The following is a 128,542-nucleotide window of genomic DNA, read 5'->3' on the forward strand; positions in this document are numbered from 1 at the left end:
TAATTTTTGGGGTAGCTGCCATACTGTTTTCCACAGCAGGTATAAGGTTTTACCTTCCCACCAACAGTGTACTAAGACCACTGAGCTACATCCCAGCCCTATTTTGTATTTTATTTAGAGACAGGATCCCACTGAGTTGCTTAGCACCTTGCTGTTGCTGAGACTGGCTTTGAACTTGCGATCTTTCTGTCTCAGCCTCCCAAACCACTGGGATTACAAGCACCCGGCTCTGTTTTTTTTTTTTTTTTTAATTTCCATTTTTGCTTAAAACTCCCACACAATAGCCATTTATTATCATTCTGGATTCTCTGTATTGACAGGGATGACTGGGTATTTTTTTTCTCTATGTGGTATCTGGCATGTAAGGGTGCCTCTCCACATGTTGTAGTCACCTCTGTCATCTTCAGGCTCCACTCATTGGGACATCCAAGAGAGGTCACTTCCATGGATGATATGCGGTCCTATCATTTTTTGGGAGTTCAGCTGGGGCTGTTGACTAGAGCACCCTATACAGTTCCCCATGTGCAGGCCTAAGCATCTGTATTTTTAGTTTCTACATCTTATGGATGGAAGTATTGAAGGTCTCCTGAGCACTTCTGCCCTTCAGATCTGGAGCAGAAGCTTCAGCAGCCATCATATCGCACATCCTCAGAATCTGTCTTCTTCAGACACTTGGTATGAGCTCAATCACCAGAGGAAGAGCCCTTGGAATGGCCCTACTCTCAAACCATAGCCTGTTTGTTTTTGATAATAGCCATCCTACTGAGTGTGAAATGTATCTCCTTATATATTTTTTAATTTGCATTTGCCTAATGATAATGATGTTTTTTCATGTGTTTATTAGCCATTTGTATATTTTCTTTGGAAAATATTTAAGTTCTTCTTCTTCTTTTTTTAACCACTGAGTCACAACCCCAGCCCTTTTTTATATCTTATTTAGAGATAGGGTCTCACCAAGTTGCTTGGGGCCTCCCTAAATTGCTGAGGCTGGCTTTGAACTTGAATGGATCAAGGAGCTTGATATCAAATCAGAGACATGGCGTCTGATAGAAGAAAAAGTTGGCTACGATCTATATACTGTGGGGTCGGGCTCCAAATTCCTCAATAAGACACCCATAGCACAAGAGTTAATAACTAGAATCAACAATTGGGACTTACTCAAACTAAAAAGTTTTTTCTCAGCAAAAGAAACAATAAGAGAGGTAAACAGGGAGCCTACATCCTGGGAACAAATCTTTATTCCTCACACTTCAGATAGAGCCCTAATATCCAGAGGATACAAAGAACTCAAAAAATTAAACAATAAGAAAACAAATAACCCAATCAACAAGTGGGCCAAGGACCTGAACAGACACTTCTCAGAGGAGGACATACAATCAAACAACAAGTACATGAAAAAATGCTCACCATTTCTAGCAGTCAGAGAAATGCAAATCAAAACCACCCTAAGATACCATCTCACTCCAGTAAGATTGGCAAACAACAACAAGTGCTGGCGAGGATGTGGGGAAAAGGGTACATTTGTACATTGCTGGTGGGACTGCAAATTGGTGCAGCCAATTTGGAAAGCAGTATGGAGATTTCTTGGAAAGCTGGGAATGGAACCACCATTTGACCCAGCTATTCCCCTTCTCGGTCTATTCCCTAAAGACCTAAAAAGAGCATACTACAGGGACACTGCTACATCGATGTTCATAGCAGCACAATTCACAATAGCAAGACTGTGGAACCAACCTAGATGCCCTTCAATAGATGGATAAAAAAAAATGTGGCATTTATACACAATGGAGTATTACTCTGCATTATAAAATGACAAAATCATGGAATTTGCAGGGAAATGGATGGCATTAGAGCAGATTATGCTAAGTGAAGCTAGCCAATCCCTAAAAAACAAATGCCAAATGTCTTCTTTGATATAAGGAGAGTAACTAAGAACAGAGTAGGGAGGAAGAGCATGAGAAGAAGACTAACATTAAACAGGGATGAGAGGTGGGAGGGAAAGGGAGAGAGAAGGGAAATTGCATGGAAATGGAAGGAGACCCTCAGGGTTATACAAAATTACATACAAGAGGAAGTGAGGGGAAAGGGAAAAAAAACAAGGGGGAGAAATGAACTACAGTAGATGGGGTAGAGAGAGAAGAAGGGAGGGGAAGGGAGGTGATGGGGGATAGTAGAGGATAGAAAAGGCAGCAGAATACAACAGACACTAGTATGGCAATATGTAAATCAGTGGATGTGTAACCGATATGATTCTGCAATCTGTATACGGGGTAAAAATGGGAGTTCATAACCCACTTGAATCAAAGTGTGAAATATGATATGTCAAGAACTATGTAATGTTTTGAACAACCAACAATAAAAATTTTAAAAAAATTAAAAAAAATAAAATCTACTAAGCAAATGAGAAAAAAATTTCATAAACTATTTTTTTCTTTTGTTGCTTGTTCCTTTTGTGTCTTATCCAAATCATTGCCAAATCTAAGTCTATAAGGCTCTGCCTAACATTTTCTCCTAAGAGTTTTATAGTTTTAGTCTTACACGTAGATCTTTGAGGCATTTTTTGATCTTTGATCCATTTTTAGTTATTTTTTGCATATGGCGTTACAGAAGCATGTAAAAGTTTCTCTAAAGAGAAACCACAGAATATAGTATAGATATGTAGAGGAAATTCATTATGGGAATTGGCGCCTGTGATTATGAAGGCCAAGAAGTCCCATGGTCTGCATCTGTAAGCTGCCAGAAAGCCAGTGGTGTAATTTAGTCCAATTCTGAAGACCCAAGAAGCGGGTGCTAATCTATTCTGGAAACACCTTCAGAGACACACTCAGAAATAATGTTTTAGTAGCAATCTGGGCATCGCTTAGCCAAGTTGACACATAACATTAACCATCCCCGTGGGGATCCAACTTTTTTCTCTGCATGTGGATATCCAGTTTTTCCAGCACTATTTTTTTTTTTTTTTTTTTTTTTTTTTTTTTTTTTAGAGACTGTGAGCTGCTCTTCATGCTGGGCACATGGTCACACATTGCAGGCAGTGGCACATGCCTGTGATCTCAGCTACTTGGGAGGTTGAAGCAGGAGGATAGCAAGCTGGAAGCCAGCCTCAGAAAGACCCTGCCTCAAAGGGAGAGAAAAAGGCTATCCTCTTCTCATTGCATGGTCTTGCCACCCTTGTGGAAAATCATTTGGTCAAAGATATGAGGGTTTGTTTCTGGGCTCGATTCTGTTCCATGTCTTATAAGATTGTTCTGCCAATATCACATTAGTGTAGCATGTAGCTTTGTAGAAAGGTTTTGTTTGTACTGGGGACTAAAATCAGGGCCTCACACCATTCTAGACAAGTGCTCTACCACTGAGCTACATTCCAGGGTCTCACTGAGTTGCCCAGGCTGTCCTCAAATTTGCAATCCTTCTGCCTCCTCTCTGGAGTGGCTGGGATCACAAGCATGTGCTGCCACCATTGGCTTTGTAGTATTTTGAAATCAGTAAATCTGAGTCCTCCAGTTTTGTTCTTTTCTAAGATTGTTTTGGCTGTGTAGAGTTCCTTGAGATTCTATATGATTTTCAGAAAAGGTTTTTCTATTTCTGCAAAGAATGTCATTAGTTTTTTATAGGGATTGTATTGAATCTGTAGACTGTGCTGGGTAGTGTTGACATCTTAACAATACTAGGATCCCACTGGTATTAATACCTTCAAAATTTGAATTCCATTAATGTCATCAATGAAATCAATCCCCAACATCTAATTAATTATGCTAACTAAATAGCCATAAATTTATTATGCTCAGTAGCAAATATCAGTAGTTGATTTTAGGGGAATGGATAATTTGGTCTTTACCACTCTTAACAAGATTTGCTCATTCCTTTCCTTGTTCTCTTAAAGTTTAGCTCTTCTGGGACACATTATTTTCTTGCTGTTATGGTTTAGAAATCAGGTGTCTCCCACAAGCTCCTGTGTGAGCCAATGTAAGAAAGCTTAGATATTAAATGATTGGGTAATAAGAAGCTTAACCTAACCAGTACATCAATCCCTTAATAGGGATTAACTGAGTAAAAACTGCAGGCAGGTATGGTATGGTTGGAGGAGGTGGGTCATTGGAAGGTGTGTCTTTGGCATATATAATTTGTTCTTGGTGAATGGAGCTCTCTCTGCTTCCTGGTGGTCATGTCCTGAGGTGCTTTCCTCTACCACACTCTTCCACGATGATGTTCTGCCTCAGGCCCCAAAGAATGGAGTCGGTCATCTATGGACTGAGACTCTGAACTGTGAGTGCCAAATAAACTTTTCCTCCTCTAAAATTGTTCTTTTTAGGTCTTTGGGTCACAGCAGTAAAAAAGCTGACTAAAATGTGACTCCTGATAGAATCTTCATTTTATTTCTCTGGACATCACAAACTTGATTGCACAATAATAAAGTATTCTTACAATTACGTCCTTTTAGAGGAAATCTCAACCAATTTCTTTCTGACCTGGAAGTTCAGAAGCAGAGAGTGAGCCAAGCAGCCAAGACAGGGAATGAAATGCTCATGTCCATACTGGTTCACATCAACCTCAGTGGGCTCAAATATTGCCTCTTAGCTTGTGTTAGGGTTCTGAATTTCATGCCTAACACTTGGTTCTCCTGACAAGAAACTGTCATTTTGGAGTCTGAATGTTTTGCTCTATATTTGATAGATTTACCATTAGAACAAACAAAAATATAGTCATAAAAAATTATATATATATATATATATATACACACACACACACACACATATATATAGTAATGTATAGTCATGTACATGTCGGGATTGGGTGGGTAAGGTGTAGGCAATTCCAAATGGTAAGTAATGCCAAATTTATTTATTTATGGTCCAGGGACTGAACCCAAGGGATGTGGCCACTGAGCCATCTTCCTCTGGCTTCCGCTTCTGGCTGCCCTCTGGAACGACTCTTTACCATATCTGGGCATACCTTTCACCTCCTGTGTTGGAATGCCTACTCTCTGTATCTCAGCTCTTCCTGAGTTTTGGTTTACTTTCCTATTTTGGTGAAACACATCCTCTAGTAACTTCTTTTTTTTTTTTTTTTTTGAATTTTAATATTTATTTTTTCTTAGTTCTCGGAGGACACAACATCTTCGTTTGTATGTGGTGCTGAGGATCGAACCCGGGCCGCACGCATGCCAGGCGAGCGCGCTACCGCTTGAGCCACATCCCCAGCCCCTCTAGTAACTTCTTGAGAAAGAGTGCATTGGAAGAGAATTTTTTGAAACTGCATATCTAAAAATATCTTTGTTCTGCCTCATACCTAATTGATAGTTTGGCAGTCAGATTATTCTCTTATGGAAGCTAAGACATTTTGGTGTTAGAAAGCCTGCTGTGGGCGGGGATGTTGCTCAGAGGTACAGCGTTTACCCGGGATATGCAAAGACCTGGTTTAATCTCCAGCTCTGGGCTGATGCTATTCTGAAGGCAATTTTTTGTATTTTAACTTTTTCCTGGAACCTTTACTAGTGTGAAAATTCACAGTAATGTGCACATGATGAAAGAGCGGGAACCTGATCCATCTAATCACTCTGCACAGAGTTTCACCCAACCTCACACTTTGACCCCACACTTATTCCTTCTTGCCAGTATACCTGTTTCCTCCAATTTCTGAGTCTTTCTGGGATTTTCTTGGGAAAACCAGCTTCTCATTAGTATCCTCAGCTTCAGTTGAGTTTCACACTTTGACCCCATACTTATTCCTTCTTGCCAATATACCTGTTTCCTCCAATTTCTGAGTCTTTCTGGGATTTTCTTGGGAAAACCAGCTTCTCATTAGTATCCTCAGCTTCAGGCACGTAAATTTCAGCTCCTACAATTTTGCTGTCAACTAGCAACCATTCATATTTTTATTTTCCAAATTTTTGTGAACACTCCTTTTCCTTTCTTAAATGCTTGACAGAACTCACCAATGAAGCCATCTGGACCTGTAATTTTCTGTGTTGAAAGATTTTTAATAATAAATTTCCTTGTTATATGACTATGAAATTTTCTATTTCATCCTATATAAGTTATTATATTGTATTTCACTGCAGAATTGTCATAGATTTTATGCCAATTCTTTTTTTTTGGCAAAAAAGTGGGGTGCAACCATTATGTGGTTAACCATTTATTTCTCAACTGTCTTGTGTAAGATTAGGATGCATGAATATACATTAAGACTGGATACTCCAAATCAACTCTTTATCATTTCTGCATGACAGTTTAGCAAACATTTTTCTGGTCTGGAAAAAACAAAGTTAAAGATTAGTTGTCATTAATTTGTTCATTACAGTTGAAACACTGCATTTGAGAAAATAAAGTATGGACTTACAAAATTTAATCTTCTCTGTCTAAAGATTCTGTGGCACTATCGTTGGTTTTATTATTTGATGTGCTATACTCAGTGCCACTCACAAGATGTGTTTAATGTGTTTACCTCTAGTATTGCAGTGCTCTATAGAAACCACACAAATCAGCTTTTGGATATATATTGATGTGGCATGCACCGGGAATTCTAGGCTTATGGCTCATAGTGCACGAGAAGACCAACATGCATTCACACACCACTGCTGTGAATATATTGTTGCTGTTCACCTGTTAAGCATTGTGAAGAACAGAACTGCACTATGCAACAATTATATGATGAAAGGTTATAAACCAATTTTTGGACTGAAAAAACAGGGTATGACAATTATGTGGTGGTGATTATTATATGGTGAAATAAAGCAAAGTAAGCTCTGTTTTTTAAGGAACTTGCTGATTTCATCTAATTTATTGGCTTAAAGTTGTTTATAACATTTCCTCATTATCCTTTCAATGTCTTGTAAAAGCTATAATACCGTCTTCTATTTCATTCCTAATATAGGTGATTTGTGCTTTACTATTTCTTTTTTTTTTTTTTTTTTACAGTTTTGTTAGGGGTTTAACTTTACTAACCTCAAAGAACCAACTTTTGGCTTTGTAATACTTGTTAATCAGTTTTCAATATAATTGACTTTTACATTTATCTTGAATATTTCTTCTTACTTAGATTTAAAAATTTTTCTCTGGTTTCTTTTTTTTTCAAATACATAAATATTTTAAGCTACATAATTTAGGAAGCAAATACAATTACTGATTTAGTCTTTTACTTGTTTATTTCTCTGGTTTACTCAACCTTGAAAGAAATTTCTAATTCTTAGGGAAAACTTTCTAGTGTTTCAGTAAATATACCCGTAGAGGAGTATACATAAGAATCTAAAGAATATTATAAGGATCTAAAAAGCCTCATACTCCTGTTACATAACTCTTGATTTTTTTCACTCCATCTCAAACTGGGTTTCATGTGTTTACTCTAAAGATGCTTGTATGTTAAGAACCCTTAGTTCTGGTTTTGAATGCTATGTTGTAATTTACCACTGATTCATTCATCTGTACTCAAGTTTCTGGATGTAAATTTAGGTTAAATATGACTTCAGTTAATTTTTTTTTTAATTTTTAATATTTTATCTTTAGTTGTAGTTGAACACAATACCTTTGTTTCATTTATTTATTTTTATGTGGTGCCGAGGATTGAACCCAGGGCCTCCCATGTGGTACTGCTAAGCCACAACCCCAGCCCATTTTAAAGTTTTAACTATAACATACCAACAGCAACACTAGTACATTGTCTAGATTAAATTCTCCTTTGTTATAAACACACTAATTTTTTTTACTTTTAGTTTTGGTATCGGGGATTGAACTCAGGGTACTCGCCCACAAAGCTACATCCCAGGTCCTATTTTTTATTTTTATTTATTTAGTTTTTAATTAATTAATTTTACAGTAGAATGTATTTTGACATATAGTAAACAAATATTTTTTTTAAAGAGAGGGAGAGAGAGAGAGATACAGAGAGATAATTTTTTTTTTAATATTCATTTTTTAGTTTTCAGCGGACACAACATCTTTGTTTGTATGTGTGCTGAGGATTGAACCCGGGCCGCACGCATGCCAGGCGAGCGCGCTACGGCTTGAGCCACATCCCCAGCCCAACAAATATTTTTTTATTTTGTTATTAGAAACAGGGTCTCATTGAGTTGCTTAGAACTTCATCATTGCTGAGGCTGGCTTTGAACATCACTGGGATTACAGATGTGCATTACCGCGTCCAGTCCCACTTACACTAATTTAATGAGTCTTTTTTTTTTTTTTTTTTTTTTTTTAGTGATTGCTTGTATTTTTATATTTATCTTTGGGGACTAACTCCCTCACTCTTTTAATAATTCATTTCAATTCCTGATTTTTAAATACTATAAAGTATTATTGAAATAGATTATTTTCTTTATACTTATCCTGGATATAAAAAATGGTTTCTATCATAAAATTCCTTCAAGAGTTCTTTTTATTTTTTGGTACTGGAAATTGAACTTAGGGGAACTCGACCACTGAGCCACATCCCTAAACTTTTTTTGTATTTTATTTAGAAAAAGGGTCTCACTGAGTTGCTAAGTGCCCCACTGCTGCTGAGGCTGGCTTTGAACTCGCAATCCTCCTGTCACAGCCTCCCCAGTTGCTGGGATTAGCCAAGAATTCTTTTTAAAGGGGCTGGGATGGTGGCTCAGTGGTAAAGCACTTGCTTAGCATGTGTGAGGCACTGGGTTCCATTCTCAGCACCACATGTAAATAAATAAAAGTCCATCAACAACTGAAAAAAAATTTAAAAATTCTTTTAAAAAAATTCTTTTTAAAGGAACAATATGCTATAAAATTAAACAATGATCAAAACCAACCAAGCATATTCCCAGTTAAATAAATAATCGTGTGTGTGTGTGTGTGTGTGTGTGTGTGTGTATTAGAGAAGACAAAATATTCTGTTATTTTGTTTTTGAGATGGGGCCTTGCTATATTGCTCAGGCTGGTCTCCAACTCCTGGGCTCAAGCAATCCTCCTGCCTTAGCCTCTAGAGTAGCTAAGGCTATACAGGTGTATGCCTCTGTACTCAGCTCTAATTTATCTTTTAAAAATATAGGTCTGGGCTGGGGATGTGGCTCAAGCGGTAGCACGCTCGCCTGGCATGCGTGCAGCCCGGGTTCGATCCTCAGCACCACACACCAACCAAGATGTTGTGTCCGCCGAGAACTAAAAAATAAATATTAAAAATTCTCTCTCTCTAAAAAATATATATATATATATATATATATATATATATATATATATATATATATATGTGTGTGTCAAATCAGGTCTGCTAACAGAAAAAAATCTAATACACTTTATGTTTAGTCTTAAGTTAGTTAGAAATGCTTTTTGCAGGGTTAGGTATTAAACCCAGACTTGTTTATGCTAGGAAAATAATGTACTACTGAGTTACATCCCTAGGTCCAGGCTTTTGATTTTTAAATGCCAAGTGGGAAGGTATGTCATTTCACTAGTCAAGAGATGATACAATTCAGTGGATTCAAAAGTATATACCTGCAGATGACGTTTGCTTCTACCAATTTTATTTAAAAAAGAGAAGTAAGCTGGGCATGATAGTATAAATTTGTAATCCCAGAGTCTCAAGGAGGCTGAGGCAGGAGGATTTAAAGTTTGAAGCAACTTAGCTGAGACCCTGTCTCAAAACAAAAAATAAAAAAGGTTGAATTTTGGGATGCTTTACACACTAATTATGTAAAGCATCCCAAAATTCAATCTCCAGTACTGAGGAGGAAAAAAAAAATTTAAAAATCAGATCTCATCACAGGATTTTTTTTTTTTTAAACAGCATTTGGGTATAAAACACATTTATACAATTAAACACTTTAAAGTATAACATGGCATATTATTTCCACAGATCATCACATATTAATGTACATGGATCATCTTTTTAAAATAACAAACAAAAAAACCTCTGAAACTCAGCACAATACTTCATTTATTTATTATATAAGTTTGGCAAACAGCACAAAAATCCAGCAACATTTTAAACATGTAAAAAAGTCAAATGTTGAATGGTATGGGAATTTTTTAAAACATCATTAGAAATAATGAGTACACATTTAAGATTCTGCAAAGCTACGAAAATGAGGGTGCTTGGCCTCTGAACATATACCACAAAACATACATAAAAAAAGCAATATAATTTATCTTTACAAAAATTATAGCCAAGCAATAGAAATGAAGGCTGTTAATGATAAAGGTATGAGCTCATGTGTTGACCACATTTATCTTATACATGGAAATGCTACATCTTGTACCCTGAAATGCCATGTGCAGAGAGCCAAGCAAAGGAAATTGGGCTCATGACTGAGGTTAAGAATTGTTGAGAATACTACTACTCAATTAAAATTTTCTATATAGCAATTCCTGGACCAAAAGAATGTATTCCATTCTATATCTGAGAAGTTGAGACTTATTTGTTGGCAGTATAAAATTTCTGACCAGTATCAAAATTCTGGTAAAACACAAACTGAAGGCATTTTCTAGTGTATGATGTGTTACAGGGGCATCAACAAATGTGGAAGAAAAACCTAGATTTCACAATAAATTTCTGCTGAGCTTTGTCAAACCAAACAGCTCAACTATAAGGCAAGAGAAAATGCCCCCTTATGACAGGTTAGTGGGTTTCACCAAGTAAATATAGGAATCCAATCTTAGGAAAAGAACTTCCTGCATGAACAGATCTGAAAGAGTTGGCATTGAAAGGAACGTCTAGAAATTAACTAACGCCTTAACGTTCAATCATTGGTTCAGAAGCCTGATGAATAATCTGTTGGTATATATTATTAAATTAACTTTTTTTGGAATCAGCACCAGTCCCCAAAACCTCAAATTATAATATTTAATCTTGATTAAAATACATCATTTTTGTGCTATAGGAACACAACTATAATCAGTTAAAATAAAGCTGAACTGATTCAACTTATTGTATATTTTTAAGTATACAGGGTAGCAACTTAAATTTCTTTTATTTACTTGTGCTTTGTTTTGGGGCACTTTGATTGAAGAAAAAGTCATTTCATAGGATTACATCTTGCTAAAGCATTCCTTAGCATTGGTCCAAACTTGAATTCCCTTAAAAAAAAAAAAAAAAGTATCTTTAAAAATGTGATTCTGGAAAGATTCTAAAATCCCACATATTTGGTTTAGTGCATACTAAGTTTTGCTTTTTTAAGTTAACTAACAAGTCCAGTAAATAGCTAACATAAGGAAATATCTAATGATTCTGAAAATGTAAGAGAATCTCTTAAATGAGCTTATCTCCAAAATAGAAAAAGAACTTCTGTAACTTGTAAACTGAGTTTTCAAGGTTCAACCATAAACTCTTACTCATGTCATGTTCTTATTGTTTCTACTAGTAAACCTAACAAGTTTTCTGGCAGTTTTATTCAAAGTAATATTTAAACAAAATTTTTATTGACAAAACTAATTTTTATAATTAAATAATTTAATGATTAAGTTAATTATTGTCTAAAAACTGATTATGTTCTAAATTATGAAATCCCTCTCATGGTTCTGGTACACTACTTAACACAAAGTTATAGATAATCCAAATATGCCTTAACAAAAAAAACATGGTTATAAAGATATAATAGTAAAACCTAACCAAGAGATAAAAACAAAGGAAATTTTTTCAATAAGATATCCTACAATAATTGATTTATGAGAGAGGAATGTTTTCTTCAATACTTAAGCATTAAAGTATATCAATATTCATCAAGGCTTCAAACAATAGAAAAAAATTTTAGTTTCATTCCTCCTTAATGGGATACAAAAGGCAGATAAATAAAAACAAAACATCTTTAAAATGTCTCAGATTGGCTGGATAAGTAACTAGATATAATAGCATTCACTGTTAGAATAAGATAGATCTCATGTACTGTCAAAGTTAGATGTCCATCAGACATCAAATGAAAGAGAAAAACTATACACTAATGTATATAATACAATCCTGTTTTTGTGTATATTTTCTAAATAATTGTATATATATCCAAAAATATCTGGAAGAATACACATAAAGGGATTTGGGGGAGGTAGAGGAGAATTTTTACTTAACATGCTTCTGAATTATTTGACATTTTTGCAATGGGCATGTGTTATTTTTATAATAATTAATTTTAAAACTCTATAAACTGAAAAATTGTTTTTTAAAGGCTTTAGCCTACTTCATTCAATAAACTGGACAGATTGCTAATGAAAAGATAGACCAAAAAACACTTAGAAGTTCTATTTACTTTTAAAATACTTCATTCAGTTTTTATTTCAGTTTATTACTACGACTCAGTCACCTGATTATATTCAAGTAACACTTGGATTATATTCAATTAACACTTTGAATAGCTGAAATTATAATGATGATGATATATATATATATATATATATATATATATATATATATATATATACCCAAGTAAAATATATAAAATACAGACACTGATATTTATCCAAGAAAAATTGATGTTGATCTTGACTTGTGGCACTTAATTCTAAACAAAAGGACATTATCCATTTTCATATATAAAAATCTATTCTACTTAGGCAAGGAAATAAAACATGAGCCAGGCAAAGTGGCACACACCTGTCATCTCAGTGGCTTGGGAAGCTGAGGCAGGAGGATTGTGAGTTCAAAGCCAGCCTCAGCAAAAAATGAAACACTAAGCAACTCAGCAAGACCCTGTCTCTAAATAAAATACAAAATAGGGGTGGGGATGTGGCTCAGTGGTTGAGTGCCTCTGAGTTCAATCCCTGGTACCCAAACAAAGAATAAAACAGAAAACATCCCTTCTTTTTTTTCTTTTGATATTATTATTAGGAATGATATTTTACTGCACTGTCAAGAACATCATATAATCAAAGTTATACTGTCAGTACATATTTTCAGATACAAGTTATAAATGGGGGATATAGATTTGAGAGTTTATTTATAAAGTGGAAACACAATAACTGACCTTTTTAATTACAATCCTTCTTCAAAATTAAGTAGAGAAAATAGGAAAAGTTTTAGAAAGGAAGAATGAAAAAAATATTTTTGGGGGCCAAACAAGAGAATTTATAGAAATGTGTAAGCACTTGTGAACGTAGCCATTATTTTTGCAGAACTCAAACCTACCTTTTTACACATGCTGATCTGCATGACAGCATAACTTATGAGGGCCTCCTTTAGGTCACGGTTCTTTTGTTCTTTGAATCGTTCAATATCAGTCCACGCATTTTTCACAAATTCTCTGAAATAAAAGATAAAATTATTAGTATTCTTATTTAAATTAAATAGACATGGGATGGGATGTAGCTCAGTGATAGAGCACTTAACTGGTATACACAAAGCACTGTGTTCCATCTCCAGCACCACACGGAAAAAATAATAATAAAATAAATAGACTGTACACTATAAATTCAACTAACCATTCTCTTCAGAGATGGTTTTTAATTGGCTACATCAAAACCAAAGTTATTGCTTGTATAAGACAGTTCTATTTTTCCTTTTCCTATAAATTACAGTGAGGGAAAAAGTCAAAGATATAACTCATCTACATTCTAATAACTACATTTTGTTCACAAATTATTCCTTTAAAACAGATGTAGGGGCTGGGGTTGTGGCTCAGTGGTAGAGCGCTTGCCTAGCATGCTCGAGGCCCTGGGTTTGATCCTCAACACCACATAAAAATAAATAAACAAAATAAAGGTATTGTGTAAAAAAACAAAAAACAAAAAAACAGATGTAGATTGGCTCCCTGAATCAGCTCACAAGTCCTACAGATGCCACAATGAAGTGCCTTCCTGGGTTCACTGGAAAAAATACACCTTTTTTTTTCTTCCACTAGGGACTAAACCTAGGGCATATTCATGCATGCTAGCCAAGAGCTTTACCACTGAGCTCCATCTGTAGTCCCACCACACATACTTTATTTTTGAGGCAGGGTCTCAATAAGTTGCCCAGGCTAGCCTTGAATTTGAAATCTTTCTGGCTCAGCCTCCTAAGTACTGGTATTACAAGTGTGTGCCACAGTGCTTGGCAAACATAGGCTCTTGACAAGATGGATTATGAATCACATTCAGCATGTACATGGTTTAAATAACGTCTAGGGTTTTAAAAATTCTAACTGCACAGCCAGGTGCAGTGTCACACGCCTATAATCCCAGTGGCTTGGGAGGGCAGAAGTAGGAGGATTCCAAGTTCAAAGCCAGCCATCGCAACTTAGCTAAGCTTAGGTAACTGAGTGAGACCCTGTCTCAAAATAAAAAGGGCTATGGGGCTGGGGTTGTGGCTCAAAGGTAGAGTGCTCACCTAGCATGCATGAAGCATTGGGTTTGATCCTCAGCACCACATAAAAATAAAATAAAAGATATGTAAATAAAAAGGGCTAGGGGTGTGGCTCAGTAGTTAAGCACCCCAAGTTCAATCCCCAGTACCAAAAAATAAAAATAGTGCTGGGTACAGAGGTACACAGCTACTATCCAAGCTATGTGGCCTAGGGGTTCATGACCATTTGGGCAACACAGTGAGACCCTGTTTGAAAAAAATTTTTAAATGCTCATAGGCACTTTCCTTTTCAATTCATGAAAGTTCACTTTGACTTATTTGGTGTAAGCCAATAATACACTCTCGGTCTGCCTTCGTACATTTTACTGACTGACTGTCAGATGAAAACAATAAAGAAAATGAACTAAACAGTGATAGCAGACCTGAGAACGGAATTTCTAGAAATATTTACAGATTAATTACATGTCAAGCACTATGTAAGGAATTGAAGAACGAAAAAATGTAAGACACAGTCCTTAACTTTGAAGTTATCCAGGGAGAGCTACACAGAACAACCAACCACCCAACACAGAACTGCCATACTTCAGTGTCAGGAATCAAGTGCTAAGATCACCTGAGAAGATAAGGGAAGGCTTCACAGTGAAATAACCCTTAAGCTGGGTACTGAAGATGATCAGGCTTTTTGCTAAATGGGGCAAGAGGGCAGAGAGAATGTGCCAAGAATAGAAATTAGGAAGTCTACAAAAGTAATATTATGAACTTGAAACCCCATGTTTTCTTCCTTTTCCCCCCACACTAATATAAATGTTTCTATAACATGATTTTTTTGATAACTTAAATTTCTTAGAAATGTAATGACTACATTTTAGAGGAACAGGCTAAATCCAGAGGGGTCAATGAAGCTGGGAAATATTATTAAATAAATAAATAATCCAATGGTAGTCCAGGTTGAACTTCTCAGAATTTTTACCTGCCTTCCAAATTTTTAGACTTTAGCTGTTGTTCTCCTTCATTTATTTGTTCTTCTAACACCTTGATTCTGGCTTCTCTTTGCTCTGGAGTTTCTTGACCAAAGAGCTTGGTAGTCATTCCCTTCAAAGAGAATGTCCTCACAGTCTAAAAGAAAATAGAAACCGAAGAATAGACAGTATGATATATATACCTGGTGGAATATTATTTAGCCTTAAAAAGGAAGGAAACTATCACATGTGCTACAACACAAATGAGCCTATAGAACATTATGCTAAGTGAAATATGCCAGTCAAAGACAAATACTACGGGGCTGGGGTTGTGGCTCAGTGGCAGAGTGCTTGCCTAGTATGTGTGAGGCTCTGGGTTCAATCCTTAGCACTGCATATGAAAATAAATAAAATAAAGGCATGATGTCCATCCACAACTACAAAAAATAAAAGACAAATACTATATAATTCCACTTAATTGATGTATCTAGAGTAGTCAAAATTATAGTCAAAGAAAGCAAATGTGGTTTCCAGGAATTACAGAGAAGTAGAAGAGGAGTTGTTTAATGGGAACAGAGTTTTGCAAAATGAAAAGACCTCTAGAGATGGGTTTGCACAACAATACGAAAATATTTAGTACTACTAAACTATACACTTTAAAAATGGTTAAGAATGATAAACTTGGGGCTGTGGTTATAGCTCAGTGGTAGAGCGCTTGCCTAGCATGTATGAGGCACTGGGTTTGATCCTTAGCACCACATAAAAATAAATAAAATAAAGGAATTGTGTCTATCTACAACTAAAAATGCATATAAAAATGGTAAATTTTATGTTATGTATATTTCATAGCTCTCCACTCTCAGAAATAAAAAATATTGGCCATTTCTCCCTACTACATTCGATAGAAGCACCATAATCTTTATAACCACAGGACTCCTAATATGATTTCTAATACTGGAATAATAAAGAAATGTCAAAAAGGAGGAAATTAGTGGCACAGATCTGTAACTCCAGCTACTTAGGAGGCTGAGGCAAGAGGATTCCAAGTTCAAGGTCAGCCTGAGACTTGGCAAAACCCTCTCAAAAGAAAAAATAAAATTAAAAAGGGATACTCAGTGGTAAAGTGCCTAGCATGCACAGATCCTGGGTTCCATCCCCAGTACCACAGAAAATAAAAGATTACTCTGACAAAAATAAAACAAAACAAACAACAACAAAACAGATAAAATTCAACAAGCAACTATGGAAATAAACCAAACTAAAGAATGTATTTAAAATCTGCATATCTCACCCTGAAACTTAAGAATCTATTACTAGAACAAGATGCCTAAACCCAAGCATTACAGGGCAACCTTAAGCTTTGCTGTTTTATTATTTCCTTACTCACTGGAGTTTGTTAATGAAAGCACTTCCCGTTACATGAAGTAACAGAGAACCATGCTTACTGAAAATGTCTTGGGACTTCCTATGAGTTCAGGAATAAATCAAAGACCTAATCTAATGGCTTATGGTCAGAGATCTTTTCCTACACATATGTATTACTTTTCATAGATGTAGCAAGTGAATAATCTATGTGAAAACCACTTTTAAAACTAAAGTACTAGGGGCTGGGGATGTGGCTCAAGTGGTAGTGCGCTTGCCCAACATGCATGGGGCACTGGGTTTGATTCTCAGCACCACATAGAAACAAAATAAAGATATTGTGTTCTCCTAAAAAATAAATATTAAAAAAAAACCACTCAAGTACTAGTTAACCATGAAGTGAATGAGAAAACAGTGGCACTATCATTGCTTCACAAATACTTCCAAAATGTGTCTCTCTTCATAGCAGCTAATGTATTTCAGTGAAGTAGCTGAACAGTACAGAGCTGATTATAAAAATGACCTAAGTATATGCAATTCGATATTGGGCCAGGTGTGGTGGCACATATCTGTAATCCCAGCAACTCAGGAGGACTGAAAGTTGAAGGTCAGCTTTAACAACTTAAGGAGACCCTGTCTCAAAACAAAAAATAAAAAGGGCTGAGGATGTAGGTTAGTGAAAGAGTGCCCTGGGTTCAATTCCCAGTTTAAAAACAAAACACACACACACACACACACACACACACACACACACACACACACAGAGAGAAAAAGGAAAAAGATACAACATTTTCTTTATAAGTATGCACTGTAAGCATTAAAGAATAAAGTACACAAAAAGCTCCTTGTTAGGAGAGATAAATTGATTCTAATTGGGTAAAATTTTTCAAAGTAAAATAAAACTTCTATAAAATACCTTTCCAAATTAAATTAAACCTGACCAATCCCCCCACCCCTGCTCTTTTTTGGTACCAGGGATTGAATCCAGGGGTGCTTTACCTCTGAACCACATCCCCAGCCCTTTTTATACTTTATTTAGAGACAGGGTCTGGCTGAGATACTTAGGGCCTCAATAAGTTGATGAGGTTGGCTTTGAACTTGTGATCCACCTGCTTCAGTCTCAAAAGCTGCTGGGATTACAGGTGTGTGCCACCATACCAGGCCTGACAAATTCTTATAATATCATACAGAACATGTTTTTTTTATTGGGGGGGGGTGTACCAGGGATTGAACTCAGGCACTTGACTACAGAGCCACACCCTAACCCCTATTTTGTAATTTTATTTTTTTTTTTTTGATAGAGAATCGAACTCAGGGGCACTCGGCCACTGAGCCACATCCCCAGCCCTATTTTGAATCTTTATTTAGAGACAGGGCAACTTTATTTAGAGACAAGTAACTCACTGAGTTGCTTAGTGCCTCACCTTACAGAGATTGGCTTTGAACTTGTAATCCTCCTGTCTCAGACTCCCAAGACGCTGGGATCACAGGCGTGCACCACCGCACGGAGCCTGATATCTTCTTATATCAAGAAAACTAAATAATTAATACAGTTGCTTACAAATTATTCTGTAAAAGGTACAAGCATACTGTGTATTATAACTGTAGCTGATTCCTCATGAGCCTTGCTACAATAATATCAAAGACCTAAAGAAAAATACTCACCCCAGTTGCAAGTTCTTCACACTGCTGCTTCTTGGAAGCTAGATCCTGGGCAGCCATCTCCAGGTCATACTGCATAAGTTCATGTTTCCTGCACACAGCCCTGGGGATGAAAATAGTGCTGCCATTTAACTTTTTCTGGCTTCTCCTTTAACATGTTAAGAAATTTTTTTTTTTAGGAGTACAGGGAAGCATTCACAATTCCTTACTAGTTCTGACATTTACTAGAGGAAGAGAGAGAGTGAGAGAGAAAGGGATTCTAATACAGAAATGAACAACACCAAAATGTCAAGAATCCTTTTTCACCCACTCCTACTATCCAGGCACAACTCATGTACAGCCTTCTAGAATTTCTTTTTTTTGGTACCAGGGATTAAACCCACAGGTGATTAACCACTGAGTCACACCCCCAGCCCTTTTTTGTATTTTATTTAGAGATGGGGTCTCGCTGAGTTGCGGAGGGTCTCTCTAAATTGCTGAGGCTGGCTTAGAACTTGAGATCCTCCTGCCTCAGCCTCTTGAGCTGCTGGGATTATAGGGGTGCGCCATCATGCCTGGCTTCCTTCTAGAATTTAGATAGGCATTTACAAAGTTCACACATTCCAAATGTTTCTACAACTTTTCTCACTTATATATGCCATGTCAATATACATTAATCATTATATTTAGGAACTGCACAGAATCCACTGTATTCAGCAACTTTCTTTTCCTTGGTGATTTGAAGATACTTTGGTGAAACTGACTGCTACTGAAATCATTAAAGGAAAAAAGCTAACAATGTGCAAGTGTTTTAAACACCAATTACTTAACAGTTATACTACTTTTTTGTTTTCCTAACAGAATTCTTATATTGCTTTTTTGCAATAGGGAAACTGATCAAAAGTCACCTCTTCCAGAAAAATGATTAATTTCCCTAAACTGAATAGAAAAAAAAATACAGTAATTAAAAAAAATCAAATAGGATTATCTAGCAGAGAATTCTGTTGGTTCCAAAGAAAATACCATAAAAACATGAGCTGGGGTTGTGGCTCAGCAGTAGAGCACCCGCCTGGCATGTTCGAGGCCCTGGTTCAATCCTCAACACCATAAACAAACAAACAAACAAACAAATAAAATAAAGGTTATTGTGTCAACTACAACTAAAAAATATTTTTAAAAAATACCATAAAAACAGAAGCAATGTCCTTGATATTAAAAAGTTTTAAAAGCTACTAAGCTAAGGGATACAAGTATGAGAAAAAAATGCAGAATAAAAATGGCAATATACAACCCAGTGACAGTGCCACACAATACTCCATCTGTATTTTGCTCCCAATCTTCAAATTGGAGAAAGTAGAAAAAACAAATACCTAGATGAACATGCCTGAGACTGGCAGGTTTTATCGCTACGCTGTTTCAAGGTCAGGCCTTCTCTTATAATTTTACACCTAGCATTCTGCAACACAGAAAATACAATAAGAACTCATTCACTATCTGAGGGAATGAATTTATTCATTTATTTATTTATTTTAATTGTAGATGGACACAATACCTTTCTTTTTATGTGGTGCTGAGGATCAAACACCATGCCTCACACGTGACAGGCAAGCATTCCACCACTGACCTACAGCCCCAGTCCAAATTAATTCATTTAAAAAGCACCTTACTATCTGTATTCTACACAAACACAATGAGAGTGTGAGGATCAATCACAGGACTGCATCTGGAACTTTCATTAATTACTCACCGTAGTGCTTCTGCATAAAAAAGGTACTCCTTTAACTGATCTGCATAATGTTCTTCATCTTCCAAAATATCATCAATAGAAGATGCATACCTGTTTTTAAAAACACTGCATTAAACGAGTAATTTTCACTGGGACACAAGCATTAACGTTCTAAAAAAGTGTTTTTCAAAGTATGATCCACAGACCACTGACTACCTGTCAGTGACAAATTAGGAAAAGTGAAAATTATCATTTAGAAACATTAATGGCAATTTGTAATTGGTATGCTAATTTTATTGAATTTTGCCGAACTGCAAAGACTTAGAAATAAAACAAACAAATAAAAAATAGTCCTTCTTACAAAGAAAACCTGATCTACTGGAATCTTGTTTTTTTTTTTTTTTTTTTTTAATTTTTAAATCTTTTTTAGTTGTTGATGGACCTTTATTTATTTATTTGCATGTGGTGCTGAGAATCGAACCTAGTGCCTCACACATGCTAGGCAAGTGCTCTATCACTGAGCTAAAACTCCAGCCCCTCTATTGGAATCTTTTGTTCAAAGAGATTATAAAATGGCTATAAAATCCATAAAAAGTATGATTTGGTATAATTGGTACACACGTTTTTGGTTGCAACTATTTATAGTAATACCAAAAAGCTACAAGGGGAAAAAGTAAATGAAAATAATAGAAATTGGGGCTGGGGCTTATTTCTGATCTCTTAATAACAATTTATAATTAAAATTTTATCAGGGGCTGGGGATGTGGCTCAAGTGGTAGCGCGCTCGCCTAGCGTGCGTGCGGCCCGGGTTCGATCCTCAGCACCACATACAAATGAAGATGTTGTGTCTGCCAAGAACTAAGAAAAAAAAAATAAATATTAAAAAAAAAATTCTCTCTCTCTCTGTCCCCCTCTCTCTCTCTTAAAAAAAAAAAATTATCAAAGTAATGTCTCACCTATTGTTTTTATTTCTGATTACACTGTAAATTCTGTAAACAAAAGGGCTATGTGTATATAGTGCTTCTTTGTCATTATAAGAGGCATCTTTCGAATTAATTCTAATCCCTTAGCATGAAAATAAAAAGTACATATAGTTTATGCTTCCAGGCCTAGTTCAGCTATACAAATAAACCACGTTTACCAAAGTTGTAAAACAAAATCAAACTATGTTCAAGTTCATTCGAAAAGCAACATATTTGGGGGGCTTATAAAAGCAGGTAACATATATATTATGTAATTACAAACCTGTATCTACTATTGTGAGGAATTTTACCTATGTAACTGACAAAGTCTTAATAACTACTGTTAAGAGCAAGAGAATCTTAGGGGCTAGCGCCCTGGGTTTGATCCCCAGCAGAAGCAAAAAAGAGGAGCACTTGAAGAATTTAAATAAATAAATAAATAATTAATTAAGAAGAGGAAAATCTGGCTTTAGTTCATAAATCTAAATCTATGCTTTTAGAAGAATTAATGTTAAGAAATGAACAAAAAAAGGGGACCCATAGGGCTGAGGGCTTGAAGATTAAAATTATAATGTAGGGATAGTAAAGACTTTAAGATATCTATACTGAGAATAATTTTTTTTTTTTTAAACAGAGAGTGAGAGAGGAGAGAGAGAGAGAATTTTTTTAATATTTATTTTTTTAGTTCTCGGCGGACACAACATCTTTGTTGGTATGTGGTGCTGAGGATCGAACCCGGGCCACACGCATGCCAGGCGAGCGAGCTACCGCTTGAGCCACATCCCCAGCCCTGAGAATTTTTAACATGTCAATAAATGATCCTGAATTCTTGCAAATACTGAAATGCTAAATTAACAGAATGCAGGAAAGCTTATGAAAAAAATAGTCAGTAAGCTTGAATATGGCCCAGAGGAAAGCCCTATTTATATAAATTTTTTTTTGCCTCCACCATAGCTTTAAGATAGAAATGACTAAAACTATATGTAACTACAGTGTACAATGTGATGTTCTGATATAAGTTACACACTGTGCCAGGATTAATTCAAGCTAATTAACATAGCAGTCACCTGATAACACTTTTTTGTTTGAAAAAATTTAAGATCTATTTTTTGTCTTTTTTTTTTTTTTTTTTTTTTTACTGAGTTGTAGGAGTTCTTTAATATATTATGGTTAGAAATGCTTCTTCTCCATCTATGGTTTGCCTCTTCATTATCTTTTTTTTCCTACCTCCTGCAGTACTACTGAGCTACACTCCTGGCTCTTTTCTTAATTAAAAAGAATTTTTTTGTATTTGTAGATGGACAGCATGTCTTTATCTTTTTATTTTTATGTGGTGCTAAGGATCAACCCCGGTGCCTCTCACATGCCAGGCAAGCGCTCTGCCACTGGGCTATGGCCCCAGCCCACGCTGGGCTCTTTTACTTTTTATTTTGAGACAGGGTCTGGCTAAATTACTCAGGCTAATCTCCTACTAATCCTCCTCCTTGGTGGCCTGAGTCCTTGGAATTAAAGGCATGCACTGTTGACTCCAGCCCTTTGTAACAAATTGTAAATCTAGAGTTCAGTGGCATTAAATCCTTTCACATTGTTGTGCAACCATCACTATCAAGTATTCTGAACTTTTCATCTGTCCAACTGAAATTGTACTCCACTTAACATTCACTCCCCACTCTTTTTTCCTTCCCCAAATGGTCTTCCTTCCCACCCCCCCGTATTGGGGACTGAGGGGACCCAAGGCCTTCCTAGCTGAGCTATATCCATAGGCCTTTTTATTTTATTTTCAGGTCTCACTAAGATGCTGAGGCTGGCCTTAAACTTGTGATCCTCCCGCTTCAGTCTACTGAGTAGCAGGGATTACAGCATGTACTACTGAGCCCAGTTTGATATCTCTTTTGGTAAGCAGTAATTTCAAATTTTCATAAAGCCTAATTTAACATTAATTTTTTTTCTTTTAATTTTTTTCTTTTAATGTGGCAACAAGATTCTCCAATATTTTCAACTAAAACCTAGAATTTTGATTTTTAAACTTATATATATATAATCCAAATTTAATTAATTTTTTGTATAAAATGTGATATATGTTTCAAGGTTCATGTTTCCCCACATAGATATCCAGTTTTTCTAGCATCATTATGTTGAAATGGTATATAGAAGTGTGGATCTAGGTATATAGTTCAGTGGTAGAGTGTTTGCCTAGCATGTGTGAAGCTCTGAGTTCCATCATCAGCACCAAAAAAAAATAAATTAAAAAAAATTATTTCTGGAGTCAGTTGTGTTCCATTGCTCTGTTTATGCCAATACCCTACAACATAGCTTTATAGTAAATCTTAAAAATAGGTAATATATTCTAGTTTTTTTCTTTGTCAAAATTGTTTTGACTATTCTAGGTCCATAGAATTTCCATAGAAAAGTCACTGAAATTTTGACTAGGACCACAATTTGGGGAGAATGGATGTGTTAATCCATGAACATGATTATTTAGGTCTTCTTTAAGTTCTTCAGGCAATGTTTTATGTTCAGTGTAGAGGTCTTCCAACATTTTTCATTACATCAATCAATAAGTATTATGTTTTGATGCTATTATAAACCATATAGTTTTAAAACTTTTATTTTCTAATTGTGGTACCAGGGATTAAAACCAGGGGTGTTCTACAATGGAGCTATATACCCAGCACCCACTTTTTAAAAATTATTCTTTTGAGACAGAGTCTCACTAAATTGCTGAATCCTGTCTTAAACTGAAATCCTCCTGCCTCAGCCTCTGGAGTTACTGGGATTACAGGTATGTACCACAGCGCCTGGCAAAACTATTGATTCTGATATATTAATCTGATATCCTCACCTATTAAAATTCAGTTTTTAGTTCCATAGGTTTTTGGTTGATCTATTGTGATTTTCTAAGTAATCAATCTTATTGTCTGTGAACAAAGAAATTTTACTTTTTCCCAATATTTATGCTTTTTACTTAATTTTCTTGCCTCAATTCACTGAGTAGAACCTGCAGGAAAATGTCTATTAGGAATGGTGAGCACAGGGATACCTTGTTCTTGACCTTAGGAGAAAACGTCAGTATTTCACTCTTATTAATTTATTTATTTTGAGATAGGGTATCTCTATGTTGCCCACACTAGTTTCAAACTCCTAGACTCAAGTGATCTTTCCATTTCAGCCTCCCAAGTAGCTAGAACTATACCTAAGTACCACTGTGCCCACCTAAGTATAACACTAGACATGAATTTCAGACAGAAGAAATTCCCTTTTATTTCAAGTTTGATGAGAATTTTTATTATAAATGAGTGTTGAAATTTGTCAAATAAATATTTCTACATATATCAAAATGAGTATGCAGGTTTTTATCTTTATTCCTTTAATATATGAATGAGACTAATTTTTTTTTTTTGGCAGGGGTTGGGGAGAGACCAGGGATTGAACTCAGGGGCACTCAACCACTGAGCCACATCCCCAGCTCTTTTTTTAAAGACAGGGTCTCACTGAGTTGCTTAGTGCCTTGCTGTTGCTGAGGCTGGCTTTGAACCGGCAATCCTCCTGCCTCAGCCTCCTGTGCCACTGGAATTACAGGTATGCACCACCATGCCTAGCAAGACTAATTTTTTTTTTAATATTTATTTTTTAGGTGTAGATGGACACAACACAATGCCTTTATTTTTTTATGTGGTGCTGAGGATTGAACCCGGGTCCTGCTCATGCTTGGCAAGCGTTCTACCGCTGAGCCACAATCCAAGCCCATTTTTAAAAAAATTTTTTTTTAAGTTGTTGATGGACATTTATTTTATTCACTTATTTATATGTGGTGCTGAGAATAGAACCCAGTTTCTCACACATGCAAGATAAGTGTTTTACCACTGAGCTACAACCCCAGCCCCGCAAGACTAATTTTTAAATATTAAACTAACTGTGCATTTGAGATTAAGTCAGCATAATATAAATTCCAGTAAACCTGATAAAAACAGAAGCCTAGAAGTCACTAACACTCCCCCACTCAAGTTCACCTCAGGTTTATGTTAAGTTTTCTAGGTACTCACACATCCATATGATGACCAGCACTCTGTAGCCCATCACCCATTTCTTTTTCTATGGCACTCCATTCACTGGAAGAAAGATAAAACCAGAAGCATCATGAACTAGAGATATGGAATATTATTAAATGGAATCCTTTACAAGATTCTTTTCTAGCTAGCTTTGACATACTTTATATTATCCATATTTGGATTTATTTTCTGTGACTCAAATATGCTGTTTTCCCCTTAAGTTTAATAATTAACTGTAAGTGAAGGTTTCAGAGTTGGTATCTGCTGCTTAAAGCAAGGTAAGTAACATACAAAACAGCTTATACTTATAGGTAACATTCTTTAATCCTAAAGATTTAAATCAATTGAGGAGTTTTTAAAAAAATGGGGTGCTACTTTTAACTACTTAATCATCATCTCTGGGACATGTGTAGTTTCTTTTTTTTAGTTGTAGATGGACACAATACCTTTGTTTATTTTTATGTGGTGCTGGGGATCGAATTCAGTGCCTCAAACACGCTAGGCAAGCACTCTACCACTGAACCAAAATCTTGGCCCAATGTGTATTTTTAAATGCTCACTGGATGATTCTGATGAACATGACATTGTTCTATAGCTAATAAAAAAAAAAAAAGTACTGTACAGAAACATTAGGTGCACAGTAAAACTTTAGTAATAATTTGCATGTTGCATGAGAAGAAACACTGATCATTTTATTATTATTTCTGTGAAATATTTCTCAGAAAAAATTCTTGTTATGAAACTTATATGTGCATATTATAGTAAACTAGAAAAACAAACCTATAACCCCAAATACAGGTTAAGCATCTTTAATCTAAAAATCTAAAATGAAGGGGAGGAAGAGAAATAAATAAATAAAAATCGGAAACACTCTAACATTTGAAACTTCCAGAATGCTAACATGATGAAGCAAATGGAAAACTATATACATAACTTCATGTGGTAGGTCACAGTCAAAACACAGGTGTACTAAAAATATGGCATGATACTACCTTTAGACCATATGTAAAAGGTAAATATGAAACAAATTAATTTCATGTTTAGATTTTGGTTTCATCCCCAAGATATATCATTATACATATGTGAAGATGCCAAAATCCAAAACACTTCCAGTTCCAAGAATTTCAGGTAAGGGATACTTAATCTGTACTAAGGTATGACATAATTTTAGTCCTTCTATGTTTTTATTTGTGTATTTTAATTTGGCTGCAATTATATTGTATAAGCAATTTTGTGTTGTGTGTTTTCCCCATACCATTACATTTCCAACAATTTTTCTAAACACAATTTCAAGTGGCAACCCACAATCTTTTGAACCATTTTCCTGCTCATACAAGGCTGTTTGAGATTTTTGTTGTTGTTGTTGTTAAAGAATGTATAATAAAAATGGTAAGGAACTGGGGTTGTAGCTCAGTGATAGAACACTTGCCTAGCATGCATGAGGCACTGGGTTTGATCCTCAGCACCACATTAGATAAATAAAATAAAAAAGTAGGGCTGGGGTTGTGGCTCAGTGGTAGAGCGCTCACCTGGCATGTGCAAGGCCCTGGGTTGGATCCTCAGCACCACATATAAATAAAATAAAGGTATTGTGTCAGCTACAACTAAAAAATATTAATTTTAATATCTGTAGATCCAAAGCTACATTTCTATGCCCACAAGACAATTCTGCTTTAATGTACTTTTCTCACTTGAATCTTTTTTTGGTGGTGCTGAGAATCAAACCAAGTGCCTCACGCATATGAGGCAAACCCTCTACCACTGTGCTACAAACCTCTCATTTCAAATTCAACATATCTAAAACTTAGATTGTTGTTGTGAGATAATGCAATAAAGGTTAGAAGTGAAATAATTAGGTTATAAGAGTCTTAACCGGGCTGGGGTCGTAGCTCAGTGGTAGAGCGCCTGCCTTGCATGTGTGAGGCACTGGGTTCAATTCTCAGCACCGCATATAAACAAGTAAACAAAGGTCCATCAATAACTAATAAAATATTACAAAAAAGAGTTTTAACCTAATCAGTGCATTAATTCTCTGATAGGGGTTAATTTGGTGGTAACTGTAGGCAAGTAGGGTGTAGCTGGACGACTTGGATCCCTGAGCTCCTGCCTTTGAGGTTTATATTTTGTAGTGGTAAGGAGAACTTGCTCACTCTCTTTCTCTCAGCTTTGTGGTACCATGTCCTAAGCTGCATTCCTCTACCACGCTTCCATCATGATGTTCTGCTTACCTTGGAACCATAGAAAAGAAGCTGGCTATCTATGGACTGAGACTTCTAAAATTATGAGCCCCCAATTAAACTTTTCTTCCTCCAATTGCTCTTATCAGGTCTTTTGGTCATAGCGATGAAAAACCTCACTGAAACACTACATCTTTTCAAGGAAAATAAAATCTGAGAGTTTGGGAAGACATCAAGTGCAACTAGCCGAATGTATACCATGGTGATCACAGCAATGTAACCAATCAATCATGTTAATGGAAATAATGGACCATCCAGATGATTATCTACTGAATGTCCCATAGGTATTTATCTAATTTTTAGCATTTTGTTATTGGTACCACCTCAAGATCAACATAAAAGAATTTAATTCTTTTTATTCCTAAATAAGACTAAAACTTAGTGTGAGGAGGGCAAGACTTAGTTAAATTTTTTCTTATTCCTATTAAATAGTTTAGTGCTTGATAAATACTTAACATTTATAGTTGCAGGTAAAATGAACCAATGATGAACTAATAAATTTGAGAAAAGAAATATTTACTAAGTTCTATGTACAAACCTCTGGTAGGTATCAGAATGATCAAAATGAAGACTTTTCCCCTCAAGGTCTAGATCTTTGCTACTCAAACTGGTTTAGCAAAAAACTGGAAGTTTACTAGAAACATAAAACCACAGGACTCACTCCAAATCTACTAAAGCAGAATGGGCATTTTACATTCTTGCCTCTCTAATACAAGTTCATCTATTAATTACAATAAATGTGCCACTTTTGAGATGGTCTGATTATCTAATTTTCAAGATATCTTTTTTAAAAAAATATTTGTTTTTTAGTTGTAGTTGGACACAATACCTTTATTTATTTATTTATTTATTTTTAATGCTCTGCTGAGGATTGAACCCAGGGCCTCACACGTACTAGGCGAGCACTCTACCCCTGAACCACAACCCCAGCCCCTCAATAGACCTTAATTGGCTGATTTTTATCTTTTTCAAATACTGAGTATTGAACCCAAAGGCACTCTTATCAATGAGCCACATCTCCAGCCCTTTCTTTTAATATTTTGTCTTGAGAAAGGGTCTTATTATATTTCCTAGGCTGGCCTCAAACTTGTAATCCTTTTGTTTCAACCTCCCAAGTAACTTGGATTACAGGTGTACAAGGCCATGCCCAGCCATCTGTTAGTTTTTAAATAACCACTGTTACCAGGCTTAACTGGAGTTATGGTTTGGAAATATAATAAAATCAGAAATGACTCATGTACCTAAATCTAAAAGCAATTGAGGAGGCTGAGTCGAAGGACCAGTCTCAGTAACTTAGTGAGGTCCTAAGCAACTTGGCAAGACCCTGTCTCAAAATGGCTCAACAGTTAAGAGCCCCTGGGTTCAATTCCCAGTACCAAAAACAAACCAAAAAAAGTTTATATTTTTACAATGCCAATAGCCTTTCGTCAATAAAATATGTCACACTGCTAGGTGTGGTGATGGATGTTTGTGATCCCAGCAGTTTGAGAGGCTGAAGCAGGAGGATCAAAAATTCAAGGCCAGCCCCAGCAATTTAGCAAGAACCTGTTTCAAATAAAAAAATTTCAATAAGGCTGGTGATATGACTCAGTGGTTAAGCAAAAAAAGGTCTACTTTCCAGACTCATAAAATCTTCAGATTTTACATCATAGATTTTTTTAGAAAAATTATAATTGTTTATTTTAAATTTTTATATAATACTTACCTGAAAACTCGTCCATAATTCCCATGTACTTTATATACACCATAGAGTCGATCTGCTACTCTCTGAAATCAATATTTAACAGAAATTGCTATCAGGTCAAAGTTATACACAGTTCACTTTAATAAAAAAAAAAATCATCCTCAAAAAATCAAAAGCCCTCACATAAAAAAAAAACAACAAAAACTCTGTTTTGTATAATAAACTTGAAAAATAGAGAAAAAGAAAAATATAATCTCAAAAAACCAATCATAAAAAACTCTAAAATAAAACTAGTACTGCTCTACCATAATTATATTATGCCTCAGTAATTCTTTATTTTTTTTTAAATTTTCTTTGTTTTAGTTGTAGATGGACTCAATTCCTTTTTTTTTTTTTTTATTTTTATGTGGTGCTGAGGATTGAACCCAGTGTCTCTTGTGTGCTAGGCAAGCACTCTACCACTGAGCCACAACCCCAGCCCCTGCCTCAGTAATTCTTTATATGTGTAGTTTTTAATTGCTACCTTTAAATCTTCTATAGCAAAAGTGGTAATATTTTTATCTAGCAGGTTAACATTATCTTTAACAAATAACACTTGAAAGAGCTACATAAAATTACACTGAACAGTATATACAGACTTTCTTTTTTGGATAACCTTGTTGGGTATTTAGTTATCTGAATTTTTTTCAGAATTATAATGTTGTAATATGGGTTGGAGTAATAGCTCAGTGGTAGAGCACTTGCCTGGCATGTGTGAGGCACAGGGTTGGAACCTCAGCGCCGCATCTAAATAAATAAAATAAAGGACCATTGACAACTAAAAATATTTTTTAAGATGTTGTAATAAGCACCTCTGAAAATAAGTGTTTTTCCTTTAGATTGTTTCTTTATGATAAAGTCCCCAAAGTGGAATCCTTAGGGAAAGGAAATACATATGTTCAGTTCTATTGATCTACAGTTTTATACATAAATGCTGATATACTTCTATGAGGCTTTTGTCAAAAGATAACTTCCAACTGACAAACATATTAGATATTTTAATATCAACAGAATTACAATTTAGATCACCAAGATGAAATGTACACGGCCTAGACAGTCACATAAATTTTACAAAAGACAAAACAAAATATCATGTGGTAAATGTTTCAGTTTATCATCTTCAAAAGTATTACACATGTGAACTGGAAGACCAAATGGCAATCATATATAAAATCCTAAAAAAAAAAGTTTTGGTATATAGTTTCTAAATGTAAGCTCAGGGGATTAAGTTAGCTACTTGACTCCTTATTCAAACACAAGTAGTTTCAGGATTTAGTTATTAACTGTACAGCAGATCTTAACCATTTCAAGACTTCAGCTTAAAGTGAAAGAAACACCATTGTAAAATATAGGTGTAGGTGTTAAGAGGCTCATAAAAGGTTTTGCTTCTATACTTGGCCTGCATTGAAGGACATACACCCACAGAGAAGGGGTCAACATGCTACAAGTCTACTGCTTGTTTTTGTAAGTCAAGTATTACTGCAATAATCATGCTCACTCATGTTAGCACATCTATGGCTGCTTTCACAGCACAGCTGAAGAGATGTGACAAGGTGAAATAGCCAAGAAAGCCATAAATATTTACCAGCCCGTCTGCAAAATAAGTTTGCTGATTCCTACACTAGACTCAGCTTTCATGACAAAGCTCATACTCCTCATTCTACCTGAAACACTTCGACATTGTCCTCAGATCACAAAACTGATCTCTCTAAGATATCACATCCCAGTTTATTTTTTGGGTACTCTATATTGTTAAATCTGATTCTCTCCCTCCCCTTCTTGAAGTGATTCCATCATAAAGTAAGTTTGGGAAACACTGAGGCAATAAAGTAAAACAGGTTCTTTGCCTATAGAACTTTTCAGATTTTTTAAATTTTAAGATATATATTTATTTGTAGATGGACATAATACCTTTTATTTATTTATTTAAAAATTTTGTTTTAATTGTTGATGAACCTTCATTTTATTTATTTATATGTGGTGCTGAGAATTGAACCCAGTGTCTCACATGTGCTAGGCAAGCACTTTACCACTGAGTTACAACCCAGCCCAACTTTTTAGATCTTTAACATCATAGATGAATAATGACTATACAAGACAGAGATGATTTGCTGTAGGGAACATCTTACAGGACTAACACTCCAAAGAATATATGATAGATATGTAATTTTACACCACTAACTTTTCTAGATCTTTGCACTTTCAGACACTGAAGTATCTTCCTAAAAGCTGACAGTCATTTTGTCGTTTCAAGATATTAAACATGGAAGAAAGAACTTATAAAATAGGTACTTTTAAGCAACCTAAGTAAGTGCACAGTGCAGATCCACAATAATGTTCAAAGAAAAATTTTGTGAATCCCAGGTATGAATGGTTGTTTCTTAAAGTAAATCATTCCTGGAGCTGATGCAAAAGAAGATTCTATCATGCAACTAGAGCTCTGTGTATATAGGTCCACAGGGTGTGACCCAAAGAGGAAAGTCTATCTACCTCAAAGATATGAGTGACCACTTATGTGGAGGCTACTCTACCCATGAACAAAGCAACAAACACTCTGCAGTTGTTACTAGACCAATAATGTTTCTGGTATGAATTCTTTAAAGATGGAAATAAATTGTTCTAGCCAACTAAAACATAAAGTGAATCTATAGATCATTAGGCATTAAGAAAGAAGATAAAACTAAGAAAAACTACAAACTTAAGACAAAAAAATTATCAATTTTTGAGAAAAGGAAAGACAAAAATGTCCAAGAAATAAAACATGAATGATTAAAACCTGAAACCGAACTGATTCAATGGTGGTTGATAATCAAAAAACTGGGTGCTAGGGGAAATGATTTAGTCCAGACTGCACTTCAGATTAATTTTGTTGAGAAGTCTTTCTTTTAAAAAACTAATCATCAGAAAATTGTCAGGAGAGAAGTGACACATAGCAAATCCTGTGACAAAAGAAATATGACAGCTTCATCTGATTATCCTTCCTCAATTGGGAATACCTTCTTTGTCCTTCACTAAAGTAGTAGGTGATTTAATACTCAAAAAGACAAAGCTTGGGGCTGGGATTGTGGCTCAGCGGTAGAGCACTTCCCTAGCATGGGCGGGACCCGGGTTCCATTCTCAACACCACATAAAAATAAAGACATTGTATTGTATCCATCCACACCTAAAAAATAAATATTAAAAAAAAGACAAAGCTCTATGACATGTTAGTATATGATGTTACTTTAAAAATCTGAACACATTTAGCTTTCTTCCCCCTTGATTCTCCTAAGAAGTTTAAGATTATAAAATTTATTTTAAAAAATTTATTATTTATTTATGCATTGCGATTCTTAATACACCTTTATACCACAATTTATCATATCTCTGATAAGGTATGTTGACCCCAAATTCGCATCTTCATACGTGTATTTTGTATAATGATGAGGGTCTCCTTTCACCATCCATGCTATTCCCCTTCTCCCTCCCACCCCTATTCCCTATCTAGAGGTAATCTTCCTCCCTTGCTCTCTCTCCCAAGATTATGAAATTTAAAGACTCCTGAAACCTGCTGCCAAAACGGTTTCCAAAAGAGCTATAACACTTTATATTTCCGTCATCAGGAAGCATTTCAAAACATTAGATATTACCTTCTTTATAAATGGCTAAAAAGTAATATTAAATAGTATCTCAATGATTGTATCTTAAATTATGAGAATATTAGCAAAGTTAAACAGCTCCCTCCCTTTTAAATTTGATTTCCCCCAAAGAGGTAGCACAGGGTAGCAAGAAATAAAAAATCTGGAGTCAGCCATATGCAAGTTCTTTAGGTTCAACTTTGGAGAGTTTATTACAATACTCCAAGCCTCTGTATTTTATCTTCCTTTATGAGATGTGGAAATGACCTTCATCATTGACTTTATAAAGATTAAATAATGTTTGTCAGGTTCTGGCAACAAGCAGGATGACTCAATAGGTGTGAATTCTCTTATGCTACTTCAATTCACACCCTTGGTCAATATATTATTTGTCTAAATTCTGGTTCCACATGTATATTTACTGTGAGATATTGGGCAAGTTATTTAACTTCATTTGCCTCTTTCCTAATCTGTAAAGCGGGAATAATAACAGTACTACCTTCCAAGGACTACTGTGAGAATTAAGTAAGGATATTATTATGCTTGAGTACCATGGCTTACATACACAGTGATAAATGTTAGATATTGGTATTATTGTCCTTTTACTTTAGTTCATAAAATATAGTTCTTACTTTTGCCTCCTAATTCTGTAAGGCATGTATTCAGGTGGCAAAAATTTAGTAGCTCCTATGCACCAGGCAGGTTTTATTCTCATTTTCTAGCAATGAAAACAAACTCTGAAAGGTTACTGGATTTGCCTACGGATACAGTAAATGGCAAAGACCAGTTTCAAATTCAGACCTTCTTAGTTCATGGTCAACTGACCTTTCTGGTTGTTCTATTTTGACTTCTTAAATATTTAACTCTAATCCATCTGTAACATATTTTTACCTGAGTTTCAAAAGATTTCTTGACAAAAAAAGTAGTCAACAATTCTATTTTCTCTTCATCTATTACTAATTCATCTTCTGTCTCATATACCATCAACACCTTCTTCTACACTTGACACTATGGCTCTTATGAGAAGGTCCTGGTGGTGCTTTCTGAATGGTGTGCAAGCTTCTGTCAGTGAAGGGCATTAATGTCCATTTTTAACTTCATGTCATTTTTCTCTTATTGTCCATGTCTAAAAGTCCTTTCTCCAAATTTTGGAATACTGTGTTAAAACCAAAGCTATTTGGAAGGCATCATGTATTTTTCATTGATATTTCTCTCACTTATTAAAAAATCAAGTGCTGCCTTTCCTTTCAAGATCTCACACTGTCTTTCATGTCAATAGTTTCTGAAGCATGTTTTCTTAAAGTATAGGATAAATATATAAACCCAGAATTCTCTTACTTGCCTATTACAAACTCCTTGTGACAAAGTCACTTTGAAGGATCTTATCACATATATATGACCAACCAGATCCTCTTGGTTAGTTAAAATTAAATATTTAAAAGCAACTTATTACTTTTTTTAGATCTTATTAAACATAAAATTGTCAGCCTACTCATTTATATTTTCATTCAGTATATTTTAAGTCTATGTGTCAGACAATATTCCAGGGATTTAGCAGTAAGAAAACAAAGTATCGGCTCTTATGGAATTCAAATACATTAGTGGGGAAAATCATTAACAATCATTAAAGTAATACAATGTCAGACAGTGTTGCCACAAGAACAGCAATAACAGAATGACAAGGAAATGATACTCTAAATGTTTTAACATTTGATCAGCCAATATGAGGATCTTCGGAAAGATATTCTTCCTTTAGTTTATTTTTCTATACTATTACAGAAACCTTTAAACATATAGAAAGTACAGAGTACAAAAGGATATAACTCCATTTCTCATAGAGAACAAAAGAATTTTCCTCCACTTTCTTACACTCCGCTTCAACAATTATGATATATATGGTCAATCTAGTTTCATCTAAAAGTGCCCCCAACTCTCCACTCATGAATCATCAGTGGACTCTAGTAAAGTAAATCCCAGACAATACATTTCATCTGAAGAAGAGTACAATCAGCACAGGATGACATCCTAGATCTGGTAACCACCCAGTCTCTTTCAAAGCCACTGACAGAATGAAGTTCTAAGATACCCTCTAGGTTACCCTAAGGACAAGAATGGATGACATAACATTTTCCAGGCATTTTAATATACTGAAAAGCATTCTTCCCCATGTCTACTATAGCCAAACTATATGGCTAAATACAATGATTATTCCTTAATTTCTAGTTTCTTTGTCATGGCGAACTACTGTCCCAATAAATGTATTTAGTAGAATTTAAGAGCCCAGACACAAGATAGTCTAACATCCATAAACTATTTTTTTTTTTAAAGAGAGAGTGAGAGAGGAGAGAGAGAGAGAGAGAGAGAGAGAGAGAGAGAATTTTTAATATTTATTTTTTAGTTCTCGGCGGACACAACATCTTTGTTGGTATGTGGTGCTGAGGATCGAACCCGGGCCGCACGCATGCCAGGCGAGCGCGCTACCACTTGAGCCACATCCCCAGCCCTCCATAAACTATTCCACAGACCTTCAAGAGGGGGGAAAAACACCTGGAAGCATAATTATATTATTATATATACATCTAAAATTCTACACTTAATTATATTTCAACATGCACTGAAATGACAGGCCTTTTGACAAGATGTAATAACAATTATACTATTATAAACCATGAAGAAAACAATTCTTCGAGGGCTGAAATTCTTCAGGTTGTTAATGACAGAAAACATTTTGCATTTCTTTAAAAAATGCAGCTGCATAATGAATATACTACATAGGAATGTAAAAATCAGTTATTCATCAGAAATACCACCTATAACTTAAAAGATGATGATTAAATGACAAGGATCTTCCTTACAAATGGAAAAAGCTCTAGGTCCACTTACAGCTCTGACTCGAAGAAGATGTGAGATGACCGACTGTAGTTCATCACTGTAGTGTTTCAGTTCAGTAAATCTCCTAAAACAGGAAATAAATAAATAAAACATCATTCTTCTCATGAAAACAAGAAGTCTAAGGCTGAAATATAAAATGACAGTCCCTAAGAATAATGAAACTGGTTCTATATAACCATATATATACTAGTCCTGAACACTTAAATAATAATATAAATACAAAAACTCTACAGTTAAATAACACTTTCTTTTGACAGTTTGAAAGCCAAGAAAAGATGCCATACTTCAGAATTTACATCATGGGGTTGAGATTAAATTCGTCAGTAGAAAAAATAACTTTAAAAAAAAAAAAGGAAAATATTTATGGTGATTAAAAAAAAATCTTAAGACTTAATCATAGGGGCTGGGGTTGTAGCTCAGTGGTAGAGCACTTGCCTGGTATGAGTGAGGCACCTCATAAAAAAATAAATAAATAAAATAAAATAAAGGTATTGTGTCCGTCTATGACTAAAAAAAATATTTTAAAAAAAGATGTAACCATAAATTGTGGTCTCTAGTATCAAGCTTAAAATGCTTCTCAGTAACCCTTGTTTCCTTATTCTATTATCAGACATTCTCCATAAAGATCTGAAACTCTTTGATATACCACTTGTCACTTTCCAAACAACCAAACTTCATAGATAAACTAGACATCATCGGATGGGAACAGCTCCCACCTCCACCTCCTGCCAATTTTTTGAGAAAACTTTCTCAAATCTACGTCAATTTTTCCTTTCATCTAGAATCTCTTCCTATCCTGCACTTGAGATTCTACTTCAGCTTGAAATAGGAAATGTTCCTATTTCCCAACTTCCTCTCTCTAGCACCACTTTCTTCTCCTTAGCATGCCAATTAACTCAGATCTTCTTGGATTAAAATAAACACACACTCCTTGACCACACACCCAACTATTAACCCCCTTTCAACATACACTGCTTTCTAGGTGAACTCTCAGCAAGCATCTCCCTAGCAATAACCACTGCTTCCCTTCCCATTCACTTCTTGGTCTGTTAGAATCTGGCTTTTTCCTTTAAAACTATAATATTCTTCACAAAGTCAACAAGTATTGTCATGTTGTCAAAATTCAATGAAGCATTTCAGTCCCCTCTTACTTGATTCTCTTGGTCATATAACAACTGATATATTACCTTCATCTTCTTGAAAATTTGTTCCCTTGACAGCATTGCCATTTCCTCATGATTTTCCTCTTACTACTGAAGTTTTTACTGTAGTACTCACTTTCTTTCACCCCTCTCTAACATCTTCAACTTCAGTGTGTGAAGAATTTCTAAAATGTATCTAAAATTATTTTGGGGTCTTTTAGTTGGAGTGAGTATTACAACTGTACACTCAAGACTTGCTCTCACTTAGAGATCTGAGTTTATAACAAACCACCACTGGATTCAGATGCTGGTGACCCCTTATTTTGGAAAACACTCTTATGGTGTTGGCATTCTTTAGGGTGAAGCGCTAGGTTCTTAGCCATCTTCCACTCAATCTTTCAATCTACACATTTTTTTACATGACTTGTAATTCACTATGATCAACATACTGTTATATTCCAATTTCTTTTTTAAAAAAAAACTTTATTTATTAGTTTATCTTTTTATGTGGTGCTGATGATCAAACCTAGTGCCTCACACATGCTAGGCAAGGGCTCTACCACTGAGCCACAACCCCAACCACTAAATTCTAATTTCTATCTCCAGTCCAAATCTGTCTTCTACAGATCTATTAAGCCAATTGATTAGCAGACCTGTTTGTACCTGCTTATACTGCTTATATGTCCAAAGCTCAACCTATTTTTTCCTATATCCTCAACTCTCTTCTATGTTTTAAAAGAGTGAGACCTGGGTTTCTTTCCCTCTGCTTCACCCAGTTTTTTACTAATCACCCAGTCTGTTAATTATACCTCCTAAATACTGTTCAAATCCATTTATATTGCTCTGTTTTTTTCTGCCAATAACCTAGATTCAAATTAGCATCATCACTTCTCATCTGGAATTCTCATACTATCCTCCTGATTGGGATCCTAGGCTTCTCATAAACCACTCTGCTTGGATGGTAGTCCTAGAGCCCAAACCTACATAACTCCTCCGCCTTTCAGCAGGTTTCTTTCTGCTGCAAAGGTCAGCCATGATCCTGAAACAAAGCCCAAACTCCTTAATGTGGCTTTTCACTAATCTTGTGCATACAGTTAACTGTGGTTCATCTAAAAAAAGAGGCAGCCAGCAAAGTTAAGGATATTAGACAACACACTTGACTTCCACCACTTTTAACTTCTCTCAAGGCAGTGTACTTCAGCTAAGAAACTAATCCAAGAATAAAAGAGCTAGCAAGGGCTGGGGATGTGGCTCAAGCGATAGCGCGCTCGCCTGGCATGCGTACGGCCCAGGTTTGATCCTCAGCACCACATACAAACAAAGATGTTGTGTCTGCCAAGAACTGAAAAATAAATATTAAAAAATTCTCTCTCTCTCAAAAAAAAAAAAAAAAAAAAAAAAAAAAGAACTAGCAAGTTTGGGATTACAGGCTTGCACTATGGCACCTAGTTACAGTCTCTCTGAAATAGCCAGGTAGCCAGAGAGGGAGGTAACAGCATCATCAAGGGATCATATTGCAAGAAAGTCAGGGTTAAAAGATTCTAAACACCTAAAAATGTTGGTGACATGGATGAAATGTGCATCGTTGGAAAAATCTCTCATTGGGAAATCAGAAGACCTAAAGTGAAAACTGAAAAATCCACTGACTTTAGATAACACTGTGTATTTAAGAAATAAAGGAATGGGCCAGGCACAGGTGCTTGGGGAGGCTCAGACAAAAGGATCCAAAGTTCAAGGCCAGCTCAAAAACTTAGATTTTGTCTCAAAATAAAAGATGAGAAGGGCTGGAGATGTAGCTCAGTGGTAGAGTGACAGACACTGGCCCTATCTCCAATACTGCTAGAAGAAAAAAAGAAAAAGAAATGAATTTCACAGAAAGGAGAGTTTAAGTTCTTTGCCAAAGTCAAAATTCAGCAGTGTCTGCTAGACTCTCCTACCCTAAATGATTAGCTGTTCTCAGAGAAAAATTAAAGAGTAAAAAGCATATATAATAATGTCAAAATGCTATAATTTCCTTGGAAAGGAAGGAGTTAACAAAGAGTCCAGACTGGGGAGATGATGATATAAAACTTCCCTCCCAAAACACTAAATGTCTAAAATCCCTACCTGTAAGGCATGTAAAAATCAACAAGTAAATGCAGATTCTAGTAAGACTGTAAGTTTGAGGTTGTCTACACTTAATGTATCTCAAAGCCTCAACTAACCTTAGTTTCTCTTCTCTTCAAAACAGTTCCACCACAACTATAGGCTCTATATTTCCCTTTATTCTCCAAATTCTGCTTTTACTTGCTTGTAGTCATCTCCCCATCTAAGCCTAGACAGGTGTCTCCCCTAAACAAATCTCATTCATTACTCAAGATTCATCTTAGAAATAACCTCCATCAAGGCTCTTTCTGAACACCACTCTTCAATTTCAAAGTTCGATGGTATAAATACAGTGCGGAGTCTAACTTGTCTACTTCATATTGCTTTCATATTTTCATATGGCTTCCATTTTTTTCCACCCTACTCTACTGAAAGTACCTCAAACCATACAGATTTTCTTACACTTCTTTACAACTTATATCATCAACTATTACATAAATCCCCAAAGAAAATGAACTCAATGAATTCTGAAAGTCTGAGTGACTATGAAAAACAATAAATTTGTCAGTCTCCTCCCACTTTTCCAGTTTCTGCACTTCCAGGTCCTGCCTTGCTGCCTATCTGTGGGAGTTCCTAATATGGTACCTTGAACCCCTTGAAGAAAACTCACTATATAAATTTCTTCCTGTATTCATCCTTCTTGCTCTCAAACTCAGCATAGGAAAGTGATCTATTCTGACAGTTTCAAACTCAAAGAATAAACCAAGCAAATTTTAACCTTAATTATGTTACTGCATGGCCTGGCTTTCTTTCTTTTGTGGTGGTGCTGGGGATTGAACCCAAGACCTTGATGCTATGTAAGTTTTCTACCACTGAGCTACATCCCCATCCTTTGGCTTTCTTCTAAAAGAAGAAAATTAATTTTATAAATTATTTCATTGGGTTCATATGGATTTTCTTTTATTAATTTTTAGCCAAGAAAAACTGGCAACTAAAGCTAGTCAATGAAACTTCTACTGGGCAAGGTAGCACATGACATGAGAGGTTACACTGCTTCTACAATAAACAGTAGATTTTAAAAACTATGTAAGCTGGGAATGGTGTCACATGCCTGTAATTCTAGCAACCAGGCAGGCTGAGACAGGAGGATCACTAGTTTGTGGCCAGCCTTAGAGATTCTGTGAGGCCCTGAGCAACTTAGTGAGACCCTATCTCAAAATAACAAATGAATAAATAATTAAAGAATGAATGAATACATAAATGGGTTGGGGATGTGGCTTACTGGTTAAGCACTCCTGCCCTGGGTTCAATCCCTGGTAGATAAATAAATAAACTAATTAATTAAACAACAAAAAAACCCTATATAAATGACATGTTACTTCTTTCATCTGTTATGTCTGTCATCTGGATTTTGTTTTAATGGGTTTAGGTTATTTTCAACTCAATATAAGGAACTCTAGAAGTAAACATAAAAATAAAACTCAGCCAGGAGCAGTGGCACATGCCTGTAATTCCAGCAGCTTGGGAGGATTTTAAGTTCAAAGCCAGCCTCAGCAATGTAGTCAGGCCCTGAGCAACTTAGCAAGACACTGTCTCAAAATAAAAAATAAAACAGGCTGGGGATGTGGCTCAGTGTTAAGCACCACTGGGTTCAATCCCCAGTACCAAAAAAAAAAAAAAAAAAAAAAAAAAAACTTGGATGCACTTCTTTATGCAATTGATGCAATCCAAGACATTGAGCTCTTAAGTCCACATCCAAGTAGAAGGCCCCAGGTTCTCCTTCTCACTTTTCCTAACAATCTTTTTTTTTTTTTTTTTAAAGAGAGAGTGAGAGAGGGGGGAGAGAGAGAGAGAGAGAGAGAGAGAGAGAGAAAGAGGAGAGAGAGAGAGAGAGAGAGAGAGAATGAGAATTTTTAATATTTATTTTTTAGTTTTCGGCGGACACAACATCTTTGTTTGTATGTGGTGCTGAGGATCGAACCCGGGCTGCACGCATGCCAGGCGAGCGCGCTACCGCTTGAGCCACATCCCCAGCCCCATCCTAACAATCATGTTTGAGGAAACACAAATATGCAAGAAACAAGTACTAAAGAATCATTTTGGAAATAACTCTGTGAAACAATCATTCTAGTGTTCTAGATTTTATGAAAGGATAGAATAAAACTGTTTTGAAGACATATACTCTTCTAACAATAGCACCAATAATAATCTACTGTGTCAACTAGACCTAGAAAAGATATCTATATATTAAGAATGGTTATAACAAATGCTGGGGTTGTGGTTCAGTGTTGGAGTGATTGCCTAGCATCAGTGAGGCACTGGGTTCAACTGTCAGTACCACATTGAAAAATAAATAAACTAAAGTCATTATATCCAACTACAGCTAAAAATATTTTTTTTAAAAAGAATGGTTATAACAATAACTGATGTAGACACTTCTCCTATCTAGGATTTGAGGCCAATAAATTTTTACTAATACACTGATTTTATACTTTAACAATATAGGAGCAAAAACTGCCTTGATAATACTGGTCATATTACATTTAAAATTCTATGTACAAAACAGTAAAATTTAGCAATTTAGGTAACCTCAAAAAGAGAGATGGGCTGGGTGCAGTATAGCACGCCTATAATCCCAATGGCTCGGGAGGCTGAGGCAGGAGGATCATGAGTTCAAGGCCAGCCTCAGCAAAAAGTGAGGCTCTAAATAACTCAGTGTAGACCCTGTCTCTAAATAAAATACAAAAAATAGGTCTGGGAATGTGGCTCAGTGGTCGAGTGCCTCCAAATTCAATCCCTGAAACACCCCCCCAAAAAAGAGAAAGACAGAAGGGATTGGGGTTATGGCTCAGTGGTAGAGCACTTGCCTAGCACATGTGAAGCACTGGATTCGATCCTCAGCACCTCATAAAAAATAAACCACTAAAGTTAAAAAAATAAAAAATAAAAATAAAAAAATAAATAAAGGTATAACATCTATCTACAACTAAAAAATACTAAAAAGAGAGAGAGAGAAGGGGAAAAATATACAACTGATAAAATATTTTTTATCAGACTGAAAATATAGAAAATACTAATCAAAATATTAATATTATACTAACAAACAAGAAATAATAACAGCTACATGATTTTCTAATGAATGTACATCCACCAAATGTAGCTTAAGTTTTCCAAAACTTTTTTGGGGGGGATGATTTATAATTTTCATTCTTCATTAAGAGGACACTTCTTATATATCATGCAAGTATTAAAAACTTCAGGGAACATTAAATGCATATTAGTAAATCATATATGCCAATTGTTTCAAACATGATATAAACATGCTGAAAAAGAAAAATTATGAAAACTGTAAAAAGATCAATGGAGGCTCATGCTAGAGAAACAAAAGGAAGAACAGGGGGTGCACAGAGAATTTTCAAGACAATAAAACTATTTTGTATGATACTATAGTAGTGTCATCCCAAACTCCTAAAATGTATAACAGCAAATATACAACAGCAAATGTGAATCTTCACGTAAATGATGACTTCCAGTAATAATACTGTGTCAATGTAGGTTCCTTTACTGTAATAAACATAGTTCTCTGGTGAGGGGGAGGTGCTGAGGATGTGCTTTCTGCTCAATTTTGCTGTAAATCTAAAACTGTTCTAAAAAATAAAAGTTTTATTATTTATTTATTTACTTATTTTTGGTACTGGGGATTAAACGCAGAGGCACTTAATCACTGAGCCACATCCCCAGCCCTATTTTGTATTTTATTAGAGACAAGGTCTCACTGAGTTGCTCAGCACCTCACTAAGTTGCTGAGGCTGGCTCTGAACTCACAATCTTCCTGCCTCAGCCTCCACAGTCACTGGGATTCCAGGTGTATGCAACAATACAAGTTTTTTTTAAATAAAGCAAAATAAAACAAAAAAACCTTCAGTGGTTACCATAACTTCCTAGTTACTAAAACTTTAAAAATATTTTTTAGGGCGAGAATATGTATGTCTAGAATATGTGAAGCTATGAGTTCAAACCACAGCACTGCAAAAAATAATAATAATATTCATTTATATTTTATATTCAAAATTCATATTAAAAACCAGAGGCATTACTGTTAATGTCATGGTTTATAAAGCTGCATGACAGATCATCAAAAAATGCAAACAGACTTTTGCATATTTTTGATAAGAATTTATACTACAGGGAAATTAAAACTGAAGGACTCTAGAGAAATTCTAGCAGACCTCATAAACTTGGTTGCTGTAAATGGAAAGGCCTCATCTGTCTAGGCATTTCTAACTGAAAAGCTCCTATAACTGAACCAAACTGCGAGGTAAAGGACCATATAATGAAGATCTTGAAATATCCACCAAATTTAGAGAATGAGCCAAACCAAAACCAAATCTAGGTTTTATCCTAAGAAGTCATTTCTGAATACACTGATTTCCTTTAATGTAGGAATACACTTACAAACACCAAACTGATATTAATAAAGTCAAGTATTTATCAAATGAAAATATCTGCATAAAATTATGCTAAAATGCATTTATCTATCAAGTTTTCTTGGCATACAAAGTAGGTATTTTATTTTTAAATATACAACATAATTTTCTTAAGCTCTGCATATTTGACAAGCAAAGTCATACAAAGAAAAATTATGAAATTAAAATCACTTTCATCATTTTTTTGATACCTTCAACATTTAATAAATCCTTCTAGGAAAAAAGCAGTGGTTTAATTTTTTTAAACTTCAGTTATTTATAAGCTTAAATCCAATTAAGATACCAAATTTCAAAATCAGTTTTAGACTTAAAAAGAAATTTGTGAAATACCACTAAGAATATTTGGCAAATGAAGTGCATACATTCAGAAATGAAAAATTAAATAGACGGATAGGCACCATTCAAAACAACATTGTAACTGTTATTAAAACAAAACCTTACTTGTCTGGGTTTTTCACTCTGAATGTTGCATTAAGCGCTTTTAACCTGGAGTCTGCCTGGAAAAAATAATTTGTTCACTTAATACAATTACATTTCAGGGTATAAAATTCAAACAGTTTTACTTTCCCTTTAGAATTAAGATGCTCAATACAGTTTTCTTCATATTAAATGTTGTAAACACATTTAAGCATACCTAAAACAACAGCTTGGTAGTTACTTTTGAGAACACTTCAGAAACATAATAAATTAGACTAAGTACATGGTATTCAGTGATTCCAAAGTAAAACAAATGTAAACAATATATTAGTAGGCATACAGCTCTATATGACTACAAATCAGAATAAGTCATGTGAAAAAACTCATTATAGCTTTACACTAAGCAAAGAAATGATCTGCATATGTAAAGTAAATAAAACTACCAAGGGTAGTTCTCAGATGGAATACAAAGGAACCTTGGGACTTTACACTATAATTATCAGTATTTAAGGAAAAGAAATACCTGTAATTAAATTAATACTGTAAGACATAAAACAAGCTAGCGGAAAATATTATAAGACAACATATCTAGCCTGGTGTGGGTGCACATGCTTTAATCCCAGCCACTTTGGAGGCTGAGGCAGGTGACCACTAAGTTCAAAGTCAGCCTTAGCAATTTAGTGACACTGTCTCAAAATAAATTTGAAGAGGCCCGAGGATGTAGCTCAGTGGTAAAGCACTCCTAGGTTCAATCCCCATACCAAAAAATAGACAAAACATCTTTTTCACATCTTTATTTATTTCTAGATTAACTGCTCTCAAAGAAGTCGGGGATAAACACTAAATAATAAGTTCATTGCATGAAATGAATTCTTTTTTAGGATTTTTAAAAATTTGTTCTAATTAGTTATACATGACAATATGAAATGTATCCTTAACATCTCCAAATCCTATCCTAAATTCTCGCTTTTAAAAAAGAAAGGAAAAAGAAAGTCAAATACTTTTCTGTCCAAGAAATAGAAACTAAAGCATTCATCGTAAAAGATAGCTGTATCAGGAATCATTTTCAAATTATGGTTTGGTTTTGAAAGACCTCAAAAGTTTGAAAATTTTGTTATTTCAACTTACAACTCACAACTACAAATACTCTCAATTAACAAAACAAATGAAGAAAGCAATTCAAAAATATTATTAGGGCTTCCCAGATTACTTGACTAAGAAAATAAAAACAAATGCAACAAATATGTCACTCAAAAACTCATCCTGCTGGAGCTCCAGACCCCCCAAAATTCACAGCTACCTAAAGAATATAAAATATAACACTGGGCGCAATGGCACATTCCTATAATCCCAGAGGCTCAGGATGCTAAGGCTGGAGGATCACCAGTTAAAAGCCAGTCTCAGCAAAGTGAGGTGCTAAGCAACTCAATGAGAACCTGTCTCTAAATAAAATACAAAATAGGCCTGGGTCTATGGTTGAGTCCCCTGAGTTCAAGCCCAACTACCCGCTGCCCCCGGCAAAAAAGAATATAAATATTTGGTGTGATTCAGAATGATCTCATTTCCCAGAAATAGAGCTTTCCCTTACCAATCCTTTTTGCATGCATTAATTACATAAAGAATAAGCAAAAAGAGAAGAAATAACAGGGACTATAATTAAGAAGGTCTTTAAGTCAAATAAGCCTAAACTTGGATTTCATCACTTATAATCATGTGACCCTAGGGAAGTCACCTTCTAGAGTTCCTCATCTAAAAAGTGGGAATACTGAATAACTTCAAAAGTACTAAGGCAATACTGAGCAAAATAAAATACAGGATCAGCCTATATGCTTATAAAACCAGCATACATGCTTACTATGTGCTAAGTACTGTGTTGAACACATAGTAAGCATATATGCTGGTGATGGTCAGGTAAAAACTTTCTGAAACTGGGTGGTGACTGTAGGCAGGTAGGGTATGGCTGAAGGAGGAGGGTCACTGGGGCCTGCCTTGGGGGTATATATTTTGTATCTGATGAGGGGAGTGTCTGACTGTCTGACTGCCCCCCAACCCCTAGATCATGGTATCATGTCCTGAGCCACTTTTCTCCACCACTTTCTTACTCCATGATATTCTCTGACACCTTGGACCAAGAGCAATGGAGCCCCCAAATAAACTTTTCCTCCTCTAAAAAAAAAAAAAAAAAAAAAAACAACAAAAAAACAACTTTCTGAAGTTTTTTTTTAAAACCATTTTAGATAGTTTTTCTAAAATTACTAACTGAGGGTATAGCTCAATGCCAGAGAACACACTTTGCATATTCAAGGACTCAGATTTGCTCCCTAGCACCAAAATATTTTAAAAATTGCTCACAAAATAAAAGCATGTTCCTAAAAAGTCTTTTCAATCACCTTAGAGCAAGAGTTGCCAAGCTTTAGACCCACAAGAATCAGTATGTATAGGATAAAATTCAGGATTGAGTATTTGAACAAACAATCCCAATAACTGAGAAGCACACAGTGTATTAACAGTACAATTAACCGAATTAACAGTACAAAGCAAGCATAATTTCACTTTTTCTTGAGGCCTTCAGGTAACCCCTATAAACAACTACTAGCAAACCCATTTTTCATGCACTGAGACCCTGGAGGCTAAAAGGATATGTGAAGATTTGGCCTCATGCCCAATGTACCTACACTGTGCATCTGACCCTCATACATTTGTTACCTCCTTCTCTGGTATCAGACTCGGTTGTCATTGTCACTATTGTCACAATGTGCTCGTCTTCACTATTACTCAACTTTAGTAAATTTTCTGCCAAAATATTTGTAGTCTGGAAAATAGCCCAATCTATCTGAACTATAATAAAATAAGTGAATTCTGAGAGAACCAAAGTATTTCTAAAAGCATGGAAGTAAGCTATGTTACACCCATTTGAATATTCAAAAAAGTCAGATTTGCTTAAATATTGGCTTCCAATTGTGATTAAATTGTCATCAAACACATGATCTCCAGATAAGGAAAACATGACTTTACATCTATATATACACATACACCTACTAATGTACAGGGAGAACCCCATTTGTATGAATGCATGTACATATTCATGTATGTGAGGTTGCCCCTCAAGAGCCCATGTCCTTGATGGAAGAAGAAAAGACGTCAGAAATGTCCAAAAAAAAAAAAAAAAATAAGGAATAGAAGATGACAGGTGGGTTTCTGAGTTCTCTCCATAAAGGCTATATCTAGTCTTTACTTCACTGAAAGACTGATTTTATGAATTATTAATACTATATATTAAGCACTACCTTTCAAATACTTTAAACCCAAAGATCTAAACCATACCCAAGCTTTAAACCATAGGTTACCCAAATAGAAAACATTATATCAAAATATTTAAACAGCAAGCACACATAAGATTCATGGCACGCTATGTAAAAAATAGTACAGTCTATAATAATAAAGAAATTCAGGTATTTTCCAAGGTCTCCAAAGTTACGACCAAACACTGGGTTCAAGGACAAACCACAGATAATTAAGTGACTAAACTGGTGACAAATCAATGACTAAATTTAAAAATTTTGTATTATATAAAGGGAATTCACCAAAACAACTGTATTTTAGGGTTTTCTTTTTACACTTTTTATTAGTTTCTAACATATCTTGGATTATTTTTCAGAAGCCACTATTAAATTAAAGAATGATTTTCTAAGTTTCAAGTTATTTCAAGTCCTTGCCTAAACTAAATTCCATCACTCCCTCTGAGCATTATAAAGTAATGAGTTTCAATCAAGAAAACTGTAATTTTTAATGTATATCTGCCAACAAAATACTTATAAATGTATTAAAATCTATTCATGCAAAATTAGAAACTTGATTACATTTTCTCTATAAGAAAATAATTTTCTAGTTAATTTTGTGCTATTCAACTACCTGTATACCAATGCATAAAGATCTGGGAGGTATTTTTTTTTTAATGAATGAATACATTTTGTTCTTCTTATGGGATATACCATAATGACTTTTGGTACTACATTATCCTGTGAATAGTTTATCAATTTATATGCTACATACAGGTTGAGTATCTTTTTCTCTCTGTTTTTTTTCAAGCAATAGAATTTTATTTAAAAATTCATAACATAAAGCCAGGTATGGTGGTGCATGCCTGTAATCCCAGAGGCTCAGGAAGCTGAGACAGGAGGATCACAAGTTTAAGGCCAGCCTCAGCAACTCAGCAAGGTCCTAAGCAACTAAGCAAAACCTGTCTCAAAAAATAAACAGGGATGGGGAGGTGGCTCAGTAGTTAAGCACCCCTGGGTTCAATCCCTGGTACAAAAAAAAAAAAAAATTATAACATAGAATATTGCTTCCATAACAATGTAAAGAAACTTATCCAGAATTCGTTGTCAACATACAGTGTCACTTCAATTATATAAAAACCATGGAATGCTTCATGAATTAATATATCATCTTTAGGCAGGGGCCATGCTAATCTTCTCTGTAATATTTCAATTTTAGCATATATGCTGCCAAAATAAGCATCAGATTGAATATCTCTTACCTGAAATGCTTGGTTTTTGAGATGTTGGAATATTTTTCATAGACTACTGGTTGAACATCCCTCATCTCAAAATACAAACTAGCCAAGTGTGGTGGCTCACGCCTATAATCCCAGTGGCTTGGGAGGATGAGGCAGGAGGATTGTGATTCAAAGTCAGCCTCAGCAAAAGCGAGGCACTAAGCAACTCAGTGAGACCCTGTCTCTAAATAAAAATACAAAAGAGGGCTAGGGAGTGGCTCAGTGGTTGAGTGCCCCTGGGTTAAATCCCCAGTATCAAAAAAAATTAATAATAATAATCCAAACTATTCCTAAATCCAAAACGTATTGAGTGGGCATCACTCAAATGGATTTTGAAGCATTTCAGATTTCAGACTACTTTGAATTTCAGTTTACTTTGAATTTCAGATTTTCAGATTACGAATGTGCAATCTGAATTATGTAAATTTATATTATATTATCTACCTACCTTCTCAGGTTACAAGAGACAGAAAACTTTTAAAAGCTTTTAACCTACAATAGATTTCTTTGGGGAAAGATTTGGAGAGCAGAGTAGATTAGGATAGCCATCTCACCACCACAATACTCCTCAATTTTCAGATAACAATCTCATTTCAAAATATTAATTCTAAACTTGAAGAAAACTAAATACGCATTTATCACTTAAGAGATGCTCTTTCAAAATGATACCTATATTGGTTTCAAACTGGCCACCATGTCCCAACTGACAGAAGCAGCATGACCAAAAACTCATCTTTTAGTTTACTCATGTGGAAAAAATCCAAGCTAGACTCTTGAGAAGTACCATTCACTGAAATTAGTGATCAATTGCTGGAGGCAGGGGTGCACGTGGAAATGGTCAGGAAAGAGGAAAGAAAAAGATGTAAAAGTATGTTTATACTGTGGGGGAAAAATTTACAGTCTGTATTTAGATTACTGCTTCAAAATGCTCTTTTTTTTTTAAATATTTATTTATTTATTTATTTTGGTTTTTGGTGGACACAACATCTTTGTTGGTTTGTGGTACTGAGGATCGAACCCGGGCCGCACGCATGCCAGGCCAGCGCGCTACCGCTTGAGCCACATCCCCAGCCCCCAAAATGCTCTTATCTAATAAAATTAAATTAATAAATTTGACCATTATATTCCAACTAGTAACAAAAATTACATAAATCAAAAGTGAATTGTGGTGTTTCTTTTTGAAAAGCTTATCAATGATATTAGATGCAAAGATGATTTCTGACATTTATTCATTCAAAAAATTAACCCAGTACCCATTAAGAGTATAGCATTGTGCTAGGAACTGTAAAGAAATACGGCAAATTACTTCATACAAATATACTTACCTTCAGCTGAAACCCAGTTTCATTCACAGTTTCCTTCCAGTTACCTTCCTAAAAATTAAAGTTAATTTTAGAAACCATTACTGCAAAGCAAAACAATACATAAAAAAATTCCAAAATAATTCAGTATTATTTTGTTCTTATTTCAAGGGAAATGGTAGAGAAAAGTTTACAAAAACTCTTTCATTATAAAATTAAACATAAGGGACTGGAGTTGTAGCTCATGCCTAGCATGTGTCAGGCACTGGGTTTAGTCCACAGCACCACATAAAACTAAATAAATAAAAACTAAATAAATAAAATAAAGGTATTGTGTCCATCTACAACTAAAACAAAATTTTTTAATTAAACATATAGTTCAGATTTCAAAAGATAAAACAGAATTTGGACCCAAGATTTTAGAGATTAGGGCTTCAAAAAACTGATGACTAATTTTGATATTATTTAAGTGATACCAAAAGTAGTATCTTCAATTAAGTATAAAAATGCTAACCAAGCTGGGCATAGTGGCACACGCCTGTAATCCCAGCGGCTGGGGAGGCTGAGACAGGAGAATCTCGAGTTCAAGGCCAGCCTCAGCAATCATGAGGCACTAAGCAAATCAGTGAGATCCTGTCTCTAAATAAAATACAAAATAGGGTTGGGATGTGGCTCAGTTATTGAGTATCCGTGAGTTCATTCCCTGGTGCCAAAAAAAAAAAAAAAAAAGCTAACCAAAAGAGTACTGCAATTGAATAATAAACAATTCAATAAATCCAAACCCAACCCAATAAATTGCACATAAAAACCTGCTCCAAAAACACCCTTAAAAATAAGCATTATAACCATATACTTTGTATACAACCAGAAATATAAAAAATTGTGCTCTTTATGTGTAATATGAATTATTTGTAATGCATTCTGTTGTCATAAATAAAATAAATGTATTTTTAAAAATCAAATAAAAATTGGGGAAAAAATAAGCATTATAATCAAGAGTGGTGTCTCAAACCTTTTTTTTCCAGTGATTCTGCAGGCTGAGAGAGGAGGACTGCGTTTGAATTTAGCCTCAGCAAATTTAGTGAGACCCCAAGCAACTTAGGAAAATTCCATTTCAAAATAAACAATAACAAGAGCTGGCTCATGCCTATAATCCTAGTGGCTTAGGCTGCTGAGGCAGGATTGCAGGTTCGAAGCCAGCCTCAGGAACTTACTGAGGCTCTTTAAAAACTTAGTAAGAACTTGCTTCAAAATAAAAAATAAAAAGTGCTGGTGGTGTGGCTCAGCGGTTATGCATCCTTGTGTTTAATCCCTCATACGCAAATTAAAAAAAAAAAAAGAGCTGGGGTGTGCCTCAGTGATCAAGCACCCCTGGGTTCCATCCCCAGTACAAATAAATAAGCATTCTAGGTGGAGCATACCTGTAATCTCAGCAACTTGAAAGGCTAACATGCAGGGGTATATGTGTGTGTGTGTGTGTGTGTGTGTGTGTGTGTGTGTGTGTGTGTGTTTTCAAGATAGTGGAATAAGAAGGGGTCATGTTCCTGGCTGCTCCATAGTGAAACCAAGAAAGCAAACAGGCAGCTTCCCAGCAAAGTGGGTGAACAAACAAACAAAAAAAAGCAGGGGGACTTTACTGGAATTTAAAACTAGACATTCAAAGCAGACTGGGGACACAGGAAGTTGGATATAATAAAATAAGGAAGAAATCCCTAGAGGCATAGTCGCTTCAGCAACTGAGCCAAAAGTACCAGCCACAGTTGTGGAGGGATAAGGAAATTAAAGGAACTCGCATTTGGGGGAGGCTTGAGGCGTGTACAGAGCATTTAGAGATCAAGGGCATTGCCCAGCAAACCTGAAAGATGTGCCGCACAATATCTGTGTGCGGAGAAAGAAGCCACCATCTTTCCAGAAAGAGTGTAGAAGACAAAGGAAGGAACCATTTTGCAGCCACTGTGGGGCTCACACCTGAGGGGGCCCATTCTTGGCAAAACTGAGTTTGGCCCAAAATACAGGCCTGGTAAACATACACTGCACAAAATAGAGTGTGCTTAAGTGACCAAGAGAAAAATCAAACGTGGAGAGAGTTTGACAAAGTGGACAACTAGTTGTGAAAACCTACTTGGCTCTATCCCTCCTTCTCCAATCCGACTGTTCACAGGACCTGCTGAGAGAGATTCATCTGGCTGGGAACTTGGAAGGGCACAGGCAGGAGAGATTCTCTTCTCTGGAGACTGAACTTGAGAGGAAATGTGGTCCGCAGGTGATGTAGGGGACTAAAAATTAGGTCTCCCAAAACACAAGTAGATTCCAGGGGAGATCCCTAGAGTACAGTGTTTGAGCGTGGACCTGCAAGTGCTGGGTGCTGGAGGTGCTGATTTAAAATCTCCAGAACAACTGGCGATCAGCAAAAAGCCTGGAACCCACCTAAACCTAAACCCTGCCTCCAGGAACTCTACCTACTGGATTACATCTCTCATTCTAGCAATAAAGAGGGTGGAGCATCAGCTCCAGATTATCCCACCTAAAACTGCTGACAAGAGAAGCTGAAATTCTTTTGAACTCCAACGGAAAGAATTTTTTAACTTTTCATCAAGATCCTTTTTTTTTAAATTCTTTTTCTGTTTAATTGTGACCTTAATGGTACATGGACATTTATACATATTCATATTTGGCTTTTTTCCCCTCATTTCTAGCATTTTTGAAGCCAGCAATTTTTCATGGATTGTTTTTTTTTGTGAACCAGGACATTTAATTAGTATATTTTAGTTTTGTTTTATATTATTTTTATTTTCAATTTTTAAAAAAACATTTTACTTTATGTTTTTTTCTCCTGTTTCCCTTGATTCTCTTTTCCTCTGTTATCAGCCAATATCTATTGTTCTCTTTCACTCTTCCTTTAATTTTTTTTTTAATATTTATTTTTTAGTTTATGGCAAACACAACATCTTTGTTTGTATGTGGTGCTGAGGATCGAACCCAGGCTGCACACATGCCATGAGAGCGCACTACCACTTGAGCCACATCCCCAGCCCTCTTCCTTTAATTTTTTACTTCTTCTTCTCTCTTCCTCATAATCATCACATCCTATATCACTTCTGTCCTTTTCCCTGTTCACCATTTGAAATTATAAACCCTTTTGCAAATTCACTGTTTTTATGGTAGGCAATAGCTGTTCATCATTTCTGTTTATTGTGATAATTAACATTGTAGATGTCATAGCAGGAATTATTTGGTTTAATGCTCTATATTGTTTGCATTGGTGGTTGTTATTATTTGTCTCCCCCTAAATGGTGAGGTACTGGAAACCTTTAGGGACATTATAAGTCCACAGGGTAGAAACTCTACTGCCTCAGATCCATACTGTTAAAGGGTAGACACACAAAAAACATTAAAAAGCAAGGGAACAAATCACCCCAAACAAGCCAAAATACTCCAGAACAGAATCCATTGACACACAGTGGAAGAAATGTCAGAGAGAGAGTAGAATGTACATAGTTAAACTGATCTGCAAAGTAAAGGGCAGAATAAAAAATGAAACCAGAAAGAAACTACAGGATGTGAAAGATCACTTCAATAAAGAAGCAGAGATGGGGGTGGGGGATGGGGGCAGAAATCCTTGAAATGAAGGAAACAATAGATCAAATTAAAAATTCAATAGGAAGCATTATAAACAGACTAGACCATTTGGAAGACAGAACCTCAGGCAATGAAGACAAAACATAAAATCTTGAAAACAGAGTTGACCATGGAGAGATGTTAAGAAATCATGAATAGAACTTTCAAGAACTATAGGATAACATCAAAAGACCAAATTTGAGATTTATTGAGATAGATGAAGATGTGGAGATATAAACCAAAGGAATGAACAAATCTTTTCAATGAAAAAATATCAGAAATGAATGGAAAATCAAATACAAGAGGCTTACAGGACCCAAACCAAGCCATGTTATAATAAAAATGCCTAGCATACAGAATAAGGATAGAATTTTAAAGGCTACAAGAGAAAAATATCAGAATACATATAGGGGGAAACCAATTCAGATCTCAGCTGATTTCACAACCAAGACCCTCAAAGCTATGAGGTTCTTAGTATAACATATGCCAAGCTCTGAAAGAAAATGAATGCCAACCAAGAATCCTATATTCAGCAAAATTAAGCTTCAGATTTGAAGATGAAATAAAAATCTTCTATGATAAACTAAAGAATTTGCAATAGAAAGCCTACACTACAGAATACTTTCAACAAAATATTCCATGAAGATGAAATGAAAAAAAAAAAAGTGAAAACTGGCAAAGTGAGGAACTACACTAAAGGAATAGTTAATCAAAGGAGAAACAAATTCAAATTAAAAACTAGTAATGCACCCAAATGACCAGGAATATAAATCATATCTCAATAATAACCTTGAACATTAATGGCCTAAAGTCATCAATCAAAAGAAACAGACTGGCAGACTGGATTAAAAAACAAGACCTAACAACATGCTATCTCCAAAAGACTCACCTCATAGGCAAACACATCCACAGACCAAAGGTGAAAGGATGGGAAAAAAACATGTCACTCACATGGATCATGTAAATCAGCAGGGGTTTCTATCCTCAAATCAGATAAAGTAGACTTCAAGCCACAGTTAATCAGAAGGGACAAAGAAGGCCACTTCATGCTGCGTGAGGGAATTATAGATCAATAATACATAACAACCGTACATATTTATGCCCCAAACAATAGAGCATTTACATACATCAAACCCTTCTCAATTTCAAGAATCAAACAGACCACAGCACAATAGTACTGGGTAACTTTAGCATGACTCTATTACCACTGGATAGATCCTGCAATAACCACATAAACCTATAGAAGTAAAAAATACATTGACCCAGCAGCTCAGGAGGCTAAGACAGGAGGATTGAGAGTTCAAAGCTAGACTTAACAATAGCGAGGCGCTAAGCAACTCAGTGAGACCCTGTCTCTAAATAAAATACAAAATGGGGCTGAGGATGTGGCTCAGTGACCAAGTGCCCCTGAATTCAATCCCTGGTACCAAAAACAAACAAACAAGCCAATTGATAATTTAGACTTAACAGACATATATAGAATATTTCATCCATTAATGACTGAATACATATTCTTCTCAGTAGCACACAGATCCTTCTCTAATATAGAGCATGTTATGTAAGCTATCACATAAGTTGGCATACAATTGTAATATTATCTTAGTATATTTTCAGCATCTGTAGGTTTATTTTGATAGCTCCCTCTCCATTGATGTTAATTTTTGTGTTCTTGTTTTTTTTTGATTATACTGGTTTATGTTTTATCAACTTTTAGCTGTATTATTTCTTCTCTATTTCATATATTTCTACTCCTACTCTTATTTTTTCTTTCCTACTATATAATTTGAAGATAATTTGTTATTCTACCTTCTTTCTAATACAAGTACTTTAAGTTATAAATGTTCATCTGAGTACTGTTCCATCCCAGAGATCCTGATATTTTAAACTTTGATTATCACTTAGTTCAAAGCACTTTTTAATTACTTTTCTTGTGCTTTCTTCCTTGACCTCTGAGATAAGCATGCCATTTAATTTTGAAATAGTTGACATGTGGGGTGAGGTGTATATCTATATATCTTAAGGTTTAATAAATCATTCAGGAAATACAGTTTGCATGATTTCAAATTAAAAACTTAAAAATTTTAATTTCAAATTAAAATGCTTTCTATATTGATTGTACTGGTTGCATACATGTCAAAATTGATCAAATTTAATATTTAAAATATGTACATTTTATTGTACTTTAATTTTATCTCAATAAAGCTATAGGGAAAAAAAAAAGAGAGGCTAGGGGGAATTACAAGTTTGGGGTCAGCCTCAGCACTTAGCAAGACCCTAAGCAACATAGGGAGACCCCATATCAAAATAAAAAATAAAAAAAGGCCTGAAGGTATAGCTCAGTGTCCCTGGGTTCAATTTCTGTACCAAAATAAAAGCATTCTACAGTTTAGCTGGCTGAGTTGGTGCATGCCTGTAAGCCCAGCTATTTGGGAGGCTGGGGAAAGACGATCACAAGTTCAAGGCCAGCTCCTGCAATTCATTGAGACTCTGATTCAAAACATGTTTTTATTAAAAAGGTCTGGGGATGAAGCTCATTGATAGTGTCCTCGCCTATCATGTGCGAAGCCCTGGGTTTAATCCCTAGTACCACCAAAAAAGAAAAAAGAAATAAACATCCTACATTTTTTATATAGGTGCATTATAATTTTACATATTAGTGGGATTTGTCATTAAAAAAAAAAAGAAGTCAAATGAACATTTTAAAAAGATACCTGTGTTAAAAACAAATAGAAGATTTTGTCTCTACAAAGGATAGGATGTGAAGCAACTCTTAAGAGAAAGTTTTCTAAACCAATCCGTCGTCTTTCCACAAAATCCGGATCCATGTTGTCAGCAGAGAGTTTATGCCAAACAAATTCTGCCTAGGTAAATAAAACAATCATTAAGAAGAGTCTCAATGTATAGTACTTTTAACTACTGCCATCTTGCTTCTTACCCGTTTTTCTGGTAGAGGTGGCACAACAATATGTGGATAGTAAACTAAAAGGTAGTTTCTCAACAACTCAAACTCACTATATCTCCTCCACAGTGAGTCTGTTAGGACACTCTGACCATCAGCATGTTCAACTGACCTGAAAGGAATCAAAAAACATTTTTATTACTTTATAAAAATACATACACATAAACAAAACATCTCTAAAAAGTATACCTCTAAGTACTATTTGCTTCTATTTCCTAACTGCTTTTTAACCAGGCATTGAGTAAAGAACTTTTATGTATTTTTTCACTAATTTATTCAACCTGGTGAAACAGGGATTTACTATCCTCATTCTACAGATGAGGAAGCAGCTGCACATATGTGCCCTGCTTATAATCCACCTGATACCAAGCCCTTACTCCTAAGCACTTTATTTCCTGTTATAGAAAAATGATTTGAACCTAATAATTGTATTAGAAATATTCTGAAAGCCTCAATCTATCTCATAATTGGTTTTACAGTATGATAAAAGACAGGCTCAGCTAGCTAGTCTATTAAGAAAAAAGTAATTTTAACTTCACTATTGCCCAATGAGATGACAACATTCACAACAAAGACCAAGACCCACAAAACCTCAATTCAGGTTATAAATGAATTAAATGAATCTGAGTATCAAGAGATATGCACAAGAGTAAAATATTAATTAGCTGTGAAAGTGTGCAGAAGAGAAGTTATAAAAATTCATCAATACTCATCTTCAATTATAATTATAAAGAGCTGGCAGAAAATACCATGTCTCATCTATACACAGTTCAACTTATATTTGGGAGAAAGGGTAAAATCATATAAAGGACATTTTAAGGTATTTTGACTATTGAAAAGTCTCCCAATGCAAGCACTGTTATAAACCATCAATCTTTTAAACCTTCTTATTTTCTTTTTTAAAATTTTTTTGAAAAATTCCTATTATAGAACTAAACTGAAATTATTAATAGTTCACTCTTACATTTCCACAAACAGAAAAATCCATGAGCCGAAAAAAAGGGGAGAAGCTTATAAAACTAAATATAGATCTCAGCATTAACAGCTGAACAGAAAAAGGAATTACAACGCTTTAATTAAAAAAATCATGAGTAGGGCTGGGGATGTGGCTCAAGCAGTAGCGCGCTCGCCTGCCATGCGTGCGGCCCGGGTTCGATCCTCAGCACCACATACCAACAAAGATGTTGTGTCCGCCAAGAACTAAAAAATAAATATTAAAAATTCTCTCTCTCTCCTCTCTCATTCTCTCTTTAAAAAAAAAAATCATGAGTAGAAGATAAAGTGTGTAGAAACTGAAAATTTACAAACTATTTAAAACCTGGAATTGCTGACTGTTCGGAAACTACGCAGATGGATTATGGGTGTTGGTGAACAGCAGAAAGGGATTATGGATGAATCTGCATTGTTCTAGCTACTCCCCATGCCACCCGTCTCCAAGGAAAGCCTGACTTTGATTAAATACTGAGCCAGGTTAATGCTGGCAGCAGATCCAGTGACAGTAACCTGCCTATCAGTGGATCCTTCCACTGGGTTCACAATTTTGATCTGTGCCAGACATCTGACAGATCTCATTGATTTTGGTGCCTTGACGCCAGATTATGCAGCCAGTCAAGTCGTTTGGAATGGTGAGTTCATGAGAAGTAGTCTGAGCAGATGAATCCAAACCTGCACTAAATCCAGTATTATCATGCGTCATAGGAAAATGTTGCATTGCCAACTGATGCAGCTTGGTTAAATCTGGCTGTGGAATGGCATACTGTCCTTGAATGGTATAGGCTTCTAGAGGTGGTCCCTCTAGGTCAGGGTTGAGGAACATGGGCAGGGTGGTGTGAAGAAAGCTCGTACTGTCGCTGCCTGTGCTGTACCTGTCCTGACCTCCTGCAAAGATGACTGGAGAACTTGATGGCTTGGGCAGGTATGGGATGGTCACACCCTTAGGGGTAGGGACTCTAAAATGACCCCACAGATCTGTTTGACACACTCAATGATGGATTGCAGAATGCCAGCAATAGTGATGGCCCACTCAGTTGAATTGGGGAACATATCCCCCGCCACCTGAATTTGAACCCCTGTACTCTCTCATATTTCCTTAATCTTGCAGCCACCATTACCAATAAGAGAGCCACACTAGCAGGGACCACCAGCCTCAGAGTGACCAGGTCTACTGGCAACTGTGCTATTGGTCATAGAGCTGCTAATGTCCTCTTCCAGTTTGTCAAATGATCATCGCAAAGGCTTTGAAGATGGCATTAGTGGGTCCAACCAAAGTGATAATTCTCTTGGGGACAATTCCCTTCTAAGAGATTGATGCATGTACCACTCTCCTCGAGCATCTTCTCAACCGATTCTCCTTTCTTTCTGATGATACTGCCAACTTCCTTTCCATACATAAGTAGGCAAATAGTGAAAGTGACATTTAATCTACTTTCAATCACACCGGTGTCCATGTCGAGAAGTGTTATGGGGAGCTGGACTTCGAGTGGTCAAGTCTTTGGTCACTGGTGGGGGTGAAAGCCAAAAACTGGTGGGCGGGGGTAGGAGGAAGAGGAGGAAAGGGGAAATGGGGGGGGTGCGGTGGCAGAGGGCACAGGCTGCAGCTGCTCCGGCTGCTGCTTCTGCTCTGGCTGCTGCTTCTGCTGGTCTGGGAGGACCTTCTCATTTTCTAATTATTTGCTTGACAATAATTTATTTGTCCTCCAAGAAATACACATATGCCACAATGTGCATAAAGACCCAGAGACTACATCAGTTTCAGAAATAAGTAAAATTTGAAAACATATTTATCTCACTCTATGCTCAGAAAAATAGTTATTAAGTTTTTGGTTTTGTCTTTTTGAGACAGGGTCTTGCTATATTGCCCAGGAGGACCTCAAATTCCTGGACCCAAAGCAATCTTCCTGCCTCAGCCTCCTGAATAGCTGATACTACAGGTATGTACCATCACATCTGGCAATAGCTGCTTGCTTTTATTATTTATATATTAAGTTTATCACTAAATCTATTTAATTATGCATTAATAAAAAGGAAACAAAATATAAAATACAAAAGTGTACAAATGGCTTCTGTGGAAAAATATGGAACTATTAAAGCAAAACTCATCTTAAAGAGTTGACCTAAGCATTAGCTATAACAAACAACCATTCCAATCCAGGAAGTCAGGTAGGGTGGCACAGGCCCATAATTCCAGTGAATTTAGGAGATTGAAGCAGAGCGATCACAAGGTCAATGCCAGCCTGAGAAACTTAGTGAGACCTGCCTCAAAACAATTAAAAAAGGCCTAGGATATACAGCTCAGAGGTAGAGTGCTTGCCCAGCTTAAAGAAGGCCATAGGTCATCCCCAGCACACACACACACACACACAAAACACAGACACACACACACACACACACCAGAAACAAACAAAAAAACCCCCACAAAACACAAGATAAAACAATAAAAAATTAATACAAACAGATTTCTAACCCTAGCTGAAGAAATATTTGGGTTAATCTCAAGTTTCAAACTAGCTACCAACAAAACCTACATCTTACACTGGGCACAATGGTGCATGTCTGTAATCCCAGGGATTCCGCAAGCTAAGGCAGGAGGACTGCAACCTCCAGGCCAGTCTCAAAAATATAGTAAGGCCCTAAGCAACTTAGTGAGACTCTGTCTCAAAAATAAAACTAAGCCAGGAGCAGGGCACATTTGTAATTCCAGCAGCTTGGGAGGCTGAGACAGAAGGATCACAAGTTTAAAGCCTGCCTCAGCAAAAAGTAGGGCACTTAGCAACCCAGTGAGACCCTGTCTGTAAATAAAATACAAAATCGGGCTGGGGATGTGGCTCAGTGAATGGTCAAGTACCCTCTGAGTTCAATCCCTGGCACCCCCTCCCCCACAAAAAAGCTGGGGATATAACTCAATGGGAAATCATTCCTGGGTTCAATATCTTGCTAATAAATAAAACCTATAACCAGCACACCTACAAGGCAGGTAGAAAATCTGCATAACAAAAAAATTTTTAAAAGGAGCCAAGTGTGGTGTATATCTGTGATCCCAGCAACTTGGGAGGCTTAGACAGGAAGACTGCAAGTCTAAGACCAGTCTTGGCAACTTAGTGAGACCCTAATAAGAGCTTAGCGAGACCCTGTCTCAAAAAATAAAAATTTTTTAAAAAGGAGTAGGGGGTTGGGGATATGGCTCAGTGGTTAAGTGCCCCTGGGTTCAATACCCAGTACCTCCCCCAATAATGGTCATTTAAAGCAGGATCTATTCAGTGCAAAATGCTAAAACATAGGTAGGACTTCAGTGGACCCCCCAAACTACCCCACTTATCTAATCATGGAATGATTATTCAATAATGCCTATACTATCTGTACATCTCCTATACCATCAGGGCCTTAGGTTCAATCCTCAGCACCAAAAAAAAAAAAAAAAAAAAAAAAAAAAAAAAAAATTTTCCTACGAACAGGAACACACACAAAAACTTCAAAGGGAATTAAAAACCAGTGACTTTATCCTTACTCAATCTTATTCCACCAAACTTTAAACTAAAGCTACCAGAAAAAAAAAGCTTTCTATCTAAACTTAAGTCTAATTCTCATCACCAACCTTGTTTCAATGAGGTAAGCAGTATATGTTTCTTGCATGTTCATGGCATTTCTTCCAGTTCGCTTTTCAGCCTCTGAAACACTGATTTCTATCTTCTTTAATCCAAAATTATTTTCTGTCATCTGGACAAAATGGAACAACAAAAAAACTTTAAGATGTTATTGAAAAGCCCACAGCTAATTTAATAAAACTCATCATTGGGGGCTGGGGATACAGCTCAGTTGGTCGAGTGCTCACCTGGCATGCGCAAGGCCCTGGGTTCAATCCCCAGCACCACAAAACAAACAAACAAAACAAAAAAATCATTGGTATATATTTCTAGATAATTTGTTATATTCCTTAAGTTGTTAGGGATTGCTAAATGACAGCATCAAATGACAAGTACTTTTTATCAACATATTACATTAACTTTTTCAGAGGTATCTAAACGGATACCATACATTTATTAAAATTCAGACATTTCCTTTAAGTGGCCAAAAATAAGTCTATATACAGAAGTGTAAGAAAACATCTTAGGAGCTGGGGAGGTGGCTCAAGCGGTAGTGCGATCGCCTGGCATGCATGTGGCCCGGGTTTGATCCTCAGCACCACATACAAACAAAGATGTTGTGTCCGCTGAAAACTAAAAAATAAATATTAAAAAAATTATCTCTCTCTCTTTTAAAAAAAAAAAGGAAAAAAGAAAACATCTTAAAGACACATATACCGAAGATTCTAGGAAGACAGTAGAGCTGGAAACACCAGGAATCTATCTTCCCATCTAGACAACATATACACTGGAAGACTGTGATATAAATATTTGGGAACTCTGGAGTCTGAAGATAGCTTACAACTTCCAGAGGAAGGCTTGGATAACAAAGTATAGTTAATTAAGATCAATTTCAGGTCTGTGCACATTGGTAGTTACCCATTCCACACCCTAGCCCTGTGGAAGACAGCTGTGCAGTGTTACCTAGAGTGGCTTGCATACAGCTTACAGGAGTCAAGGTGGGCAAAAACACATCATGTCCTCTACTGTTGGTTGCCTCTTCTAATTAGACAGGCACAAAAAGGTGGTGGCCACTGTTATTGAACATTCTCATACTGTTACAAGCCTCCCTCTGGCTTAAGTGACTCTTGTGGGGGACCCTTTATTTCTCCCCTCCATTTTTCTCTCTCTTAAAAGCTAAATATTTGCTAAGAGCCACAGCCAAGTAATAAGATGCATGGCATTTTTGGTTGAAAGGTAACGCCAACAAGCCATTGAGATGATATGATTATGTTAAGATCTGCATTCATATGGATATTGGACTCCTGCTGTCCACCTAGGCCTGCTAGGGACTCCTGGAGAGTTCCCATTGGTTGGGGAAGTGCGGTAGGAGGGAATTCCGGAGGAGGGACTTCCTGTTGGGGTCCGGGAGAACGCTGCGTGGGTTGGTAGGCAATCTTCCTGGGAGCGTAAGGGCATTGGCGGCAGTTTCAAAAATAAAGTTTGTTCCTGCTTGAGTGGCTCGTGATTTTGTGCCCAGCCAGATTGAGGCAAATATTAAAACACCTGGAGATTCAAAAATAACTGGATATGTGTGGAAAATTAGAAAGTGACCACAAATATGCAGGGAAAGGATCAGGCTCTGAAAAAAACCTATCAAGACTTTAAATTTACGTTATCAGACTGATCTTTGGCACACAGCCTATAAGGAAAAAAAAAACTCAAAATAATAACAAGTAACAGCAAATTCTGTAGTAGGAGAATATGATTTCCAGAGATACCACATTTTCAGATTCAAACGTCCTGTTTTCAACACAGAAAAAAAAAATCACAAGGCATACAAAGAACAGTAAAGTAAAGCTGGGAATGTAGCTCAGTTGTAGAATGTTTGCCTAGGATGCAAAAGGCACTGGGTTCAATTCCCAGTACCACCAAAAAAAAAAAAAAAAAAAAAAATTTGCAGTGGCACATGCCTGTAATCCCAGTGGCTTGGGAGGCTGAGGTAGGAGGATCACAAGTTCAAAGCCAGCCTCAGCAAAAGCAAGGTGCTAAGCAACTCAATGAGACCCTGAATCTCTAAATAATATATGAAATAGGGCTGGGATGTGGCTCAGTGGTCGAGTGCCCCTAAGTTCAATCCCCAGTATACACCCCCCCCAAAAAAAACACAACCCAAAGCATAAAAATTATAAAGTCACTAAGGATGTGACTCAATAACAGTACTTGTCCTGCCAGAATTTGAATACCATTGCTGCTACATATTATTCACAGCTAATATGGGCAAATTATCAAACCTCTCTGCCTCAGTTTCCTCATCTGTAAAATGGAAACAACAGCACCTAAAATGAACTGAATGTTATGTCCCTCAAAACTCCTATGCTGAAATCCTAACCCCCAAAATAATGGTATTAAGAAGTAAGGTCTTTGGGATTTTATTATGGCAGTACAAACAAAGACAGTACCTAACTCAACAGTCACTGAGAACATTTAATGAGTCTATGTATGAAAAGAGTTTTGAAAGTTGCCTGGCATGTAGCTCCATATTACCAATTAGCCAACATTTGCTTAAGTTTTTCTATCTTTTTTTTTTTTTTTTTTGGTACAGGGACACTTGAACACAGAGCTACATCCCCAGTCCTTTTTCCTTTTGAGACAGGTTCTCACTAGGTTACTGAGGGTCTTGCTAAATTGCCAAGGTAGGTCTCAAACTTGCGATCCTTCTGCCACAGCCTCCCAAGGCCCTGGGATTACAGGTAGGTGTCATCATACCTGGTAAGTTTAAGTTTTTCTGGTAATAAAAATAAATACAAGCTCAATATACAAAACCTGAAAATTGTAGTAAATATTTAAATAAATAGAGCTGGGTATGGTGGCACACATCTATAATCCCAGCTATTTGAAAGGCTGAGCAGATCACAAGTTTTTGAGGCCAGCCTAGGCAACTAAACAAGACCCGGTCTCAAATAAAAAATACAAAGGGCTGAGAATGTAGCTCAGTGATAGTTCATCCCTGTTTAGTCCCTGGCACCATAAAAAAAAAGAAAAAGAAAAAACCCAAAACAAAACTGAGTCACTTTCAAAAACATCAGAAAATCATCACTGAGCTAGAAAATAACTTTTAAAAAATTTCTTGAGCTGGGCATGGTGGCACCCACCTATAATCCCAGCAGCCTGGGAGGCTGAAGCAGGAGGATCACAAGTTCAAAGCCAGCCTCAGCAACTTAGCAAGGTCCTAAGCAACTAAATGAGATCTTATCTGAAAATGAAAAAAAAAAAACCAGGAAAACAAACAAACAAACAAAAGAACTGTGGATGTGGATCAGTAATTAAACACCCCTGAATTCAACCCCTGGTAGAAAAAAAATAATAAATTCAATAAAATAAAAATTTCCTGAGTATGATTTAATCATCTGCTGCTTAGCTTGCTTAACTGATATATTCTATAACTCTGCATATGAGCTTTCTGTTACTTAAAAGAAGAAAAGGGGGGCTGCTGGGGTTGTGGCTCATTGGTATTGCGCTTGCCTCAAATGTGTAGGGCATTGGGTTTGATTCTCAGCACCACATATAAATAAAAAAACCATGAAGGTCCATCAACAACTGATATAAATAAAAATTTTTAAAAAAAAGGAAAGGTTTCTGGGGCTGGGGATATAGCTCAGTTGGTAGAGTGTCCACCTTACATGCACAAGGCCCTAGATTCAATCCCAGCACTACCAAAAAAAAAAAAAAAAAAAAAGAGGAAATGTTTCTTTTAGTTCACAGTTTTGGAAGTTCTAGTCCCTGTAGCAAGGCAGCACATCATGGATGAAAGTGCATAAAGGAACAAAACTGCATAATAGCAGCAAGGAAGCAAAGAGAAAGAAGAGGGCTAAGGTCTTAATATCCCCCTTCAAGGGCATGTCCTTAATGACTCAACTTTATTTCACTAGGCCCCATCTCCACCAGCTGCCAGTAGTGCCACAGGCTGGGGAACAAGCATTTAACACATAACCCCTAAAATGTTGGGTCCAAACTACAGCACTATGCCTATAAATTTTCTCCCCTCTTTTTGTATTATCCTCACCCTCAGAATACCTCAAACCTATTTATAGTTCTGGTCTACTCAGTTCTCTGCTGTCAGTCAGAGAAGGTGCTAATTGTGCACTGGAATTTTTAAGTACTCTGCTCCATGAGCACTCGCAGGCTTAAAAAATTCAGTTACGAATTCCTCATGCAAAGGTTCTCCTCTGGCAAATTCCATAAGCCCCACCCTGCCTCTTAACTGTCAATTCAATGGAATCTTCCAGCCTGGAGGAGTATTCTCCTATTCCCTTGCTCTGTCCAATCCCTTCTGCTAGGGCTAATTACTACTTTCTTAGAGATTTGATTCCCCTCTCATTTTTTCCATTTTTCAAGTTATTTTAAGTAAAACTGACTATACTTTCAAAAATAAATGTACTCTTCCTCACAGGGAAATGTACAAAAGGAAATGACAGGAGATTTCTAATTAAACAATGGAAAAGAAAAGGATTTAAGACTTACACAAGGAAAAGAATACAGAAAAAGCCCCAGCAGAGTTTCAAGAATGATGATTGCTGAGACAGAAGACCAGAAGTCTCATGACTCCCAGGCAGTGTTCCACCACCCTTTGGAACATGGTGATTGTCCAATCTGCAAAGTCAAAAATAAGGCTGATACAGCAAACTTCTGGCCACTGAACACTCAGATAGTTTTGTAAATAGATCAACACATCTTCTATAGCCTCTATTTCCTTCTCTAAATTGCAACTTAAGCATAACTACACTAAAAACCTTAAAACACAGTACTGGAACAATTTACAAGACTAATTTAAAGTTTCCTTCCTTCCTGTCTTCCTTCCCTCTGTCTTTCCTTCCTTTTTAGAGAAACAAAATGGCTTAATGGAAAGAGCACTAATTTAATTCCAGTCAAGCTACTAACAAGCCTCTAACCTTGGCCAAACTACTCTCTGAGCTTCTGATTCCTCACTTTCCTATATTTTGGGGGTAATTTTGAGAATTTAGTGGAAAGTAGAGCCCCACTCTACAGAACCCGCATAAATAAAAAATCCAACTTCCCTTTCTACTCAGCCCACAGTCCTATCAATAACAATAGCCCAAGGCTATAAAACTATTGAAATTTTGCTCAACTAGAGATAGATTAAATGGAATAGAGGATGAAAAAGAGGAAAGAGTTTAGATAACCCTTAAAGTTTCTAGTTTTTTGAAGGGGGATTGAATAAATGAGTGTTTAAACAGATAATACAAAATTTCTGTCCAAATGTCTTACAGTTTGTTTTTTTATTCTTCCCTCTTCGTACTAGGGATTGAACACAGGGGCACTTTACCACTGAGCTACATCCCCAGTCTTTTTTTACTTTTTGAGACAGAATCTTGCTAAGTTGCTGGGGCTAGCCTCAAATTTGTGATCTTCCGTCCTCAGACTCTGGAGTGGCTTAATGATATGTACCACTATGCCCATCTGGCTTGTACTTCTTTATGAATCACTAACTTAAAGAGCTATTTTAGGAACCCCCATAAGTTAGGGTCACCAATGGATGGCTTCTTGTTACATATATTTTCAAATATTTTTCAAAAATGTCAGGAAATAATACATAAGTATAATGTCTTTTATAGGATAGCATCTCTGCACTTTCAAAAATAAACAGTTTTATTTAATTAATTAAAAAAATGCAGGGGCTAGGGCTGGGGATCAGTGTAGAGCACTCACCTAGCAAGTGTGAGGCACTGGGTTCGATTCTCATCACCACATAAAAATAAAATAATAAAATATAAAGATATTGTGCCCACCTATAACTAAAAAATAAATATAAAAAATGCATTATTAAAGTTTTTTTATTTTGGGGGGGTACCAGGGATTAAATTTAGGAGCACTCAACCACTAAGCCACACCCCCTGTCTTATTTTTTATATTTATTTATAGACAGAGTCTCACTGAGTTGTTCAACGCTTCACTTTTTGCTATGGCTGGCTCTGAACTCGCAATCCTTCTGTCTCAACCTCCGGAGCTGCTGGGCCATCACCACAGTGTCCGGCTAAGTTATTTATTTTTAGTGTATTAATTTTTATTGACACATACTATTTGTACATATTTATAAGGTACCATGTGGTGTTTAGATTCAGATATACATTGGTTTATATCACTTTTTGTTCTCAGGGGGTTTTGTTTTGTGGTATGGGGGATTGAACCCAGGGATGCTACGCCACTGAGGTACACCCCAGCCCTTTGTGTTTTTTATTTGAGACAGGTCTCAGTTACCCAGGCTGGTCTTGAACTTTAGATTTTCCCATCTCAGAATCCCAAAGAGTTGGAATTACAGGCTGTATGCCAATATACCTGTCTTGTGTGTGTGTGTGTGTCTGCCAACTCATTCTCTACCACTGAGCTACATCCTCAGTCCTACGATTGAGGAAGAGAGAAGAAATAGAATAGGTAGAAAGGAAATTAACAGGGAAAGGAAAAGAAACTAACTTTAAATCTACAAAGTTCCACAAACACCCTCAACTTTCCTCAAGTCTGTTTTCTACCAGGCCTAAATTCTTAAAAAGTCCTTGAATTTTAGATTTTTGTGAGTACACATGATTAATGTCAACTACATTGTTGGTATTTTAAAAAGTTACTACTACCATGAACTTCCTTTCTTTAGATTAAATGAAGCCTAGGAAAAATACTGTTAGAGACTTGTCATCAGAGTATTTCCAAACATTAATAGATAATTGACTGGATGACAACAATCTGGAGATCCTGAAAGAACCAGACCACCATGGCCTACCTGTGCTCTATGATTAAGAGATCTGAGCTCACAAGGATAATGTCACACATACATATGAACTTCCCATGTTCACTATTTAGGGAGAGCCCAGGACCCCAAATGTGCATCTCACTCTAAATTACCTATACTCTTTCTCCCTTTGCTTGCTTTCCTAAGTAATTTCTTTGCTTTCTTAAACAAATCTTCATTTTTTTTTTTCTTTAAAAGTTTGGGCCTCCTTTGGGACCAGGATTGTAGCTCTGCATTACGGAGCTTGCCTAACATATGTGAGGCACTGGGTTCAATCCTCAGCACCACATAAAAATAAATAAAGAAAATAAAGTTATTTTAAAAAAAAGTTTGTGCCTCTTTTTTAAAAAAATTATTTATTTATTTATTTTTGCATTACACTTCTTAATACAACATTATATCATAATTTATCATATCTCTGATTATATATAAGGTATGTTGACACCAAATTCACATCTTCATAGTTTGTGCCTCGTTTGATGCAACCTGAAATTCCTTTCTATAGTATAGGTCAAGAATCTAAAAGGGGCCAGGAGCAGAAGTGTACACCCGTTATCCCAGCCACTCAGAGGCTAAACCAGGCAGATTGTGAGTTCAAAACCAGTCTCAGCAACTTAGCAAAGCCCTAAGCAACTCAGTGAGATCCTGTCTCTAAATAAAATACAAAAAAGGCTGGCAATGTGGCTCAATAGTTAAGTGCCCCTGAGTTCAATCCCTGGTACCAAAATCATCATTATCATCATCTGTCAGGAGTGAGTGAGTTGGGGTCCCCCTTCTCCCTTCTTGAGGACCTCCTCAGATCCCTTCTCTAGTGACATAATCACTTCTTTTTTAAAAAACATTTTCTTAGTTGTCAATGGACTTTATTTATTTATTTATACGTGGTGTTGAGAATCGAACACAGTGCCTTATACATGCTAGGCAAGTGCTCTACCACTGACCCACTGTCCCACAGCCCCAGCCCAATAATCACTTCTTAGTTAACCCAGATAGTCTTTATGTTCTATACTATGATTTTATGTTAAATATTGACAACTTCTTATAAAATGATTAATAAAAATTTGTCATAATCAAAATTTAAGTGTCCATGATACAGCAAGAGGCATAGGGCTAAATGAGGGGGTTTGATCCCCAGCATCATAAAAATAGAGGCAGAGACAGAAAGAGAGAAATAACCACAAGATTGAAAAACTATTTTATAGTTTTTCTCATATTTAAATGAGATCCTGACTACCCCACAAATAATTCTAAAATTATTATTTTATCTCAGGAGAAGATACAATGTAAACTTAATATTAAAACTCAATAAAATAAGAAGGGTTGGGGATGTAGCCAAGTGGTAGAGAACCTGCCTAGAATGCTCAAGGCCCTTGGTTCAATCCCCAGTCTCAAAATACTAAGCACTGGTAAAGATATCAGGCACTACTAACAGGAGTATAAACTGTACAAGCACTTTGGAAAACAATCTGGTACTACCTGCTAGGGTTGAGCATCTTACCCTACAATCAATCAATCCTGCAATTCCACTCCTAAATTTATACTAGACTTTTGGATATAATACAATAAACGATATATAGGAGGAAGTTCATGGTACTAGTAACTTTTTAAAATACCAAAAATTTCATTATTCCAATGTCCATAAGAAGAGATAAATTAACTGTGGAACACCTATAAAATGGCATACTACAGAGCCACAAACATAAACAAAGTAAGCCACATTTTAGAGGAATCCTCAAAGAAAGGATGCCATTGAAAAAAATGTTCTGTTTATATAAAATTTAAAATCTGGTAAAACTAAACAATGCACTGTTTAGAGAAAAATATGGTAACATTATAAGGAACGCAAAAGAATTATTAATAAAAGGGCTGGGGATGTGGCTCAAGCGGTAGCTCGCTCGCCTGGCATGCGTGTGGCCCGGGTTTGATCCTCAGCACCACATACCAACAAAGATGTTGTGTCCGCCGAGAACTAAAAAATAAATATTAAAAATTCTCTCTCTCCTCTCTCACTCTCTCTTTAAAAAAAAAAATTATTAATACAAGATTCAGAATACTGGTTACCTCTATGATGGTAATCCAGGAGAGCATGTGGGGACTTCAGAAGAATTGTTTTATGAAAGCTGGTTTGCATTACTAATATACTTCACAATAAAAATGATTGAACAAAAATAGAAAAATTAAGTCACAGGTGAGAACCTGCACAAAAATTATTTAAAAATTACTACTAATTATTTAAGCATTACACAATACACACACTTTTCTCATATTTAAATGAGATCCTGACTACTCCACAAATAATTCTAAAATTATTATTTTATCTTAGGAGAAGATAAAATGTAAACTTAATATTAAAACTCAATTGGGCTGGGGATGTGGCTCAAGCAGTAGCGCGCTCGCCTGGCATGCGTGCAGCCCGGGTTCGACCCTCAGCACCACATACAAACAAAGATGTTGTGTCTGCCGAAAACTGAAAAATAAATACTGAAATTCTCTCTCTCTCCCTCTCCCTCCCTCCCCCCCCCCAAACAAAACAAAACTAAACTAAACAAAACTCAATAAGAAGGGTTGGGGATGTAGCTCATGGTAGAGAGCCTGCCTAGAATGCTCAAGGCCCTTGGTTCAATCCCCAGTACCATATACACAAAAACATTAAGAACAAAACAAACAAAAACCAATTCAACCATAATAAAACAACGTAATTAAAACGAAGGGCACACTTCATTCTGGGTTTCATCACCAAAAACTAAAAGGATAAACAATCTTAATAGACATCTCACCAAATAAGTCATACAGATGGCAAATAAGCATTTGAAAAGATGCTGGCCATCATCTGTCATGAGAAATGCAAATTAAAACAAAGAATTAAGGGGCTGGGGTTATGGCTCAGCGGTAGAGTGCTTGCCTGGTGCATGCAAGTTCCTGGGTTTGATTCTCAGCACCACATAAAATAAATAAATAAAAATAAAGGCATTGTGTACAACTAAAAGAAATAAATATTTAAAAAAACAAAGAGGTACTACTATATACACATTAAAATGTTCTAAATCTAGAACACGGACAATATCAAATGCTAGCAAGGATGTGTAGCAAGAAGAACTCTCATTAATTGCTGGTGGGAGAACAAATTGGTACAGGCACTTTGGAAGACAGTTTGTAATTTTTTTCTTATAAAAAAATTCTTATCTTTTTGTTGGGGGGGATGGCCTGCTGAGGACTGAACCCAGAGGCACTTTACCACTGAGTTACATTCCCAACCTTTTTTATATTTTATTTTTTTAAACTGTTTTTGTTTTATATATATGTACATATTTTTTAAACTTGTTCATGGACCTTTATTTTATTTATTTATATGCAATGCTGAGAATCAAACCATGTGCCTCACACATGCTAGACAAGTGCTCTACCACTGATCTACAATCCCAGCCATTATGTTTCATTTTGAGACAGAGTCTCACTAAGTTGCTGAGTTGGTCTCAACTTAGGATCCTCCTGCCTCAACCTCCCAAGTAGCTGGGACTAGAGGCATGAGCACCTGGCTACATTCTTACCTATGATCCAGCAATGGTACACCTAGGTATTTATTTACCCAACAAAGTTGAAAATGCCACACCAAAACCTGCACATGTACGTACTTATAGTAGCTTTATTCATAAATGCCCAAACTTGGAAGGTCCCAAGATATCCTTCAATAAACAGACTGATAAACTGTGGTATATCTGAACAACAGAATATTATTTGGAGCTAAAAAGAAATGAGCTATCAAACAATGAAAAGACACGAAGGAACCTTAAAAGCAAACTATTGTATGAAAGAAGCCAGTCTTTCATACTACTGTATGAAAGAAGTCTCAGAGAGACTACGTACTGTATGATTACAAAGACAGGGCGTTCTGGAAAAGGCAAAAATTATAGAAACAGTAAAAAAAAATGAATAAATAAATGGTTGTCACCGAACAGGAATAGGGTGGGGAGAAAGGAAAGACCAGGTAGGATAGAAAAACTGTTCACGACAGTGAAAATAGTTTGTATGATACTATAATGGTGGATACGTGTCATCATGACATTTTTTGAAACCCATAGAATGCTCAGCATGAACATTGAACCCTGTTAAAAACATGGACTGGGTGATGATGATCAATGTTAATGTGTACCCTCTGATGGAAGGTGTTCACAATGCACCAGGCTATATGTGAGGATAGGGAGTACTGGGAAATCTCTGCATCTCCCTCTCCACTTTGTTGTGAACCTAAAACTGTTCTTTAAAAAATTAATTTTTATAACTTAAAAGTACATTGAAAAAAAGTCTTCATGCTACTATGGCTTGTTATTTTCTTAAGCAGGCAAAACCTTCAACTCCTGTACTTAAGACTCTAATTACCTGATCTCTAAACTTGAAGTTAAGAGTCTTCCTAGTTACATTTAGCAAACAACTTTTGACTTTTCCTTATCCATTAATCTTAAGAACAGGCAGTTTCATATTAGCACTAACACCTGTTGGGGTAAGGGGGTGAGAAGAAACAAAATGACTGGATGAGCCGTGCACACTGAAGGAGACTGGGCAGGAAGGTCTAACATGAAGCACTGTACTGAATTGCTAAAGTCCTTCTATTTAACGTGGTCTACAAACCTTGCATTACAAGTATAGACACTTTTGAATGAAATCACTTACAAATATAAGATGATACATTTTCACACAAGTGAAAATCACTAATTATCCAAAGGGATTCATTTAAGTCTCCCATAGAAAATGACACCTTACCCCAAGTAAAGAAATTAGAGCCGAACAAGTAGTTCAAAAAATATTTCATCTGCACCTTACCTAGAACCTTGCACTTTCTTCAGTTTGCACCCAGCCAACCCCTCTTTATTGCTCTGACTTGCTGCTCACCCTAGTTTGGCGTTCCCTTCCTTCTCGAATACCGCTGTCCATCGCTCACAGTGCCCCCATTAAATAGCCATCTTCCCAGCAAAACCCTTGTCAGACTGCATGCAAATCAGCGCTGCACTTTCTGGACCAGACATCAGGTGTAGCGACCACTGAAAGCTGCCGCTCCTCCAGCCTCGCCGGCAGGACAGGTCCCCGCACCCACAGCCCCACAGCCCGCGCCTCCGAAGCCCTCCCGTCGGTCGCCGTGCTCTTGACGTTCGCTAGCCACCCACAGCCCCTGCTTTCCACGAAGAGCCACCCCTCAACACACCCAGTGCTGCACCTGCGGCCTCTGCTGCCCAGCCGTTCCCCGCGACCCCGGGGCCTCCCAGGCCGAGCCCACCCGCACAACCCAGCCTAGCCCACTAGGCCCGGACACAGGCCTCGAGGCCTCCGCCGCCCCTTCTCCTCACCGTGTCAGCTTCAGAGCCTTCTTCCCGGGCCCTTTCGGCTTCCTCACCGGCCACAGCCTCCAGCCCAGCGTCGGGACGACCCAGCGGCTCCAGGGTCGCAGGCTTGAGCTGCCTCTCGGGGTCCGGCGGTGCCTGCTCCATAGCTGCAGTTCAGCGCGGCGAGCCCAGTGCCACTGCGCCTGCGCCGCCGCCCCGCCCGCAGCCGCTCCGCCCCTCCGCTCAGCTCCTGCGGCTGAGGCCGCGGGGGCTGGGGAAGGCGGGGCTGCGGCTGCGGCTGGGGCGTCGGGGGGAAAGGCTGGCCTCGGGAGGACCTGGTCAGCTACTAACTCTCTGGTTCCTGAAAACTGGAGAAACTGGTAGAGCGAGAGAAGGAGGGAAAGGGCGAACACAAGGAGTAGGTATGAGGACCATTTAGATTGATGATCATCTAAAGAAAATGTGAAACTCAGAAGAAATTGGAGACCGCAGCGGGACCCACTAGGCCTCTGCTTTGCCTGCCATTATTGGTTCTCTTTTCTCTCGCCGAGATCCGGGCTGCATAAATTATTAGCTCTCGAGAGGTTGAGTAATCGGTTCAGCAAAAGGCAACACTTGCAGTGTTGTGAGGAAAGTGAGGCTTTTGGCTGAAACAGGATTTCAGTTCCCTTATTGTTTAAGGCTTAAACACAAAAGTATTAGAGATCTCTGATAATTTTGGACAAATGTCTCTTGTTTGAGTCCCTGATCTTGCTTCTTGGACAAGCATTCACTATGGTAACCTGTGGAGATGTTCACTAGCTGTAGCTGACAGTGGTACTTTGAGGTACTTTCTGTACAAGGTCTGGTCTCCGTTTTTCAATGCCAGGAACTGATCTTCCTGCTCAGTGAGTTCAAGTTGTGACACACAATTTTTTTCTTCTGGAATGCTCCCCTGTCTCTTGGATGGTGACAAATTTCCATGCATCCCTAAAACATGTCAGTTTGTGAGTAAACCTATTATGATCTTTCTCTTGTTATTTTACACTTTTTATTTATATTTCCATCTCCCCCAGCTAGATTTTGGCCTCTTTTTTTTTTTTTTTTTTTTTTTTTTTTTTTTTTTTTTTTGTGGTGCTGGGGATTAAACCCAGGGCCTGGTACATGCCAGGGAAGCACTCTACCAACTGAGTCATGTCCTCAACCCTAGACTTTGGACGCTTTTAAGGAAAGACCCTCTCCTCTCTTTCCCAAACCTAGGATATTTACAAAGATAGTTAAAGGAATTTTATCCACTTATTACAGATTAGTCATGCCAGGTAAATGTTCAGAAAATTGTGTGTGTTTGTGCGTGTTACTGAGGATTAAACCCCAGTGGTGCTCTACCACTGAACTACATCCCCAGCCCTTTTATTTTTCATTTTGAGTCTGGGTCTTGCTAAGGTGCCTCCAACTTGTCATCCCCCTGCCTCAGTCTTCGTTGCTGGGATTACAGGCCTGTACCACCCATCATACCTGGCCAAGAAAACATTTTTAAATCAGGAGACTATTAGTTTATCACAGAAGGATATCTTTCCAGGAACATATTGGTATTCATTATCATGTGCCCTTTGCTCAATTTTGAGATATCCAGAAAACTCGATCCTAAAGCTATCAGGATAATTGCTGTGAGCTGGTGAGGTATGTATCTCACCCCTCAGTGAGTGAGAACAAAGGAAAAGGCTCCAGACTCTGCAAAGAAGTCAGTGAGGGGAGACCGTCATATTGCTTTAAAAAAAAAAAAAAGAAAAGAAAAAAGTAAAACCAATCAGGTACATTGGTTTCTCTTTCATGCCTCCTCTTTTTTGTATGTGTATGAAAAAAAAATCCTTTCAAATCTGCCTTCAATATACATTTTCAATTGTTTTTCTGGACACAGTTTTGTTCCTATATCTTCTTAAGAGATATCCTTGAGAAAAAATTTTTTTGAAAAATCTAGTCTCAGCCAATCATTGCAGGACATGTCTCCTCATCCCCACTACTCAAGAGGCTGAGGCAGGAAGATGGCAAATTTGATGCCAGCTTGGGCAACTCAGGGGGACCCGGTCTAAAAACAAGGGGGATTGGCTGGGTATGGTGCTCATTAGTAGAGCACTTGCCTAGCATGTGAAAGCCCCTATTTCAATCCCCTGTACCAAAAAATGGGGTCCTTGAAGAGGCTAATATCAAGGCAAAAAGGATGCAATGATCATTTCCCCCTAATTTATGTACATATAATTGTGGGAGAATTAGATAAGCACTGATAATATTTATTATATATCCCCTTAAATATCATACATTTGGGGCTGAAGTTATAGCTCAGTGGTTGAGCACTTGCCTGCCATGTGTGAGGCACTGGGTTTGACTCTCAGCACTACATTAAAATAAAATAAATAAATGAGCACAATGGTGCATGCCTGTAATCCCAGAGGCTCAAGAGGCTGAGGGAGGAGGATCACCAGTTCAAAGCCAGTCTCAGCAAAAAACGAGGCTCTAAGCAACTCAATGAGACCCTGTCTCTAAACAAAATACAAAAAAGGCTGGTGATGTGGCTCTGTAGTTGAATGCCCCTGAGTTCAATTCCCCAGTACCCAAACAAATAAATATGTCCACCTACAACTAAAAAAAAAAAAAAATTTAAAGATTAAATTACATTAGGGCTGGGGTTATGGCTCAGTGGTAGAACGTTCGCCCACCATGTGGAAAGCCCTGGGTTCGATCCTCAGTACCACATAAAAATAAATAAAGATATTGAGTCCGAATACAACTAAAAAAATTAATATTTTTTTTTAAAAAGATTAAATTATATTAAAAAATCATACATATACATGATAAAACCGGGATCACAGCTGGGCATGGTAATACACAACTGTAATCCCAGCAACTCAAGAGGCTGAGGCAGGAGGATCCCAAGTTCCAGGCCAGGCTCAGGAATTGATTGAGACCCAGTCTCAAAACAAAAAGTGCTGGGGATGTAGTTCACTGATAGAGCACTCCTGAGTTCAATTTCCAATACTGCGAAGAAAAAGGATTACATATAATGTTATTTAATTTTAAAAATTTTTTTTGTTGTTATAGATGGACATAATACCTTTTTTTTTTTATGTGATGCTGAGGATCAAACCCAGTGCCTCACACATGCAAGGCGGGTGTACCCTCTACCACTTAGCCACAACCCCAGCCACCTCCCCAATATAATTTTATAATTTATTTATATAGAATACTTTTCTGTGTAACTAAATATAAACGTGTGTGTATGCATGCGCACGCGTGCAGTGCTAGAGATCAAAACCAGGGCCTCGCACATGATAAGTAAGCACTCTATTCCTGAGCTATATCCCCAGCCTTTATTTGTATATGTGTGTGGTACTGGGGATTGAACCCCAGACCTATTGTATCCTAGGCAAGGGACGCATCACTGAGCTACATCCCAGACTCTTTTTACTTTTTATTAAGACAGGGTCTTGCTAAGTTTCTAAGGCTAGCCTTCAACTTGTGATAGTCTTGTCTCAGCCTCCTGAGTTTAGGAATGTGCCACTGTCCTGGCCCAGAACTTTTTAAAATAAAAACAACCCCATAGCATTGTCATCTGATAATAACAAAAAGGTAACAAAAACAATATGAAAAAAATGTTTCCCCCATATATATATATATTTAGTTGTAGTTGGACACAATATCTTTATTTTTATGTGGTACTGAGGATCAAACCCAGTGCCTCACATGTGTGAGGCGGATGCTCTACCACTGAGCTACAGTCCCAGCCTTTCAGTTATCATTTCTAGTTGGAGACACTTTGTGACAAAATAATATTGTCTCTTTTTTTTGAGGGGGGGTACTGGGGATTGAATTCATGACACTTGACCACTGAGCCACATCCCCAGACCTATTTGGTATTTTATTTTAGAGACAGGGTCTCACTGAGTTGCTTAGCACCTTGCTTTTACTGAGGCTGGCTTTGAATCTGAGATCCTCCTGTCTTAGCCTCCCAAGCTGCAGGGATTACAGGCAGGTGCCACTGTACCCAGCCTAATATTATCTTCTTTTAGCATGATCCAACCCAGTTGTTTTCTTGACTGTTTTAAAATAAATCTGTTCTGCATCATCTGATACAAAGCTCATGTACTCATCATAACCAATGATACAGCCCTCATCATTATATTCATTTGCTCATAGAACCACCCCTGAAATTGGCACCTATTTTGCAAGCATCTGAAGAAGAGGTTGATGTGCTGCACCATTGCCTTCTGTGCTTTTGGCCAGACCATACCAGTGGTGGAATCTCTGACAGACCACTCTGACTGCATGCTATTACCTCAGAAAGCCACTTGTGAGTAAATATATTTCTGCAGGATCTCTTAATGGCTACATAAAAATCTATACAAAATTATTATAATTTATATTATAATTTATTTAATTCTCTGTAGTAATTTCAAGCTTTACACTTTACTTTTACACTGTGGTGACCTTCCTTCGATCTAACAAATATCTTTGTGTACCGAAACACTTGTGTCTTTAAAGGATTTGGGAGATCCCTGTGCTGTGGATCAAACCCAGAGCCTCACGTGAGCTAGGCAATTACTCCACCACTGAATGACACCGTTGGACCAGAATGGAGAGATTTTACTGGGAAATTTTATTCAAGCTCTGATAGTACCTAATGAAATGTTTTGTATGACAAAACAATGGGTTTCTAGAAAATGATTATTTGTACCCACCAGATACACTTATGATGCCAGCCATCAGATTTACAGATTTACTCTGCGGTTGTTGATAAGCTAATACATTGCTTTTTTTTCCCAAGTAAAAAATTGGAATCTATTTATTTATTTTTATTAGTAAAATTATACATAATACTGGGATTCATTATACCATATTCTTGCATGCACATAATTTGATCAGTCTCATGTCTCAGCTAACATATTCTTATTTTTGGTACTGGGAATTGAACCCAGGGGTGCTTAGCCACTGAGCAAAATCCCCAGCATGTTTTTGTATTTTATTTAGAGACAGAGTCTCACTGAGTTTCTTAGGGCCTCACTAAGTTGCTAAGGCTGGCTTTGAACCTGCAATTCTCCTGCCTCATCCTCCAAAGCCACTGGGATCACAGATGCCACCACACCTGTCTAACATATTCTTTTTGGGTGAGGGGAGGTTGTATCTTGACCTTTTCTTTTGTCTTCAATGCTGGGAATTGAACCCAGGGCCTCATGCAAGCAACCGATTTATCACTGAGGTACATCCCCAGCCCTTGAGCATTATTTTTAATAGGTCTATCTTTTGGACACGACCTGATGGCTGGGTATCATGAGAAATACAGTATTTTATGTGTCTGGAACCTTAAGTATATTTTCACTCAAAATTCCTGTAGGACAGGAGTTTCACAGAGTAATGAACTGGCTCTGGTCATATTAAACAAGATGAGACATCCAGCAAATAAGGGAAAGACCTAAGATTGAAATCCAGATTTATAGTACACCAGGATTCAATATCTGGGTTATGTGGCTTCTCTGCAAGAGGAAGACATTTTTTTTTTAATACTAAGTATTTTGAGCCAGGTACAGTGGCACGTGCCTGTAATCCTAGCAGCCGGGGAGACTGAGACAGGAGAATTGAGAGTTCAAAGCCAGCCTCAGCAAAAGCAAGGCACTAAACAACTCAGTGAGATCCTGTCTCTAAATAAAACACAAAATGGGGCTGGGGATGTGGCTCAGTGATTGAATGCCCTTGAGTTCAATCCCTGGTACCAAAAAATAAATAAATTAATATTTTATTGTATGTTGCTGCAAGTGTATATAAAATAATTACCCTTGTGAAATAGAAATTCATGAAAATTCAGAGAGGTAGATGTTAAGGATTGACAAAAGTAGAAGATTATATTATGGTACATGTGTTATAGGGAAATTTTTTGTACAGGCTTCAAATTAAGCTCTCTTGAATATTCACTGGTTCTTGAGCAGTGGGTTTGGGAAACCTCAGAAAGATGACTACAAAAAGGAATAGACTTTCTGGGGTCTGAAGGAATTTGTACATGAAGATACTCCAGTCAGTAGGGGATCATGGTGAGCATTCTGCAGACAAAATTTTTTCAAGTCTGCAACTGCCTGGGAAACCTTCATGTGGTTGAGTCTGGCCTCCAGCTAGAGCTGCTGAACCACCTTCTTCATAGTGTCAATGCTGGAGGAACCAGACATGGTGCATTTGAGGGCCAGGTGACTCTTCTGTCAGAGGGTCCACAGGTCACCGTCAGCTGGACCAGACGACTGGGCAGCGTGCAGCAGAGAAGATTCTTTTTTGTGGGGGGTGCTGTGGATTGAACTCAGGGGCACTTGACCACTGAGTCACATCCCCAGCCCTTTTTTGTATTTTCTTTAGAGACAGGGTCTCACGAGTTGCTTAGCACCTCGCCATTGCTGAGGCTGGCTTTGAACTCACGATCCTCCTGTCTCAGACTCCTGAGCCACTGGGATTACTGGCGTGCACCACTGCGATTGGCTAGAAAAGAGATTCTTATAAAAAAAAGAGATAAATAATTGCCAGGAATTAAGGGCTGATTCTTTTTTTTTAATTTGTTCTATTCTACATGACAGTAGAATGCATTTTGACACAACATACATAAATGAAGTATTACTTCTCATTCCCCTGGTTAAGGGCTGATTCTTTATCTGAAAATCCAGAAAGAGAAGCATGTCTCCTGGGAGCATAAAAGCAGTCACTGCAGTGTAGCTGAAGTCTGGGAAAGCCTAAGGCTAACTTCATGGAGACCCCATACTTCTGACACAGAAGGCAAAAGATAACCCAGCACAGCGTGATGAGGGCCTAAGAGTAAATGGGAAGTCTCAACTGGTTCTAAGGATGAGTCACTGTCTATGGGGACACATTCCTCACTGAGCTAACAGAAGGAAACTCAGTTCCTTGTGTCTAAATAGCATGTTTTAGGTTTCCATTTTGTTGTGAATTCAATGAACAAATATTTGTTCAGCTCCTATGTTAGCCTGGGAACTCCATGAAATACCTATTTTCTGTTCCCCATTGTCCAGGTTCTTATAGCTGTCTGGCGGCTACATGAGGACTGTGATGGTCACTTTCTCCTTCTTCTGAAACTACACCCTTGTATTTCCTCCTTTACCAGTAACCGCCCCCCCACCCAGCCCATCTTTCTTTTAGTATCAATGTGAATGACATTTGTCTTTCTTCACAGTGCAATATCTAATTCCCCTCTTCCGTTACCACCATATTCTTTTTTAAAATTTTTCTTATTGTGTGAAGGCTTTATTGGAACAATTCTTAGTATGTGTCTTCCATTGCAGCCTCCCATCTTGGGAGTTGAAGACCCTTCTTTTATCTCCTTTGGGTTAATTATTTCAAACAGGTAATTTAGACCATTAAACTCCCAGGAATTTGAATCTTGGATCAGAAGGGATGCTGGAGGTAGGGCTAATGGCAAATCTAGGGCCAGATTATTCATGAACCTATGGATTTGTGCCAGCTCCCTGGAACTGCCTTGATTCTGCAATTTGCCACATACCAGATAACTGCCTTAATTCTATGAACTCCTGATACCCTTCCAGGAATTTCTCTATTTGCTTTGTATAACTAGAGTTGTTCTATGCAAATCACAGCTGGAACTGATGCAGTAAAGCTTCTATTCATTCAACTGAATATGCAATAAATTTTATTGAACACCTATCCTGCCCCAGTCAGTCTCAGTGTCTGCCAAAGTGATTATCCAAACTGATTTGTGGCAATATGTCCAAGGAAAAGATTGGAATTCAGTTTATTGATCAGCTTTGTGTCACTGTGACAAAATACTTGAGATATGCAACTAGTAAGGAGAAAAGATTCATATTTGGGTTATAGTTTCAGAGGTTTCATTCCATGATTAGCTGATTCTGTTGCTTTTAGGCCTATAGTGAGGCAGAACATCACTGCGGGAGCATGTGGTAGACCAAAGCTATTGTCCTCGAGGTGCCTAGGAAGCAAAGGAGAGTTTGCTTTTATAACAAAGCCTCTCACTCAAAACCAGTAAACTCTGAACCATAAATGAACGAATGCATTGATGAAGTCAGAGCCCTTGTGATTTAATCAGTTCTCAAAGACCCCCATCTTTGAACACTGCTGTATTGGGGACCAACTCTTCAACACTTGAGCTTTGGGGGTCATCTAAGAATACCCAGAATTAGCAGAATTAAACCCTAAGCTGATATTTCTTTTTTAAAAAAAATGTTTATTTCTTAGTTTTAGGTGGACACAATATCTTCATTTTACATTTATGTGGTGCTGAAGATGGAACCCAGTGCCTTCTGCATGCTAGGTGAGCGCTCTACCACTGAGCCACAACCCCAGCCCTCTAAGCTGATATTTCTTGAGAAACATCCCCAAATTTCTATGTCAAGCTAGTTACTAGAAATCTTCAACAGCTGCAAATCATCAAAGAGAGACATTTCTCCCCTGCCAGATAACTTAAATTACCCTTTGACAGAGGCTATAACTAGGCAATTTATACCAAATAGGGTGGGAGGAAACCCAAGTTATTGGCCAAGGTATTTCAAACCAAGTGAGTCTTATAGCATCTCTCAATTATCATACGTGAGTAATGACAGATTAACTGTAAAGATACTTTGCAAACACAGAGGAGCCTGGCAATTGAAGTTCTAGAAATGGATAGTTTTCTTTGATATTCAGAAGTTGTCAGACTACCTGATTTTTGTTTGAAACTTACTAAGAATTCATTACATATGGGATATTCCTAATTCCTCAAACTTCCCCAGCTACCGCCTCCAAATCCCACCCAGTTTCTTTCTTTCTTTTTTTAAAGAACAGGGACCAACTCAGAGAGAGAGAGAGAGAGAGAGAGAGAGAGAGAGAGAGAATTTTTTAATATTTATTTTATAGTTTTTCTTCGGCAGACACAACATCTTTATTTGTATGTGGTGCTGAGGATCGAACCCAGGGCCGCGCATGCCAGGCGAGCGCGCTACCGCTTGAGCCACATCCCCAGCCCCTCTTTCTTTTTTTTTTAGTTGTAGATGGATACAATATTTTTGTTTATGAATTTATTTTTTATGTGGTGCTGAGGATCAAATCCAGTGCCTCACACGTGTGAGGCAAGCGCTCTACCACCGAGCTACAGCCCCAGGCCTCCACCCAGTTTCTTAAACAAAAATTCTTACTATGGTCTGAATATTTGTATCCCTACTCCCAACCCCCAAATTCATATGTTGAATTTCTAAGCCTCCAAGGTGATGGCATCAGGAAGTGGGACCTAAGGGAGATGATGAAGTCATGAGGGCAGAGCCCTATATTCCTATATACAGTGCATGCCTATTGCCAGAGATTACTGTCTTTAAAAATGGGATAGTGAACTTCAAAATAAGCCAAGGGGGCTTATCTGCCCCTTTCAGCAAGTGAGGACACAGCAGGAAGTTATTTATGAATCAGGAAAGCTGGTACCATGACCTTACATTTTCCAGTCCCCAGAACTATGAAGAATAAATTTGTTGTTTATTATTTTAGCATCCCAGGCATACTAAGATAGTTCATAAACAAATAAGTAGACTCTTTGCTCTGAGAATGATAAAACAGAATCCATGTGGGGAACAAACTCTTATCTAGTTGTGTTTGTTTATACTAAACAAAATAGTAGGGGAGATATAGGTACATTCACAGTTTTAAGTGTAACTTAAAAGTGAAATGGTGGTTGTTTTTTTTTTTTTTTTTTTCTTTTTTCTTGTTTGTTTTGACACCATGGATTGAGCCCAGGGCACTTAATCATTGAGCCACATCCCCAGCCTTTTTATTTTATTTTTCATTTTGAGACAGGGCCTTGCTAAATTGCTGAGGTGGCTTTGAACTTGTTATCTTCTTGTCTCAGCCTACTGAACTGCTGGGATTACTGGTATGCACCATCATACCCAACCCCAGGATTTGTTTGAAATGTGTGTTAAGTCACATAGACAAAGAAAGTACTGTCATGAAGGAAGAAGGGACTTATACCACTGATCCTACAAACAGAAGGCACTGCAGGCTGTGAATGGGGAGCACACAGGGAAATACCAGATCAGTCAGAAAACAAGGTCAGAGCCTTTATTGTGGTTTCCGAGGGAAGGACTGGGTGAAGGAGCATAAGTTTTGAATTGTTTGGTTTGGCTAACTCCAACAGGCTGCAGCATTTAGGAATGTCTCTTGCAATCTGGTACCTGGCCCTGGGGCAATTAGGTAAAGGGAACACTAAGAGCTTGCTAAAAGAAGAGGTTTGGAGTGTAGGCCCTGGAGTGGTTGGTATGCATATAAGTGGTGTGCCTCAGGCAGTTTTTCACTGTCTTTAGGAATTGGCTAACCCCAAAGAAGCAGTCCCTTATTTAAAAACTATAACCACCACAACAAAAAGCAGAATAAAAAGGTATGATTAATACATTCACAGACAGTCCTACTTGTTTTGGCACTTTTCATCTTTTTTACTAACTCTTTAAGTGTCCATCTCCCTTTCTAGGTCTGTGAACAATGAGCACAGGGTCATATCTTACTCTTGTCACTGGTGGGTGTTCAGCGTATGCCTGCTAAATGAATGAGCCAGTGTGTGTGTTTAGGCAAAATTGAGGGTAAGTACAGTCAGACAAAAGAAAACAAGCAATCAAATAATAAAAACTGTGGTTTTTACTTTAATAAGTCAGCTAGGCAAGAGAGTCAGCTTCTGGCCTGCTACCCACTTTGGCTCTTCAGATACCACTGGGGCCAAAAGAAAGCCTCCCCCCACCCCTTTTGCAGCCTTCCCCCCATACCTGTATTCTCTCCAAAACTGCAAGAAAGGGAGTAGGTAAGAATGAATAGGGAGACAGCCAGAGCTATCTCCTCAGTATTCCCTCCCCAACCCCCAAACCTGCACTCCTTTCTCAGCCCTTTCCCCATGGGCTTGGTCCTATGAGGATTCTAGCTTGGTCTCTGTGTTTTCTTTGGACAAAAGAGACAGGCTTGGGGACAGGCAAGCAGTGGGAGTCACTGTGTTAAAATCTTGACAGGCTCTTGGCTCATGTCCTTGTAAAATGAGGGAAATACATAAACTCAGGGAAAACTGAGCAATTGTGCAGCTCCACCCTGTCTCCACCTCCAGTCCTGTCCCTGACTATGGCCCTTCTACAAATGTTGGACCTCCAACTCAAGGAGCGGCTTCTCTCTCAGACAGGTGGCATTCTCCCTTAAATGTGTTTCTACTTTCTAAATAAACCTTTGTCTCTGCCTTTGCCAGACTCATGCTGAAATTCTTTGCTGCCCTGAGTTCCCTCTGGGAACTCTTTGGACCCTTCTTTGGAGAGATCTCTTCTCCATGATAGTCAGTTACTGAATTAGGCATGGTCCTGGCCACCGGCCTCCCATAGATGGCATGCCAATCACTGAACCGGTCACAGGAGAAGATATTTCTCTGAAGAATGGTCTGAAGTGTTTCCAGGGAAAGGGGGAACTTGACTCAGGGCCAGCAGGGTTCTTGCAGACATGACAGAAAAGAATATTACCATGCACCAGTCAAAGGCAGAGACAGAGGTTTATTTATGAAGTAGATACATATTCAAGGAAGAATGGGGGCTTATCTTAAGAGAGAGACCCCTTTGGGGTAAAGCAGGCTATCTCCAGAGAGACAGACAGCAACCTGTTGGTATGGGGTGTTAGTATTTACAGAGAGAGGATTGCTAGGGGCTGGAGGCAGAGTAGAGCTACACAATTTCACACCCTCTCTTGCACATTGCCCTCAAAGTTGCAACTGTTGGAGGGAGCCTTTCACATTTCAGTGGTTTATGGTGCTTCTTTTGACACTTAGTATGTCTCCCTGTCTTCCCAAATTACTATCTCAAAATGACCAGTTTTGCAAAAGAGAAAAGGTTTATTTAGGAGGCAGCCAAGCCAGAAGACAGATCAAGTCTCAGATCTCCCTCTCCATAAGGTTTAGGGATATTTATGATAAAGAAGCAGGGAGGTCTAAGGTACAGGGAGAGGTGATTGAGGTAAGGAAAATTGAAGTAATCAGTGGTCTGTACACGTGGAATCAAATTTCATTGCCTTCATAGGATACATGTTCAGAAAGTGTTGTTGGTGGGGGCAAAAGGACAGTGCAAGTAATAAATAATGGGGTCAGATCAGAAAGATGGGGGCTGGTTTGAAAGGAAAAGTAATAAAATGCTAATACCTCTAGAGCACTTCCCCTTTTCCACCTGTTGCCAAGGTTACCAGCCTCCAGGGATTGTTCCTCCCTGCAGGGAGTTGTAGGTACTGTTAATGAATGCCTCCTAGGCTGCTCCCTTCTTGCCAGCACCCGTGGTCGGCTTCCTTCTGGCCCTTGGATCACTCCAACTTTTAGGTCAAGTAAGCAGGTTGTGGGGAAGAGAAGGCATGAGAACAAAGGAATTCTAAAGTGTGTAAAAGGGGCAGGACACCCCCACTTCCTCAGACAACCAGCTCCTCTGCCCCAGGGGTCCTAGCCTTGCCTCACCTTCAGCCACTTGCAGGGCCTTCTTGGGTGGGGCGGTCAGGGCAGAGCAGGGCAGGGCTGAGCCAGAGGCAGCAGGAGCACTATGGGCACAGTGCAGGGTTGGAGAGGGGTTTAAACTGGCCTCCTTCTCAGCAACCAGCCCTGTGCTGAACTTCACTGCCAGCTCTAAGTTTGCCTAGAGAGTGGGGCCCTGTGGTCACTGCCCAAGCCCTTCCCCTGCTGGAATGGCCCTAGAAGCAGGAATGAGAGTGGTCCCCTGGGAACCAGAGAAAGCCATCAGGCTGATGCCACCAGGTCATCTTGGGCAAACTCTTCCCTCTGCAGGTCCCAGAGCCCCATCTGTGAAACTGGGGGTGGCAGACAGCTGGATGAGGTAGCCCTGAGTCCCTTCCCTCCCTAAAGACTGTGACCTAGAGTCTGTGACCCTCAGTGGTATCTATGATTACCTCGAGGACTCCAAGTCTGAGCAAAGGGAAGACAGATTCTCCTGTGGCACATTAGTTGGCGGCAAAGCTGGGTGACTAGGTTGAGTCTCATCCTATATGCCCTGACTTTCCAAGAGGCCCATGAGGAAAGGTCTGGAGATGCTAGGCTCTCCATTCCAGGTTCTGAGAAACTGATGTGACTCCATTTTTGAGAAACCAGCTTCTACCTCAAGACCTGTCCAGAGGGAGGGGGCATGACTCTTATCCTTGGAAAAACCCACAGAAGGCTCTTAGGCACATACCCACCCTGCTGAGTTGTTTAACAGAAGGGATCTGCGGTGCTAGGTGCCCCTGACTCAGTTACGCTAGGTAAGGACCCATAGCAACCCCCTAGCAACCACCAATCAGCATGAGACAGGAAAAATACCTGAAATGTCAGGTGACCTCCCAGTAGTTTTGGTGATTGATAACATGATTAGACAACCCTGCAGTTTGGCATATACACTCTTGCAACCCTTCCGGGCCTAAACCAATCAGTTCAAATGTATCCACCGTTTGAACTCACCAACTACCCTTACCCAACTGTTCCCGCCAGTGAATGTGCTAATCAATGTTAAGAATTGTTGTTTGATTTTCCCGTGGTATAAAATGATTTGCTGTGTGATGTTGTGATGCATAGAGTATCCCCCCCAAAACCTATAAATCCTCACTGAACTAAGGGTTGGGACTCACTACTCAGGACCGCTGCGTTGGAAATGGTTGAGAGTCCAGGCTTGAGCCTGCAATAAAGACTCTTGTGTAATTGCATCGGATTCGGCTCCTGGAGGTCTACTGGGGTCCCACAAATCTGGCATTACAGTTCTAGGAGCTTGTGGGCACCTGGTAGCCCTGCAGGCGTGGGGGCCATTTCTTGGCTCTGGCCCAGGGATGGCAGAGTTTGCTGGGTATGTGGACAGTGGGCCCCATAACTGGGCCCCTATAACACCCCTTGCCTTATCCATGGGCCAAGGATTGGGTGGGGAATATCTGAGAATCAAGGGCACATTTAGCAGAAATGAGAAGGGGGCAAAAAGGGAAGGGGGTGCAGCCCAGTTGGGGCCTCTCAACTTGGCAAGGAGTCACAAGACTGGCCCAAGGCTTAGGGTAGAGGGTATGGTGGAGGACGTCAAAGGAAGGAATGTTCTATGTCCCACTTAACGCTCAAGAAGCAGTGAACGTGATCCAAGGGCCTTTCTTAAGGAAATCCCAGGAATCCTAGGCTGGGGACAGGGGGCGGACACACCTAAAATCTTCATCCCAGAGCAGGAAGTCTTTGCCTTTGGAAAGGCCACGCCCTCTTTTGAGAATCTGAGGGAAATTACATCCTTCCCCAGTGGGGAAACTGAGGACCAGATTGTCAAGGAGATGGCTCACATCTAGCTTAGGACTTGGAAGACCCTTGCCTGAGACTGAGTGAGGCCCTGTATACCTGAAGGCAGGGAGCCAATGAGTGCAGACCTGAACCAGGCAGGATGGCAGGGGGATAGGCAGGATGGCAGGGGTACAGCCAGCGGGGCTGGCAGGAGGCAGCATGAACTCCCCAGAGACTGGGGCCTGGCCTTCTCGGCCCCCCGTGGAGCTGGACTCCCTCTAGCACTCCCCCACCCAGGTAGTTCTATGATGCACATCCAGGCCTTGGCCCAGGCTCCTGGACCGCCTCTCTCCTCCCTCACCCAGATCCAGTTTATCGGGAGGGCTGTCCTTGGGGAATGAGCTTGGGAGCCTCTGGCTTCCCCACTCGGCCTTTCCCCCTGTTGGTCAGCAGGGTTGAGCCATCCCTCCTGCACACACAGGTTCACAGGCACTAAAACCTGGGCACAGGGACTCAAAAAGACTCCTCCCCTCCTTCTCTGCCATGTGCCCATGAACTTGGGCTTCCCAGACAGGGGAAGTGAGCAGGAATAAGATTTGAGAAAAGCCTTAAGCCCCAAAGGGACTTGAGCCCATGGAGATAGATACTGGGACAGGGAAAGGGGATGAGAAGAGTTGGAGTTCCAGCCAGGGTAGGCGGGTGGGGCTGGGCCTGGGCTTCCCAGGACAGGTTGGGGAGGAGAGGAAGAGGGAAGAGCAATCTTGTGGTGGGACTCTGTGGTCTGGAGAGTTGGAGACACATCCTGCATCGTAGGTCACCCACCTCCTAAAGTTGGTCAGAAAGGATAAGGGGCTGGGCTAACAAACCCCCGAGGATGAGCTCATACCAACACATGTGCATACTCTCTCTCTCTCACACACACACACACACCCTAGGGGACATGTATCTGACCCCTTGGGTGACATCCTTTTGCCTCCACCTTTATCACACAAGATGGTTTCACCCGGATATAAGTATGGAAAGAAGCAGTATGGTTTGTCTGTCCTGATGCTTCATGTGGCAAGATGATATGGGGTCCTTGATACAAATTCAGAGAGCCCCACAACCACTAATAGTACTCCGGAAATTCTGAGATGATGGGTTGCCCAACTAGTGGAGAAAATAACCATGGATCATTCCAGCTGCATTCATTGCTTGCCTGCTGTGCACTAGATGAAACTCCTCACCTCCTCTTCCAACAACCTACTATGAAGGTGATATTATTCCCAGTCCCAAGATCACACTCTGGAGACTAACAGACCCACCGTTTGATATGCCCCCTGCCCCACACTCTGGGGCCTGCAGACTCAAAAGACCTGAGTCTACCCCAGGGATAGGACCAGAACCAGCACCTGATGCACCCCAGGAGGAAGGGACCAGGGTGGGACACAGTTGCAGGAGAGATGCAGGATGAATGCCCCCACCCTCCCACATCTGGGGAGGAGGCAGCCAGGAGGGGGCTCCAGACTGCCTCAGGCTGGCTCACCTCCCACAAGAGGGCTGGGCCAGACTTGGTTTTCAAATTCCTGGGCAGCGGGCACCCCCTGCAGTCAGACAGGGATGCTGCAGGGCAGGGCTTGTTCCATCCCCAGTGCTAGCTGGGGGTTTTCTCTCCTCTCATCTTCAGCCCTTGCCAGGAAGCCAGCCAGGTCAGTCACTGTGATTATTACTGTTGCCACATTTTAAGGATGAGAGAAATGCTAAGTGTCTTGCTCAAGGTCAATGTTGGTTCCCGAGCTTGGGTCTCCAGAGAGCAAGGATCTTCCCTTCCAAGAGGGCTTTGTTCCAGCCCCTCAGAGCCTCCCTACACACCCAGGACACACCGCTTCTCTAAGCCTAGAACAGACAGAGCAGCCATAGGAAGAAGTAAAAACTATTTACAAATGTACAACAGGAATGGAAGTCTTAGCGTTCCCAATAGGGGAGTGATTGAGGGCTCAGCTACCAGAGGCTTCCACATGGAGGCTCAGAAGATGAAGTTCAGATGTCCTAGTATCCAGCAGTGTGAATGGGTGAGTGAGAGGCTCGTGGATGGGAGGCCAAGCCTTCTCTGTGGGCTTCTTGCTGCGGCATCGGGCTGATGGAAATCTAAACACATAAGTCAATACATGGGGGTTCTTTCTAGCCTCTACCCTGCAGTTCACAGTCATGGCTCTGGGCCCCAAGAGGCAGGACAAAGGAGAGGGCTGGTACCCCAAGTACTGCAAGGGCCCTTGGGGGGCACCATGGGTTATCTACCCTACTGTACTCCTAATGCTCCACTTCATATATTTCACATGGGATTTCAAGTACAAATTTCCATTAAAAAAAAAAAAAGAGCCAGGCACAGTTGCACATGACTACAATTCTAGTGGCTTGGGAGGCTGAAGCAGGAGGATCACAAGTTCAAAGCCAGCCTCAGCAAAAATGAGGCACTAAGCAACTTAGTGAAAACCCGTCTCTAAATAAAATACAAAATAGGGCTGGGGATGTGGCTCGAGGGTCGAGTGCCCTGAGTTCAATTCCCTGTCCCCCTCCCCCAAAAAAGAACCTCCTTTAAAACATACATTACTAGTCTCAGTCCTCATTAAAACTGAGGAAACTGAGGCCTAGAAAGGTAAGGGACTGGCCAAGGCCAACTAGCAAATTAGTGGTGCAGTCTTTTCTCTTTGTCTATTCAGCAACACCTGGGAGTGCTCTGAAACCTGGACCCCGCATACTCCAGGTCCATAATTCCATTCCTTAAGCTCCATGTGCTTCAGCTTCAGGGCTAGCCTGATCTCAGGGGCCTCCCCCAACACATGTGTGACCCACAGACATCCCTCTCCCAATGCATACCCACTATTCCTCACCTCCTGTAAAGCTGCAGCCTCGCCACTCCCTGGGGGGCCCTGCCTATGTGTTGGAGATGTCGGCCCAGGGAACTCTGTGGGATGGTGTTGACGGCAATGTTGTGGTGAGAACTGTGCGTGCACTGGGTTCCCTTGCTCAGGGTCCCACTCTGTGCCTTCCTTCCGCTGCATCCAAATAGCTGCAGACATGTACCTGGGGCGCGACAGACCAAATGCAGGGAGTCACTACCCACCTTGGCCTGGTCCCCCTGACCACCCTCACCCTCAGCTTGGAAAGCACAGAGCCCAGGGTTCCCAGCCAGGAGTCTCATCCCGGCTGCAGTTCCCCTCTACCCATTTCTTAGGGCAAGAACCTAGAAGGGCAATGAATAGGGATGTTCCCAGAGGCTCCCAAAGTGCCCTGGAGAAAACCCCAAAGGAAAGGACAATGGGTGACAGGGCCTGGGAGCTGGGGTCAGGGACCAGAGAAGAAGACCCGGCTTTATCCCACCCCACTCCCACCAGCCCCAGGTCCACCACTTGAGCCTCCAGTTTACCAACTCACTTGGGTCCCACTGGCATACAAATGGTCAAATACCAGTTGTTGGCACAGCCCTGGTCCAAGGGGTTGTTGTTCCGGAGTGATTTGCCCTGAGGGAGATGGGGATGGGAAGAGGAGCTCAGAACCAGCAGGACTGGGGCAAGGCCATCTCCCAGTGACCCTTCCTAAGTTAGTCAGCTAAGCAAGGGCTCAACCCAGGCCTGGAGCAAGATTCTAAGGGCAGGGGAGCCCAAGAGTGACCCAGGGCCTCCTGCCTTCCCAGGCTCCTAGGAAGAGTGACCTCCCTTGACCCACTTGTGAGCAGCTCTCCCCAGACAGTGCTGACACTGCACCCACCTCTCCTGCCTTCTCAGGGCTCCTCATCATCTTGTGCTTCCCTGTGCAAGATCCTTGTTCTGTCTCCATTGGCTACACCTGTCCTCTTACCTCATCCTTCCATATACCCCCCCCCTTTTTTTTTAAATTTTTTTTTAGTTGTTGATAGACCTTATTATTTTTTTAATTTGTATGGGGTACTGAGGATCAAACTCAGTGCCTCACACATGCTAGGCAAGTTCTTTGCCACTGAGCTACAACCCCAGCCCCTTTCAGATACCTTTTAAACTCTTCCTTGTGCTGCTCAATTGCTCCAAAGACAATGTCACCACCCCACTCCCACTTCTTTTCCCCACCTCTCATTTTTTTCTAAAATTATGCCTTAATTGAATTTCACTATCTGGTAGGACAGGGGCAGTGGGGAGGCCCAATCATAGTTTCCTAGTCAAAAATCACATGGTCCAGGAAAATCTGGGCTGAAGGCCTTCAGTACACAAAACAGTAATGGTCAAGCTCAAAGTAAAGGCAGACCACAGGGCTGATGAATAAGGGCCAAGCACAGAGTCTCAGCTGGGAGGGGGACCAGATTTGGCAGTGGTGGGCTGCTGACTAAAAGGATGGGAGGTGATGAGCAGACAGCCTCCTTTGTCTGTTCACTGTCTCGGGGTCTGCAGTGTCCCCTCCCCCACTGATGCTGCCCACCAGTCTTCCTGAAAGAGCCATTAGTCAAGTGATTGCCACACTAAAGGAATCCCATGGCAGAAATGCCCACCCCTATCATTCCTATTCAACACTAAAAAGAAAAAGCAATAAAGATACACAGATTGGAAAGAAGGTAATGAAACTGTTCTTCACAAATGTCAATTTTCTATGTAGAATATACAACAGCCACAAAATGCTGGGGGAGAACTCAGCGGTTGAGCATCCCTGATTCAACCCCTAGTCCTAGAAAAACAACACTAAGGACTCCTGCTCTTGGGAAGATGCTATGAAGAAAATGGAATGACAAGTCACAGATTGCAAGAAGAGATTTGCAAAACCTAGATCTGAATCTGATGTAGAAAACTCTTAAAACTCAATAAGAAAACAACCCGTTTTTTTCAAATGGGCAAAAGATTGGAGTAAACGCTTTTTGGGGAGTGGGTACCACGGATTGAATATAGGGGCACTCAACCACTGAGCCACATCCCCAGTCCAGTTTTTTTGTATTTTATTAGAGACAGGGTCTCACTGAGTTGCTTAGTGCCTCGCTTTGCTGAGGCTGGCTTTGAACTCGGAATCCTCCTGTCTCAGTCTCCCAAGCTGCTAGGATTACAGGTGTGTGCCACTGTGCCAAAGACCTACTGATGGCCAAACAGACATGAAAATAGGCTCAACATCATTACTCATTAAGAAAACACAACCTGGAACCTTAATGAAATACTACAATTCATTTAATAAGACAGGTTATGATTAAAAAACAAAACAAAATAACAAAGGACAGTTTGAGGGGCTGGGGTTGTGGCTCAGTGGTAGAATGCTTGTCTAGTGTGTGTGAGGCACTGAATTCAATTCTTAGCACTGCATATAAATAAATAAAAGGTCAACTGATACCTAAAAGATATTTGAAAAAAAAAAGTGTGAAATGTTGGTGAGGATGTGAAGCAACTAGAATTCTCAAACATTGCTGGTAGAATTTAGAAACCTTACAATTGTTTTGGAAGACAAACTTGGCAATTTCCTACAAAGTTCCCACACGTTTACCTTATGACTCAGCAATGCCACCCCTAAGAATTTATTCAACAAAAATGAAAACTTATGTTCACATGCCTGTGCACCAATGTTTGGGGCAGCTTTATTTATAACTACCCCAAACTAGCTGGGTGGCCCACACCTGTAATCCCAGAGGCTTGGGAGCCTGAAGCAAGAGGATGGCAAGTTCAAAGTCAGCCTCAGCAACTTAGTGATGTGCTAAGCAACTTAGTGAGACCCTGTCTCAAAATTAAAAAAAAAAAATAATAAATTTTTAAAGCATAATGGAAGGGGTGCTAGGAATGTGGCTCAGTGATTAAACACCCCCGGGTTCAATTTCTAGTATGAAAAAACAAAACAAAACAAACAAAAATACTGGCAAAAACTAGATATAATGTAAAAAATCCTTCATTTGGTGAATGTATAAACCATCTGTAGGGCATTCATATGCTACTACACAGCAATAAAAGGAAATAAAATACTGATATGAGCGACAACATGGATGAATCTCAAATACATTGTGCTAAATAAAGCCAGAGAAAAAAAGGCAATGACTCCATTTACATGTGATCCTGGAAAAAAAGAAAAACCAGAAGGACATAGGGAGAGAGATTGACAACAACAGGTGAATGAAAGGATATTCTGAAGTAAAGAAACTGCCTAAACTTGATCATGCTGGAGAATGCAGGACAGTATCCATTTGTCAAAATCCCTTATCCTAGACTAAAAGGGTGAATTTTGCAGTTTTAATTTATTCCTCAATAAATGAGTTTTTTTTTTAAAAAATCCCACCATGGCTCCCAGGTTTCCACTTCGTCAAAACTAAATTTCAAGCTCAACTTTTAGGGGCTTTTTAATCTTGACTCCCACGGGGTCAACTTCATTGCCAATGCCACCTTGGGTTTGATTTAGAATCATTCCCTCCTCATTTCCTTAACATCCTACTTTCGGGTTTCTGTGCCTTTTTGCAAAGGTGTGCCTCTCATAGACAACACACTCCTGTCTTCCACCTTTGCAAAATCACACCTAGGACAGGAAGAGTGGCACGTCCTCCTCTACAATGCTGGCCTCACCAAACTCAGTTTCTTCCAGGCTGCTACACCACTCAGGACCGACCCCCGTCTCAAGCGTTTTCCTAAGTGTCTGCTGGTGTTATTCTGATCGCAGGGTTCTTATCAACACAAGCGCAGGATGTACCCATCCCTCAAATAACAGGCTCTCCATGCAATGCACCCAGGAGGGAGAATGACCACTGAGCTCCAGGGGGAGGAAAGATCTGAGCTGCATCTTAAGAGGTGGGTCTGGAAGGACTCATGAGGCACCATCAGGACCAAGGGCAGTGAAGATCAGCAGAAAGTGCCGGAGTCCCAAAGATGCAAGATGCCTCCGCACCGTCTGGTATTGCAGTACTCGCTTACCTTGCTCACCGACACAGCCTGGACCATCAAGAGCAGAATGACAGGCAGCAGGAATACCAAGGCCGGTACAGCTACTGCGATGCTGTGAGCACAAAAGCTAAGAAGAACAGCCAAACTGTTCTCTCCTGGCCCGGCCCAGCGACCGACACGCCCTCACTAGCCCCTCCCCGGCTGCCCCCACCCACCCACTTTTTCCTCCCTGGCCTGGACAGTTAATCCAGCACACCCAAGAGAAACCTCACCCCATCATGCTGTCCTCCCACTTGTCCCTTTTCAACCTTCATTACCCCACTTCTTGGCCTCCCTAGATTCTTAACTCCATAGTCCATCCTACCCGGCCCATCTCCCTGACCCCACTCGCCTTCAACCTGACTTCACAGGTCCTCTCAAGTGGCTTCTCCCTTTAGCCCTGCCCACACATCAGCCCTGCCCTCAGTTAACCCCACCTCTTGGCTGTCCTGCCCCTTGGCTGTCCGTCCCTCCCCACAATCCATTCTCTTCCCAGTATGGGCCCTTGGAACTGTGTGGATACGCCATGGCTGAGTCCAGCGACAAGGGCATGTGTCTTGTACGAATGAGGAAAAGCACACTGGTAGCCAGAAGAACAACCAGATAAAGGCACAGGGACACCAGCAGCAGCACGAATAGGCGGAAATTTCTTTGACCTACACAATTGTTTACCCACAGGCAGTGGTGGTCAAAGTCCTAGGGGAGAGAAGGCAGACCTTGAGGGTCTATTTGGCTTAGCTCAACACCCTCAAATCTTGAGCCCCCCCGACAACCCAGCCCCTAGACCTCCTGCTCTTGGCCCTACACGTGAGCTCCGATCTCCAGGGTGAAACCAGCACGTCCATGGATAGAGCACAGTTAGGACGCCATGGCTCATCAGGTCATTTGTCATGAGTGAGGTCTTTAGAGACAAGACCTGCCTGGTGTCACTTTGAGCAGGATACAGAAAAACTCTGAAGCTGTATTTTTTCAGATACTGGGTAAGGATGAGAAGAATTCCTTGCCCAGCCAGCCTTCTGTACCTGGGTGTGCACATGAGAGAAGAGCACTCAGAACCCAGGAAACCCTCAATTGGACACCCAGAGGTGGACAGGCAAAGATACCCAGAACAGGGCAGTAGCTGGCCTAAAGTAATGGGTATCTAGTATCAGCAAGCTAGGGGTTGGGACAGTCACAGCCCTTCCTCCCCTTGACTCCACCAGGCTTAGCACAGATGGTGCTCTTTGCATGTCAGCACCTGTGCAAGCAAGGCTAGCCTTTCAGGACAGGTGCAGAACTGGAGGCAATAACATATATAAGTGACCAAGAGTGGCTGAGAGCCACTTGTAGCAATGTGGGAAGATGGTCTCATACCCAACCCTGAACCACATATGATGTGAGGTTTCTGGTCCTGGCCAGGTGCCCTGCATTGGGTTGGTGAGTAGACACGAAGGAGGAGTACTTACCTCCACACAGATATTACAGAAGGGACAATGGTGGGTCCGGGGTGGACAATGGAAAGAACACTTCGAGCACCACTGCAGGCGGAAGGCCTTGTTGTTCACTTGTGCTATGTATTGAATGTTGGGGTCCTCTTCTAAGGAGCCTGGCAGGGGAAGAGATTTGGGCAGTGGCAGGAGGCCATTCCACCACTCTACTGCTTGGGGCAGCCCCATAGCATCATTGGGCAACAAGAAGGGTGGGGAGGAGGTGGGCAGGGGAATCCCGGTCCCTGTTGAGCAAGCTGACCACTCAGATAGGCGGGCAGTCAAAGAGAAAGGGCTGTCCAGCCATAGGAGCTCTATACAGAGCTCTCCCCTTTGGAATAGTGATCAGTGCTTGAAGTCGTGTGTAAAATGGGGAGGAGGAGGAGTGAACTGCGTGGTTTGGAAGAGCCTGCTGGCCTCTCTTGCCAGCATGCCCAGTCCTCCCTTCTAAAGCAGCTGGAAAACCTCCAGGATTCTGTTTTTTCACACTTCGGTGGCTTGGGAAATGAAGTGCCAGGGCCCAAGTAATAATGACATGGAGGGAAGGGATCCTGAGGCCATGGGGGCTGGGGGTGGGGTTGAGGGGGGATTAGCACTTTTGAAATCAGCCCTATAGGCATCAGCCCTTGGGATACCACCTCTTTTTCCAGGGGTCTGAGGCCTTACCTCTGTGTAAAATGCCTGGGTCTGACCCGTTGAGGAAAATGAGGCTGCAGAAGGACACTAGAAAGAGTAGGCCCGAAACCACAGCAAATTCCCACTGCCCATTCTGAGCCAACCACCGGCACCTGAAACCAGAGCCAGACTCAGTCCTAGTCTGGGGAAACCCAGAGCTCCCCATGAGGCCTAGTTCACCTGAGGACTCACTCCCCTTAAGGACAGCTCTAAATATCCAGGTTAGAGACAGACCATGGAAACTCCACCAAATGTCGCCAGCATTACCAGTTTCTCACAGTTCCCTAAATGCGTCAGGCACTCCAGACCTCTGTGCTTGCACATTGGGTTTCCTCTAACTCTATATCCTCCTTCCCCTGCTGACCCTCTCTCTCCACTTCCCTGCCTGCCTCTGTATTGTCGTTGTCTATTTTCTCTTCTGTGTTTAAGACACTGACACCTTCCATGGGAGACTCACGGGAAGGCGAAAAAGATGCCACTTATTGTAATAAGAAGCATTGCATTAAAAGCTGCAAACAGGCTTGGTTTCAGCCATGAGGATTCGATCGGAGGTTCATGTGGGGGCATGATACTCTGTGAAGAGACCACGGCTAGACCACCTAGTCTCACAGACTGAAGCCACCAACGAACTCTTCTGGGTTGGCACCCAGACTGCCATGACAACAGAAGTGACATCACAGAGGTTCTGGAATGGGGGCTCTGGCTGCTTCCAGTGACTTCTGAGATCAACCTTTTCCCACCCCCACATACGCACATGTTGTAGACTGGGACATCCTGCTCTTATGATGGTAGCTTTGTTGGAGCTTGTGATGATGTGATGTGGTTTGTCCCCAAAGGTTCAAAGGCTGGAGGGCTGGTCCTCAGTGATGAGGTGGTAGAACCTGAAATAGGTGGGCCTAGTGGGAGGTAACTCAGTCACTCTGCAAGATGCCCTCTCAAGGGACTAATGGACTTCTCATGGGCCCCCATTTGCTCCTGTGAGAGGGGGTTGTTATAAAAAGAGCCAGATTGGTCCCTCCCTGTTTTCTGGCCATGCAATCTGTACTCCTTGTATGTCCTCCCACCATGATGCCATTCACCATGTTGGGAACACCCTCACCAGAGATCACTTGCAGGAGCTGCCAAATCTTGGATTCTGAGTTAAATAAACCTTACCTCCTTATAAATTATCTGTTCTCGGGTATTTTGTTAGAGCAACAGAAAGCAGGCTAATACAGAGGCCATAAAATATGTGAAGATGGCATGGGGAGAAGTTTGGTGATGGTTATCCCCCTTTCAGGCCCAGTGCTAATTGGAATCAACAGTGCTCATTGCTCATCCTAGCTCCACTTCTTCCTTTTTGTTGTAACAGAGCTCCAGTTTGGGGAAGGAGGTAGAAAGCTACCAACTAAATATCTTCCCAGTTTCCCTCACTTCCATAGTGGGCTTTATGACATAATTCTCTCTCAAAAATAAAATGAGCTGGGGATGTGACTTAATGGTTAAACAATCCTAGGTTCAATCCCTGATGACGATGATAATAACAATAATAATAAAAATTTGTACATATTTATGGCATACAACATATTTTGAAACACGTATACATTGAAGAATGTCTGAGTCAAGCTTTTTAACATATACATTACTTCATATTCTTATTTGTGGTGAGAACCCTTAAAATCTACTCTTTGAGTCATTTTTAGTGTAGATAACATTATCAACTGTACTCATTCTGTTGTATGTTATTATTAACTGTAGTCATTTTATTGCACAATAGATCCCTTAAACTCATCCCTCTCATCTAAGTGTAATTTGTTCTCCTGGGACCAGCATCTCCCCCATCCCCCGCCCAGCCACTCCTGGGCACCTGGCAGTCACCATTCTGCTCTCTGTTTCTATGAGTTCAACTTTTATAGATTCCACATGTAGGTGAGATCATGTGATAGGTGCCCTGTGCCTGGCTTATTTCCCCCAGTAAATGTCCTTTGGCCTCATTCATTTGTCATAAATGATAGGATTTCCTTATTTTTTTAAAGACTAGAGAGTATCCCCTTATATTTCTAAACCACATTTTCTGTATCCATTCATCCACTGATTGGCTGGACCATAGGGTAGTTTTTTTTGTTTTGCTTTTTTTTTTTTTTTTGGTGCTGGGGATTGAACCTACGGCCTTGTCCATGCAAGGCAAGCACTCTACCAACTGAGCTCTACTTTTAATTCTTTTTTTTTTTTTTAAGAGAGAGAGAGAGAGAGAGAGAGAGAGAGAGAGAGAGAGAGAGAGAAGGAGTGAGAGAGAATTTTTAAATATTTATTTAGTTTTCTGCGAGCACAACGTCTTTGTATGTGGTGCTGAGGATTGAACCCAGGCCGCATGCATGCCAGGTGAGCGCACTACCGCTTGAGCCACATCTAAGCCCCTCTATTTTTAATTTTTAAAGAAACTTCCCATACTTATTTCCATAATGACTGTACTAATTTACATTCCCCCAAACATAGCACAAGAATTCTAGTTTCTCCACATCCAGACCAGTACTTAATATCTTTTGTCTTTCTTTCTTTTTCTTTTATTTATACTGGGGGTTGAACCCAGGGGTACTTTAGCCCTGATAGCCATCCAGAGACCTTTTTATTTTTTATTTTGAGATCAGGTCTCACTAAGTTGCTGAGGTTTACCTTGAATTTATAATCCTCCCACCTCAGCCTCCTGAGTTACTGGGATGAAGGCATGTGCCACTGGTTCTTTAGTCTTTTTGATAATAGCCATTCTAATAGGTGTGAGAGGGTATCCCATTATGATTTTAATTTGCATTTCTCTAATGATTAGTAATGTTGAATATTTTTTTCAGATTTCTCTTGGGCAGTTGTGTTTCTACTGAGAATGCAATGATGTTTGAGTCACAGTCTACCTTGAAATTTTATGTCAATTTCTGTTGTAGCACAAGAAGAAGGAATGACATGCATTGGGTCATGGAAAAAGGTCAGGAGTGGTAGTAGAATCATAACTATCAGGTCTATTGAGCTTTGGAGCAGACCATGCTAGCCTTAGGGTTTCTTTTTTTGTTTGGTATTTTTAATTAGGTATATATGACAGCACCATGCATTTTAATTCATTGTACACAACTGCAGCACAAATTTACATTTCTATGGTTGTATCCAATGTAGCGTCACACCATATGTGCATTCATACGTGTACCTAGGGTAATGATGTCCATCTCATTCCACCATCTTTCCTACCCCCATGCCCCCTCCTTACCTCTGCCTTCCCTTTGCCCCATCAAAGTTCCTCCATTTTTCCTTATCAGAGAGAACATTCAGCCTTTGGATTTTTGGGATTGGCTTACTTCATTTAGCATGATATTCTCTAACTCCATTCATTTACTTGCACATGTCATAATTTTATTCTCTTTTAATGCTGAGTAATATTTCATTAGGTATATATACCACAGTTTCTCTATCCATTCATCTATTGATGGGCATCCAGGCTGTTTCCACAGTTTAGCTATTGTGAATTGAGCTGCTATAAATATTGATGTGGCTGTGTCCCTGTAATATGCTGATTTTAAGTCCTTTGGGTATAGACCTAGGAGAGGGATAGCTGGGTCAAATGGTGGTTCTATTCCAAGTTTTCTAAGGAATCTCCATACTGCTTTCTAGATTAGGTTGCACCAATTTGCAGTCCCACCAGCAGTGTAAGAGTGTATATTTTCCCCTACATCCTCATCAACATATATTTTGGTCTGTATTCAGCACACAGGGCACTTTCTGGTACAGACACTGTTCTATGTGGTTTATATGAATTAACCCACAATTCCCTGTTTTACAGATAGGGAAATTGAGTGACCAGGGGCTAAGTGCTACCCAAGGTCTCCCTGCTGGACAGTTGTAGAGCTGTGATTTGGACTTATGAGATCTGGCTCCAGAGTCCTTGCCACCAACCACCATGCAAGTGACTCCAGGAGGAGTTGGAGTCGGGGAGCAGAGTAGAAAGGGAGTGAAGTTGGAGCATGGGATCAGTGCCTGAGATGGGTGCTGCCAATAATGAAAAGGAGCTCTGATTGGGGAATCCCAGAGGGCAGACCACATTTAGGTCCCTTGATAATAGTGATCCTGGACATGGAAGGCCTCACTCTGAGCAGAGGAGGAAGGGCAATGGCCTATGGTCTGACCTGGGGCTGGAAGAACCACAGGATGGAGGAAGGGAAAAGGCTGCCAGGCAAACTCAATGATGATACTAGAAGCTGGAGAGAGGAGAAGACAGGCAAACCACAGGGCTGAGGAATAAGGGCCAAGCACAGGAGTCACAGGTGGGAGGGAACCACATATGGCAGTGGTGGGTGCTGACTAAAAGGATGGGAGGTGATGAGCAGACAGGCTCCTCTGTCTTTTCAGCTGTCTCAGGGTCTGTAGATTCCCCTCCCACACGGATGCTGCTGTTTGGAGAGACAAAATTGTTCTGGAAACAGAAAGTTGTACAATATTGTGAGTGTAATGAATGCCTCTGAGTTGTCCACTTAACAGGGCTAAAATGGCAAATTTAATGGTACCAGTCTTTTAAAACAATGAACACTTTAATTATTAAAGTTTTTAACATTTTCCTTTCCAGAAAATTAAAAGAGTAGGATGTCATTCCTAGTTTTTCTGGAGAACCTCCTTGGCTGCCAAGATGTGAGGTGTTAACTTGTGAGCCATTTTGCCATGTCCAGGAGTGGGTGCTGCCAAAGAGAGGAAACAAAAAGTGCATAATTTAGAAGCAAAACATGTTCAACTAAGACCTGAAGACTACTTATGAATACAACTGACTTAAACAACCCATATTTTAAAACCTGCCCAAACCTCTTTTAGTCACAACCATAATTTTTATAAGCTGTTTTGAAAACCGTTTTTAATTGTTCTAAATTCTAAAAATCAACAGTTAAACAGCCCATTAATACACTCACACCACCATCAAATGGACAAGATATTTGATTGAACCCAGGGTGGCTTTACCAGTGAGCTACATCCCTAACCCTTCTTTTTAATTTTTGAGATAGGGTCTCACCAAATTCTTGAGGCTGGCCTTAAACTCGTGATCCTCCCTCTTTAGCTTCCCCAGTCACTGGGATCACAGGTGTGCAACCATTGGGTATAGCATTTATGACATTTTTAAGGTAACTCAACAAGTGATAATGTAATTTATCAAGTTTATGGAACTATTTTGAGTGTGTGTGTGTGTGTGTGTGTGTGTGTGTGTGTGTGTGTGGTGTTAGAGCCAAACCCAGGGCCTTGTGCATGCTGGCAAAGCACTCTACCACTGAACAACATCTCCAGCCCCTCTGAATTCTACAAAGACAATCACTATAAATACTACAGTGAGTAAAATGAGGTTATCATTATCTCTTTCTTCTTGAATTTTGTATCCTCCCTCCTTCCCTTCCTTTATTGTTTCTCCTCCTGCTCCTCCTCCTCCTCCTCCTGCTCCTCCTCCTGCTCCTCCTCCTCCTGCTCCTCCTCCTCCTCCCCCTCCTCCTCCTTCCTCAACTTTGCTCCCTTCCTCCCTCACTCCTTTCTTCCCGGCCCCCCCCCCCCGCCCCGCCCCACCCTTTCTTTGTAGGGGGTGGTGCAGGAATTGAACCCAGGAATATGCTAGGCAAATAAGTGCTCTACCACTGAGCTATACACCAGCCCTCTTTTCACTTTATTTGGAGACAGGGTATCTCTAAGTTGCCCAGGCAGGCTCCAATTTGAGATCCTCCTGCCTGAGCCTCTCCAGAAGATGAGATTGCAGGTGTGTGCCCCCAGGCCTGGCAGCTTCATCTTTTCTGGGTTAAATGCAATACATTTGCTTAAAGAAAACAAAATCAACTGGGGTGCATAAAAGTATAAAAAAAAATGATGACAATCCTTCTATCAATGTGGACTATCCTGTTAAAACTTCGCAAGCTTTTTAAGTCACATTTCACAATGATTTGGATCTACTGAAACTCTCTTTCTTCAAAAGTTATATGTCATCTACATCATTCCTATGAACTGACCATAAAATGATTCTAATGGCTAAATTGAATAGTGCCTTAATATGGGTGTTTTCATAGTTTAACCAATCCCCTTTAGAAAATCTTTGTATTCTTTAATTTTTTATTATTACCTTTAAATTTCTAGAAGTGAAATTATTTCTTTTTCTTATTGGTTGTTCACAACATGAAATTATTTCTAATTAATGGATTTTTTAGTGTAAATTTTAGGTTTAAAAGTGAGCCGACAATAGGGACCCTCGCTGAGTTGCCTCTGACACAGGAAGAACACTTTAAGGGATCTCACTGACCTTCTTCAAAACTGAAAAGACAACTAGATAGCCTTGCAAATGCTTTTTCAAAATGCATACTAAGTCTTAAAATGTGGATCCTGAAATGTTCCCATGTTGGCCTCTCATTTTCTTATTGATATCTTGCATTACAGTGCAGTATACTTACTACAATGATACCTATTGTGGATACATATCTATATATTAATACACTTTTGTTGTTTTTTTAGCAGTGCTGGGGCTTGAACCATGGGGACTCGTGCATGCCGGGCAAGCACTCTACCACAAATGAACAAATACGGATATACTTCTGTTAATCCAAAGCTGACACTTGACATTACAGTTCACTCTTTGTATTGGATTATATAATTCTATGGGATTTGAAAAATGAATACTGTCCTGTGTATCTTCCATGATAACATCATACTGAATAAATTCACTGCCCTAAAAATCTACTACTCATTCTCTTCACACCCCTGAATCCCTGCAAACAAATGATTTTTTAAAACTCCTCATACTTGAGATGTCCTAAACTTACATGCTAGGCAGTGCCCTAGCATGGATGAACACTTCTAGCCCACACGCTACACTTGCAACTGGAGAGCATCTAGCCCCTTTAGATGGAAGGGCACCACTAAGCACTATGCTCTTAAAGATCTTTCAGAGAATAATATGCCCACGCCATAGGCATGTAGTCAATTATCCATGTTATTTCCCTGTCATAAATAAATAGATAAGATAAAATTCTTTCATGCCTTTTGGTGTTACGATATCTCAGTTTTTATCCATGAATACTATTCTACTGTATGGATGTAGCACATTCATTGGATTTCTTTTGATTATTTTGTGGTGCTGGGGATGGAACCCAGGGCCTCAGTAGGCTAGGCACTCACATTCACTTTTTGAAATACATCTTGTTCCAGATTTAGCAAATATGAATAAAGATGCTATAAAAAATTTTCACAGGTTTTTGTGAGGATAGATTTCAATGCATGGGGGTAAATACCTAGAAACATATTGCTGGGTTATGTGGTAAGGGCATATTTCATTTTGTGGGAAACTGAATAAACTCTCTTCTGGAGTGGAGCCTCCCACTAGCAATGCAGGAACATTCCTGTTGCTCCATCTCTCATTTTTCAATTTTTTTTCTTTCTTTCCTTAGTGATTAGGCAAGACTCCCTCTTATTATTGAATGTTTGTATCTTTCAATGATCACACTCGACCATCACATGACACACCATGTCACACAGGACAAGAATCTTAGGGTTGTTGTTCTTGGCCCGGATGCTCTTATTGTCATTTTATGTATGCATATCTCCTGCCTCCACTGTTATTATTTTTAGTTAAATGGTTTTATCTTTTAAAGATACTTTTATAACAGACAGACATTTATTTATTCAGGTAGGTAGAGGTACTTTTGACTTTACTGTATTTGAGGAAGCTGTTATTTAGCTTTTGGGAGATAGAATTCTGGGTTGATTTTTTCTTTCAGAACTTCATTACACATCATGAAAACCCATGAAACTGTCTCACAGCTCACTGATGCTATTGCATTTAAAAGTTGTTTTCATTTCTATCTTTATGTTTCACTGTGGTAGTTTCCACTACAATAATCTATCATTAATCCAGTCTCATAACATTTTACACAAATACAATGCCTACCCTCCCTTTCACTTCAAAGAGCCAGGTGTAAGGAATATAGAAAACACAGCCATCTGTCATGAGATGGGAATCCAATGGCGGTCCTCAGAATCACCACATCACAGTCCAGCCCCCTTAGTACTTCTCTCCCTGGCTCCATCTGAGCTCATTACTGCTGAAATTCTCCCTCAGCTGGTGAGGAATTTCACTCTCAACTGTCTTTAGAATGCCATCAAGGCTTTGAGAGAAATGTCAAAAGGAGAAATAAAGTACATAATCTGGGGAAGAGGAAAGATCTAAGTTTTAGGTAGAAGAGTTACCCACATTATGAAACAGAGAAAAAACAGAGCAGTAGATGACCTTTCTGGAAAAGGGGGCAAAACATGGAAAGAAAAAACCCAGTGAGTTAAGTATTCTAACTTTTAAAGAAGCCATAGATTTTTATTTTTCAAAAAAGTGGTTTCGATGAGTACTCTTTAGGTAAAAGTTTTAATGTAATCTTAATTATCTCATAGTAAAATATTTTAAACTTGGAGGCTTTTTGAAATTATCTCTGAAAGTCAAACAGAAACAGCTGTTTTTCGAACACACATGCACAGATGTGCACACCAGGTCATTAGTCACTCACTGGTCTTGTGTGGCCATGTCCTGGGGAAGTGAAAGGCCGAACATCTCCATCACCATCATCTTCCTCCATTACTATTGCTGATGTTTCCGGCTCCTTGGTGTTCAGCTGTGTTCAGGAGCAAAGGAAGACAAGCCAGGAATAGTCAAAGATAAAAATGTGACCAGGTCTCTTTATTTTAAACAAACTTTAAGAAGTTATTTTTTTCCGTAGCTAATTTTTAAATGATTAAACCTCACTGGTTCCAATATAATCAATTAAAAAGTAAAGGTGATTTTCTGAAGTATGGAAAAGTAAATAAACATTATGATAAATATTCTTGAATACTATTTAGAAACATTAAATAGTTCTTTACCTCTTATTTTATTTATTTATTTTTTAAACATTTTTTTAAAGTTGTTGATGAACCTTTATTTTATTTATTTTTATGTGGTGCTGAGAATGGAACCCAGTGCCTCATGTATGCCAGGCTGCCAGGCTGCCAGGCAAGCGCACTACCACTGAGCCACAACCCCAGCCCTACCTCTTATTTTAGAAATTAGAAAAAAAAAAACAAACAGATTTGCTTTGGTAACCTTAATTAGAACAAGAACTATAAGAAATAAATCATCAACTTACTGCTGGTGTTCCAGAAGGGAAGCAATCCTTCTCTGAAAATGAAAGAGAAAGGAATGTTAACATTTCACCAGAGAAAACTTTTCTATGACAAAAACAAAAATAATATAAAAGAGGAGCAAGTGAAATGTCTTAAAATTGATTTCATTTTAAGTAGAATTACTACTCTGGAAATATGACAGTAATAGGAACATAAAAATAATAATTTATATAAGACTCAGCTACTAACTCTATAATCTTAATGAAACCTTAAAAATACATTTTGAAAAACCTGAATTGATCATTCCAATGATTGAATTTCATGGTATGTGAATTATACTTCAATCAAGTTATTAAAATGTAATGGAGTCCTGCCTGGTAATTCCATGCCTATAATCCAAGTGGGTCAAGAGGCAGAGACAGGAGGATCTTGAGTTCAAAGCCAGCCTCAGCAATTTAGCTAGGTGCTTAGAAACTCAATGCGACCCTGCTTCTAAATAAAATACAAAATAGAGCTGGGGATGTGGTTCAGGAGTTGAGTGCCCCTGGGTTCAATCCCCGGTACCCTGCCCCCACAAAAGTATAATGAAAACCATACCCATTCAAGCTGTATTCAAATAAAACATTCCTTGTTTAAGATATTTTCTTAAACAGTAAAGGTGATATGATAAATATTCTTGAGTACCAAGGAGCAAGGGGATATAAAGCCACCAAACATGGCAACTGGGAAAAGAATTATTTTTGACAAGGTTTGTTTCTTTTTAAAATGCAACTTACTAGTTGACACAGAAGTTCTAGGTAAAAGTCTAACCTTTTCCTAAGGATACCAGGTAAGTTATTTATAGAAAAAGTCAAGATAGGTATTCTTTGCAAAGAAGTCTACTTCTTTTTTGAACATAGCCTTTATCTCTGTGATGATGTAAATATTAAATACAATTAATCCAACCACATATAATTTTTGCATACTTAGATTATTTTTAAAAACTATATGTATGACCTTAGAGATGGAGAAACATATTAAATAAAAATTATATATCTTGTGGTCGTAATGGGCAAAATCTACACGGAGAGAAATGGGAGAAATGATTTTGCATCTTTTAAAGTACGGTGCAAAGAAGAGAAAGCAGGAGAACCAGCATGGGGAAGGGGAGTCTAACTAAATCTAAAAAGACATTCCAGGGATCGCTCAACCAGCTGCACCACGTGGACTTCATTCTGATGCTGCTTTACACAAACTGTTTTTAAAAATCCAGTATACTTCAACCCTTACCAGCTTAGATTCTAATTCTGAGGTATAAATCTTTTTAGTTATAATGTTTATTTTTAAGTATTTGCATGTAATTTTTGAGTTGAAAATACTTTTTATTTCAATGTCTGTGCATTTATAAAGCAAAACTTCCTTCTATGCCACTGACAATAAACATAGCTCTAGCATAAACATGTCTGCAAATCTACACGTTTTCCTTCTAAACTGAAAATCATTTAAAGCCGTGAGGAGGAAAAAACCCCAAGTAAATGTAACAACATGGAACAAGTGTGAATCCCACTACCATGTTGGATTATAATGTATAAGAATTATGGAAACAATGTAACATATCCAATTCCATTTCTAACAAAATTATGAGATCAATGAAATCCTCAGTCTCCAGATGATGTTCAAGAGCCATCCGGACAGTTGACAAAAAGCAGTATCTACGTAGGAGAAAGTAGGAACAATACAATTCAGCCTTTTATTTTTCCAGAAATGATCTTTTTATCTATCAGTGCTTAACAAGTTTCCATGGGATTCAGTCTTTTACCACTGTCTGAGGTCTCACCAGGAGGAGGAAATCTGAGATTTTTCTGCTTCAAGGTGCTGGCGTTATAATACTTGTTGACACCCCGCACAGCTAGAGGATGCTCCGTTGGCTTTCCTTTGAGGACCCTGAAGGTTTGTGGCAACTGAGCCCCCTGCTCTGGCATGCCCTGCTGCTCAGACATGAGTTGTGGTTTGAATTGCTCTAATACTATCGATATTCAGAGATAAACATCAACATACATAAAACAAACCCATACACATAATTTTAGATTTGACTAAATTCGAAATGGTCTCATTTTCTAAAACTCTACTTAACCATATTTATTTTGCAAATCAACAGGAAAGATCCAAAAAGAGGAATGGAATGGAGTGCTGGGTTTGTTTGGGGAGAGGGACAGAAGTGTCAAACCTGTATTTCCTCTTGTTCATCACCCACCAGAGTAGCTCCTAATTGAAAAGGCTTAAGCCAAGAGCAAAACTCAGGGGACAGAAAACAGGAAGAAGGATGCCTGCTTATGTCTGGTTCTGCTCTAGGCTTTAGACAGATAGAGAACACAGGGCGGCAGGCCCATTCCAACTTCAGCACTTCAGGGAATACAAATGTAGGGGTTTGAAACCAAGAACCCACTTTATACAGTGTTGACTGTTTCAGATCTTTTTAGGCGGGGAGGAGGAGGAGTACCAGGGATTGAATTCAAGGGCACTCAACCTCTCAGTCATACTTCAGCCTTTTTATTTTTTGAGACAGGGTCTCACTAAATTGCTTAGTTCCTCGCTTAGTTGCTGAGTCTGGCTTTGAATTTGCAAACCTCCTAAATCAGCCTCACAAGCTTCTGGGATTACAGTCATGCTCCACTGAACCCAGCAATACATTATAGTTGTTTTTTTTTTTCCCTAAATCTATTTAAAATAATCTAGTAGTACATTTTTTTTAATATTTATTTATTTTTTCTTAGTTCTCGGCAGACACAACATCTTTGTTTGTATGTGGTGCTGAGGATCGAACCCGGGCCGCACGCACGCTAGGCGAGCGCGCTACCGCTTGAGCCACATCCCCAGCCCCTCTAGTAGTACATTAAATGGTCATGCCATATTTTTAACCAATTTACTACTAATGATATTTGAGTTGATTTTTTGCTACATTTTGCTGTCTACATAATGGGACATAACCCATAATCTATGCTGTTCTATGGTTCCCCAAAGACACACATGCTAAATATTACATTTCTGGGTCAAAATGTATATATGTGAAAGTAACATATTTATTTGTGATTTGGGATATATACATAAAGTTTTTTTTTAATTTTTTTTTTTTGGTTTTTATTGTTTTTTTTTTTGGTGTTTGGGATTAAACCCAGGGCCTTAAACTGCTAAGCACATGCTTTACACTACCACAAGTTACCTCTAGTCCCAAGGTCTTATTAAAATGAGTCAAATTGGCTTGTTTCCTCCCCCATCTCCTGTACTGGGGACTGAATCCAGGGGTGCTTTAACACTGAGCTTCATCCCCAGTCCCCCCACCCTTTTGCAAATTTGGGACAAGAGTCTTGTTCAGACCCCAACACTTGCATCAAACCTGTGATCCTCCTACCACAACCTGGTGCCTCTGGGAAATACAGGGGTGAACCAAAGTGCTTGGTTTCGCAAATGATGATGATGATGATTATTATTACTATTTAGTTTTTTTTTTTTTTGAGACATATTGTCTCACCATTTTCCCCAGGTTTATCTCAAACTCATGGACTCTAGTGATCTTTGTGTATCAGTCTGCAGAGTAGCTGCAACTACAGGCATGTGCCACCAAAGCCCAGCTTTCATGTTTATTTTTTTTTAAAACAAATATTTAGTTGTAGATGGACACAATACCTTTATTTTATTTATTTTTATGTGGTGCTAAGGCTTTAACCCAGGGCTTCTTGCATGCTAGGCAAGCACTCTACCACTGAGCCACAACCCCAGCCCTAATGTTTTTATTCTTTAATTTGTTTTTGGAAGTACTAGGTATTGAAGCCAGGAGCATTATACCACTGAGCTACATTCCCAGCCCTTTTTACTTTGAGATAGGGTCTTGCTAAAACTGCCCAGGCTGGTCTCAAACTTATGATGCTTCTGCCTTAGCCTCCTGAGCTGCTGGGATGATAGGCAGATGTCACTATGCCCAGTCACCTTAAATTGCTGTTTTTTATTCTGGGTTTCCTATCACATGTAAAATGTCTTATCAATATGAGATTGTACAGCCAAGTGTGGTGGCATGTACCTGTAGTCCCCCCTGCTCAGAAAGCAGGAGCAGGAGAGTCGCTGGAGCCCACAAATTAGAGACCAGTGTGAGAATCAGAGGAATTCCCAAAACATGTCCAAAGAAAATGGAAAAAAAAAGAGATAAAAGTGAGGTGCTCCAATAACTAACAGTGAGAAAATAACCCAAATTTAAATGTAAGGTCTCTGGTGTGGCTCAATGGTAGAGCTCTTGCCTAGCATGCTCAAGGACAGGAGTGTTCATGCTTATTCATATTAGCCCCAAAGCAGAAATCTAAAATCTCCAAATCCTTCTATACAATATATATGTGTGTGTGTGTGTGTGTGTGTGTGTGTGTGTGTGTTTGTGTATGTGTGTAGCTATATAGGTATATATCAATGTGTGTGAGTGTGTGTGTGTGTCTATATATGTATATATCTGTTTATGTGTGTGTGTGTGTGTATACACACATTTTCCCCCAGCACTGGGGGGTTGAACCCAAGGACATCCTACCACTTGGCTTTATCCCTAGCTCTTGTTATTTTGAGATACAGTCTTGCTAAATTTCAGAGGCTGGCCTAAAGCTGCCTCAGTTTCCTGAGTTGCTGGAATTAGTCATGTGCCTCCAAACCCAGTTTACAATCCCTTTTCTAGCCAGTCCAGTGGTGCACACCTGCCTTCCAGCACTCAGCACACTGACATAGGAGGTTTGCTTGACCTCAGAAGTTCAAGACTGGCCTGGCCAACATACGGGGAACTCTACCTCAAACAAACAGAAAACCCACAAAACTGATGGTCAATTTTTCTTTCCTTTTCCACATCTGAGGATTGAATCCAGGGGTGTGTTACCATTGACATACATCCCCAGGAATATATATATATATATATATATATATATATATATATATATATATATATATAACACAATTCTCTTTAAGTTACTGATCCTTGACTTGTGATCCTCCTGCCTCAGTCTCTTGAGTAGCTGGGCTTATAGATGGGCAACTCTATTATAAGTTTTCAAGTGTGCAGTAAATTAACTGCAACAACCATGTTGACCATTATATCTCCGAAACTTAGTCATGTTTAACTGAAACTTTGTAATTCCTGACTAATCTAATAGCCTATTAGGACTAACAATAAACAAGTCCCCTTTGTATTTTATGGAATTGTTTCAGGCGCACTTGGTATTATCCAGGCTGGTGGGTATTGTCCATCTGCAGCCCTTGCCAGGAAGCCAGCCAGGTCAGTCACTGTGATTATTACTGTTGCCACATTTGAAGGATGAGAGACATGCTGAATGTCTTGCCCAAGGGCAAAGAGTCAGGCAGTGTTGGTTCACGAGCTTGAGTCTCCAGAGAGCAAGGATGAACCAGGAGGGCCCTGTCCCAGCCCCTCAGAGCCTCCACCCAACGCCAGGAAACACACTTCCCTGAACCTAGGACACATAGGCACAGCTGCCATGTGAAGCAGCACAAAATATGTGTATATTACAGGCGTGGGGGTCTTGGCACTCTCAACAGGGAAGTGAGGGCTCAGGAACAAGAGACCCCCACATGGGGCTCAGGAGATGAACTTCTGGTGCGTGTCCTGTCATTGCTGGGTGTGAAGGGAGAATGGGAGGCCAAGCCTCCCTTGGAAGCCTCCCAATGCACCACTGGGCTGATGAGAAGCTAAACACAGAGTACATGGGGGATCTCCCTACCCTCCACCCCACAACTCACAGTCAAGTCCCAGGGTGCCTAGAGGCAGGACAAGGGAGAGGGCTGGCACCACATCATGGTAAGGGACTATGGGGGGCACTATGCATTACCCACCCCACTGTACACCTAATGTTTCACACAAATATTTCACATCATACGTCAAAAATTTCCATAAAAAAAGAAGCTGGGGATGCTGGGGTTGTGGCTCAGGGGCAGAGAGCTTGCCTAGCATGCATGAGGAACTAGGTTCAATCCCCGGCACCACATAAAAATAAACAAAATAAATATATGTATTTATCTACAACTGATATTTATATATGTACATACACACACAAAAAAAAAACAAGCAGAATTTTCTTTAAAACATAAACCACTGGACTAGTCTCAGTCCTCATTAATAGCTGAGGAAACTGGGGACCAAAAAAGTAAGGACTGGCCCAAAGCCAATCAGAAAGTTAGTGTTTCAGTCTTTTTTCTTTCTCTATCCAGGGACACCTGGGTGTGCTCTGAAGCCCTGTGACCTGGACCCTGCACCCTCCAGGTCCATAATCCCACTCCTTATGCTCCAAGTGCTTCAGCTTCAGGGCCTGCCCCACATGGGGGCTTCCCCCAACACATGTGTGGTTAACCACAGACCCCCATGGTTCAAAGCACACCCAATACTCCTTACCTTCTGTACAGGTGCAGACTTGCCACTCTTTGGGGGGGCCTGAGTGGTAGACCTGGGCCAAAGGAGGTCTTTAAGGTGTTCTTTTGGCCCCCAGTTGGTCCCCTGGTCCACCTGAAGGCAGACTGCCTCGGACATGTACCTAGGAAGCAACAGGCCAAATGCAAGGAGTCACTACCCACCTTGGCCTGGTCTCCCTGACCACTCTCACCCTCAGCTGGGAAAGCACAGAGCCCAGGGCTCTCATCCAGGAGCCTTATCCAGGCTGCCATTCCCCTCGAGCACATTTCTTGGGGCAAGAACCTACAACACCAAGGAAGAATGAAATTCCCAGAAACTCCCAGAGTGCCCTGGAGAAAACCCCAAAGGGAAGGAACAGGGAGTGTTAAGGCTGGGAGCTGGGGACAGGGACCAGGGAAATAGAGCCAGCTTCACCCCCCCCCAGCCCCAGGGTCCACCATTGAGCCCTTGGTTGGCCAACTCACTTGGGTCCCAAGGGTGCACATAATGCGATGTAACAGTTTTTTGGGCAGCCCACATTGAATGCCTTGTCATACTGGAGGGAGATGAGGAAGGGAAGAGAAGTTCAGAATCAGCAGGACTGGGCATGGCCATCTCCCAGGGACCCTCGCTAAGTTGGTCAGTTAAGCCAGGGCTCAACCTGGGCCTGTGGACAGATCTAGGTACAGGGGTGCCCAAGAGTGATCCAGGGCCTCCTGCCTTCCCAGGCTCCTAGGAGGAGTGACCTCCCTCGACCCACTTGTGAGCAGCTGTCCCCAGACAGAGCTGACCCAGCACCCACCTCTCCTGCCTTCTCAGGGCTCCTCATCCCCTAGTGCTTCCCTTTGCAGGATCCTTGCTCTGTCTCCATTGGCCTCACCTGTCCTCTCACCTCATCCTCCCAGGTACCTTTTAAGGTCTGTCTCGTGCTGTTCTGCTCAACTGATCCAAAGATGGTGTCACCACCCCACTCCCACTTGACTCTCTTACCTCTCGGTTATTTCTAAAAATCTACCTTCATTGAGTTTCACTATCTGGGAGACCAGTGGCAGCAGGGGATGCCCAGACATATTTCCCTAGTCAAAAATCAGATTTTCCAGGAAAATCTGAGCTGAAGACCTTCAGTACACAAAGCAGGAAAGGTCAAGCTCAAAGGTCATGTCCTTCCCTGGACACTGACTGGCTTCTCCTCTCTCCCTTATTCTACTTTCTCTTTCCCCTGAGTCCATCCATCAGCCTCGACCCATCCTCCTTCAGACCAGGTTGAGTTTCACCCCAACTTCATGAGCTTTAGGTAACAAATACTCTGTTATAATGGAAAGTGGCCCAGCAGCACCTCTATCCACCCCAAGTCTCCGATGGCCTACACATGAAGACTTTCATCTTCAACACTCTTCTCCCCCGAAGGAAAGACGATTCCACGTCAGAACAGCTTTGGAATATGTCCAAAAAGCAATTCGAATCATTGTCCTCTATGAGGTTCTGTCTCCTTTAAGGTGTTCACAGCACTTAAGAAATGAGTATACCACCAGGTGCAATGGCGCACACCTGTAATCCCAGGGACTTGGGATTCTGAGGTGGGAGGATTGCAAGATCAAGGCCAGCCTCAACAACTTAGCAAGACCCTCAACAATTTATTGACAGCCTATCTCAAAAAAATATAGCAAGGATTAGGGATGCAGCTTTGATGGTAAAGCACCTGTGGGTTCAATCCCTAGTACTAGAAGAAATAAGTTAATTAATGTCGGAATATTAAAATATTTCAGAATTTTTAAACTTAGAGAAAGAATATTTGATTAGATATATATCATGTATAGAAAATATTGATTGTACATAAGGTATAGAAAATGCTTAAGGAATGATAGTAAATTTCTAAGAACTCAGCAGTAATGTGAATACCATCCTCCCCCCAACACACATGGAACCCTATCACACACAACTCGAATCCAACAGCTCTGAGGCACCCAGACCAGCCTCTCTCACTGGCTCCACTCCTGGGGCTCCTGCTCCAATTCTGTGTCTCAAACACCTTCACACTCCACAGGACCAAAATGCAGCGGTATCTTCTTCTTGTGCCATCTTCTGCCCAACTTCCTGCTGCCTCTCCTTCTTCCCCTTATCCTGGGGGGTCAGGGCACCAGGCTTCTCTCGGTTCCTTTCCTCTTTCCTTCTATCCACAAATGTTGGTTCTTCTGTTTGTTGGTTCTCTCATTGATTCAGATGTCTTTTCTCTGTGTGCTGGGGACTGAAGAATTCAGGGCCTTGCACATGCTAAACACACTCTACCACTGAGATGCACCCCGTCCGAAATATTTCAGGGCATCAAAAATGCTTCTGTCCAACCAGGCACGGTGGCACACACCTGTAATCCCAGTGACTTGGGAAACTGAGGCAGGTCTGAGACCAGCCTCAGCAACCTAGTGAGACCCTGATTCACAATAAAAAGTAGCAGGGACTGGGGATGTAGCTCAGTGGTAAAGTGCCCCTGGGTTCAATACCGAGTAGCAAAAAAACAAAGCCCTGTCACTGCACTAGGGATGGAAAGCACCCTGCAAACAGCATGGACAGCCTACTTTCAGTGGTGAGGGTAGCTGCAACCTGAGGCCCTGTGCAGCAAGGGGAGTTAAGGGGTAGAGCAGAGAGAGAGTATCATGGGAACCATGCAGGCAACCCAGCTCATAGCACCCAGGTACATGCAGAGGAGAAGCCCAGAGAGTGAAGTGCTGAGACAGCTACTTCTGGTTTCAGAGGCTGTGTCCAGACCACAAAGAGTAGTCTGAAGATGTCTGCTGAATTTGGCCATAAATGAGAGCATCATCCTGACAGCAAGGGCTGGGCTGACCTGGCCCAGGAAGTGAAGGGGGAACTAGTGAACAAGGTCAACTCTTTCAGGAAATAAGGCCCAGAACGTACAACAGGTGGAGTGGAGGCCTGGGATGTTAAGGCTGGGATTTGTATGACTTTTAAGATGAGCACAAACATGTGTAGATGACCATGGGAAGGAATGGTAGTGATGTAACAGCAGCACACACGGCACTCTCTGGTGCCATCCACTGTTCTATGAGGTTTACATGAATTAACCCACAATTCCCTGTTTTACAGATAGGGAAATTGAGTGACCTGGGGCTGAGTAGCATACCCCAGGTCTCCCTGCTGGTCAGTTCTAGAGATTTGATTTGAACTTATGTGGTCTTCAGCAGAGTATTTGCCACCAACCACCAAGCAAGTGAGTCTAGGAGGAGTTGAAGTCACGGAATGGAGTATGGTGGGAGTGAAAGTTGGAGCATGGGATCAGTGCCTGAAATTAGTGCTGCCAATAATAGAAAGGAGCCCTGTCTGGTGAATCTTAGAGTGCAGACCACATTTAGGTCCCTTGAGACTGGTGATGCTGGACTTGGAGGGCCTCACTCTGAGCAGAGGAGGAAGGGCAATGGCCTATGGCCTGACCTGGGGCTGGAAGAACCACAGGATGGAGGAAGGGAATAGGCTGCCAGGCAAACTCAATGATGATACTAGAAGCTGGAGAGAGGAGAAGACAGGCAGACCACAGGGCTGAGGAATAAGGGCCAAGCACAGGAGTCACAGGTGGGAGGGAACCACATATGGCAGTGGTGGGTGCTGACTAAAAGGATGGGAGGTGATGAGCAGACAGGCTCCTCTGTCTGTTCAGCTGCCTCGGGGTCTGCAGCTTCCCCTCCCCCACTGATGCTGCCCACCAGTCTTCCTGAAAGAGCCTTTAGTCAAGTGATTGCCACACTAAAGGAATCCCAGGGCAAAGATGCCCACTTCTATCATTCCTAGTGGATGCTCAAAGAAAAAGCAATAAAGACAGATGGGGAAGAAAGCAATGAAACTGTTCCTCACACAGTACATGAGGTTCCATTCAGAGTGAACAAGAACAAATGCTGGGGAAGAAGCTCAGTGGTCGAGCACCCCTGATTCAATCCCCAGTGCTGGAGAAACTGCAACACCAAGGACTCCTGCTCTTTGGAATATGCTATGACAAGAAAATGAAATGACAAGCCATGAATTGCAAGAAAAGATTTGCAAAACATAGATCTCAATCCAGGATAGAGAACTCCTGAAACTCAATAAGAAAACAAAACATTTTTTTTAAATGGGCAAAAGTTTGGAGCAAATACTTCACCAACAATATACCCATGGCTGATAAGACATGAAAATATGCTCAACATTATTAGTCATTAGGAAAATATAGACTGGAGCCCTAATGAGATACTACTACTCATTTATTAGACAGGCTACAATTTGAAAACAAAAAAGAACAGTAACAAATGACAGTATCAAAAGCTAGTAAGGATGTGGAGCAACTGGAATTCTCATTCATTGCTGGTAGAAAGTAGAAAGGGTACAGTTGTTTCCTAAAAAGTCCCACATGTTTACCTTATGACTCAGCAATGCTACCCTTAACAATTTACCCAACAAAAATGAAAACTTATGTCCACATGTCTATGCATCAATGGTTGTTGTAGCAGCTTTATTTATAACTGCCTGAAACTGGCTGGGCACAGTTCCCCATGACTTTAATGGCTTGGGAGGCTAAGGCAAGAGGGTGGCAAGTTCAAAGCCTCAGTAACTTAGTAACTTAGCAAGGCCTTAAGCAACTTAGTAAGACCCTTTCTCAAAATTTTAAAAATTTTTCAAAAAGAAAACATAAGGGTGTTGGAGGTGGGGTGGGGTGAGGCTGGGATTGTTGCTTAGTGGTTAAGCACCTCTGGGTTCAATCCCTGGTACAAAAACAAAACAAAATAAACCAACAAAAATACTGCCAAAACCTAGATGCAAAGTAAAAATCCTTCAATTGGTGAATGTATAAATAATCTATAGGGAAATACAATACTACACAGAAACAAAAGACAATAAACTACTGATATGAGCAACTACATAGATGAATCTCAAATGCATCGTGCTCAGTGAATGAAGCCAGACTAGAAAGCCCACAACACCATTTATGCATGATTCTGGAAAAAGAAAAACCACAAGAACTCAGGGAGAGAAAATGACAACAAGAGATGAAAGGATTTTCTGGGTAATGAAACTGGTTAACCTTGATCTTGGTGGAGAGTACAAAATGTCATTTGTCAAAATCCCTAACTGTAGACTAAAAAGGGTGAATTTTCTGTTTGTAATTACCCCTCAATGAATGACATTTTTACAAAATTTTACCATAGCTCCCAGGTTTCCAGTTCTTCCAAACGAAATTCCACGCTTGGCTTTCTGGGCCTTTCTAATCTTGACCCCCATGGGGTCAACCTCATTGCCCATGTCACCTTGTGCTTGAACTAGATCCATTTCTTCATCATTCTGTTAACACCCTACTTTCAGATTTCTGTGCCTTTCTGCAAAATTGTACCGCTCACAGTCAATGCCCTCCTGTCTGCCTCTCCAAAAGCACACCTAGGACACAGAGAGTGGCATGTTCTCCTCTGCAGCGTGGCTTCGCCAAACTCCCAGTCTCCTCCAGTCGGCTACACCACTCAGGACTGACCCCTCGCTCAGAGTGTTCCTGGTGTCTCGGGTGTTATTGTGATGGCAGGTTGCTTATCAACACAAGAGCATGGTGTACTTACTCACCCCTACACCCATCCCTCAAATAACCGCCACCTAGCACACCCAGCACACAGTAGGCTTTCAATGCAATGCACCCAGGAGGCAGATGGCCATCAGGCTCCAGGGTATGGAGATATCTGAGCTGCATCTTCAGAGGTGGGTCTGGAAGGACTCAAGAAGCACCATCAAGGCCAAGGGCAGTGGAGAAAGTGCACAAAGTGTCTAATTGAAGAGGTGCAAGATGCCTCCACACAGCCAAGGGCACACACACTCACCACTTACCTTGTCCTCATAGGGTCGCCTGGCGGTGCCCACTGCCACTGCCTTGATGAACAATTGCAGGATGAGCAGGACCAGGAGGGCCCCAGCGGGTACAGCCACTAGGATGCTGTGCACAGGCTAAGAAGGGAAGCCATGGAAGAGCTCCTCCCCGGCCCCGCCTTCGACCCCACTCCTCCCTCCCTCCTGCCCCAGCTAGCACTGCCCACCGCTCTCCCTCCCTGGACTGGACAGTTAGTCCAGTACACCCAAGGGAAACCTCCCTCCACCACACTGTCCTCCCACCTGTCCCTTTTCAACTTTCATTACCCTACTCTGTGGGGCCCTAGATTCTTAACTCCACAGGCATCCTACCCCGCCCATGTCCCTGAGCCCACTGGCCTTCCACCTGTCCTTCACAGGTCCTGCCAAGTGACTTCTCCCTCTAGCCCCGTCCACGTCAGCCCCTCCCCTGTCACCCTGACCCTCCTGGGCTGTTTGCCCCTCCCTCTCCACCACACAAGCTCTTCCCAGTGTGGGCCCTTGGGACTGTGTGGATACGTCATGGTTTTGTCCAGAAACGCCATGTTCCTCCTGCGTATGATGAAAACCACGCAGGTGGCCAGCACGGTACCCAGATAGAGGCACAGGGACACGAGGAGTAGCAGGTAGAGCCGGATGTTTCAGTGCCCCATGCAGTTATTCACCCACCTGCAATGGTGGTCGAACTCCTAGGGGAGAGGAGGCAGGTCTGAGGGTCCCTTCTGGATTGGCCTCCATCACCCCCTAATCCTGGGGCCTCCCCTACGCAGCCCTCTAGGCCGCCTGCTCTTGACCTTACATAAGGCTTCCCATCTCAGCGAGAACCTGGCATTTCCATGGCGAGAGCACAGTTAGGACTCCATGGCTCATCAGGTCACCTGTCCTGAGTGAGGTCTTTAGAGACATGACCTGCCTGGTGTCACATGGACCAGGACATGAAAACTCTGGGCCTCCGTTCTCTCAGGTTCTGTAAGGATGAAAAAATACTCTTCCACTACTGGCCGTCTGCACTTGTGAACCCGGGCAGGGTGGGCACATCAGAGGAACGCACTCAGAACCCAGGAAACCCTCCAACTGGGACACCCAGACCAAGACGGGCAAAGATCCCCAGGACAGGGCAGCAGTCAGCCTAAAGGGCTGGGGATCTAGTATCACCAAGCCAGGGGAGGGGACAGTCACTGCCTTTCCTCCCCCAACTCCACCAGGCTCCACACAGAGGGGATGCCCTTTGCATGTCACACCTGTGCAAGCAAGGCCAGCCTCCCTGGACAGGTGCAGACACACGGTGATGACATATATAAGTGACCAACAGTGGCTGAGAGCCACTTGAACACTCTGGGAACATGGTCTGATACCCCCACCTGGCCCACTCATGATGTGAGGTTCCTGGTCCTGGCCAGGTGCACGGAGATAGGTTGGTGAGTGGACAGGGAGGAGGAGCACTCACCTCCACACAGATGTCACACCTTTCGCAGTGGAAGGTTCGGGGCAGGCGGTGAAAATAACAGTGGGACACCACGGCATGTGGTACAACCTGCCATTCACTCATGCCATGTAGGGAGCCTCAGGGTCCTGCTCGAAGGCGCCTGGCAGGAGGAGAGGTGTGGGCAGTGGAGGAGGCCCTTGTATCACTCTGATGCTCGGGGCAGCCCCATAGCATCACTGGGCATCAAGAAGGTGGGGAGGAGGAGGAACCCCGGTCCCTGTTGAGCAAGCTGACCACTCAGATGGATGGCAGTCAGAGAGAAGGGCTGTCCAGCTCAGGAGCTCTACATGGAGCTCCCCGTGTGGAATAGTGATCAGTGCTTGGAGTCGGGTGTGAAATGGGAAGGAGGAAGGGGGAACCGCGTGGTTGGAAGAGCCTGCTGCCTCTCTTGCCCGTCCTCCCTTCTAAAGCAACCGGAAAACCTCCAGGATTCTATTTTTCACACTTCAGTGGCTCGGGAATGAAGTGCCAGGGCCCAAGTAATAGTGACAGGGTAAGAAGGGACCCTGAGGCCACAGGTGGGGTCATCCCTTTACAAATGACCCCTGTAGGCACCAGCCTTGGGGTGCCACCTCCCTCTCCCAGGAGTCTGAGGCCTTACCTCTGTGTAAGATGCCTGGGTCCGAAAAGTTCATGCCAATGAGGCTGCACAAACTCAGGAGGCAGAGAAGTCTGGAGACCACTGGGTAGGCCCACTCTCCATCTTGCACCAGTGCTTGGCCTCTGAAATCAGAGCCAGACTCAGTTCTAGTCGGGGGCAACCCGGAGCCCCCATGAGGCCCCGCTCACCTGAGGTCAGACCCACACACCTTAAGGACAGATCTGAATATCCAGGCTAGAGACAGACCCCATTCCCTCCACCAATGTCACCAGCATTACCAGCCTCCCACAGTCCCCCAAAGCCTCAGGCTCCCCACATCGCTGTGCTTCTCACTGAATATCCTCCTTCCCCTCCTGGCCTCCCTCCACCTCCCTGCCTCTGCACTCTCACTGTCTATTTCCCTTCTGTCTCTTGGTGAGAACCCGACAGCTGGCCCGGAGACTCACGGAAACGTAAAGAACACAGCACTTAGAGACACCAGGGCTGCCACAGTGAAACAAGCCCAGAGGCTTGAGAATAGCCAGGATCTGGCTGGGGGTGGGGGTGGGGACAATAAATCGTTTGGTACAGTCATGCTGTGATGCCTGCTCTCAAACAAATGAGAGCCAACCGCTCCTTCTCCTGGGTTGGCACCCAGACTACCATGACTACAAGTGTGACATCAGAGAGGTTCCGGAATGGGGGCTCTGGCTGCTTCCTGTGCCCACTGATATCAACCTTCCCCTGCCCTCACATACACACTTCTGGACGGGGACATCCTGCTCTTACAATGTGGCTTTGTTGGAGCTTGTGAGGATGGATGTAGTTTATCCCCCAAAGGTTCATAGGCTGGAGGCTAGGTCCTCGGTGCGGCAGTGTTGAGGGGTAGAACCTGCAAGAGGTGGGGCCTAGTGGGAGGTAATTTGGCCACTGGGGATGAGGCCCTTGGAAGGGAGTAATGAACTTCTCATGGGTCCCTGTTAGTTCCTGTGAGAGGGGGTGTCATAAAGAGAACAAGACTCATCCTCCCCAGCTTCTCGCCATTCAGTCTCGATCCCTTGCATGTCCTCCCACCATGATGCCATTCACCATGTTGTGATCACTCTCACCAAAGATCAGTCTCAGGGCCTGCCAAATGTTGGACTCTGTGCTAAATAAACCTCATCCCTTTATAAAGTACCCATTCTTGGGTATTTTGTTAGAGCAACAGAAAGCAGCTAATACAGAGACCACGTCATATGGTTTATGGGGAGAAGTTTGGTGGTGGTTAGTTATCCCCCTTTCAGGCCCAGTGCTAATGGAAGTAGGCAGTGCTCCTCGCTTATCCTAGCTCCACTTCTTCCTTTTTGTTATAACAGAGCTCCAGTTTGGGGAGGAGGTAGCAATCTACCAACTAAATATCTTCCCAGTTTCCCTCACTTCCAGGGTGGGCTTTATGACACAATTCTGGTTAAACAGAGACATGCAAGGGGCTGGGATTGTGGCTTAGCAGTAGAGTGCTCGCTTAGCACGGGCGGAACTCGGGTTCGATCCTCAGCACCACATAAAAATAAAGGCATTGTATTGTGTGCATCTACACCTAAAAAGTAAATATTAAAAAAAAGACATGTGCAAATGTCTATGGAGGATTTCTGGGAAAGCTTTTGCCTTTTCAATCAAAGAGAAAATGATGCAGTTGGTAGAGCTCTGCCCCCCTTCTTTCTTTCTTGAAGCTAGACCTGCTGCCTGGGTGCCGCTTGGGACCCTGTAAGCAATAAATCATGCTACCCAGACAGAACTTGTGACATGGTTGAGTTCCTGTCCTATCCCTCAACAGCCTCCCCCTGAGCTGTGTATTATAAAGTAACTGGGTTTCTATTATACTGACATGTGAGATTTTATTGGCCACTGAGCACCTGAAACCCTCTGTGTTTAGTGAATTCTCCCCTCCATAAGTCTTGGTGAGGGTCAGAAACCATTTTCCCATCTCAATTGGAGCTGAAATTGGCCAAACACTTGTGGCTTCTCTGGCCTGTGATCCATGTGACATCAATTTCACTCTAGAACTGCTGCCACCGACTGAGAAGTCTGTGCTGAGATGCAGCAACTGCACAGAAGTCCAATGCCCATATGGAGTCCCCCCCACCCTTTTTTGAACTGGGGATTGAACCTAGGGGCAACTAGGTATATCCCCAGGTACATCCCCTTTTTATTTTGAGACAGGTTCTCAGGAAGTTGCTGAGGCTGGCTTTGATCTTAGGATCCTCTTGCTTCAGTCCTCCATGTTTCTGGGTTTATAGGCATACATCACTGTGCCTAGCCAAGGAAATTAAATTGATTTAACATCGATCAGGGCTGGGCATGATGGCACATGCCTGAAATCCCAATGGCTCAGGAGGCTAAGGCGGGAAGATGGCGAGTTCAAAGCCAGCCTCAGCAATGGTGAGGTGCTAAGCAACTCGGTGAGATCCTGTCTCTAAATAAAATACAAAATAGGGCTGGTGGGCTGGGGTTGTAGTGGTAGAGCGCTTGCCTTGCATGTGTAAGGCACTGGGTTCAATTTTCAGCACCACATAAAATAAATAAATAAAGGTATTGTGTTTATCTACAATTAAAAAACAAAACAAAACAAAAATGATTTAAAAAAAAATAAGGCTGGGGATGTGGCATGGTGGACGAGTGCCCCTGAGTTCAATCCCTAGTGCCAGAAAAAAAAAAAAAAATAGATCAGGTCCGGTGGCATTGAGAAGGGGCAAAAGGACAGTGTAGGTAATGAATAATTGGGTCGGGAAGCTGGGGCTGATTCAAAAGGAAAGAAAAATGCTAATACCTCCAGAGCACTTCCCCTCCCTCTAAGTGTTGTTATAGTTGCCTGCCTCCAGGGAATTGTTTCTCCCTGCAGGGAGTTGTAGGGGTTGTTATGAATGCCTCCTGGGTTCTCCCTTCCTGTTGGCACCCCTGGTTGGCTTCCTTCCCACCCTTGGATCACTCCACCTTTTAGGTCAAGTGGGCAGGATGGGGGAGGAGAAGGCACAAGAACAAAAAAATTTTAAAATGTATAAAAGGGGCAGGACACCCCCACTTCTTGGGACACCCTGCTCTGATGCCCCTTCTTCCTCTCAGGAGAAGTCTGTCTCTGTTCAATCCTTTAAATAAAACTTGCTTTCCATTCTTGCCTCTCTGTTTCTCAGGTATTCAATCTTCACACTGGGGAGAGGACACTAGGCCCTGATTCTCATCCCTGTTATCACTGTCTTAGCATGATCTGAGGGTGCAGTTTGGGGCCTTGTAATACAAAGAAGTCACCCATTGGATACTTGCACCAGCCCAAGTGATGAATCAGTGGTTTCACCTGGTTTGAGCCAGGATGCCTGGAAAACAGTGCAGGCAACCATTACCATCATCCCCCATACCTCAACCTACAACAAGGCTAGTGGGAGTCTAATCATATGTTGCTTCCTTTGTGACCTCTAAAATTGGGGATTTTTTAAGTCTACTAAAAGGAAGTGAAGCTAAGGTATGCTGGTTTCGTCATCTGCCAGGGAACAGCTATGAGAAAACTTACTCTCCTCCCCTGATTAGAGAAGAAAGCTCAACCAGCAGAAGCGTGAGTCAGCTGCATAATTTAGAAACCACCATCTTCATACCGGGGGTGGTGGGGATGGGGTGGGGATGGGAGTGGAGGGTGACCTATTCCCTTATAAATAACTCAAACTAGGGTATTAGTTGAGAGACCCTCAAAGCTGCCCCCCGCATTTCAGATGTGGAGAGAGAAGCCCAGAGAGACAGTTAAACCTCACAGTCACTGTTAACTTGTTGGTGGCAGACCATGGTTGAGACAAAGCTCTAAGTCTCAAACTACAATTGAGAGACAGAAGGCACCTGACTCCTGAAGGTCCCCCAGCCAGCAAAGCTCCTAGGGTAGGCATGTCCTTTCCTGGAGGGATGGAAGAGGAGTTTGTTTCCTGCTTGAGGAAGGATGAGGTCTGCCCAGGAATGTCTTCCTGACACCTGCTAGGGAACTCTGCCTCATGACTATATGTGCCACTGTCCTTGAACTGGGGGCAGGGAAAGATCCCAGCTGTGCAGTAGTTCCTAGGCAGAGAGGGAGGTGAATTGGTACAGTGGGAGGCAGTTCCTCTTGTAGCAGAAGCACAAAGAGAGTGCTCACAAGGGTGGAGGAGCAAAGTCTTTTTGCTTGGGATTACTGGGAAAGGGAAGGAAAGCCTAGGCTTTTGATCAAGAATCAGGAGATTGCTTGCAGAAAGGTGGGGATGAGTTTTCTACCTAAAACTGCACAGTCTAAAAAGGGGCTGCCTCATTCAGAGAATGTGAGAAGTTCAGCATGCAGCCAACCCAGGCTTCCTGGGAGGAGGGGAGTGAGCACTCTGTTCAAAAGGGGAAATTTGGGCTGAATGCGGTGTCTTGTAAACCTTAACTAGAATTTGGCTTCTCTCCCAAGGGAAACCAAGAACCATTGGAAGTTTTAAGCTCATAACACTGATCTGTTCAACAAGGAATTGCCCTTAAAGCAGGTGGTGGGAGAAAGTAAAGAAGGGGAAATTCTGGTAATGGCAGTATTTTTATTTTTTGCTATCTGCCACATGTATGCATGCTCATGCTCAGAAATGGTGGTGGCGGGGGTAGAGGGGTATTAACATACCACACTGTTAATGTTTTAAGAAGGGAATGAAGGGTGAACTCAAAGGTAAGCTTTCATTTGTTACTTTTTTTTTGTACTGGGATTGAACCCAGATGTATTCCACCACTGAGATAAACCCCCAGTTATTTTTATTTTTTTGAGACAGGACCTTGTTAAGTTGCTAAGGCAGGCTTTGAACTTGTGATCCACGTGCCTTAGCCTCCTGAGTTGCTCGGATTACAGGCATGCACCACTGTGCCCAGCAAGATCCTTGAAACTAGGAGCCAAAGAACAGATTTTCCTCCCAGAAAGAGCATGGCCCTATCCATACTTCATTTCATTTTCTTTGGCTTCCAGAACTGTGAGGGAATAGAGTTCTGTTGTTTTAAGCCATTCAGTTTGTGGTGGTTTGTTATAGCAACTTTAGAAGACAATACAAGCCAAGTGCAGTGATGCACACCTATGATCCTAGCCAAGTGGGAGGCTAAGAGAGGAGGATGGCAAGTTCTAGGCCAGCCTCAGCAACTTAGTGAGCCCTGGTCTCAAAATAAATAATACAAAGGACTGGGGATGCAGCTCAGTGATAAAGTGCCCCTGGGTTCAATCCCCAGTACCAATAAAATAAAATAAAACAAAATAATAAAATAAAGAAGAAAAAAAATGTGGTTTCCTGGAAATGGAATAGGGATGGTGAGAGGGAGAGGTGGAAGGAGAGATGTCAAAAGGCAAGAGTAAACTTTTGAAGATAAATATTCTCATTATTATGATCGTGGTGAAAACAATCATGGGTGAAAATATGCCAAATTGAAAACATGTCAAATTGAGTACCTAAAAATGCATTTATTTTAATTCCATTATGTATTAATAAAGCCATTAAAAAGACATACATGGTCTCAAACAAGACTCTTCTTGCAACATTGTCTTTTCCAAGTAGCCCATCTAAAACTGACATACAGTGTGTTCTCAAGAGACTGCTCATGAGACAAAACTGTATTAGAAGAAGAACACCCAAATAAACTTAAAAAAGATTATGGTGCTCAAAACTTGAAGCACTGTTGTGTGCAACATAAGCCATCCATCCTGTCTTGTATGAATAGTCAGTACCAAGACCAATAGTGAGACAGATTTTGGTTCAAAGAACTTTCTTGTCAGTGATGTCCACAGATAAAATAGCTGTTGGAGCAGCTGATGAGAGGCTGTCTAGAGATGGTAGGGTAGATGCCTCTTGGCCTCTTTTCTCTGTTGGACCCTATTTTTCTTATCTTCCTAATTTCTGCTTCTACTCACCCTCTTAACATTCTGTTGGAGCATGTACTTTAATAGCTTCCAGAAAAACTGGAGTAAAACATTTAAAAATTTTACATGGAAGAGTCATTGTTTGGATAAAATTCTAAGCAAATGGGAGATAGTGCTCTTTTGCCTTTTAGCTCTTAGTGAAGTTATCAAGAAGTATTGTCACTGGTTTTAGAATTTCATCTTTATTCTTAGTGTTACGAAATTTCACAGTGACGTGCTTTTGTTGGGCTTTGATTTTTCCCTTCACATGCAGGTATATACAGCATTTTCAGTTGGATTCATGCCATTTTTCTGGGAAAAAAAAAAAAAACACCTTCCATTCTGTTGCTTTTTCTTCCTGCAACTTTCCTATTTTCAATCTTTTGTCCTTTTGTTCTACTTGTGGAGATCATTTTCTTATTCCCCAGGGGGAGTGCCACTAAAGTTTGAACAGCCATTATTGATTTTCCAATTTAATTTGTTGCAAACATCAAATAAAAGCCTGGGAAAATGCTTTAATAGCTAAGCATTTCTTTTGCAGGATTTTATACTGCTAGAATTCACATATATTTTTTAAAAAATACAGTTGTAATAGGGAAGAGAGGTGGGAGGGAAAAAGAGGGAGAAGGGGAGTTGCACAGAAGATGGAAGGAGAACCTCATTGTTATACAGAATACATACATGATGTTGTGATGAGAAAAAGAAAAAAAAGTGTGTCACATTAGATTGGATAGAGAGATTGGGAGGGGGGGAGGAGTAGGGGGGATAGGAAGGGCAGCAGAATAGAATAGACAATATGATTGATGTATGTACATTCCATGTATGTATTATATGTCAAAATACATTCTGCTGTCATGTATGACTAAAAAAAATAAAAATAAATCGTATGGTAAAAAAAAAATTACAGTTGTAGATGGACAGAATGCCTTTATTTTATGTGGTGCTAAGGATCAAACCCAGTGTCTCACATATGCTAGGAAAGCGCTCTGCCATTGAATTATAGCCCCAGCCCTAGAATTTATATTTTATTAGAATTTTCATATATATGAGGTTTGTCAGTCCATTCCCTCCACCCCTAACCCCCGCCCATCATGGGTGCTGAGTCACATCCCCAGCCATTGTTATTGTTCATTTTGAGACAGGGTATTGATAAGTCCCTTAGGACCTCACTAAATTGCAGAGGCTGGTTTCAAACTTGTTAACCTCCTGCCTCAGCCTTCCCAGTTGCTAGGATTACAGGTGAGTGCCCCAGATGTCTTCTTTATTCCTAATCTGGTAATAATTTATTTTCTCACTATCCCTGTTCTATCCCTGGTAAATCCCAACTCAATGTTCTATCCAATATAATTAGTAGCTATAAAAGTATATATAATATATATAAAGCTACTCCTTCCAAAGTAGCTCCTAAAGTAATCACCAATATTCCTTTCTCTGGGGGAACATGGAACAGAAGTTAGCCCTCAGGTAAAGGCAGCATATTTAGCAAAATTTTAGGCTTATTTAATAATTCCTAAGAATTAATCTGTATCAGGTAGTTTTCCAAGTCCCAGATGTTTATAGTAGAAGGAAAGTGTAAGTGCTAGAATTAAGGGGTGAGGGATTCATGCTTTTTTTCTCTCCCAATCTTGGTGAAAATCAGGTTAGAGGTAATGGAGTAATGGTGGCTATAACTTGCAGAGTTCAGTGAAACCATATGTATATGCCATGTCTCACTGAGAACACAATCTTAAATTAACATTGGGGGCTTAAAAACAATGTATTAAAATCCAATTAATTGGAAAATGACCTTGGGACTTAAATACAAATATTTCACAAAAGGTACAGGTTGATAAGTATTATAAAAATGGTAAATAAACAAAAGCAAAGAAATGGCTGCAACATTATATTACTCAGGCTTGGAATTTTTTTTTTTTTTTTTTTTTGGTGGTACTAGGGATTGAACCCAGGGGTGTTCTACCCCAAAGCTACATTCCCACCAGACCCAATTTTTTTTTTTTTTTTTTTTTTTTTTTAGACATGGTCTCACTGAGTTACCCAGGCTGGCCTCAAACTCGTGATAATCCTACCTCAGTCTATAAATCTGCTGGGACTATAGACATGTGCCACCACACCTGGCTCAGTCTAGTCTTGGACTTCTTAATACAACTTGTATGCACCAGAGGGAAGTGTACATTTAAAATTTGGCCCAAAAGAAAGAGACTCAAATATGTAACACTCTATATAAACTTCTGTTTTCCTGGCTAAACAATAACAAGGTGAAGATAAATAATCCAAACCAAACTCCTAGCTCTTTTTTGTTTTCTTCTTCTTTTTTTTTTTGGTGGTGCTGGAGATCGAACCCAGAGCCTTGTGCATGTAAGGCAAGCATTCTACCAACCGAGTTACATCCCCAGCCCCTTCGAGCTCTTTTGAGGGGAATAAACTGCAGCTTCTGGAAACAGATATTGCTTCTTCTTCACTCTGGGACCTCCCTGGCTGTAGGAGAGCAATGGGATGTCAAGATAGGGACAAGGTAAACAATTGTCATCAAGTAGTACTCAGTCAATGCTCTTAAAGAATTTGGCCCAATAACATGGAAAGACTACAATTACTCTTAAATGTATAATTTCTTAAAGTGTTTAAAAACTTGTTTTCAATAATTCTTAAAAAAGCTCAACAATACAAAGAAATAAATGGGCACTTGAATGGTTCAAACAACAAAACAAAAAGCTCTGGCTTCACATTTTATATCCTTGATCCAGTACATTTAAACATAAAACATTTCCTATTTATTTATTTATTTTTGGTACTGGGCACTGAATCCAGGGGCATTTAACCACTGAGGCACATCCCCATCCCTTTTTTAATTTTTAAATTTAAAAAAAATTTTTTAGTTGTTGATAGACCTTTCTTTCTTTTCTTTCTTTTTTTTTTTTTAATTTATAGGTGTTGCCGAGAATCGAACCTAGTGCTTCACACATGCTAGGCAAGTGCGCTACCGCTGACCACATCCCCAGCCCATCTCCGGCCCTTTTTATAACTTTTTAAAATATATTTATTTATTTATTCTTTTAGTTGTAGTTAAACACAATACCTTTATTTTATTTATTTATATGTGGTGCTGAGGATCCAACCCAGGACCTCGTATGTGCTAGGGGAGTGCTCCACCGCTGAGCCACAACCCCAGCCTCCCCATCTCCAGCCCTTTTTAATATTTTATTTAGAGACAGATTTTTGCTGAGTTGTTTAGTACCTCACTAAGTTGCTAAAGTTGGCTTTGAACTCACAATCCTCCTGCCTCGGCCTCCCAAGCTGCTA

At 39.8% G+C, this 128,542-nt stretch overlaps 1 protein-coding gene, 1 non-coding gene and 3 pseudogenes across 2 annotated transcripts; all 5 read right to left on the bottom strand.

Annotated features, from left to right (window-relative positions):
• Positions 1–9,255: 9,255 nt before the first annotated feature.
• Positions 9,256–72,805, bottom strand: Snx4 (sorting nexin 4). Its single transcript, XM_077794844.1, has 14 exons — positions 72,644–72,805; positions 60,535–60,656; positions 55,920–56,055; positions 55,696–55,845; positions 49,391–49,438; positions 43,532–43,587; positions 35,368–35,440; positions 28,850–28,911; positions 24,902–24,967; positions 19,918–20,007; positions 18,195–18,294; positions 15,179–15,324; positions 13,057–13,171; positions 9,256–11,021 (listed from the first exon to the last, which is right to left on the bottom strand). Exons 1-14 carry the CDS (start codon positions 72,782–72,784, stop codon positions 10,974–10,976), a joined length of 1,353 nt encoding a protein of 450 aa, XP_077650970.1. The 5' UTR covers positions 72,785–72,805; the 3' UTR covers positions 9,256–10,973.
• Positions 47,922–48,028, bottom strand: LOC144253443 (U6 spliceosomal RNA). The gene has a single exon (XR_013343290.1). It is a non-coding gene; the product is annotated as a U6 spliceosomal RNA (small nuclear RNA).
• Positions 57,351–58,420, bottom strand: LOC113186694 (poly(rC)-binding protein 2 pseudogene; annotated as a pseudogene).
• Positions 72,806–76,394: 3,589 nt separating the features above from the next.
• On the bottom strand, positions 76,395–76,854 carry LOC113188227 (small nuclear ribonucleoprotein E-like; annotated as a pseudogene).
• Positions 76,855–78,600: 1,746 nt separating this feature from the next.
• Positions 78,601–78,807, bottom strand: LOC113186325 (guanine nucleotide-binding protein G(I)/G(S)/G(O) subunit gamma-5 pseudogene; annotated as a pseudogene).
• Between the last annotated feature and the right edge of the window lie 49,735 nt (positions 78,808–128,542).

This window comes from Urocitellus parryii, chromosome 2 (assembly GCF_045843805.1).
Source record: "Urocitellus parryii isolate mUroPar1 chromosome 2, mUroPar1.hap1, whole genome shotgun sequence".
Classification (NCBI taxonomy): Eukaryota; Metazoa; Chordata; class Mammalia; order Rodentia; family Sciuridae; genus Urocitellus; species Urocitellus parryii.

Excerpts from the sequence above, each read along its gene's own strand:
- Snx4 (XM_077794844.1), bottom strand. The coding sequence starts at position 72,784 with ATGGAGCAGGCACCGCCGGACCCCGAGAGGCAGCTCAAGCCTGCGACC. Across the intron at positions 60,657-72,643 it reads AAGGCTCTGAAGCTGACACG|ATGACAGAAAATAATTTTGG; the intron begins GTGAGGAGAAGG and ends CATTTTGTCCAG. Across the intron at positions 49,439-55,695 it reads TCTATTTGTTTTTAACACAG|GAAGGTAACTGGAAGGAAAC; the intron begins GTATCTTTTTAA and ends TTTAATTTTTAG.